Source organism: Aptenodytes patagonicus, chromosome 3 (assembly GCF_965638725.1).
Source record: "Aptenodytes patagonicus chromosome 3, bAptPat1.pri.cur, whole genome shotgun sequence".
Lineage (NCBI taxonomy): Eukaryota > Metazoa > Chordata > Aves > Sphenisciformes > Spheniscidae > Aptenodytes > Aptenodytes patagonicus.
In genome coordinates, this window is record NC_134951.1 from 84206837 (window position 1) to 84348744 (window position 141908).

General features: G+C 44.1%; 6 protein-coding genes and 1 long non-coding RNA gene across 22 annotated transcripts; 3 read left to right on the plus strand and 4 right to left on the minus strand.

The window, feature by feature from the left end:
- Positions 1-20418: 20418 nt before the first annotated feature.
- PSMB1 (proteasome 20S subunit beta 1) lies at positions 20419-27255 on the minus strand. The gene is made up of 6 exons (XM_076334051.1): positions 27093-27255; positions 25929-26036; positions 24395-24476; positions 23828-23957; positions 22125-22231; positions 20419-20695 (listed from the first exon to the last, which is right to left on the minus strand). Exons 1-6 carry the CDS (start codon positions 27191-27193, stop codon positions 20510-20512), a joined length of 714 nt encoding a protein of 237 aa, XP_076190166.1. The 5' UTR covers positions 27194-27255; the 3' UTR covers positions 20419-20509.
- Positions 27256-27330: 75 nt separating this feature from the next.
- On the plus strand, positions 27331-38897 carry TBP (TATA-box binding protein). Of its 4 annotated transcripts, none has more exons than XM_076334047.1 (8): positions 27331-27733; positions 30187-30430; positions 31081-31412; positions 32785-32872; positions 34930-35021; positions 36208-36375; positions 36683-36777; positions 37699-38897. In XM_076334047.1, the coding sequence occupies exons 2-8, from the start codon at positions 30377-30379 to the stop codon at positions 37776-37778; spliced, it is 909 nt and encodes a 302-aa protein (XP_076190162.1). In that variant the 5' UTR covers positions 27331-27733; positions 30187-30376; the 3' UTR covers positions 37779-38897. The 4 variants fall into 4 exon arrangements, with proteins under 4 accessions (XP_076190162.1, XP_076190165.1, XP_076190163.1 ...); XM_076334050.1 differs by lacking the exon at positions 27331-27733 and adding an exon at positions 27906-27928; XM_076334048.1 differs by lacking the exon at positions 27331-27733 and adding an exon at positions 28307-28366.
- A 1434-nt stretch (positions 38898-40331) lies between these two features.
- PDCD2 (programmed cell death 2) lies at positions 40332-46141 on the minus strand. The gene is made up of 6 exons (XM_076334052.1): positions 45844-46141; positions 45510-45764; positions 44003-44176; positions 42860-42975; positions 41445-41561; positions 40332-40749 (listed from the first exon to the last, which is right to left on the minus strand). Exons 1-6 carry the CDS (start codon positions 46139-46141, stop codon positions 40588-40590), a joined length of 1122 nt encoding a protein of 373 aa, XP_076190167.1. The 3' UTR covers positions 40332-40587.
- A 245-nt stretch (positions 46142-46386) lies between these two features.
- Positions 46387-69176, minus strand: GNPAT (glyceronephosphate O-acyltransferase). Of its 2 annotated transcripts, none has more exons than XM_076334053.1 (16): positions 68928-69176; positions 65265-65456; positions 62635-62811; positions 61632-61761; positions 58914-59041; positions 58383-58458; positions 57634-57785; positions 57413-57543; positions 56448-56671; positions 53696-53941; positions 52893-52972; positions 49837-49977; positions 48824-48923; positions 48637-48730; positions 47359-47420; positions 46387-47056 (listed from the first exon to the last, which is right to left on the minus strand). In XM_076334053.1, exons 1-16 carry the CDS (start codon positions 69174-69176, stop codon positions 47013-47015), a joined length of 2226 nt encoding a protein of 741 aa, XP_076190168.1. In that variant the 3' UTR covers positions 46387-47012. The 2 variants fall into 2 exon arrangements, with proteins under 2 accessions (XP_076190168.1, XP_076190169.1); XM_076334054.1 differs by having other exon boundaries at positions 65265-65453; positions 68928-69013.
- A 31-nt stretch (positions 69177-69207) lies between these two features.
- On the plus strand, positions 69208-76472 carry FSAF1 (40S small subunit processome assembly factor 1). The gene is made up of 7 exons (XM_076334067.1): positions 69208-69299; positions 69491-69765; positions 72386-72442; positions 73528-73623; positions 74314-74400; positions 75425-75474; positions 76130-76472. Exons 1-7 carry the CDS (start codon positions 69239-69241, stop codon positions 76257-76259), a joined length of 756 nt encoding a protein of 251 aa, XP_076190182.1. The 5' UTR covers positions 69208-69238; the 3' UTR covers positions 76260-76472.
- A 3402-nt stretch (positions 76473-79874) lies between these two features.
- On the minus strand, positions 79875-119772 carry TRIM67 (tripartite motif containing 67). 12 transcript variants are annotated; one of them, XM_076334061.1, is made up of 11 exons: positions 119611-119772; positions 118861-119538; positions 112465-112560; positions 108535-108654; positions 107183-107293; positions 104809-104962; positions 98007-98164; positions 94928-95066; positions 93580-93883; positions 87471-87633; positions 79875-85956 (listed from the first exon to the last, which is right to left on the minus strand). In XM_076334061.1, exons 1-11 carry the CDS (start codon positions 119770-119772, stop codon positions 85891-85893), a joined length of 2151 nt encoding a protein of 716 aa, XP_076190176.1. In that variant the 3' UTR covers positions 79875-85890. The 12 variants fall into 12 exon arrangements, with proteins under 12 accessions (XP_076190176.1, XP_076190175.1, XP_076190177.1 ...); XM_076334060.1 differs by having other exon boundaries at positions 98007-98152; positions 108535-108657; XM_076334062.1 differs by having other exon boundaries at positions 93634-93883; positions 108535-108657.
- LOC143158291 (uncharacterized) lies at positions 101319-111998 on the plus strand. Its single transcript, XR_012994961.1, has 2 exons — positions 101319-101530; positions 111612-111998. It is a non-coding gene; the product is annotated as an uncharacterized LOC143158291 (long non-coding RNA).
- Positions 119773-141908: the final 22136 nt, after the last annotated feature.

A 141908-nucleotide genomic window follows, 5' to 3' on the forward strand; every position in this document is an offset into this window, starting at 1 on the left:
GAACCATTCACACATGTTACTAGTTTATAAGGTCTGTGCAGCCTGAGCCAGATTCTGTCCTGAGCTATACCCCAGTGAAGTACATCAAGCACCGCATGCAAGAAAGGCCACGCAAATGACAAAATAATTATATATACTGTGTGTATTCATATGCACGTTAGGGAGACTGGTTCTGGGCATATCATTAAACCTTAGGGTTGGTCAGGAACATGTATAGAGGTGAATGTTTTAAAGGAGAATCCAGCTATCTAAAAAGATAACACATGTACAAACAGCCTATCAAGCCATTAGGGCTAGTTTTGTTGTTTCTCACGTGTGGCTTAATCAACACCTTTTATATACGTGTTACTGTGAAAAACAGTCAGAGTTTATTTTGCATAGGAAAAAGGTTATAGCTTGTCTTTTTCTCTGTTAGCGAAAAATAAGAAACGAAAAAGTTGGGTCTGACTCGTTTTTGCAATCGAGAGGGACACCTACAGGAAGGCAAAATTAACGCATTGGCATATTGGGTGTTTTCTGCTTTATTTGTTCACAGCTTGAGCCTATTACCTAATAGAGACACAAGAAAATGGCCCATCTGTTTGCAGTGGGCAAATGTGTGAGTACTACTCTCTGGGGCTGCATGGGAGAAGGGTTGCTTTTCAAGAACGTATTTACTTTACTCTCTGTTTTCTCAACGGTGTGTATAACTCAATACTAAAAGGCTAATTTGTTTAAGAAAACCAAACCTGACTTCTTCAGTTAATTGCTTACAGAAAAGCTGTAGGTATTGCATGGATTCTGTGTGCTTTGCTGAGTGCACTGGAGTGGCCTCCGTTATGTGGCTAGCGAGGAAGCAGAAAAGCCAGCTCGATGGCAGCAAACCGCTCATTGTTCCCAGCCTGCTTGCTCCGGCGGGGCTGCAGCTCTTGGGAAAGATCAAGGATGTGTAAGGAGTGGGAGAGAGATGAAAGTCTGTCTATCAAGGAATGGGGATGAGGCAGCTGGGAGGGAAAGTCTGCTCAGGGGCACACGGGATTTGATATGATTAATGCTTTGGCAACATGTTAACAAGAACAGGATCTGGCAACTGAGAGGAAATGCCTATGTGTTCGCTTGCAACCAGCCTCGAGCCGGAATAGGAGCCTACGCTCGCGCCAAAGTGAATCCAAGCTTTTGCATGTACATGAGTGGAAACAGGCTGTAATAGAACAATGTGGAATTTGGAGACCCGCATCCTGCCAGGCCCGTTCCACCAGTGGGAGCTGGGTCGGCTTTGTAGCTCCTTTTATCAGAAGAGGGACAGGGATCATTTTGGTAAGCAGCAGCACACTCTCCAAACATCAGCAGTTGCTGCATCTTCTCCCCGGCTCCTTTGCCACTCAGGCTTTTAAAACAATTTTTAAAACTCCTAGAGTCAAAACCACTGAGGACAGAGGTAACCTTTAGTTCTCTGTAGTCTGCAGGGGCAGAACTGCTTGAAGGTATTAGCTATGCTAAGCCTCTTAAATAACTATTAAACACATAAAACTCTTAAATGCACGCAAATCCTGTGTAACAAATGGCAAACAATAAGGAAAAGCTGATCAACCATTATACAGCAATTTAATCTATGCAATTTGCATAATTTTGTCTAACAGAAGGAGGCTATAGCAGAATTGCTTTCTGAAGAAAGGCAGAAATGCTGTACAAAACAGGTAAACAATTGGGAATGAGGATTTTGCAAGTCCTCGCCAAATTCTTGGCATACGGACAAAGGGAGTGTGATATAATTGCAAGGGATGTGATGTAGATGGACTGGAAGAGACAAAAGGCAAGTTGGGAGCATGAAAAAAGTCAGTTTTGCAACCAAATTGGGAAATTTAGAACAAAGGTTGAATACGTACCTTTAACTCTGTCCCTCTATATCATTTCAGTAGACTTACCTGTTGGCATCCTGTACATGAGCTATAGTACTCATAACTACGACAGGCAAACTGCAGCTACCTGCCACATTCGTGCATGTGTAGCACCTTCACATTTGGAGAGATCAAAGAGCGGTGACTTCTGAGCAGCCTGTTCTACAGATGGCCACAGGGCAAATGAGCCACCCGTACTAGGATTCAGGGCCACTCGCCAAAATAGCCTGTGCTTCCTCTGGGGCTCCTACAGAAACTGTTTTTTCTGGTTTACAGTCTGTAAGGTGGGCTCATGTTTCTGGAAATATGCCTAGCATATTGTGGACTCTGTGACACTAATCTAAACTCACATACTGAGCGTGCAGATATTTCAGGGACAGGAGCTGTACAACTTACAAGTAAGTAGATAACTGGGGGCTGCTTGTCACTGCAGAGCCACCTGCTTAGGTACAGCCCCTGCACCCTATGAAGTTACACCAGGAGCTCATTAACAACTTAGTGCTGGGCTGCAAAGCACCTTTTTTCCTTTTTTTTTTTTTTCAGGAAAGTCCTCTATTTTGTTTCCAGCAACCTGGTGCCATCAACACCTTGCTGATAAACTGGAAATCTTCACCTTCTTCCATCCTCACCTCTCAAACGACCCATGAAAGAGTCTTGGAGATCAAAGAAATCCTCTTCCATCCTTATCCTTCTGACAGAGAGGCTGATGGGATTTAGCACCCATGTGGGAATATGAGCATTGGTAACTGGGGAGTGGTAGGGGTGGAAAATGATTGGGGGCGGGGGAGTGGAAGAGCCCAGCAGATGAATTACCTGGGAAGGAGGTGCATACTGAACTGTGGTCTCCATAACAAGTGTGCGAAGACAGAACAGAAATCACTTCCTCTGCCCCAAATAAAGATCAAGGAGTATTTGCATTCAAAGGGGTTGGGTTTTGCACATACCTCATCTCTTCAGTCACTTTCTTTTAACTGGAAATCCTCGCTAACTAATTGTTCTGCAAATTCTGCTCCTGCACATCATATGTCTGAAGGGCTTGCTTGTTTCTCCAGTGCTGACTGCATGCGTTCCTTGTCCTTGCATTTTGCTGTCCAAAGCCAAATAAAAAGTATAAAGGAGTTAGATGAGAGAACTAGGGGATTCTACGACATTTTTGAGATCCCACAATTCCAATATGTTGAAGTATAGGCCTATGCGCTACAGATACTGGAGATTTTGTTTGATTAAGAGCTATCCATTTTTTATCCTTTTTTTTTTCAGCAATTTTAAGCTTTATCTTGAATTCATGTTAGCAAACTCAGCAACCTGGGGGCTTTTCACAGCACCTTAGGCAGACTAAAGTGGAGCTGATGAATAATCAGTGATGGAACAGCTGTTATCCAGAGATAACAGAGGACTTCAGGCTGCAGATGTGCATGGGGTCAAGGGAGACAATGTTGTGCATGAAAAAGTCATACAATGGAGTTCTGTGTATTTTCTTCAGATTTGAAGAACAAAGAAGCAACGACCTTTTGTCTGCTGCTGTCATTCTCTGCTTCACCATTAAGGTAGTTTTCTTTTCTTTTTTTTTTTCCTTAATGGGAGGTATTTTGAAATAGAACCCTGTCAATCATGCCCTCAAAAAGATGAGCCTATCCATGAGCAGAATCCTTTTTAAAAGTTTAAATAATCTGAATGTCAGAACATGTGGCAGTCAGGTTAACGTAGTGCTTTGGATACCTGTGATTTGGATATATTTGTTTCAAAGACAGGTTCCTTTTTAATCACTGAGTATGCCAAGTTTCAAAGGACAAATGAAAAATAGAAGAAAACAAGACTGTACTCTTGGGTTCAGTAAAGATCTTTCCAGCGTCCAACAATGGTCAATAGCACTGTGTAAGAATAGGGCTAGCAAAGAGAGACAGTTCTTTTTGTGTATCCTCCTGGTATCTGGCAGTCTGTGATTTAAGGGCTTTTGAGTTGAGGTTGTATCCATGTCTTGGTGTTGAATTGCATTCATGGACTATTCTTATCTAGATTTGTCTTTTTTGTTGTTGTTGTTAATCAATCCAAAGTTTCATAATTAATACTTTATAGGAAGAGGTACTTCCTCTGTTTGTTTTGACCTTGCCGTCACATCATTTCAGGTAAAGCCCGTTAATATTTGTATGGTGAGAAATGGTGAATTTCTCAATTCAAATTGGGAGTGTATGGTGAAATTAGTGTATGGAAAAATGGTGAATTTCTCAATTTCAACTGTTCCCTTGTTGCCTCTCCATTTCCATCACGTTACATATCACTGTTGTTGCTCATTTAGAGTCTTCATCTGCTTAATCTCTCCTTCCTCAAAAATCACCTCCTGCTTTTAAGCAACTTTGCGCAGTATTTCACCCGGCTTCCAGCACGGCCAGGGGAGCAAACACGGAGCAAGCGCTGTGCGGCACTGCCGTCCTCCAGCACGTGCCGAGCTCACCTCGGCCGTGGGCAGGTCCCCGGCATCTGGAGGGGAGCAGGCAGCTCCTCCCAGCCCCCACTGCAGAAGTGCTCAAACCTCTGAAATACTGCCATGCCAGGGGAAGGCGGGCAGGGACAAACTTTGTATAATGGAGTGCCGTGGGGCCAGCTTGCCAGGAAAGTCAGCATGCCTCGCCTGAGGCTGAGCATAAACCTCTCTCTTCCTCCTGGCAGGAGCGCAGCTGTGAGAGGACAGGAGCCCCGGAGCAGAGCTCTGTGCCAGCTGTGTGCCCGGGAGCAGGGCGTGCTGCCACCTGCAACCACCCCAGCCCAAACCTCTCCCCCGGAGCTGGCCGCAGCCAGCAGGCTGCGTTGTGTGTTTGGCTGCGGGTCCCTGTCCCACATGCTCACCACCCTGCTACGAGGCCGTTATTTATTCCTCACCCAAGAGCCTTAATGAACTGATTACATTCCAACTGTTGGGATTTTTTTTTAAGGAAGGTCAGTGCTCACAGATCATCTCCCCAGCTAGGCAGGGGTGCACTCATCCTCTGTGGAGCATCCCTCATATTCAAAAGAGAGAGAGAGTTGTGTTGGGTTTAGTTGAGGAATGCGAGTGAGAGCACACTGCAGTTATGTTCCCAGCCCAGCTTGTTATTTTTTATGGTTCCCATCCCCAACAGAGGACAATGGCTTCTGTTGCTCTTACAGTCCATGGGAAGCTGATGTTTGACAGTACACTCCCAACACTTATGTTTTGTTTTTCTGTTTGGGTTTTTATTTTACTGTTGAAGTTAGGATTTTAGCTTTTTTTTATTGTTGGGGGGCTTTTTAATTGCTTTCTCCCCTCCTCCATACTTCATTCTTTTGGCATAGGGCTGCCACTCACCAGCTGTTCACAATTCCTTCACCCCTTCTGTTTTTCAGTACCACACTACCATGACATCATAGACTCAAAGGACATTTTCTTCCTTGCAGGAGGCTTTCCATGCCCATTGAATACATTTAATAAAAATATTTTTCTCTCTCTTTCCTACCTTGGAGGAAAGTTATTATATCTGTTCTCCTCACATAATTCAGATTGGCCAGTCTGTCATCCTCAAAATGCCTGAGTTTGATTTCTTGACTGTTTTTAGATCCTAGGATGACTGATCTTCCTCTCTCCTTGATAGAGCAAGCTCATCCACAAGGTGAGTACTCAATAGTTACTTTTCAACAAAAAGTTCACTCATCAACTCATAAATCTGGTCTCCTCTCACCTGCCCTTTGCATTTTGTTTTGTGTAACTGGATTTTTTTTCTAGTCTGAAACTTAACCAAAAATCAGCCCATTCCCACATATCGGCAAACGGTACCCAGAAGAGGCAAACTGGAATGACATTGTGAAGCAATTGGTTACAGCAGAGTCATCTGCTGAAGGGAGGGAGAATAGCTATCGCTCGGTGAGGTGCAGAGCATGGCAACTCCCACCGTTGCTAATGGGAGAAGAGGCTGCTGAGCTCCTCTCAGGAATGTACTGTTTTAATTTCTAATTGAGTTATTTGTTCACTTGTTAAAGAACTCATCTCTTAGGGCAGTGACTCTCAAAGACAATAATAGTGGCCGCATGCAGCCACCGGGGAATTCATTGCAGCCACAAGACAAAAACTTGCTCTGATTGTTCAGTTCTGTTTTGACTTAAACTGTCAAAACTGTGGCCACCATTAATTTACTGTGATGGCACGTGTCACAGCTGCTTGTCTGAGAGTCGCTGGTTAGTCCTGTCTCTCTTTTAGGCACTTGGAGCAGGAGTTCCCAAGCTGCAGCCTAATGGGCCATGTCAAGTAGTCTGCAAAGCCGTACTAACATTGCACATTGGCATTGTCTCTCTAATGTTTCAGTTAAAAGTGCTTTGAGAAGGATTGCGACAGGCTGCGGGAAACACGAGGGTGCTCTCCAGAGGAAACGGGGACCACCAACCTGACAGGTCAGGTTTGGTCTCAGAGCACATCTCTGCCAGTCTCCGCTCCCAGGTGAGCAGTGCCTTCTGCTGGCCAGGCTCCCTGTCCCTCACTTGTGTCTTCCAGATCCATCCTTTGCCTGTGGAGCAACCTCGCAGGCACCAAAGCAACCCCCAAACTTGTTTTTCTAAGGCGCTGGCCATGTCAGACCTTGTGTGCAAAAAAGACCCCTCCAATGACTCCTAATCCAAGAGCCTCTTACAGCCAGATTGACTCAAAACCAATCCCCTCCAAAAAAGATCCTACTGATGAGATGGCTTCTCTTTCATTGCTGCTAGAAAAGGACAAAACTAAACACATCAAACATACTTAGTTTCCAAAGGCAAAGTTGCAAAATGTAGCACAAAAGATAGACGTATATCCATTACTTTTACTACTTTTACTACTTTCTTGTCTTTTTCTTTGATCCTCATCCAGCTTCTGGAGGAGCCATTGTGCAGGGAGCATCAAGAGCAGATTTCTGTGGTAGGAAGTACAGGACAAAATCTCCCTTCTTTTATTGCACATGTACTATACTGTTCCCTTACCATAAAACTTTTTATGAGGATACTGTTCCGCATATGAAAGTTTCTTTCCTGTAAATGATCAACTTTGTATTATTTTTTTATTATTTGTCCACATATCATCAAACCCCCTTGTTTTAACACCCTCCCCCTAAAGCCCAGCTTTATAGAAGTATTTGCTTGTATGGCTTAGGCCAGTACTTGCATGTGGTTTAAGGCTTGCAAAAAAATAACCAAAAAGAGCAAAAGAAACTCGAGTGCTTTGACTTTAAGGAAAAACATTGACTATGGACAAATATTAGTAATATCGTAACCGTGAGATAAGAAGGTATTGATTTGCTATTGATGGTCTATATGAGAACTGCTTGGAAAAGGTAAATAGGGGACCCCTGAAATTCCTGAGACATGACCAAGCAGTCGGTTACAAATACTTCTTAGAAAACACTGCAGCCCAGGCAGAGTGGAGGCATCCAGGAAAGGCTGCAGGTGAGTTGAGTAACTGTTGACCAAGGAAAGTCAGCAGCAACCCAGGTAAGTCAAGAGCAGCAGTGGGAAGCAGACTCTGCTCCTGGGTTTGGTTCTCTTCCCAGGGGGAAGCTGGGCTAGACTCCCTGCAGAAGAGGTGACAACTCAGGACTGGTGAAGCTTGGATAAGGAGACGCCAAAGGCTGCCATATGAGTTACTTTGTTTTAGGAAGAGAGTTTTACCTTTCTGGCCTCATGAGCCCTTTCAGTATTCGGAGAGACAGTCTGGGGGGGTGTGCATGATCTGTGTAGGACATGTGCAGGGGCTGGATATGATCTCCACGCACAGACCTGTGGTGTAGCATGCAGCCTATGTCTGTTGCTGCTTGAACCTCTGTTTGTCTTCTCCACAAATGCTGGGGAGTCTCCAGGGCTATGTGTGGTGAAGGTATCTGGGTCTGCAGCATCTGCAGTGGCTGATGGAGGTTACTGTCCTGCCTCTGAGCTATGAAATTCTCACAGTCCGCCTGAACAAAGCTCCTGGGAAAAAGAGGTGTTGTGTCTATGGCGATGCCCTCATTTGCTGGTGACGGAGGAACACGCTGCTGGCACCAGGCTGCTGTGCCTGTCCCTGGCTGCTGACAGAGCCCCTCATCTGCTGCCTCTAGTTCCTCTCAGGTGGGTGGCATGTGTAAGCAAAATACACAGGTGGCGTAAGTCCCTTGAAGTCTGTCTTACTCCTTCCTGGCATAGAATCATAGAATCATTAAGGTTGGAAAAGACCTCTAAGATCATCGAGTCCAACCATCAACCCAACACCACCATGACCACTAAACCATGTCCCTAAGTGCCTCATCTACACTTAAATACTTCCAGGGATGGTGACTCAACCACTTCCCTGGGCAGCCTGTTCCAACGTTTAACCACTCTGTAGACATGTAGAGGCTGAGTTCAAGAGGTCCAGGAAGCTGCCTGTGGCCAGCTGGGACTGAGAGCCCCGACCCTTCCCAAGGATGGGGAAGGCAGCCCTTCCTTCACTCTCTCAAGCAAAACAAAAAACAAGGCTTACTCTTTTTAAGGGTCATTCTGGAGCTCTTATTGAGGCAGTTGACCCAGTTGTGTCTGGCGCTGTAAATTACGCAAAGGAAATGTAGGTGCTTCTAAGATAAGGCAGCAGCTAAGTCTGTGTTTTGGGGGTTTTTTTCAGTCATTACTTTGGGATTTTTTTAACATGGGAGCCTGTTTTCCCTAAGTCAAAACCTCTTCCAGTTCACATCCCTCCCCCCCCCAGCCACAATGTAATAAAATGAAGCTGGCTCAAAATACCTCTGTAATACTCCCTAAAATGCCATTAAGACCCCATGTCTTCTATGGCAAGTCACTTTCAAGGCTGAGACATATATCTATTTTGTGGGATGCTGTGGGCTGGGCTTTGATGGGTGCATGCATCCATGGGCACGGAGCTGCAAGGTCAGAGTGCGAATCTTCCAACTAAGCAAGTTCACCTTCATCCAGAATAGCTCCTGCTTTCAGCAATGAAGGCAGCTTACATACTGTGAAACTGTATGAAGGAAACCCAAAGACTGGAGGGTGTTTTTCCCTAATAAAAATTAGGTTTGGAAATGTACCAAGCTGACAGCGGCATAAGGGCATAGAGCAGCAGCACATGAATGCAGTACAGGGAGTTCTCAACTGCAAAAGGATTCAGAGGACAAAAGTCTTCTCTTTCAGAAAGGATGAAGGTATCTGACATTTTAAGCCCAAATCGGATCTTACTTAATCTGTTTCATCACAGATTTACTTTTTTGCACCTATTTCTAGCATGTATATGACATGCCAATTAGAAGAGGCAGCTGTGCTGGAGAAACTAGGCTGCAAAGTAACCGTGTCCGCTGCCTAACACCAAGCACAAGGGAGAGGCATGGCAGCTTGTTTCTGAGCTTATCCTAAATCCTTCGCTCCCCCAGAAGTGCTGGGGGCTCACAGGTGAAGCTGGGACCTCTCCAGGTGAGAAGGGTGTTGGGGAGTGGGGCCAGCTCTGCCGACTCCCCCGTGTTCGCCTGCAGGAGCGAAAGGTCTGCAGCGACTCTGCCCTTCCATGCGATGGAGGGAGCTGGGGGTGCAGCCTCAGTGCTTGTGAATCCATAGCTGTGCACCAGTATTTCGTGCTTCTGTGGCACATCTGATATGATCAGTTTTGTTTTCAAGTACTGCTGTGGAGATTTGTTGTCAACTTCTTCGTTGCGTCCTCATGCTGTCGTCCTCCCCTCCCCTCCCTGCCCTCCACCCCCTTATTAGTGCCCCCTCCACCTTCCCCCTGCTCGATCGCACTTAACAAGACAGTCTGAATTTTCCATATCTACTTTTTTTTTCTCCCCCCCCTCTTTTGTCTTCTGGTAACAGCGTTTGGCATTTCCTGGACAGCCTGTACTCCATAAGGCCTCAGTGTCTGAATACGAGGACGGCTTGAATGTTGCCTGCTGAGACTGAAGAAGAACTTGAGTGAAAATAATCCTCTCTTTTGTTCCGCTTGGGTTGCTTTTTGTTTGCCTGACAGATGTTCGGCCCCTGTGCGTGTGCACGGAGCGGCTCCTCCGCCGGGCCCTCTGATCCGCCAGCTTATTGATTTCTGCCTATCTGTGCAGCTTGTCTCCAGCCCTTACAGATGCGAGGGCTGCAGCCCGGGCGGCAGCCCCTCTCCTTTGCACACAAATAGGGCAATCCTCTATTGTGAGGGGGCTGGCGGCAGAGAGCTGGCCTTGCTCCCTCTTGAGCCGTTGTGACAAATTCAGGCGGGTTTCGGGGGGCAGAGGGGAGATGCACGTCAAGCACCAAGCCGCAATGCTGTATTTTGACATGTCGTGACACACTATCGTGCAGGTGCCCGAGTAAACGGGAAGGAAGAGGCTGTGGGCAGAAAGGCCTCGGAGCCTTGCACTGTGCCTGGGTGTTATCTCAAGTTCGTATTTCAGTCACTTGACTGATGGACACAGGGACCAAAGCTGTCGCCAGGGAAAGCCGTGTAAACCGCGGTACTTGCTATTGCCCTGCTCCTCCTCCATGGCACTGCTGCCCGCTGCTCCGAGTTTCACTGACTGGCCTGGCCACACAGTCACTGCGTCTGAGACTTTCAATCTTGCAATTAACAGCCTTGTAAGCCACTTGTAATGCTGTTCTTCCATCTTGCTTTTTTTGTTTTGGCTTGATTTTCTGCCTCCTGAGTAGTGATGCAAGGACTCTGTCAGCAGAAAGGTGTCAGGGTGCTCTGCGAGGGAGGCACGCTGCAGACCTGCATCCGCATTTCGGCATACAGTTGTAGGCTCACTTTGCTGTTGACAGCAGTTTGGCTTTTATTTGTCCCCTGACATATGTCTGCAGAGGTCTGACCTGCCACTGGCTCTAGTGCTCTGGATGGAATGTGGAAAACGAGGCGGTTGTTTTGCCACACTCAGCTGTCTCCCCTCCATCAGCCCATGCCCCTAGAAAGCAGTTGTTGCGCGCACTGCCCACCACCTCCCTGTGACAGCAGCTCTTCACTGGCGTCTTTAATGCACGTGCAGAGCGGACACACTCTCAAGGTGCATCCCGTTCTCTGGGGCTGGGATAAGGGCTATAAGGGCAGTGCCGGAGTGTGTGTCTCCCACCCTGCCAACCTGTTACATGCCTTGCACCTACAGTGAGCTCGCTGTCTGCAGACCAGCTTTTCTGCTCTGTATCACGTTGCCCTGCCCTATCTCCCCTCTCCCTAAAGTGTATCACGTACCATCGTGCATGTCAGAGCCTCTAGAGCTATGACTGCGCGGTGGCTAGGAGAGGGACGTCCTTTGATGTCACTGATGCTATTAGGCACTAGGTTGTCATTTAATACCACAGTAGTTGGGCACCAGCTTATTGAAAACTTAGCTAGCTATGTGTTAATGACCTGTTGCTTGACAGGATATTTTACCCCACAGAAACAAATACGGACACGTTCATTTGTAGTGCTACGGAGTTCATCCATTCTCCTCCTGAAGTGTTGCTCTTTGCTTGCAAGGGTTGGGGTAGCTCGGTTTGGACTTGTTAAGGCAAAACTCCCACTGACATGTAGTAGGCTGTTGGATCTTCCCGAGAGGCTGTCAGAGCTGGCAGCGATCCTTCACATGGTGTCAAGTTATTTATACTAACGTGAAAAGCAGGCAGGGAAGGAAACTGAGTTTGCAGCCTGTGGTGGCCTGCGTTGCAGCTCCAGCTGCGTTACGGTTGCTGGATCTGGGACTGAAACCACAGTATGGTGCCTCCCAGTCCTCAGTGGCTGCTTCCCATCGACAGCTTACTGGGACAGAGCTCAGTCAGAGCTGATGGCAAAGGAGATGTCTCTGTCTCTGTCTCTGTCTCTGTCTCTGTCTCTGTCTCTGTCTCTCTGAGAGACTTGGACAGCATCTGTAGGGCAAAGCAGATGTTCCACACAGCCACTGCCTGCATCTCTCTCAGTGTATTACGGCAGCACTGTAAGGGTCGCCTTCACGCTCATGGGTAAGACAAAAAACTGCTCCTCTCAGCATCAGCTCAGGTCTTGAGATTTCCTTCTCTGATGCGTGTGTCATGCAGTTCAAGCAGGGGTGTGTGTATGGGTCTTTAATTTAGGGAAAACAACATTGACAAGCCACAGCAGTGTATCAGTAGCTAGCAACTTTCATTACCCTCTTCGTTAGTCTTGGATCTTCCTTGACACATACGTGAAAATGAGGAAAAGGGGCTCATTTGGAAAGGAGAATAGCTTTGTAACATGCTCTCTGGTTTGACAAATGGGGCCTTGCTGAACCTGCTGGACCTTGTACTTGGCCTCTCTTTTGGTCAACAGAAGAGGATTGTAACTGCTGAGAATCATTCAATGCAAAGGGAATTTTGTCCTGGGAGTGTCACCGAAACACTCTGTTAGCTGGCTTGTGGCTTGGTGATGTTTAAGATGTGAGGCTCAACCTGCTAAAAACAAGTGATTTGGGGCTAGGCATTCACAGAGCTTGCCTATAGCAGGTTGTGGGGATGCCCAGCCTCCCAGTTCAAGCCAGAAAAGACTGCGGGTGATGTACGAACGATTCCTGACTGGAGGATGAAGGGGAGAAAAAATTCCAAAATCCACATCTATTGATCCTCTGAAGTCAGGGGTGGGGGGTGATAAAAACTTCCTCTGGCTTTCGGGTAGGAAATGCCTTGTGGGTGTGGGAGGATCAGCGAATACAGCCCTGTGCATCAGTCAGTACCTGCAGGACAACGTAATGCACCACCTGGCACAAGTGATTTGGTACACGCATATTTTTGCAAAGGCCATGTTGTAACTCTCTGTAGGCACCATTAAACCAGTACGGTGGGAGTTATGTAAAGCAGTTGCATTCCATAGGTGGTACCTGAAACCCAAGCTGCGCCCGTGCTGAGTGTTAGAAAGGGAAAATCAGTACTTGGATTAATTCCTTTGACTTGTCTTGTTTCTGCCTTTACTCTCACAGCCCTTCCCCTTGCTCCACACAGCCTGTGGGTGATGTTGTTGTTTGCAGGGCTGTGTGTGAGCTATTCTGTCACTTTTCTTTTAAAGCAGTTCTTTGAAATTCTGCTGCTTCTGTAATGGGGTTTAAGCGTGGTTGCGTCACTGTTGTGATGGTCTGTCAAGCCATCTAATTGGGTTGTCTCATTAAAACTTACAATCAGCGCTTACAAGGCAGCAATCCTGTAGTCCAATGCTGTAGCTAGAGCCACACTGGCTGACCAAGCGCCTGCACGTGGGTTGGGATGCGGATGCAGAGGTCGACGGGAACCTGTGTCTCTGTGAACTCATCCTACGTCTTCTAAGATGAAGCTTGAATGTATCAGACCACCTCCGACTTTACCTGCTCTGCAATGAGACTAACTGGAGCAATTCAGTTAAAATCAACAAATAGGTGGCTTTTAGTCTCAGTTCAGAGACAAGAATACTTCTGGGATCTCAACCTGGACGCTCAAGGACTAGTCTCTGCTGTCTGGCCTTGATGTTTCTTTTTGTTAGCGAGAGTGTGAGGAGGAAATGGTGCAAGAAAAGGGCAGATTTGTGTAGTCTCTAATAGAAACTAAATTCTTGGAGTAGCTCCAAAATGCATTTTGGCTTTAAATGGAAACAGTTTTTGAAAAAGTCCTCTACCTGTGCAGGTCAAAATATTAGTTAAACCACTGCAACTGCATTCTCTTACGAGAAGGACTTTTTTTTTTTAAGTCTGAGCCAACTAGGCAAAAGGACCTCACTTATTTCAGGAGCCTGATTCACTCTCCTTTTTTTAACTGCAATGATGACTTCTTCTAGCACCATAGTTGAATTTAACTGGGAGCATGAATCGGAGCTCAGAGCTCCAGGTCTGGGCACAGAGTGAAAATGAGAGCAGCTTTCCTGCCAACACCGGGCTTAAGCTGAACATGGGGTTTAAACTAAACTGCCAGAAACCACTCTTAAATGTTTGTGCAGGAGTTCTATGGGTTAAATTAGGCATGTGAATGCCTGCATATAGATGCTGCTTTGGCCACTGTGACTCCCCAGATGCTCGGAGGAGAGCATCTTGGCTGTTTGGTGCTTCACTGAGTTTGATGCAGAGTGTCCCTTTGATAGAGAAGCATCTTAACAGAGGTGAAGGGCACCACAGCCCCTGACTTCAAAAGCCGAAGAGCCAAACAAAATACACTTGATGGTTTAGATGTAATAGCCTGCACTGAATCAAGAGCCTGCCTGTTCGAGGCTGTAAGCTCAACAGCTCTGCACTGAGGGCCTGGAGAAATGAGAGGGAATCATGTTCCTGCAGAAATGCTTTTGGCTGTGACCAAGTGCATGCTCTGGCTGAAACAGGACGGCTGTCCAGGAGACACTGGCCACCCAGGCGACATCTTTAGAGAGTGAAGGAGTGTTGATAAACTTTGTTATGCATCAGTCTAACAAATGTGTAGCCCAGGCTGAGCCACATATCACACTGGTCTTCACATGAGCTTGTGTGAATTCTGTTCAGCATCACTTCACGTGCAATAGAGTGTGGACAGCAAAGTTTTCCTTCGCCTACCTCGCACGGTGATCCCCGTGTTGGAGTTGTATGAGAAAAATCTAAGTGTCACCACTGAAATCGTCTTGTTTGGTTGTGTTTTTTAAAGAGCCATTTAATGTAAAAGCCTCGCTAAGTACCAGCTGAAAACACTTTGCATCACCCTTTAAAATGTTCCTACTTCAAACTTTGTGGGTTAGCTCAGGGTGAGCACTTCTCTTGGCTTTTGTGAAAAGCCATAAAACCCCAGACTTTGTGGCTTAATTTAAATCAGAGAATGAAAACACACTGCGTGGGTCTTCCAAAGACAAATTATCCCTCATTTTTAAAAATCCCATCTAATTGTCATTAATCAAGCCATCCCCTGCACTAATAAGATGGAGGCAGGGAATGGAATGCCATTCCGGCTCAGGCAGCTGTTGCGCGTGTCAACCAGTTTCAAAATGCTTGGCAAAAGTTGTAAATGCAGTTCTAATGAGATCGACTTGTCTGCAACTAGCAAACAAATACCAGCCGCACCAAAATGTTTGTTTGCCATGGGACTTAATGGAGATTGTGTTAACCGTTCTGCATTCAAGGATACATGTCAAGAAAAGTTCAGATCAAGCATAAGGCAGTGACACTGGAATGCAGCTTTCTCCAAAACGGTCGCTTATATAAAACCTGAGAAAAAGCCTCTCCCTTCTCTTTTTTCCTCCCCCCTGCCCCCACCAGGCCTCTTAACTTTCTGCTATCTCAGTGCATGAGGTTCTTTGCAAAGGCTGCATAAGCAAGCTACAAACGGAAATACGTTTTCTATTGGTATGTTTGAGGATGGGCTCCTGATAGGGGATAGACTCCTGAGGCACTCTACAGCACCTCTCACCTCCCAGGTCCCCCCAGCTGGGTACGGCTCCATCAGCAGCCCAGGCTGGTTGTGGAGAAGAAGGGAAGAGGCACTCGGCTGAGCCACCCAAGGCCTCCAGTATGAGAGCATAGCGTTGAGAGACCAGTAAACAGCCTGATCATCCACCAGACCCGATTGCCAAGCTGATTACAGCCGGTTTTCACAAAGCCTGGTTAAACAGAGCATTGGTCCAGTGGGGTTGTAATCCTGTTCAGCTAAGCCACCTTAGCGGGCCAGGCACTGCAGATGTCACGTACCCACACCTGGGTGGGCACCTAGGTAAATCAGCACGCCAGTGACTTCTTGTAGAACCACCAAGGAGATCACCAAACTTGTGTGGCTGGAGAAAGCCAAGTGATGGAACTATCTAAATTTCAGCGAAGTCAGGTCTCAGGTAAGCCAAAAGCACTTTACCCCAACCATGAAGAATCTATAACACTGCAGTACAACTTGCGATCTTCCACGTCTTGTTCTTCTTCCTCAGCAAAAATGGGAATCCTGTTTTTTAACTTTCCTTTTATGGTTCTTTGATCAAAAGTACAGAGGACTGGTTGAATTTTTGGTACCATGACTATTCTCTTGCCAGTACCCCTTTAATGTGTGTCTTGTGCCAAAGAATATTAATTATTGTAGGCTACAGTGCAGTCCATCCCTCCCCCCACTCAAGCCTCTGAAATGAACAGTGAAGTTGAACTTTGCCAGCAACTGTTAGGAAAAGGGCCAAGAACAGCCTAACAGGAAAGATACTGAGGATTTTTTGTTTGTTTTTCTGCTAAACCATGTTTTTGTAATTATGAATACTTTGTTGAAATTGCTTTAGAAAAGGAAGTGCACGTAAAATGGTCCATACAATTAAACTAACTACATATTAGGGTTAAAAGAATATAAGGCTGGTCTCACTCTGTTGCACTCACACAGACAAAACCCCTTCTCAAAAGGAATTTGGCTTGAGAAGGCAGATCTGGAGACAAATCCTAGTTAACTTCAGGCCCATGTGCCATATTGTCTGGTTTATGACTGCCCCAAATGGCCTAAAAGCAAAGGACATTCACACTAAACAAAAGCAACGGCTGAAAGAAAGAGGAGGAGGAATTGGTAAGCTGTCATCTCCAAATCCCTTCTACTCAAAAGTCAGTTCCTGACTCTGGATCAGAAACCCTGAACAAGACAGCAATTACTTTACGTTCCTAAAACTACCTTCTACTAGACTCAGGAGAAACGGGACTACTTTATTTTGCTCAGATCCACACGAACGCTGCTTTACTCATTCCCCACTTGCTCCTGCCACTTCTCCCCAAGCTTAGGTTTGTAAAAAACCTGAATCGCTAAATTGAGATCGCTTGCCAAGGCAGCTTTCTCTTGCTTTCCAGGACAGATGATTCTGGGGTATCAAAAAATAGTTTTTCAAGCGTGGGAAATTACAACATTGTCCCCTAAGTAAATACATAATGTAAAGGAGTAAGTTGCAGTAGGGCCACTTCAAACTGCTATACTTCAAATATAGTTTAGAATATGTTTTAGAATTTCCATTTAAATGGTTTTCTCTAGGAAATGGCAATAAAATAGAACCAGCCCGCTCCTGACTCCCAGCACACAGAGGCATGTGTAGTGTTACAGGCATATCTCACTGTAAAAGGAAAAATGCCATCCTAGAGTGAGAAAGCTCAGTGTTTGGTTTATAAAACAACATTTTATGATTCAGCCTTAAGAAAGTCTTGGTTTTAATTAAAGGAGAATTAAACCTATCCTTGACTGATATAGTAAATTAAACTTTTAGAAGCATATATGCAACATATATGTCCTGTCAAGCACCTTCACTTTCCATAGTAACAAGCCCCCTCCCCTGTACACAAAATGGATTTGACGCATAAACAATATTGCTGAAAACATGTCCAAAAATAAAGCAAGGTCTACTTTATTACAAACTTAGTTTTTCAGGCCAATTCTGACCTTGTACGGTCCCTTACATAAGCAACAGTATGCTGCCATTTGGCTGAGATCAAAATAAAGCCTCCCATCTCCTCAATAAACAGTACCGCAAAGCACATTATAGTGGGAAACTGGTAAAGTATGTATGACTATTTTTACCCACACCGTGTGTAATTGTGTTGAAGCCTGTGATAGCAACTAACTATTGCCATCTTAAGGTGGCCCTTAGTATTGCTGCAGATGAAATCGAGCTAGCTGTTGCTGCTACTGTGCACTGTTCTTGTTATATACCCCGTCACTCACAAGTTCTTGAACAAGGTGCTTAGAAGCGCTCGCTCCAAGATTAGTCAAATCCTGCAGTACAGCTCTGTATGAGCTATTTCTCTATACAGTAAATACACACGTAACATGTTTAATATTAAGAAAAAGTATTGCAAGATAAACATTTTCCCTCTCCCTCCTTTCTCTTACATAAAATTGTGTTAAAGACATCTAATCCCTGGCCAAGTAGATCTGCCAAACCCAGACCTCTGCTTCTAGCAACCCTAAGTGGTATTGTTGCATTTGTTTTGCCTAGCTGTACCCCTATAGCCTACCTGCCTAGACAGTTCTGTAACCAGATAGTGCTCAAAGTGCTGCATAAACTATTAATTTACATTGTAGACATGGTGCGAGATGACTACTGACCTGATTTATACACAGGAAGTACAGGCACAGGACTAAGGAGAGTTGCAGACAGTCAGGGCAGCCCTACCTTCCAGCCCTAGGTGATGACAATCTTCGCAAACAAAGCTGAGTAACTTGGTGGGTTGGAAAAAAAAAAACCCAAACCTCTTGGCGCCTTTTGTCTGTAAGACACATCTGACAGATGTAATTTTTGAATGTGTTTTAATACTAATGAGCAAGCAAGTAACTTTTAGCTGAGGGGCCCGTGAACATTTTCGTACTCACACATCTTCTGTCACCCCTGCAACTCCCAACTCTGAGCATGAGCAGTGATGACACCAGGGAAGGGCATAACCAGAAGGTTAAAAACAAATTGGGAAACAAACCTTCCCACGTCACTGGTTCCAAACCCATCCACAGAAGGAGTGAATGCAGCGCTACCTTCTGTAAGAGAAATTTGGTGTTTTCAGCCCAATGGGCCTGTGAAAAAGCTCCATCGCCTGCTGGTGCTTCAGCCAGATGTGCTCTGCAGGGAAATGGAAAACTGAAAAGGATACAAAATGGCCATCTCATCTGCACAAGTGCTCCAACAGGATGGCACTGACACACGGTGGCAGGAAAACTTGCATCCCCGGTACCTGTTGTATCTCTTCTGAGATTGCAAATGAGACCTGAACACTCTGATCACCTTGCATTTCTCCTAAAACTACTTACAGAGACAGGCCTAGACACCTCAAACTGAAACAAGTAATTCCTAAAGTCTGTTGGACATGCATTTATTTTGCATGTAAAATTTACCCTTAAATATAAAAGCATCCAAATGCATCAATTTTTTTTTTTAATTGAATCAGTGCAACTCTCCTACACATCTGGCATCCTGCAAGAACATTAAATTAATTCAGGTACAAATTAGATAGCTCCCCTTCCCTTCACTGTTTAGATCTTGCATGCTGCAGACCTGTTGCAAAGGCAGGCACGTCAACTTGTTACCCTCAGCTGCTTTTCTTTGCAACTTAAATACTATTCAGTTTCCCTAGACTTCAACTCTGCATAAAGCTGTAACAGTCTATTGTGAAATACTTGAGCAATTCAACATAAATCTGGTATCAAAGATAGCCGAGCTTAAAGTGCTTTAATTGAATTTTATAGAAGTAACAGAGCATGTATTTAATCTGGTCTTGCTGAGTTGTACTTTAAATATACACAAGCTTTCTGTTCTTAGAATTATTGCACCATGTGCAGTTTGCTCAGTACAGAACAGCGTATAGCTACAGTCATTCATACAACTGACCTTGTCCACTTAAGGTGACTTTTGCAAATAATGTTAAACACCCCATTAAGTTACCTGAACCTGTATGGAAGTTCTGACTTGTGTGACCAAGCGACTTCAGGCCCAGTGTTACTCAGACCGGGAGGCTGTGCTCCTTCCTTACTGCCTAACCACCCAGGGATGGGGTGTTCCCTCCTTACTCTGCCCAGCAGTGGCACCCAGCGGTCGTTTTCATGAACGCTCTGGGAAACGGCTACTGTTAAGAGTTCCCACTCACTGGGTTTCCTAAATACAGCTAGTCAGTTTAAATGCCCTAGCTGTTTGACTCTTGAGGTTCAAAATGCTACCCACTGTTTAAACTGTCTAGAAAGCCTGAGACTACCATCGCTGGTGAAGACTAGCCAGAGCTAGGAAAAAAGCACAGCACCTGAAATGCTGCACAGAAGGCAGTCAGCCGCCTCCAAACAGGAGACAAGGTTACTGTACGGTCAAACACATCAGCAAAATTGTTCTTTTAAAAAACGAGTATGCCACCTCAAGGAACGAGGTATTTTATATGTCCTTTCTACATAGCTACAGACTGTGAAAGGATTCCCAGGCAAGAGGAGATTATTTTGCCCTTGATGATGCAGCTCTGCTTTTCTAAAGGTCCTAGTACTCAAGGCAATTTCCAGGAGTGCTATACAGCACGTCAGACAAACAGTCTACACTCGATGCAATTTCCCAAGAATCAAAAGCAGTAGTAGGGCTAACAAAGCCCCCAGACATTAACAGGCATTCAGGAATCTCCATACTAAGTTATTTTCCATCAGCAGCCAGAAAAGGATGATGCTTCAGATTTTGGGCATTAACCAAATAGAAATGCGTAGAGGTGAGCCCAGATGCAGAGTCCAGGACTAAACTCCCGAAGACTCCATTTAGCATTCTTCCCTCTTACACAGAGAAACTGGTTTCAGGTGACTCATATTTATAGTCTCTGTAAATAAGTACAGAGAGGTCAAATGCCAGGACAGCATGTCAGAGAGATAAAGGAAAAGATAGGAAAAGCAAGCTATGAAGCGCAGAGAAGGCAGCATGAACACAACAAATGCTTTTCTCACTAAACCAAGGCTGAACTGAAAGCATTATCAGAAAAGTCTGTGAACCTAAATTTTAGTAAGTTTAAACTCCTCCGTATTGTAGCATAAGGGATTGCGAGAAGGGGAGTAAACTGACATTGGGATTAGATTGATCAATAGATTACGATGAGATGAACGAAACTGACTTGTAACTCTTAGCCGCCTCCTTACCATGAACTGCTCTGGTTTCTAAAACACACTAATCACTTCTAACAAAGGTAGAAAATATTCAGCATTACAGTAGTCGGACTTCTTGAAAAAATTTAATAAGACAAATGTCTTCATAATACAGGTAAATTGTACATCACAGATTACGTGCTTATAAGTGAACTGAATTAGTCTTTTCGTAATTGGACAGTCTCCTCTTTAATTCCATCTTTTGTGACAATGCAAATCTTAAGTGCATCCCCAGTGTACACATCTCTCTCAGCAGCAGAAATAAAGACGTCTTTAACCAGCTGCAAAGCCTTCTCCAGGGTCAGAGGTACATGTTCCACGTTTTGCATGTTCTTGAAGCCAATCTAAGATAAGATGAAAATGCGTTTTAAAGGAAGCATGATCCATCTAGCACAAAAGCTGTTTCAGTCTCTGCACTAGAACGAGCAGATTAAGACAACTTAAAAAGACAAAACGGTTGGTCTGTTTTAGAAACCCAAAGCTGGCAAAAGTATTCCTCCACAGAGTCTACAGCTGCACGATCAGAACTTTGCCAGTGCTGATCTTCTTACAAAAGCGACTAGAAGCAGATCTGGTATACGGCCAGCACAGCTCCTCCCGCCCATTCAGCACATACAGGATCGCAATGAACATTCAGATCTGAACCAATCTAATCCTTCAGAAACTTCTCACCGGGTTAGCAGTATCAGAACTGCACGCAAGCCTTTTCTCTAGTCATTCTGTAGTTAGGAGTTTGCTTTCTTAAAAGCAAATATTCCTAAACGTACCTAGAATTCAAAAATAACCGTCTATATTGGAGCATAACCAGTCCTACTAAATAGTGTACTTTAGATGATGAACTTAAGTGTCTATTAAGCATCGGAACTGGAAAAGGAAGGGAAGAGTCACTTACTATGCCTCAAACTCATAAGCAGTAAGAAGCAACTTATGATAACTTTGTTTCTGCGGAAGACATTTTATTTTCTTCAGTTAATAGAGTTCAAAACTAAGTCAAAGCTGAGAACCTGGAGTTGTTTAAAAAAAAAAAAAAAAAGATTCTATTCCTTTCTCAGCTGCTAAGAACTAAGAGTGCTTATGGCTTTTTTAAGCACAAAAGTTGTGTTGACATCACGCTCAACTGACTAAACAATACCAATGCCAATATCGGAGAATAAAATGAGTAAAACATGCTTTGGTATTTCTCTCATTCAACAATTAGCAGCTTCAATTAAATATGAAAATATTCTTTAAGTATTTTTAGACAGATTTAACTGAATAAGTCTCCAGCAGTTTTATGTAAGAACATTCTTAGAAAATGGCGTCCGAGTTCTACAAAACTTAAGACTTTTAAACAAGTGTAATTAAGTGATAAAATGTGTTATATACACCTACTAATTCTATCTTCTTCATTTAGTATGATTTCATGCTAAGTGACAGGCATATTTATGTTATCAGCTAGGGAAAAAACCAGAAAAGCCACCTGAACAGCTTCTATGGGAAACAGAATTCCCCAATTAAAACATTCACGTGTATTTTAAAAAAGCAGGCAGTCCACTGTTTGTAGCATATTAAAAACCTGAACAGATTCTAGAGCAAAACCTTGATTTCTCTTGAGAGGGTGGAGCCACACAATTTATAAATGTATGGATTAACAGTCCTACCTATAATACATTTAAAACTTCTCTCAAAAGTAATATTCCCCAAAAGTCAAGCTACATAAATTTGAATGTCACAAATGTTTACTGAGATCATAAAAAGAAAAAAAAGAGAATTAAAAAGAGAGAACTATTTCACCTGGTTATCAAGCAAGGGTTGGAGCATGGCACTTGCTGATCCACCTGCTTTGAAAGAATCTCTCTGGTATGAGCCCACCGGATCAAAGCTATACACTGCTCCCTTTCCTGGAAGGAAGAAAAAAAAAAAAGTATGTAATCACAATCCAGAAAGATTCTCAATACAGATAAGCATTTACATCAAAAACTAGCTCTCTCCTCCATAAGCAGTCTCTGGAGTACCAGAGAACCCAGCAAACCTTTACCAAATAATACTGCAGTATGTTCAGACAATGCTTTGTACAGTAAGCTCACTATGGTTGTGACCTGGTACTATACACAAGGTTATTTTCAATATTTAAGCTATAACCATGCTCTAACAGACGTTTTCTACAGTACTTACCACAGAAAAAGTGCTGATGCAGAATAACCAAAGCAGGACAATGTGCTAGAGCGCAGTGCTGCACAAAGAGCTCTGCTGGTTCTAAAGCTAGCACAAAGGGGCAGTTTAGCCATCGTCCTTGAACAATACAGTTCTTGAACTACCTCCAGAGAGCATGCCTGGATGCCTCTGCATCACCTTCCCGGAACCAGGGATGATGCTCTGGTCTCTTACGCACTTCCCTCTGGAGTCAGGCCAGGTTGTGCAAAGCTTATTAGCTTGTGCCGGCATCAGAGATGCAGACACACTGTACCTCTGAAGCATCAGCATTTGGTGAGGACATACTAGTCAAAACGCAGCACCCAGCCAAGCTTTCTGTTCAGACAGGCTGCACCTGATTTAATAAACTGGCCAGTGCACTTGGCAGCACAGCACAGGTAGCTGAGCAGCCCTGAGAAGGCTAGCAGAGATCCAGAAAGTAACACTAAATCAGAATGAATCAATCTTGCTGCACCCAAATTAAGCCCATGCATGCAAACCTGCACTCTTATTCTTATCAGTTGCTACAGCACCCTCATAATCTGAGATTTACCATTACGTGGAGCAGACTAATCCCTTTCTAGACTCCACATACCGTAGACATGTCTTAGCGAGACTGGGAAAGCAGTATAACTTAGTGGTAACAACAAACTGTGAGGAATGGTTGAAGTTATCCAAACAAGACCACCTCTGAGCTCCTGCTCAAAGCCAGAGAACACAGTATTTCAGCAACCCAACCGAGTCATTGGACAAGAGCCCAATAAGTCCTAGAAGGGCTATATGTTAAAATACAGCTTCCATGTAGAAGTCATGATTTTCATTAGAAATTAGTTAAGATTTAAAAATCTCTTTGTAGAAACCTGTCTCTAGAGTAAATCTTCATATTAAGAACCCCTACCACACTGACAGGCCAGAGTAAAATATACACAACTTTACTGCTAATATCTCCTTTAAAGACACAATTAAGAATTCCAGCAAAGCTGTTACAAAGCTAGCTGTTACTCCAGTCTAGAGTAAAGTATGAGAGGTAAGCAACATTAGCAGATTTCACTTGTAATCAAATAATTATAACATGGTTTTTAAACTTTCAGACCTTCAGAAATGGAAGATCAAGTTAGTAGCGGAAACAAGTCAGATGTATAATATGCATTTGACCTGTGTAAGTACCGTAATGCCTAAAGGTAGGTGTTAGGAATAGGAACACAAACTTTGTTATTCCATCAGTATACTGGAGATGTAAAAGGATAGCTGTTCACCTACAGAAATTTAGCCCCTCTTTTCTTCTGTTTTGTTTAAAGTCTTACCTTCTTCATCAAGTCCACCAATTATGTTATAAACGTAGTATGGAAAGAAACGTCGAGAATACAGAATTGTAGACAGCATTGCTGCAATAGCCCCAGTAGTCATGGTCTTGTTATTGGAATGCTTGTACATCTGCAAATGGTACCGCACGTCCAAGAAGAAAGTCAAACACTAGATTTTACACTCAATCAGAATTACATTTTCTGTAACCTCACTACAGAAGAATCTGACGCTAAGCAAGACTATTAACTAGCATGATTACTGAAAATACACTGGTCTAAAAGTAAAGCCTTCTTACAAGCCAAAAATTAACATTTCTCCAAAGTTTTGCAAAGAATAGACGCTGCCTCATTAACATTATCCTCTCCAGCTCTTCCATTCTTTAAATTTGTGATGTTACACTTAGTAAGAACACAGCATCAATTTCCCCTGCCTGATCTTTCACCAGCAATACAGCCATAGTTATGATACAAACACTTGAAGAAAACCAGCAAAAACATATCAAATTATTGGTCTTAAACGTGATACTAAGAATATAAGTTTCTAAATACAATAAGATAGTTAGCTACCTTTAATCTTGCTTCAATAATTTTAGTAAGGGTAAGGCAGTCACCATGGAAACCACTGCATCCAATGACCGTTTGTTGTGTTCTGTAAAACGTAAAGTTTTGTTGTGATTTTAGATTTAGTATGAACTATACCACTTTCTTACACAGTAGATTATTATGAAAACACCAAATGTATTTTCTGTTTCTCTAAAGCTATCAGAAACAACTGTCTAAAATGTAGTAATAGATATTTTGCATACAAAAGGTAACTGCAACCTACATCTTGAAGAGGACTGAGTAAGTGCAGGACCACGCAGCGGTCTTTCTTCAATCCACTGACTTCCACAGCAAGACTGACAAAGAGAAATTCTTAATTTCTTCATGCACCCCTAACTCTAGCTATTACCATTCAGTCTTGCTAGAGGATCTGTTTTGAGATGGGGAGCCTGTTACGTCGTATCACTCAGCCCAGTTTTACTGCATCTGGGCAGAGGACTGCATTAAGATTGTATGATGGTTACATAACATTTATGCTGCAGGTGGTTTTCTGTGTCAGCACAACAGAAGTTATCTGGCTGCGGATGCACTGTAGAAGGTTAGCTCTTTGCTCAGTTTCAAAACGTTTCGTGAACACTAACTACAGAACACACATTTGAAATTTGAATTCTAGTAAATTAGTGAGAGTCTACAACCATTCACGCATACTTACAGACTAACACAAAGCAGTCATTCAGAAAACAATTTAAACTGAAATCTTCTCTCAGCCTGTCGCTACAATTACACAAAGCCATCATGTGCAGTATGCAGACTGTACCATAGTAATTTCCATTTGGACAGTATCAGAGAGTCAAAGATATAGTAAGGAGTTAGCCAGGAGAAACATAAGTTCATATGATCTTGTGTCATCTATTAAAAAAAAACAAACCCAAAACCAAACCTAAACACAAAAAAATTGTTTACATAGCTGATGACAGCCTACTAGGTAAGCACCTGCTACAGTCAAAGGAATGTAAACAATATGTATTTTTAAACCTAGGGGAGTCAAGAAAAGCATACAGTGAGCATAAAAAGTTCAATAATGGAACTACTGACAGGTTTACCTCTCCTAAAACAAACACCTCTTCAAAGTGCCAGATGGTGGACTAGAGAGACACAGTACAACTAGCAGCAGTGGGCACGCTTGCGTACCAACACCAGGTGTCCTGACAAAGCAGAACGAGTTACCACAGGATTAAGTTTTGCTACAGTTAAGACAAAAGTTCTCCTGATTATCCAGCAAAAAAACCACCTAGCTTACATTAAGCCTTGTATCATGCTAAAAATGTTCTGTTATCAGCTAACTTCAAGAGCATGCAACAAGAAATCTGGCTGTATTTACACCATCACATCCTGCATTACAGCAAGAGTCACCGTGACTCCAAAATAAATTTTGTTACTATCCTTTTTTTCTGAGGATTCTGCTTAAAGAAAGTGATAGATCATTCCACACAGGTGACATGCTCATCAATATAAAATATCTTTCATCTGTATCAATTCTTACAAGATCTGGACTTACAGTTTGTAACATTTTGGACTTTCCCGGCAGTGAATTGCATAACCTTCACTCAGTCGTGTGTCAGAGGCAACGATAGAAAAGTCTTCTCCAGCAATCGCCAACACAGTCCTTAAAGAAGAGTATTCGTATAGTCATGACTTCTAGCACAAATATTTTCTTAGGCAACAGAGGAACAGACTAGATAGTAGTTCTATATCCAGACTCAAGTTTTGTCTGAGGAAACACACATTCCTTGCAATGTTTCCCACTATGCACATCCCTACATGTGACTCAAGATTGGAGAAAGAAGATACTAGACATACTGAAGAAAGTATATGTACATGATTCCCTACTTTGACTAAAAACTGTATGGAAACTTGGTAAAATGGAGTTTCTATACAGTGCAAGAGCCAGACTCAATGGACTAGCAATTTTAGATGCCTGCTAATGAAAGATTCACCCTTCTAAAACAGTTTGGCTCTCCAAGCAAAAACACTCCAGCCAAGCACTAAGCATCAGTATCATTATACTTAAATTATCATCACTTTTTTAATCTGTTAACGTTATTTACTTCCAAAAAGCTAGTTTTGTGATTGTTACTTAATGGTAGCACACATGTGGCAAACAGATGTCCTTTAAAAAGCAGTTAGGCGTTATAAAGAAAAAGCTAAATAACACTATCCTGGCCAGATCCTGTCACCAACTCAGAGCAAGTGTCTGAAAACATCACCTACCTTTAACAGTAATGACGAAGTAGCTTTCAACCCAGTTACAGGTTTAAAAGCTGGTAATATGACCATTACATGGGTTTCCTGAGTCACTATAAAGAAACAACCCTGCGGGGAACGGAAGGTGCTTATTTTGACCCGTAAAAGTTCAGGGAGCCCAAGCATGCCAAAAGCCACACGGACACGCACGAACACCCCGAAGAGCTGCAAGGACCCGCCGGACGCTCAGCCCAGGGCAAGGCCGAGCCCAGGGCAAGGCCGAGCCCAGCTCTCCCCCGTGCTGCCCCTCCTTCTCTACAAAGAGGCGCTTGCAAGGGGAGGCAAACCCTCACAGAATGCCGGGGGGAGGCACGAGTAAGACGAGGAAGGCCCGACCCCACCGCCACTCTCCTCGAGGCCCCCTCCCCCGGGAAGAGAGTGCCTCAGCCCGCCCCACCCCCCGCCTGCGACGCCTCACCCTCCGTTAAAGGTGTAGGGCGAGAAGCGGTGCTGCGCGGGCGCGCCGAGCTCGTAGCCCATCTCGGGCCCGGAGCCCGCGTAACCAGCGGTGGACAACATCCCCGCAGCTCAGCTCGGTGCTGTCTCACGGCAAAATGGCGGCACCGGAGCCGGAAGTGGCGCTCCACCGCTCTAGGAGGGCAGCGGCAGCCTCCTCTCATCTGCTCTGGAGGACGTCAAGCCCCGCGGGGGCGGGCGGTGCTGGCGCGGGGGTGCCCGCGGCCGTTGGGAGCGGCGCTCGCCGGTGCTCTGCTTTCACCGGCCCGCCCCCTTCCACCGCTCCCCGCCAGCGGGCGGGCGGTGGGCTCTGCGTAGGCCTGTCCCCGCAGGGCCTTTCCCAGCCTGGGCTTGGCGGGGCCCCCCGGGCACGGGGCGCAGCACCGGCACCGGTTCCTGCCCGGTCTAAGCGCTGCCAGCCCCCGTCATCTGAGCGCCTGGTCACGGAAGCAAGCAGGTTGATAGAGGCTGCGGTGAGGTGGTCACAGACCCCCCGGTGTTTGAGCAGGCGGGGAGCAGGGCGTCTCCCGCTCTGGAAGAGGGGGGAGCACCTTGAGAGGCGCTGTGAAGAGCGAGGGTCGGGAAGCACGCGAGGTCCCCGAGGTGGGTCACGGCGTGCGGCGCCAGGCACCACGGCGCAAGCAGAAACGAGCGGGAAGGGCGGGGGTAGAGGCAGGGGCAGGTGCCGCGGAGGGGGAGGCCGGGGAGCAGGGAGTCGCAGGGGACGCCCGCGTCCCTCCGCTTGGGCAGAAGAGCTGCTGTTGCCGAGGTCACCGTGGGGGCTGTGCGCGGGCAGCGGTGAGAACCGCGAGGCGGTGGCACGGCGGTGGCGCCGCGGGGCGCGCGACTCCGCAGCAACGAGCAAGGGGCGGCGATTTGCACAGCTAGGAAAGGGGGAACAACCTTCCAGCACGCGAGCCTGTGGCCAGGCCTGGCGCGGGAGCCACGCGTGCCAACGCCGAGCGCTGCTGAGGAACAACGGCCCCTGCCCGCCTAAGGCAAGGCGCCGGCCGGCCGCCCCCGCCCCTTGGGCTGGGAGGCCGGCGGCCCCCCCAGCAGCTCGGCCCCAGCGTCGACCTCCCCGCGCCCTCACTGAAGATGGCGGTGGGGAAGGCGGTGTGGGCGCGCGGCGGAAGTGACGCGCTCGGGACGCGCCGGCGGCGCGGGCGCGGGGCGCAGCTTGGCTCCGGCGGGCGCTGTGCGGCGGCGGCGGCGGGGTGGCGCCGAGAGCGGCAGGTACCGTCCGCGCCGCGCCCGCCTCTCCCCCCGCTCCTCCCGGGACCGCCGCACGCCCCGCTGCCCGGGGAGGGGATGACGGGTGCCAGCGCCAGCGGGGCCGCCGTGGCGCGGCCCGGGCCGGGCCTGGAGGGCGGGGGCGGTGCGCGGGGCCGGGCTCGCTCCGCACCTCCTCGCCGGCGCCGCCGGAGAGCCGGAGCCCTCCGGGCCGGCCCGAGCCGCGGGGGGCGGCGGGGGAGGCGGGAAGGGGCTCCCGCGGCGAGGAGGTGGTGTCCGGCCCCCCCCTCGCGGGGCTCCCGCGCGTCTCGGGGGCGAGCGGCGGCCGCTGGTGCCGGGGGCGGGATGGCCGCGGGCAGCGGCGTGACTGCGGCGGTCACCGCCTTCCGCATGTGAGGGCGGGCGGGAAGGGGGGCGCGGCGGCGGCGCGGCCCTGCCGGCGGGGTCGGCTGCGCCCTGCTGCGGCCGGTCTTCGGGCGGGTGGGGGGCCTGGGCGGCGCGGAGAAGCAGGAGGGGTCGCCTCGTGCCGAAACCGGCTCTTTCCGAGCGCTGCCGTGTGTTAGGGGCGAGATCCTGAAAGGGGGCTCGGAGGGTGGGTCGGGGCCTTCTCCGGGGTGTCTCTTGCCTCCGGACTCTGCTGCCTCGACAAAAACGTTCCCCACCGTTTGTAGTGGAGATGCGAGCAAGCCACGGTTAGATGGTTACAAAATGGACCTCTGGGTAGGTGGTGTCCTAACTGCGGGTCCTGGCATGCCTGGTATCCAGACTTCTTACTAAACAGCTGGGCTGTCGAGGAGTTGACTTTGTTTCCTCTGGGGTAACGTTTAGGCTTCTAATTTACCCCTGTCTCCAGGTTGTAAAACCTGGATGCTCTGTTTGATACCTTCGGTGAGGGTGAAGATATTATCTTACGGTCAAGGGGGAAAAAAGCATGCCTTTTCAGCTGCAGTATAAATATTAATGTAATTCTGAGTTCTCATACCTTTAAAAAAAAAAAAAAAAAAAAAGGCTGAATAGGGTTTCTTCAAATTTTGAGGTGGTCTACCTCTGGCCTAAAAATGACCTTGAGTATTTCTAGGCAATAGGTATCTAGTTAAGAAAGCTATAATGTAATGAAAAAACATTTGATATCAAGGTGTAACGTTTAAATTCTTTACTTGTGTTGTTTGTTTCCATAACACAGCAATAGAGTTTAACATAGTTAAAAAAATAATAAAAAACCATGCATACATTTCACTTGTGTACCTGAAATTGGCTTTCATGTATTTCTTTTTTTCTCATAAGGCGACTGTCACTGTTGTTTGAAATGTGTTAGTGCTTTATTTTATGGAAGTGGATGGAAGAGGGTTGCCTAGTTCTGATTTGACCAGCGATACTTTTCCCACAGAAGAAAAAATATTTTTGGAAGCCCAAGCCTTAAAATGGCCGGGAAGAGACTTACAAGCAATGTGTCAGTAAGCTTGCTTGTCAGTTAGTCGTCAGTGGAATTCAATTCTAAAAAAGTCAGTGCTTTTCCAGCTAAAGCACAGCTAGGCGTAGAATGAGCATTAACAGCTTGAGTTCTTTGTGCAGGAGGGTTCGGTTAGACAGAGGCCTGCTCACGTGAGTCAGGTTACCTGCCAGGGGCTTCAACAGAAGCACGCTGCAAAGGTTCTATAGCGTGTGCCTGAAAAAGATTATTTTTATGGATTGTGCAGGTGTGTGTGAATGTTCTTATATATATTTGTACGTGGGTGTCTCTTACCTAACTCAGCAGCCGATAGGTTTGCTTTTTGTTTTGTGTTCAGGTATTATTCTCAAGATACTACTTTTTCTCTTTTCAGGCTTTGATTAGTGTTTTAGACTCATAACACACATTTCTCTGGAGCTGATGTTTTCCTAACACTTTCAGCTTGGCTTAAAAAGCTACTTCGCTGGAATGTTTTAAAGGGTTAAAAACCCTCTAGGATTTGAAGTTAATTTAAATTAATTGAAGGAAATACTTCTGGCCTCACCAAAGAAATAACTGGAATCATGGATCAGAACAACAGCTTGCCACCCTACGCTCAAGGCTTAGCCTCCCCTCAGGTAAAAACAAATGATTTAATATGCAGCTGTGATCTGAATTTCTTTGTGAAAGTGTTTTCCGTTTCTTGCATGTAACTTCAGGTTTTTTGTTTGCGGATCTGAAAAATTCTGCGAGGTATAGAAAAGTACTAGTATAAAGCAGAATTTTAAAACCATCAATTTGTATATCCAGCGGTATAAGAAGCATGCAGATATATGGGATTCCTTTAAGTTGAAACATGACTGACAAGTTGGAAATATTGATTTAATTTTGTTGATGGCCCTTTAAACTAACTTATGCGTAATGGGCTGTAGCTGTGCTATGAATGCATTTGGTACGATGGGCACAGTCTTTGTTCAAACAATTTCAAGTTAAATTGTGGGTCAAAGTTGAGACATGCTTGCGAGGTAGCGTGAGAAGCGTATCAGCATCACTAGCTGGACACGAACAATGCTAGAACTGACAGATCCCTGGAGGTAATATTTTATTCTGTAGAAGAACTGCATTTCAAAGGGCTTTCTGGTTTTGGCGAGTTACTGCTGTATGCCTCAGGTTTGATGCGATCAACTTACATTGATTTATTTTTAGACTCCTCCTGAAAACTTTTTCTCTTAAAAACAAAGTGGAATCAACAGGATCTGTGGTTTCTGTTTCATGCTTTCTTCTGTAGGGTGCAATGACTCCAGGAATTCCAATTTTTAGCCCGATGATGCCGTATGGCACAGGACTGACACCACAGCCTGTCCAGAGCACCAACAGTCTGTCCATCCTAGAGGAACAGCAGCGGCAGCAGCAGCAGCAACAAGCAGCGCAGCAATCTACATCACAGCAAGCGACACAGGGAACATCTGGTCAAACCCCCCAGCTCTTCCACTCACAGACTCTTACCACAGCCCCTTTACCGGGAACTACACCTCTGTACCCCTCTCCGATGACTCCGATGACTCCAATAACTCCTGCAACACCGGCATCCGAGAGCTCTGGGATAGTGCCACAGCTGCAGTGAGTGTCCCACGTGTTAGTGCAGCACGTCCTTTCTCAGATAGCCCTTCAAAGACTTAGGACCAAAGCTACATCAGGAATTGGGTACTGCATTTTGGTGGAGAGGGAGGTCCTGAGAATTTATGGGTCTCCTCTAGCGATATGAGTAATTTTTGCTTTTATTTTTAGCTTAGCTTTGTTCCTAAACCACTTAGTAATATAAACAGTTTCTTAGTGATTTGTCAACCATACATCTTTTAAGCATACCAGTGGAGGATGTTATATATGTCTTCATTTAGCACCGTTGTAACTTTTAACTCTGTGCACTTTAGGAGTTCATCATGCTTTAGCTATAAAGTAGTCTGGGTTGATAATCTGGTATTTCAAAATATGTATACCTTGAAACATATTCTCATTTGTAATTTACTGCATACTTGTGACCTGTTCGCAGAAAAGCAAATAGCTCCACTTTGCAAACAGTTCCACTCCACTGTGCGTAGAATTTTGTTAGCGAGGTATTAAAGCAGAATACAGGAACAATCACAGCTGAAAGGGAATTAGAAGGGTAGAGGGGAAGAAACTAGTTGCTAGTCTAGGAGCTAGAGCTGAGTTGTACTTAATATTCCACGTTCCCTCTTCTAGTTCATGGCTACAGCTGAGTTTGGTGAGGGAAAAAAAAACCTAGAACTAGGTATGAAAGTATTTTCACCAAACTTTAGTTTTAAAGAGACTTCTACAGCAAGTTAGGGAAGGCCCAACAAGAAATGGTTGGTAACGTAAATTTTGCACGGAAAGAGTAGTTCCTCGTATTTCTTTTTTTTTCCCTGTTGAGGACCTTTAGATTTCAGGGTTTTCCCAGAAAACACGTTTCCAAGGAAATGTTGCATCTAGGAACTTCTCTTAAACTTTCTAGAGACCTGCTTTCCTATCGCCTGGCAATGGGTTTACCTCCTGGGTCATTCCCACTTAGTCCTGCACCTCTTCTTCCTCCTTGAAGGGCATACCAAGGAAAATTTCAGATGGTACTATTGCTACCTCATTTTCTCCTGTTTCCAGCAGCTTCCCTGATTGTGGTGGGGGCTCTCAGCATCAAGGATTTTTCCTGCCAAACTGAAATAGAGATTCTTCTCATGAGACACTTTTCATAATAGCTGGCGGATAAGGAGGAATCGGCAATCGTGCCTTAGGAGCTACTGCCCTACAAAAGGAGGTTCCTGAGCCAAAACACTGCTCAGTGCTCCTGTCAGTAGGAAAGATGTCATTCAAACTCACTTGGAGAAACAAATTTAAAAGTAAAACACAAAAACCAAAATTATTCAAGCATGGTTAAAAATGGGGAAGATGCATGAATTCTTTATTGTCTTTTTAATGTATTTCTCTGAACTATCTTCAGGAATATTGTGTCCACGGTGAATCTTGGTTGCAAACTTGACCTAAAAACAATTGCGCTTCGTGCCCGAAATGCTGAATATAATCCCAAGGTAAGAGAAATGTATTAGAGTTCTTCCTATAACATATATGTCAAAGGCACAGGTTGTGGGTATAGTTTGCTGAAATAGATTGAAAAACCTTCCTACTATAGATGCAGTTTTATACTGTAGTTAAAAAAGAAATCTTTAATAAACTTAGAACATTCTGTCAAACTGGTAAAAAGCAGTTTTATACTGATGTAGCTGTGTTTTACACCAGGTTGTAATTTGGTAGATTTAGAAAGAACACAGCATATTTAGGAAGAACCTAACCAACAGTGTAATGCACTGGCACATTGTTTGTTGTGGAGCTGGCCTCTGCTACTATTCATATGGGCATGTTTGTTCGTAGTGCTCAGAAAGTTCCTTTTTCATATTACTGTGAAATGTCTGATGATGAAGTCTTGTTCCCTGTCTCCCAACAAAGAGAAAGGAAGGAAGATTTCAACTCCTGGGCTCCTGCCAGAGCCACAGTTGTTCTGTATACGCTGTGGCTTCCTCCACCTGGCTGCTCCCTTGGAATTATTGTGGTCGCAGCGCAGTCACTGGGTTTTTACAGTCTTGCTTCCCCTCTGAGCTCCATTCCTACACGTTGTCCCCCAGTACTCCCGCCACCTCCTTGCTCCCGATGGCTAGGTTCGGTGGAACAGCAAAATGAAATTAATTTTTTTTTTTTTGTTTCGACTTCTAAGTTGACTGCTGCTTCTAAATAGCAGTTTGTTAAACCGTGGATTTTTTTTTTTTAGCTCAGGAAACTTTGAACAACAGCAGAGGACCTGGAGCATTGAATGGAGAAAATCATGTTGCTTCATTTTTCATTTGGGTGGCTCCTTTTTGGAAATGTTATCTTTGCAACCACAGTAGTTGGACACTATTTCTAATAAAAGTTTAGATGTTGTGTAGTTGAATTGACTTGCCTTGGGAAGGCTTCAGTTTTCCTGGGGTGTGTGAGGTTTTTTTGTTGTTTTAATATTTGGGATTTTGCTACAGTTTACCTGAACTCTGCTCTCAAAGATTAAAGCACGCATGCAGGCATATGTGATAACTGTTACTGTAAGTTTATATCGGCGATGCTGTTACATAATGGCATGTGAGTAAGATATTAGCGCAGCAAAAATTTGAGCATGCCATGGTAACTCTTAAGGTAGGGGTAGGTGGCTGTGTAAAACTTGTAGGCTAGAAAAATCAATATGAAATGCTGTTTTCCACAGTGGAGAGAAAGAAGGGTTATGTAACACACTCCTGACTTTTCGTCAGTACATTCATCTATCAAAGAAAGATGCTGCTTGGTGTATTATTTAAGCCATAGTTTGACAAACATGCTGTTAGGTAACCCACGCTACCGCCTTGGTTATGTCAGCAGAACAGTTTATGGCACTGCATGGTGAGCAAGTCCAAGTTAAATATAACAGGCAAACAGGGGGTTGTGTGTGTGTGTATGCCCACATCAGTTTCCAGTATTTCTTGCTTCAAAGAGTTTAAGAATGTTTGGAAATGCAGGCAGAGGTGTTACAGTACTTAGAATAAAAAGCTAGAGCTGACCGGGCTGCTGTGTTCTACTGTGGTAGCTGAGGTGAGTTCTGTTTACACGGAACTTTGATCTCCAGCTGTTCTGTTTGCTGGTATTCTAACACTGTCCAGTTTTTTAAGACACGGAAACAAAACAGATCATAAAATATCTGCAGATAGGTAGTCTTCCATCCTGCTTATAACAGATCAAATTTCAAGATGTGGAGGGATTTTTTTAATTTATTTTTAAGATTGTCTCTTGCTCTGTTGCAAATGTTAGCATTATTTATATGTTGCATATACAGTAATGAGAGATGAGCTTAGTAAAATAGGAATGCAATGGTAAATATCCTTCCTGTCTGACTCTACCTCTCAGTGTGTGTGTTTGAAGCTACTTAAGATTTAAGCATTTCAAGTAAATTTTGCATGATCTGTAAGTATGTTTGAACTTAGTACTTCTTTGCAATACAGTGTAAATTGCTACTTAGATTATGCAAATTTGATTTTAATGTAATGATTACAGTAATATATCACTTATAGTCTCAACGCTCACATTTCAGCGTTTTGCTGCTGTTATTATGAGAATAAGAGAGCCACGTACTACTGCACTTATATTCAGCTCTGGAAAAATGGTGTGCACAGGAGCAAAAAGGTATGTTTAGGCATTACAAGCAAACTAATTCAGGCTGTCTTTTCTCTTGTACCATGATGCTTTAGGAGTACTGTAGTTTGTATACAGTATTTGTATGTATACAGCAAAGTTGTACAGGTACAGCTAAGCTTGCTTCCCAGTTATTTCAAATAAGACTAACGTATGTTTCTTCACAAAATGTTTTTTCATGACTGAAAGGACTTCCCTATGAAAGGGCAAATGGTAGTTCTGTTTCCAAAGCTCTTTCATACAGTCTGATAAACTGGTTTGCAGAGGTCGTTATATTCGCTTTTTTTAGCCTTGCAGTTAATTGGGGTTTTTTTTCTAATAATTAAAAATGTCAATGACTATGCACTGGAACTGCTTAAACTGTAGGGGCGGTGGCAGGGGAAGAGTGTTTTTATATTTGACTAGTTCCATTCATCACAGGCCAAGAGCTCCAAGTCTCCGGTCCCTGTAGTCTGATCTGTTCTTAACATGATCATTGAAGCATAAGAATTGAAAACTAAACATAAGCTTAACTCCAGTGGGCAGGAGAGAAATTCTGCTCTGAAGAAGTCTGTTAGGAATCCAGAAGGAATAAGCTAATGAGCAGAGATGAATGAACAGAGCTGTACAGGAAATGCTTTCTTTGCTTGGCAACGCTTGAAGTTCCAAGTTGTCTACTCTGTGTTAGGAGCAACCAGATCCTCAGCTGTTTACAAAACTGAAGCCAACTGAGTTCTGCAGCAGCATGTAAGGCCGTGCAGCTCCGTCAAACCCAGGTTTCAGTGCCTGGGCTGAATCCATCAGAGGATTGAGAGTTTGAGAGAAATACGCATTTTCTAGCAGTAGTAGTTCAAAGTTGTTCTACACTGAAAACTTAAGTAACAGTTTTCGTGTCTCATTAGAGGGACTCAGGTTGACATTTTAAGAGTGTGAAATATGTGGATTTATAATTTACTGTTTTCTGCCTCATGAACAGCGAATACAACATTAATGGTGTTCAGGATCCTAGTACCAAAATTAGCCGACAAACCAGTGCTAGTTGTTAATTTTGGTTGTAAAAATTTTGCATGTGACCTTCCCCTACCCCTCAACACAGACATTTTTTTTTTCCCCCAATTAAATATTCGCGGTTTAATGCTGTTTGCTTCAAGTAATACTTAACTAAGGAAATAATACGGATATCCTTTTCTCACTTCAGTGAGGAGCAATCCAGACTGGCAGCAAGGAAGTATGCAAGAGTTGTTCAGAAACTGGGTTTTCCTGCAAAATTCTTGGATTTTAAAATTCAGAACATGGTGGGCAGCTGTGATGTGAAATTTCCCATCAGATTAGAAGGATTGGTACTCACACACCAGCAGTTCAGCAGGTAAAAAAAGGCTTGCTTATGCTTCGTTCTTGCTCCATATTGACTAGCTTAGAGAGTGACATCTCTTTAGATTATTCCCTTGCACCAGAGGGAAACCTGCATCGTTGTTCCTATCGCTGCTCTGCCTCGGGTGTAACTGAGGTTGCCCAGTACGAACGCATCAAAGTGATCGATCTTCCCTGCTACTCTGCAAATTTCAGTGAGGCCTACATCTGCTCTGCCCATTCCTGCGGTCCTGCAGATGAAAGACTGGATGGAACATGTGTCTGCCAGCATGTTTAAACACTGTCACTCTCTTCTCTTACAGCTATGAGCCAGAACTGTTTCCTGGCTTAATCTACAGAATGATCAAGCCAAGAATTGTTCTCCTTATTTTTGTTTCTGGAAAAGTGGTTTTAACTGGTAAGTGAAGACAGTATCTTACTCCAGTAGGTTAGATTTAGACTCTATTACAGAGAACACACAGTGATACCAGAGGTATGTAATTTGCTAGGTGCTTTCCTTTAGAGAAGACAGTACTGAGAAAGAACAGATAGTACAGTATGTGGATGAGAACGTGCAAAGCAAACCACACGTTTGGCTAAATCCATATAAGCAATGGTCACAAATCCTAACCAAATATGCAGGTGCCCAAAAAGCTGTAAGAGTGCAGGTAACGTTTCTGGCAAAATCTGAAAGTCTGTTTCTGTGTGCTGGGTGTGTGTGACTGAGCTAACTGTTCTTTGACAGCTTGGCTGCTGCCATTCTCCTTTGATACAGCAGCCAAAGCAGGGAAGATACCCGAGCTCTAGGACCTCCTCAGCCTCAGGCACTCCACCTACACCCTTCCTTTTCCCCTCCTGCCGAGTCTTACTTACGAGAAAAAAACCCACAAGCCTCGCAGACGAAAGAAGGAGCGTGTCCCTGTAGTATGGCAAGTGGTGGGCCTCTGCAGCGGTCCCCATTGCCAGACCTTGCTCCCCAGATGTTCACGCTCTGGAAAAAAGCTCCACCAGTTAGGCCTTTCTGCAGAAACATCCTGTAGGGCTGTGCTTTGTAGTTGGGTCTCCTGCAGAAATTATGCACAAAAAAATCCCATTTGCAAGTATAGCATAAGCACAAAGATGCTAATGAAAGTTTTACCAGTTATCAGAATAAACAATGAGAAGGCTGGTAACGTATGCTCTGTATGAAAGGCGTATTTAAAAAAAAAAATTGTAAAAATAGGTTTTTATGGATATGCATAGGTTTTATATAGAGTCACATTCAAATAAACATTCTAAAAGCTCAAATTAAGTATTTGACGAAAGGTACAAACTAACTTAATTCCCTCTCTTTTTCTAGGTGCTAAAGTACGAGCAGAAATCTATGAAGCATTTGAAAACATCTATCCTATTTTAAAGGGATTCAGAAAGACAACGTAACAGTTTCTACATCTTTCAGAGAAATCAGGGGTATATTTTAAAAGGTATTGCGTATGGCACAGCAGTAACAAGAGACGGACTTCCGGTGAAACTGCAACACCAGGAATTGGACTATTTCCCAGTCAGTGCCTACTTCCCTGATGCTCAAGGGGAACTGTATTATTATGTTTACTGAGTTACTGTGAGTTGCTTTACTGGGCTGTTCCTGGAGCAGTCCCTCCAAGTTTTATTTATGTTCTAGCTTTTAAATAGTTTTAATGCCAGTTCTATTAATAGAAAATCCGTAAGTTGGTTTAAAAGACAAATGCAACTGTGTCACTCAGTGTATAAACCACTTAAATTGCCATGTATATATGTTTTAACTTTCTTCCGTAAGACCATGGTTTTTATAATTTTCAGAACTTAAACTTTTAAATTTTTTCAATTTTAAATTTCTTCAGTGCCAGACACATTCCCTCTTTCCAGTATTAAGCAAGACAGAATAAATTTATTAATGAAAATGGCTCACTGTACATATATATATAATATATACCTTCCTTCTCTTTCCTCCTTCAGCTCCACATGTACAATAAACCCTGTTTATACAACTGTGGGAACTGTCTTAATGAATTTTAAAATTACCCAGCTGGTAGAGTGAAATACATTGAAAACTTCTTTTTTAATTTAATCTGTATTTTTCAATAGCACATGCACTAGTGTAAGTAAGTGACTTGTCATTTTGAGAGAATCTAACAATGCTCTGGCTTGCTTACCAGCAGTCATATCCTTGGCAACACCTAGCGTGAATATTTCTAGCATGTTAAAGCAAAAGAGATGACTGGTTAAAGAAGTTTGTGTTCAAGTATGCGTTGGCTCGTGTTCAACAGATGAGATTTATGCAAGTCTTAAATAACTACACTTGACTGAATTGGAACAAAAGATCCCTGCTTAGCTTCTAGAATTTCTTTAAATTGCTACTTTTGTATTTTACCAACTATGACAGTCTCACTATATTAGTGTTCCTGTAAAACGTCAAAGCCCTTCCAACTAGAGTCAGTGTGTACATAATCTTCCCTCTGAACTGTGCTTGAAGATTAATGGGCTGAGAACTAAAAATAAACTTTTTTTTCCTCCAGTAAATTTCCAGTAATAGTAATCTCCTTTCTAGGACTTGCACGTTCTTTCAAACAGCTTTTATCTAAAACTAACCCCAATGTAACCGCGGTCTATTTACTAAGTTGGTGTTTCATTCCAGGCAAAATGAAGTTTTGGCTGGCTTTGCTACTGCTCCGTTTGCAAATCCTAAGGGACCTTAATCCTTAGTCTTCTGTGCTCCCCCCATAGTGGCGTACACTGGTGTTTCTCCAGGCCTTTTAATAATTGGTTTCATGGATCTTATCAGAAAGCTGTTGTTTAATAACATAGTTTTGCCAGGGTAAGTTCAGGATACCCAAACACTGTATCATCGCCTTCAGTACCACACCACTCTGTGCTGTGAGCTAATGAACATTCCCATGTGCTCTTGAACATAACTGTAGACTGTCCATGCTTTTGTAGGACCCTGAACTATTACCAACTTACCTGCAAAAAAGCTTGGAGCCTTAAGTAACTGTGGGATGGTTTTCAATAAAATCGGTCAAGGTGTACTATAGTGACTTAAGATCCTGTTTGCTGTTCCATGACACGTACCAAGGCTTAAAACTACCCTTTGAGAAATTAGGTTCTGTGATGACCAAACAGCTTATATGTAAAGCATTCCCTCCCTGCTCATTTGAATATTCCCAGCTTCTAAATTAATACAAAAAAAAAACCCCAACAGTGGGCCTAGGGCTTTCATAAAATCACCTTCAGAATCACTGGTAAGCAGACATGAACGGTTTGAGCAGGGTAAGGGAATATATGACTGAAAAATTCTACACTGAGACACAAAAAAAAAACCCAAAAAGCCTTATCTTTTCTGCAAATGTAGCTATAGCCACAGGAGTAGTTAAGCAACTACCACAGTAACTTTAGTGTTACAGTTTCACTGTTCTCTTGCCTCAGCTATATGGCGGTCAAATAGCAGAAGAATCCCTGCAGAGGGCACTTATTTTTAAACTTCACCAAAGATGGCAGACTTCGAAGGTACAATTCAGCTTGAAAATCTGCTATAGGCAGTAAGTAACAAGACAAACATATTCTGGTGTGGCTGGCTCTTGTTTAAACTGCTTCTGCAGCAGATAAACCATTTCTGCATGGGCCTAACTCAGTTAATAGTTTTAAGTCAGATAAAACAATTTTTCTGCATTTTATCTTGAATAACCACTCAATCAGAACATGTAACAACTACCAAGTTAGATTCAGCATACCTTTTGAGAAAGAGAAGCGGATTTAAGTTCCACAGTGAAAGGCTACACAGTTTTGTCTTAGCTATGACTTCTGTACACCTCCTGAGCATAAGCACTCAAGTGATCTTACAGTAGTCTGCTTTTCTCTGTGAATGAATGTTAATTTTTGAGTAGCACAAAGAAAATCCTGACAGACAACAATCCAAGTTCTTGAAGTTCAGTCACCAACAAAAGATACTTTCACCAATCCAAAAATATTTCATCTTTATTTAAACATTCAGAATTGAGACTTGAAGTGAAATTCACTGAACAAATGTTGAAGTAAAAGCTCCTGTGGAGCACGAGAGAGGCTGTCAAGGTCTGCTTTCAGTAGTTTTATCACTGTTACCAGATACACAGTTATCAGTGACCAGTTCAATTACCTGTTTGCAAAGTGCAGAGATGCATTGAAACAAGGCAAGTACTCTATTTAGATGACTCAAAACTTAGTAACTTGATGGAAGTTAAATATAGCCCGCAGAGAAGTCTTGTTTCCATATGAACTCTTCCAGGTATTCATTTCCCTCACCGCAGTTGTCAGCACAAGTGTACACCACCAGCGTTCCCCAGTCAACGCTCTCTCCGAGGCTGTCAACCTGAAGGTGGTTCAGGAGCTGTGGCATAATCTTCAAGGAAAAACAAGGGTTTAGAGGCAGCTCCTTACCTCTCCCTGCATCTCCTCCCAAAGAAGGGTCCTGCCTTCGTTTATGTTCTTACACCAAAATCCCATCAAAGCTACTAAGTAACACAGCAGCTCAAATAAAATAAATTTGGAATTCCCATAACAGTGTAGATGTACAGGGAATGAAAGGTATGGCCCTACTTATTTTATCTACAGAAGTTTTATTTGACTAAGCGTTGCCCGATTTGTAAGCCTCCTTCCATTTGAAATTACCTTCATAACTATGTTTTGTCTTTGCATAGCATTAAGTGTATTCACTGCACATATGCTTCTAGCATTCAAAATTCTACAGATGAATACTTCCAGCCAGACATATTTCCACTTCACATCGTAAGGGCTTTTTTTTTTTTTTAATATACAACACCAGACTCCTATTACTTAAGCAATGGTTCCATATTCACAAGTGCACTATTTTATGGATGGTGCAAATTATCAGATAGGAACCTACCTACCTTCTGTATGTGAAAGTCTTAGAGGAAAAAGCAGTTACGATAGTAAATAAGGGCTCTGTACAATTTAGCACAGTTAGTCTGTAGCAACTTCAACCACCTTGCTCTAATTACAAGCCAAGAACTACACAATTTGAGCCTGTTAAGTCTGAACTACGTTACCTGTATTATCTTTAATGAATTTACATACCTGGAATTCAAAAATCCTTTTGGCACCACATAAACAATTTGGGATATCTTTTTCTTCAGGAATATTTTCACCCGATACCCAGATTGGGCCTTCTCCTCCTCTGCAGTATCTAATAATCTGAAACAGAGCAGAAGTTTAAGTTCTCAAGACTGTCTTTTCATCTCGGTATAAAATTGGTATTTCCTGACGTAGACAAAGCAGTAAGATGGTGCAGAAAAAGGTCAGTTCCTTTAAGTAATACCCATGGCAAAGTCTTATCAGTTGCAAACACGGTATTCTAAATAAGACAGGTTCTTTGTATCAGTTTTCTTAACTGTATGAATCATGCAAGTATTCATACAGCATTTTTTCAATGATCCAGGGATAAATTGCTACAATTTGATTTCTCTAATTAAGGGACCCAGAAATGCTAGATCAGGCATTTTATAGCCTTGAGGTGGAGGAACAGCAGATTAACAGATCAGCAGACAGAAGCGTACAGAAAAGTCAGGAACGCAACCCAACTCTTTCCGTTTGCCGTTCTGCATCTAAATGCAAGGGGACTGTCCTAATGTCCAAGGAGGAGGTATTTTCAGACATTCATATCCTTTGTTGTTCTGTTACTATCTAAATATTTATATAGCAAATCAGGCATTATCAACAAGAGGACTCTTACGCAGATCAGTCAGTATGGGGATGGTCAGAGAGGGAGGTGATGCACCTACCGCAAACAGAGGAGGGAAGAGACTCACAGTCTCCTACTTTCTGGACATGCACCCTCACCCCTCAACTATGAGGTAAAACATGGAGAGATTTTCTTCCTCCACCACTTTCATGGATTTAGGCCTGTGTTTCCTCTGAATGGAGCCAGGAAGCACGTTTTTGTTTGACAATGGTTTTTTTCAGCCTCTTGTGTTAGCAGGAAATAGCACGGCAGGAGATTTCTGTTTTAAATAGTTGAAATTTTAAAGCCATCACTAATTTCTTCAACCTTAAAAAAAAGCCAAGCCAACCCCCCCATGCAGCTGGCGACTGTGACAGAGCTCCTCTCTGAAGTTTTGGTTCTGCTGAGAAGAAAAGCCAACAGGGCCAAAAGCTGGGGAAGACAGCGATGGTTCACCACCTCCTTTGGTTAGAACCGCTTCACAGGATGGCAGGTCCTCCCCCCACCATGTTGGCTTCAGCGCCCCTGTGCCTTCTCATCCTGACCAATTTCTGTTTGAGAGAGATGAACAGGTGCTAAATTCTTACTTCAGCATGAATCAAGTTCTGCACGTGAGGAAGATGAGGGTATGTTGGTTAAGGTGCATGGAGGATGAGGAGGCATCCCCACCACCATTTCTAACTGTAGGTATGAAAGGCAGTGAAACATTTTGCAGGTGCAGCAGGACACTGTGCCAGAACCTGTAAGTTCTAAGGCTGCCCCATCTTCTGACCTGCTCTGGTTCGGCAGCTACTCGCTCTTTAAACGTTTGGAAGATCTTGTCTTCTTCAGTCTCATGTTTTGCCATTGCTTCCAATGTCTCTTCATCCAAGGATTGAAACGCTTCACCTAAGCAAGAAGAGAAACGCCAAAGGTTGCAGGCTAATGCAAGACAGCCAAAAATTAAAAACACTATTGTACCTGTAAGGGCATTTTGCTCTCGAGAATCGTTCCCAGTGTAAATCACTAAGACTTTTTTTTTTTTTGGTGACATATTAAGATTCAGTCACACACAGATCCATTTACTAGTTTTAGTTGCATTTTAAACATAGGTGTCAGTAGTGGAACGCTGGAAAGGGAAGGAGTTAATCTACCAAAGTTTATGACTCCCAGCGGGTATCGCTGAGGCTGCTGAACCTTTAGAATGTGACATCTGGAAAAGGCCACCTGTGCCGTGCACGTGCCAGACTTCAGTTTCTAGCACTGAAGAGTGTATCTGTTACGCTCCCACATTCACATCAACGTGGGGCACGTATCGAGACAGCTTCAGACCACAGTAAGGGACAGCTGGGAACCCAGCAGCCTTCCCCTGTAATACCACAAGCTCTCCACCCTGGGTGTGTGTGAAGCCCATGTGGTGAGCTGCACACGTATCGTGACTTTTTTGAGGAAGGGGGCTGCACTTCAATTGCTTAATTCAAGGTCTATTAAAATAGCCTCAGAACAGCCTTTTCTTCTAGCACAGAGAAGGACATTTGTTAAGCATTTTCCGTAAATTAAGACAAATTGAACCAAGTCAAGCCGAGATCATCTAACTTAATCTCCTGACTCCAATAGTGTCCAGCAGCAGATGCTCAGGGCCCTGTTTTTCCTCACTTGAGTTGTTCCTTACTGGCGGGAATCGCACAGGGACACGGTGTAACTCCCAGCTACCTGCAGCTTCACTGCAGCAACAGCCGCTTCAACAGCTCCTGGGGTTGGGGCTTAGTAAGTCTCTCCCCTAAAAGCAACTTCTATTACGGGATGTATACAAAAAACTTGCATCACAAATGACTGTAGATTTAGCCTTTTGTCCCTAGTAGTTAGTATTTTATATTTTAAAGAACGTAATGCAGGCTTCATTAGGAAGAATTACAGACAGCATCTTACTTCTTACCTGCACTGCCTGTAGCTCTGAGTTCCTCTTTTTCTTTGGGGTCCTTTGCTCCTTGTTCATCATCGGGACCTACACTGCTGTCAGCAGGAAATTCTGGTTCCTCGGGTTCTATCAGAATTTCATATTCTGGAAAAAGGAATTCGTTATGCTCTGGAGTTGCATCCGCTGAGTCATCTACAAAACAGAAAACAGACACCACTTCACAACGTCATCTCACGTTATGCATCCTTCTCCCCAAAAGCTACGCAGCAAACTACATGGCAAAAACACAGCACGAACACTGCATGAGCAAGAGCGATTTACATCACTGCTAGACCTGATTTAAAGATAAGGAAGATTTTATATTAAGGACAGTAGAAAACTACAATAGGTGATGCATTGCTTTGAATCTCTGTAAATCTATGAGAGATGGAAGACAGACTAAACAGTGTCAGCAGCTGCATTTTGAAAACCAAAACTTGCAGTTTGACAGCTCTGTGCACGTCTCATTCTGGCTAGCATATGCACACAAGCCAAGCGTGCATCAGGTGCTCTGAGGCCATGCCATTTTTTCTTATTTTTCCTTTGCATATTGCAAGTAGGCAAAGTTTCCACAAACGCATCAAGTATACCTTCCATAATGACGGTATTAATTACGCGCTAGTACGCTTCAGGTTTCCGCTGTTTCAATTAAACGTTTCAAATGTCTGACCCATAATTTGATTTGCACAAATCAACTTCTAACGTTCTGCTTATTTTCACTTCCTACAGTCAAAGTTTTTGGGACTAGCATCCCACAATGTATGACGGGAGATACATCACACACACTACGTTTCATCGCACCGATGTTAACGTGATACTTCTGAAGACTACTGAAAAAATACTTTAAATACTCTGTACTCGTCCCCTTAACAGCCAGCAAACAAACGAGCATATGAATGAGACAAAAGAGCAGGAGAGGGGACGGCTTAAGAAAAGGGTCTCTACAACAGCACACTCGTGGAAAGTACTGTTTTCATCTGCTGACCATCACAGTATCTCGTGAAGGCGTCACCTTTGCACGTTCCTTTACGATTTATGGATAAGCCATCTTAAAAGTAGCCTGCAAAGGGGAAAAATCGGTCTACATCCTTTCAGCTGCTTATGACATAAGGCGGACAGAAAGAGGTCTTTGAAAGAGACCAAAGGTACGCCTGAAACTTACGAGCCTTTCAGGAACAACAAAGATCCCACATTCTTATGTCCCTGAAGTAAATACCTAACAGGGGGAAAAAAGCACCTGAAAGAATTACCGGTAGTTTCCTTACAAATCACGGAACAACGCAAAAGACGCGGGCTTCTCTCTTCTCTCCTCCACAGGCCCTTCCCCCACCAACACGCAAGTTCGGCACGCTGAAAGGACTGCCGGCTTTGCAACGGCAGCCTTTCCTGGCCAACGCCGTGCGACCAGAGCGTGAGCCACCGCAGCTCAGAAGCGACGGAGCCAACGGCGAGCTTGCAGCGCCCCCTCCCTCCGCCCCAGACCCACCTCCGGCGGCGCGCTGTCCGCAGGACCGCCGGTGCCCCCGCCGCCAGTCCAGCGCCTGGTGCTCGGGGCCGCAGTAGGCGGCGCGGCGGCAGCGTCCGCAGGCGCGGGGCCCCAGGCAGCCGCAGACGCGGCAGAGAGCGGCGCCGCCGCGGAGCCGGCGGGGGGGCGCGGCGGCGGCTGGGCCCGGCGGCGGATCCTCGGGGGGCGGCTCCTCCGGATAGGTGTCGTTCCGCCGCGGCAGCTGGTTCCGGAACACTGCGGGCGAGAGGCGGCGGTCAGGGGGGCGGCGGCCGGCGGCCCTCGCCCCCTCCTCGCTCACCGCCCCCCGCCTCACCGCAGAGGGGCCCCCGCGGGCCCGGCAGGCGGTAGCAGGCGGCGCCGCGGCAGGCGAAGACGAAGAGGGTGCGGTGGAAGGCGTCGGGGCGGTCGGGCAGCGGCGCGTACAGCTGGAGCAGGAAGGCGCGGGGCTGCTGGCAGCGGTCGCAGCGCAGGGCGGCGGGGCCCGGCAGCCCGGCCTCACCCAGCCACGCCGGCCGCCCCCCGACCTTGCTGGGGAAGTAGGCGCTGCGCAGCCGCCAGGCACCGCCCGGCCCCGCCGCCGCCGCGAAACCCAGCTCCACGCCGGGCGCCATGCTGCCGCCTCGCGCCGGAAGCGCCCGCCCCTAACGGCCGCCTCGCGCCGCCCCCAACGGCCGCGGCGGGCGGGGCAACCGCCCCGCGCCGCTTTCCCCCGCCTGCCTCCGCTTCGGTTTTCTAACGGAGCGGAGGCGGGAAGGGCGGAAGGCGCTCCCTGACGGGCGAGGGCTGAGCTCTGCCGCCTGAACGGACACCGCAGGCATCGGGGAGGGGAGGGGGCGGGGGGGAGGAGAGAACAGACGCGGTAAGGACGCTCCTTTAATTCAATTTTTAAATATAACGTTCTTGAAGTAATTAAAATAATGCCAAGTTGCCTAAAAACCAAAACAAAATAAACCCCCAAAACAAAACCCGACACAATTAGCATTTCTGGTTATTGCCCAAGATTTGATTTGTGCTCTTTGTTCATAAGGGCTTTATCTTACATTTAGTCAGCCAGCAACGTATTTTTCTAAATATTAATTTTAACAGCGAGTATTTTAATTCCCGGTTACATTTTCACATCCATGAAATATTTGAAACCAATCACATTCCTTGTTACAAGTCTAGAAAAATGTATTTAAGTAGCCATTACTGTGCACATCTCTTTAAATATTTTTCCAAAAAGAAAAAAAAAAAAAAGACAATGTTTAATCTGTTTTAAAAAACAAAACACAGTGAGGATACAAATACAACTCCAACCCTCGGCGGCAACGGTTCCTAAGTGGTAACGGAGAGCTGCCCCGCTGAAGAACACCTCTCCGCCTCCCCCGCGCGCAGGCTGGCTGGGCAAGAGGGGAACCTGGCCCGCTCCCATCCCTGCTCCGGCTGGGTGGTGGTCGGTGTTCTCAGCAGGCGCTTACATCCAGTCACAGCATCAGGAACCACTTACAGTCGTGCAGCCACAGGTTTCTGTACAGATATCCTAGCGTCTAACGGGGGGGAAAAAGTAAACACATCATCAAAATGCTGTAAATACCACTCCATTAAACTACTTTTTGCTTTATTTTCCTTGGTCACTGGGTTGCAGCACAGTATTTCAAATAAAGAAGGGAGATTCAAAGCTGCAGTCAACACCAGAAAAAGTATTGTAAAAAAAAAAAATATCATTAGGATTTTCATACAGATGAATCTAAGGAACTACTAGGGAAAAAACACTACATCTAACATGTGCATTGTCCAAAGTAATTTTTAACTTGAGAAGCTCTCTTCAAATTAATTAAAGAACACTTACCAAACATGTCCAGGATTTTATTAACAGCCTCTTGATTTACACTGTAAGTGAATCCATTGGACCTACAGTTAAAAGAAAAAAAAACCCTGTTTCTTCAGTGAATATTTCTTATTCCAGTCATTTCTATACAAATAATCTGAATTATGAAACATTTTCATAATTACATCATATTTTTCATCCTACCAGCATACATATTAATTTTAAGGACATGGCAGACTTCTAAGCAGATTGTACTCAAGGACAGCTACGGTTTCTTTATCCTTCCTCTTGTTCACAGTCCCCATGTCTCTCTCTTTCCTTGATTTTTATTAGGGCCAACTGCAGGAAGAGAACGTTTGTTTGTTTTCAATCAGATAATTTTCAAGACTATCTCTCTGAAACTGAACTACATCTTCAGCTGATGTCAAATTCTGTTGCACTCAATTGATTTACTCCTTTTACTTGAAAGGGGAATTTAGCTATAATCTATTTAGCACAGTGACATGGCAGGGGACGTAACAAAACAGTACTTTGTGCACTTTCCAAGAGCACTACAAACCTTAACCAATTCGTTTCCTAAACAGAGGCATAAGAAAATAGCTCAGGGTCATCAGCTGCCAACTACGTTCCGTGAAACACTCAAGACAATGTGGGGACTTGTATCAGGGACTTCCATGTTTATACTTTTAAATACAGTAAGAAGCACCACACACAAATTAATCTGATGACAGGAAATGCATGTCACTGTATTTTTGTATAACAATAGCTGGTTTTTAATCTTAGGCTTATAAACCATGAACCGTGTTAAAAGACTTTAATGACTGAGCTTTCAGTTACATCGCTTTGAGATGTTAGTGCTGAACCCCCCCCCCAAATTAGTAGTATTCCTGATTATTGCTTACATTGCCTGATGAGGCTTACTGGAACACATAGAGTAACTCTTCTATTAAAAATAAGCAGGACTGTTCTCTTCGCTTATCAAAGCCTTGGGAGAAACTTTGAAAACCAAAAGGTAAAGGGTGTCAGAAGCAGCCTACTAGCGAGCTAATGAATTTTGTTGCTGAGTCCCACAGGAGTGTTTTCACTATGGGGGGGTGCCATTCTGCTTCTACAACGTGTGCAGAAAGGAACTACCTGGGTCTTCACCATGACTCAGGTAAATCCAATCAACCTTCAGTTGACTGGTGCTCAGGCAGTTGGGGTTCTGCTGTTCTGCTTAATACTAATAGCTCAGTCATTAGGAATTGCCAGTAAGACCACACGCTGACTTCTATACACCAAAAAGCCGATGTTACTTACATTTTCTTCTTCTTCACTGCACCTAGTTGCACAAGAGCTGCTAAGGCATTTTTCTGCATGTCAGAAGACAGCGCTTCATAACACTGTGTACTCCCTACAGAGAAAGCAGAAACACAATTAAAAGTTTTATCACTGTCCATTAACAGGCTACACTTGTAAAATCGTATTGCATAACGGCTGTACACACCCTTCTCAAGAAGTTGAAAAACAAAGTTGCGGACTCCAGGTACAAACTGCTTCTCGGTAAAGGCTTCTTTTGTTTCCTTTAAGAGGTATCTGAAAATTAACTAACATTTAAAAAAAAAATTAGCGCTTCTTTCCTTTTGATTGTTATGGATTATAAACAGATGTGTCCTCATAAGTAATACTGTTACACTTTGAAAAGCGCAGGAGAGGAACTCAAAAGATATCGTTACATAGAGCATCTGAAGTTTTTATCACTGTTTAACAGGCGTGAGAATCCTAATATTAAAATAAGATTCAGTATTACTATAATAGTTACCTTAGACATTAATTTAACAGTCCTGTTCTCACAATCAAAAACAGTATAATTTTTTTAAAGCGATACCTGTTTTACAGATGGGAAAAACTGGGCAAATCAGTACAGTTCAGCCCAAGTCATAGACCAGATCATTAACAGATTCCACTAGGTTCAAACGTCTACAGCCCCACCAATCTTATGCTGACATACCTGAGATTTTAGCCTCCTGTTTTTGTATACATTGCTTGTTACAGGAATGTAAGTGTTTAGTCTTATTAGAACCTTGGAAAACCAAAAGAATTTAAAGAGATATGGATGCAGTTAATGACTCCCAAAAAAGCTATCAGATATGAGATGCATACTCATTTCTGCACCTGGCAGAACAACCCACGTAAAATGAATTAAGCAAGAGCTCCTTGTAAGAAAGAGCAATGAACCTGGTACCAGCACACTCCCTGTGAAGCTTATAAACCTACAACAGGCCGTCACATTACAAGGTAGTTAGTGCTTTAGTCAATTGGAAAAGTCTGAGCCAAAAGCTGAAATCAGGACGCTGGGGAGAGGGTGGTGTTTAAGATATTTATTACTGTTATTTCTCAACTCTTGCACTTCCCAGCCATGAAAACAGTCACTATTTATAATGCAGAAGTATCACAGCTCTCCTAGTTTCCCTACAAAGCACAGGAGAAAAAAAGATAATTTTCTGAAGAACAACATACCTGATAACCTTCCACAAAAGGTCTGAACATGGCTGACAAGAAAGATACTATAACACTTCCTTTGTCAGTAGGGTAGATTTCCTGTTGACTTGTTTGAATGGCATCACATTTTGTGAGTAGAAAACATCCTTCCTCAAAATCCTGGGAGAGAGAAGCGTAACTGAAATTTTAACATCTACAGTAAGCGCAGATACCTTTCCCCACAAAATCAACAACAAAAACCACGCAACAGGACAACCACTTCCATTTCTGAACTCAGTTCTCAAGAGACTCGAACCAAAATTTTCCTATATACCAGAAATACCCTTATAAAAAGGCAGTGGGAATATGTTCTTAAACACAGCAGTGTCTCGATGCACAACAGGCCTAGGAGCAAAGAAAGTGGCTGTGGCTGCTATTGTAACAACCAGACTGAGCTCCCTCAAGATTTTGTCAGAATAGGGTTCAGGTTGTCTGGTTTAGGGTTTTTTCCCTGTGGGTGGGTTTGTTTTTTTTTAATTTATTTGTTTTTAAAGTCAGGGTTTGCCTTTATCTCATGTCCACTGTTTGCGATAAATGATAACATAGTTCACTGACCTGCCCTCTACAAAAGAGGCAACACAATGGCCAAAAGTTACAAATTATGGAAATGTCAATGACAAAACCATTTTACTGCCAATATCGGCATAAGGGGGAGGGGATACAGGACACACAGACAGAGAACACGAGGGGATGGGACACAGACACATGGACGACTAGAGGGGTGGGTTGCTAAGAGATCCCTTAACATTATAGCAACTCTTTCATTTGACTCCAGTAAAGTCAGTTGCCTTACTGTTCCCTGCTTGGTTTTGGTACTTAAAAAAAGCTGGAAGAGGCAACAATTGCTAACGATGGAAACATAACATAACAGTGCCAATCAGCCTTTAAAAAAAAGCCCAATTCTCTTCTATATAAAAATCTATGAGATTTTAATATAGTCGCAAGTCTTGAATATTCTTACAAAAATGATACTTCTCTACGCAGGAAAGATCACAAATATCACCATCAGGTATTTGGCCTTAGCACTGATAAAAATCACATTTAATCAGTTTTAAATCCAAATAAAAACTACACGTGGACTTACCCATTTATATTGGGTATGATGTTGAACCAGTTTTTTTACCGATAAACTTCTGCTCACCTGCATTTCAAGCTGGCTGGACTAGAGCCAGCTCCGACCCAGCAGGATGTGTACAAACCGACACAGCAAGTCCTGCAGCGAGCAAAGTGCTGCCCGCAGTTTTCACAGCTTGCCTGTGCCCAGCTGTGTTAGGGGAGCAGGCAGACATACTGAGCCCTGTAATAAGGCAGTATGCAGGAACAATACTGGCTTTGTCTGAGTAATGGTTGTGCAGGGCCGGGGGTGAAATGAGGGGAAACAGAAATTGGCTGCAGAACTTTAAATCAGGCTTTACTACAAGCACTTCCCTCATAGTGCTCGCGAGGTGCTATCTGAATCTACACGAGATAAATGCCAGTAATAAAAAGCTGAAAGGGCTCCACCATGAACCATCAAAATATTAAAAAAAAAAGTTTACTAATGCAGAGGAACATCGAAACCTTCAGAGTTCAAGGTATAAGAGGAACATTAGCCACTGTATAAACACTACAGAGTAGATACCGCCATGCTGTGCAGTCAAGGAGAGGTGGGTACAGAGGTGTGCTTTAACAGATGAGGCACTGGGTGTTGGCACAGTCTGCTGGTAGCCCTGCCATCACAGACCACACACATGGAGCTACACAAAACAACGGATCACAGCTGCACTAGAAGGAGTATAATCAACCAGAGGACAATAGGTACTTAAATTTAGAATTGCATACTCTATTTGTCAAAGATAACAAGGGCATACAATGGTTGATCATTAATTGGTATAATACCTATAGTTTAACTTTCTGAAAGAGCAGCAGTGCCCCTCTGCTACACAGTCTGCAAGAGCTTTTAGGAAAAATTATCCTGGCGTACCCTCAGTGAGAATTCCCATTTTGTTTCTGCGCTGACAGAACATACCCACTCTGTGACAGAATTCAATTAAATCTACTTAACACTTTTTTCTTCACAGCCTAAGGTCTCTTTCATAACTGCAGAGCAAGAGGACAGTATTTACACGTCATTTAAAAGACTACTTTACATATATTTTTATATCCGTGCTGGAAGACTGGTAGCTTTATGCAAAAAAGCCAAACTTCTGCTACAGTTCATTTTAATAGTTCAGAATTGGGCAATTTCAGGACTTTAAGTTTTTTACTGGGGGGGGTGGAGGGGTGAAGATTGCATATGCAACCTTGTGGATTCAGACAATGTTTTGGAACTAACCAAATGACCCCCTTTTAAGTTCCCCCTCCCACTTACAGATCAAGTTGCTGTCACTGTAGGTGTTTATCACAAAGCACTTGTTTGGCAGAGCCCTGAAATCAGATGCTATTTTAGTTGGCTGCGTTACTGACTGTCCTGGTTTTGGCTGGGAGAGAGTTAATTTCCTTCCTAGTAGCTGGTACAGTGCTGTGTTTTGGATTTAGGATGAGAACAATGTTGATAACATACCGATGGTTTAGTTGTTGCTAAGTAGTGCTTACACTAGTCAAGGACTTTTCAGCTTCCCATGCTCTACCAACGGAGAAGGCTGGAGGTGCACAAGGAGCTGGGAGGAGGCACAGCCAGGACAGCTGACCCAAACTGGCCACAGGGACATTCCATACCATGTGACATCATGCTCAGTATATAAACTGAGGGAAAGCTGGCCAGGGGGCCGCTGCTCAGGGACTGGCTGGGCATCGGTCGGCGCATGGTGAGCAATTACGTTGTGCATCACTTGCTTTGTATATTCTTATTCTTATTATTATGACTTTATTCTATTTCAATTATTAAACTGTTTTTATCTCAATGCACGAGTTTTCTCACTTTTACTCTTCTAATTCTCTTCCCCATCCCAGCAGGGGGGAGGGGAGTGAGCGAGCGGCTGTGTGGTGCTCAGTTGCCAACTGAGGTTAAACCACGACACTGACTATCAGTACTTTTGTATAAAGGATGTTTTTACCTTCAATGAAATGCCAGGAAAGAAGATGAACTCATCAGAAAAAACATCTCTCAAGAAGCTGAAGCAGCTATAGACTTCCTCTGAAAAAAAATATTGTAAAGTACTGTTGTTTAAAAACATAATTTAAAACATGCAAGTGAAAAGCCATTTACTCCTTATTTTAGAGAGAGTACCTACTTCAAAAAAAAATTTGGACTTGACATTAAAAGCATACATACATATACAGCTGAAACCACCACAACAGAACAGCAAGTACTCAAAGCACTTGATTCAATTGCTACCAAAAGGAAAGAGGAGGGGGGTTGTAGCTTCTCAGAACGTGCATTAAATAGCACATAATCAGATGCTGCACAAAACTGAGGTCTGTATTCTGAACAGTTTCTTTAAGAGCCAAGTACTGGAAAGCACTGAAATACTTCGGAAACAGTAGTGGGAAGAGAAGAAAGACTGAGAACTGGCTGCACTGTATGCAAGTGTGAGCTGTGTGTAATTTGTAACCTAAAAAGCCGGCCTGCTGAACACCAACAAAATAAGACACTTAGGAACTGGGCTCAGCTCATCTTAACCCTGCCCTCTCAGCAGAATATACCTGCTTTCAAAAGTATCAAAAGGTAAACAAACAAAAAAGGCAAGCAAAATACCTCCATCCCCTCCCAACATGTCCACCTTATGCCATAGGACCTTATCCAGGGTATAACGATCTCGGAGAGCTCCCACTAGCAGTCGCAGGAACCTTGTGCTCCTCTCACAGCTGACAGCACAAGGAGCAAAGCCAGCGGGCCCTCAGAGCTACCCAAACGCACCTTTTCTGAAGCTGCGTGTCATCTGCAAGGCAACTGCCACCAGAGATGGACGCACAAACACGTTCAGCAGCTGGTTTCTGTAGGTGGCACACATGAGGACGGCCAGAGCGCGCTTAAAGACGATTTCCCCTACGGCTCCATCTTCCACTCCTTTGTCATTTAGGACCACATGGCCATCAACCAGGCGAGCAATGTTGGAATGCAGGGTGAGGCCAGACACGACTGCTTTTTTGGCACACAGGTTATCTAGCAGGAAAACGCAACACTCAGGAAGAAGCAAAAGGGAACATAACTCTACTGAAAGAGCCTAAAATGCACCAGTATTTAATTTCTATCACTGAAGACCAATTATTACACCAAACATTCAGTTAGAGAGATGTTCTAAAATAATCCATACCAGGAACTGGCAGCCTAGGCATAGTATGAGATGGAGAGAACAAAGTTCATACATTTCTGTAATTAAAGTACTTTAAATTCTTCCACTTCCTAACAATGACAAATACTTCCTTTGTCTCTGGAACAAGCATTCTGAGCCCCCAAATAAAAGAGGATAGATCTCTCTGACGGTTACATTCATCAGTAAGGAAACGCAGACCATACTTTTGCTTAGGCATTTCTGACACTACGAGTTTTGAATCAGATGCACAAGTCTTTATAATGTTTTTCCTCAACTCTCATATACAAGGAAAGCCTCATCCCAAATTAAGTTTAAGGAAATCCTAATGTAAGTATCATTACATAATATACCTGCTCAAAGAGAAACCAGACTATACTTAAAGCCAAATCTCTTCTTGTTTTGTAAGACAACCCTTTTAAAATGCCTAAAGCAAGGAAGCATGTGGTTTTGGGGGTTTTTTTAAACAACAAAGTTCTTCAAAGGCAGGCATGAATTTCACAAACCTGTGGGCTTTGATCAAGCTTTTCTGTCAGTGTGACACACCGCAAACTTTATTCAGATAAAGAGCAGCATCAAGTCTTGAAAATACACTCACTTTTTTAGAATACCTACACTTTAAACACTACCAAAACATTCCCTGCCATCAAATGTGAACTCTCTGGCAAGCAAGGAAAGAAGCAATAAACACTTCTTACTGAACACTAAAATACACTTTACATGTTCACAGCACCACAAGCATATCAAATCAATATAGCCTCTGACAGAAAAAAAAAAATCATATTCTTTCCCCTTAACTTAGATTTCACGTGGAATCTCCTTGCCTCTTATTTGCTCCTTCAGCCTTCTTTGTTCCAGTTTGCTAAAGCTCCCAAGTTTCTCAATGCAATAAGAAGCAGAAGCCTGAGCAAGTCATTTTGCAGTTCCTGTTTTTAATATAAAATTTCTAACGGCCAAGCAAATATTGTGCCTGTAACAACCAAACAGCATGACAAAGGCAGAAACAACTAGCTGTTTGGAGACAGAAGAATGGACAGGGTACATGTAGTTGCTGACTTGGTGACATCACCAAATTAGCCTTTAAAATATATTTATTCTTTCAAATTACTGACAATCCAAAACAAAACAACAAACCCTGTTTCTACGCAACTGATGCCTGGAGCAGGGCCAGCACACTCCAACAAAACCTGCTCAGCTGTTGTCATTCCTCTATTTCATTACCATGCCTATTTTGCTATTCTCTGACTACATCACAACTCTACTAAAGCAAAAGCTTATTCATTGTTGCTAAGAAAATAAACAAAATAAATAAGCAAACCCAAATGTGGTATGTTTTTCAGTTTACTGTGCAGTACGATTCTAAATGATGTTTAAATACTGCCATGAAATTCTTCCTTTTACCAGTCTGGCAGGAGCAGACCTTGTCTGCATTCACTGCAGTGCAGATCCCTGAAAGGAGAAGTGGTTTTCTTCCAGAAATGACGGAGTTCTGTTATAACTGTAGCCTGCTCCTATTTCTTTAATGCAGTACTGAGAGGGATCCTTGATTATACACGTGACTACAAAAGCAAAGATCCATGATTCAAGCCTACCTACAGTGAAAAGGTGAATGTACTTGCATTACACATTATTTTTCTTTGCTAGCTTTACCACTTATGTCCTGAGGCTCTAAAATTAATTACCTGTGTCACCTTGGCTCACAGAGAGAAGTTTAAAACAACTGTTCAGAAAGTTTGGAAGGAGAATCAACCTTTCAGCAGCCAATATATACATTATATATATAAAAAAGAGTGTGTGTGTAGAAATATATAAATAAAACCACCAAAGAAGCCTTCTCCCCAAAAGTCATCACTGTTCCTGGGGGTAAAGTGAAATTTAGAAATAAATAGATAACTTACAATTTTTATTTTCTCTCACCCGTTTGTTTCCGCTGGTTCTTTGCCACAGTAACAACTTATACTATAGTCCATATCAAGCAATAAACATAGCATTACACCAAGTTAACTGCTGCAGATCAGGTAATTGCCTGTGACTTACATAAGGTTCAGAAAGACAGACACTAGGCAAATCTCAGTACTTTAATACAAGTACCTCATAATTTCCCCCTCATTCCACACTTCAGGATATAACAGTAAAAGATCTGTTCTGCTTCCACCTAACTGTTTTTCAAAGTATTATCTTCTACAGGCTAAGTCAAAACCTATCAAGTTTTACCATCATTTTTAGCATATCCTAAAATCCATTTACAACTCTGAGGAAAACATTCTGTAAAGTTGTCACCATACACTGCTTCCAGAGAAATATCATTTATCCTTCATAAGCAACAAAAGGAATAGAAGTAACACTTTCTCTGCATACCAGGCCATTCAATGAATCCTCCACAAGTCTGTGTTAAGCCTTTAAGCCACAGGGTCTTTTCTATTAGAAGTTCAAAATCCATGGCTGGCAAATTCTGGAGCAGGACAGCAGCAGCTAGCACCCATGGGCTCAAAACCATGTTTTCTATTTGCAGGAGCTCCATTTTATAAGCTACGTCACTGACAAATTCTTGGATATCCTCAGATGGCTTTTGGGGAAGATGCCTGAAAAGAACAATGCAGTTCAAGGTAAAGAGCTCCAAAAACTGGAATATATATCACACCCTTCCTTTTTCTTCTGTGTTGCTCCCAGATCCGTAACTACTTTATAGCACCTAACATCTGCACCTAACATTCTATCTATGTGCTATGTAGCACAGAAGTACAGAGCAAAACATCAGTAGCTTCACGACAGTATGTGCTATGTAGCACAGAAGTACAGAGCAAAACATCAGTAGCTTCACGACAGTATTTGAAACACAGATCTCTCTATTGATGCTGTACACTTGCTATCTTAAAAAAAAATTCAAAAGCATTACGTTTTATATAACAAATTGCAAAAGCCACCCAATCCAGTCATAGCTACAGCTCCCTGGCACATGATCACATAACAGTTTGCAGTAATAAAGCAAGAAGGGATAGAAAGGCGGCATTTTTAAGTGGCAAAACCACTGAATTTTCAGAAAACAGAGCTTTGCTTGGCTCGTGCATCATCATTAATTTTTAAAATGGCATCTTCCCGACACAGTACAAAGCTATGCAAGTAACAACCTGTTTCAGAAACACCCAATCACAAGCATGATAAGCCTCTGCTCAGACAAAACAGGTTCAGCGGTCTAAATAGTCAGGTGGAGGGGAGATGAGAGAAGTTGAAAACAAAGTACAAGAGAACATCTTAATTATTTTTCATAGGTGAGAACTAAACAAATGCTTTTCCTGTGCATACACCATGGAAAGATGTGGTACCTGGGAACCAAATTGTATGGGCACCGATTGATTCTCCCAGATGCCAAGGTTCTAAGTGATACCGGCTGGCCAACGTAGATGTGTATGGTACCAAAATTGTCACTGAGGATTCTTCTGGCTTTTAACAACCCCTAAGAAAATAGGAAGAGCAAAACTCACATTTTGGTGCTACAGGGTGTGTAGACACCCACCTATGTTCTGTTCTTAAGGAATTTACATACAGATGTAGATTCTTTGGGCTTTGGGACTCCTAGGAGTTCATAAGCATAGAGAGATTCTTCCAATATCCTCTCATAGCTGATGCTAATGGGAACAAGGTACGTGTCAAAGACTTCACATTTAAAAAATGGTTCCATCACAATGCTGAGAAGACCTGCAAATTGAAAAAAAAAGAAAAAAGTGAATCACCTGTCTTTTTCAAGGAGGGACAAGCAACTGCCATTTAACTTTGAAAAAGGTGTCTTCGAATTTTAGAAACTGCTAATACGTGCGCACTGTGCTTATGCTTCTGCTTGCTTGAAGAGAGAACAAGACATCGCCCAAGCTTTAAAACAGAAGGTAAACGTAAGCAATGCGTTTGGACAACTATTTGTACTCTTTTCAGCAGCACTGATCTGCGCTCGCACAGCATCTTCCTTCTAAAGATTCCCCATTGCTTTTACAGTTAGCTTACAATATTTCTCTGCTGGTAAGGGCACGCCTATTTTCTAGAAAGAAAATGGGGAAGAGTTATGCAATTAATTACACAATGGGGCAAAGGGAGAGAAAGCAGCAGTGTGCAAGAGACGTGTATTGCTGTTCTTTGTATGGCCTTGGAACTCTAACCATAGTGTTTTCCACTACTCTGACAGACCTCACCAATTTCCCACCACTTTAACATCCCTTGCTGCCTGAAGAACTTAACGAAGCACATAGGCACTAATGAAAACACTAATAATCGTAAAAAGTTCCAAGTTTTCAACAAACCTACCAAACTTTGGAGTCAGAGTCTTGGCGGTGCGGCTTCTAGTCCCTTCGAGAAAAAATTCAATTGGGGCATAGCCACTCTTCAAAAGCAAAACAAAAAAAAAAGCTGGTCAGAAAAATAAAAACATTTCTTCTTTACTGCCCACAAATAGTTTTAAGTATTTAAAATGTAAGTAATTTTTTTTTAATGGAAGCCATGCGTGTCGAACTTCAGTCATCTCTAAGCCTATATTCATCAATTGTATTTGCCACACCATATAGTTAAATTAACAAAAATATTGTGTCAGTCATGAGATACGGGCACATGATCCAAAGCAACTGATGAGCAGCATTTTATTTACCACCTACTGCTGAACTGTAATAACAGAGTGCGTGCATGCTCTTCACCTACAGCAATTCTGAGGTAAAACGCATTTAATCAGATCACGGTGAAGACTTTCAATCACGTAGCTATAACATCATGCATATTTCACACGAATCGTTCCAACAGAGTATTTCTTAAGCATACATATTGAGAGTTCAGTAATTTATTTACCCGTAACATCGTTTTTACATATTCAGCAAACACTGCCCAGTAGAGTCTGTTCCCACCGAAAGAACGTCGCATAAAAAAGGCACCTGCCCTTCGTAGCAGCTCACCAACTATTTTCATTCCTAGGAAATCTGAAAAACAATCAAACAAAAAACAAAACCACACACACAAAACTTATTGATTAGTATCAGCCAGCAGAATCAAACACTTTCTCTAATACACTGATTCAATTACCAGAATAAAGATGATCTCTCTCAAGGATTCTGTTGTTGCAAATACCTTTATTTGCTTTCAGATTGTCTAGCAAGACTTATGTAGGCATGAATGGCATATTATAATACGCTTTCAATTTTTTTTTGTAAGCAGCATTCACTCAGAGCAATTTATTTTCATAATTCAGATGGCCAGATTTCAACCATAATAAAGACTAAGTTTTTGAAGTACACTGTCTCACTCATCTTCAGAAAGATCAGTCACCACTGAATGTATCCTAGAAGACACTAGAGATTAACTGACTAATTACACTATATTATACCATTTATGATCCTGACTCATTCCTTTGGGAGGGGTACACCAAACCAGCTAAAATTTTTTATAGTTTTCTAGTTTTAAGCAATGACGGTCCACACTTAACTTGTCAAAACCAGGAAACACTTAATGTTAACAAATTTCTTAGGGAAGCATTTAAAACAAGTCCACACAGCAACTGGCCATGTGCCGCTTCAACCTCCTTGCCACCTCAATCCATGAAACACTCGAGAACAGATATTCACCCAGTAAACTCACATTTCCAGCTGCAACGCTGACAATGACTGCCTTGGAGATGTCATATAATATGTCACACATACGCATGTATGTGAGATAGATAGATACCTCTCTCTAAGAAAAAATAGGTAAAAAGAAATTGGCTACAGGACTCTGGGCAGCAATAGCAGCTGTCAGAGCTTCCCATGTGCAGAGGTCCATCTTTTTCCTTTACTCTCCTACTCCCCTCCCTCTCTCACCACAACACAGACGCTATCCCCTCCCTTACTTCCACCCTCCTGCCGCATACTCAACCCCCCAACCAGGATGCTGGCTGCATGCCCAACGCGTCTCCCCACCACACACTGCCACCCCACAAACTGGGACTGAAACTTTTCACGTACCTCAAGCCCACGCCACCTCACCAGCTCTGTGCCTCTAATCTGACTTGCTCCCAAGACCTGAGACAGAAACACGATCCCAGCACCAGCCAAATTCCCGCTAATGTTCTCTGTGAGCATGTACTCTGGCGTTGCTGGCAACTGTTTACCTTCCCTTAGCTAATCCCCTACATACAGATCTATCTGTATGCTACTTGAAGCCAAGCAGTAACTAACAAAGCAGAGGCACTTGCCACCTATATCAGGACAGTGTCCCTCCACTCAGCACAACTACCACTTTGAGCGTGAGTTTGTAAACCCCATCTTGTGAACATCTAACACAATATGCAGTAAATACAACTACAACCATAGAGAACTGTGTTTTCTCCAGAGGAGTTTAAAATAATACACACATGCAGCAGTATAATCAAGCTGAAGAACTTTGACTCCAAAACACTTTAAAAAAAATTAATCACTAAACAAATCCCTCTAAGCTAAACTAATAGTATCTTAAGATACAGTTTTGAGGCCCAAAACTCAAAGAGGGTCTAATCCAAAAGTCAGCAAAGGATTACACCGATACCTATGACAGCATGTGAGCAGATTCTGAACAATACGCGACAGGTAAGCAGCTGCAACACCTTGATCAAGGCAGCTACGAGACATCAACTTCTGAATTCACCAGAATCTAGCCTGCATCACCCAGAGGCAAGATTCCACTAACTCGAAGACCAGCAGAATTTCGTCTTCCCTAGCAAGCACATTCTCCCAGCTTCTGCTGATTTTCTACTGGTCTTCCTAACCTCTTGATTGGAAAAGTAAGACTACAGTAGAGTAGGTTCCCAGACCTTTGCTAGCTTGCCTGTGCACATTACAGCACTGCACCAGACCTGTGGTTGTCGTCTGCCTGCTTAGAAGACCTGGTTGATACCCAAGACTTCCAAGATCAGGTTTCTCAGGTAAGTGCTGCCAGAGTCCGGATTTTCAAAAAGCACATTAACTCAGAAAATATTTACCGTTAAAGTCTTCAAGAATTGTTTCCTGCAAATATACTGGCTTCATCTGCTTTAGAATTATGTCCAAAATCGTGACTTCTGATGTGAAATTTCGTTTCCCAGCCAGCTCTGCTCTCAGCACTTCACATAACGGAGTTCTGCCAATGCCTCAAGGGAACCAGTTGCATCAGCAACAAGCACGAGGTGGCTGGCACTTCGTATCTGGCTACTATGACTGCACTTAAAACTGTATAAAGTGTCACAAAAGGTTCTGCATACACAGTAGCTCTTTGGCAAGTTTTCACCTGTTCCCAGGCAAAAAAAAAGCAATATAGAAGTCTTCTTCACAACACCCATCTTTGCCCCAGCCTTGGGTCTACAGATGGGGTACTTCTGGGCAAACTTGCTATGAAAAAATTCACTTTTTATTGGACTCAGCGCCAATGAGCAGCTTTCAGATGCTGTAAGCATTTCACCCAAGGAGGTTTTAACAAGACCTATTTGGAACAGAAGTTAAACACAGCTACTTATAGTAGCAGCTACAAGACCCCTTGCTACCGATTCTCTGAATCCTGAAAACATTGTTAAAAGAACATACTTGCCTATTCCTGCAGCAATGACAGGCAAAGCCAAGTCATACGTATATAGCAAATAAGACAGCATCAAAAAGTCTACGTAGCTTCGGTGACTGGGCAGCAGTACAACTGGATGCTCCTGAATGGCGTGTTGCAACTAAAAAAAAAAAAAAAAACAGCATAAACAATATTGTTCCAATATTTACAGACTGACTGTTGAAATTTGCAAATACAGACCTTCACAAGGCTTAAGGCAAACAGAAGCCGATTTGTTTGACAGTGGTTTCTCTGTCCACATACTCTATACCTTTTTCAGCATGGAACCATAGGAAATTTGGAGCAGTAGTTTCCAGGCTAGCAACCTGTGGTTCACAAGCATCACAGGACTCAAAAGCCAGGGCCACCACATTATGTGATAGTCTAATTCAAATCCCTTTTGATGGGGATGGGAAACCCAAGAGGGGCTGTAAGGGCTGACATTGCTGTCTTCCAGGGAATGCACTGCACCCTCCAGAACAGCAGCATCCTGCAATGAAACAGGGGGACAACAGCTCCCCAGGGAACTGGGGCAAACTTAAAGCATCTCCTGCCTCAGAAGGTGCACAATGTTTCACCACTCTTAGCTGTATGAAGGTTTTGCAGAACAGCCAACCCACTCAGCCACATAACATTAGGTTTTCACCCCCAATTCAGCTAAATGCATTATTAAATTGATAGTATCAGATAGAAAAACTCTCTCAGTGGCTGATCTAACAGAATCACTGACACATGACTGCAAGTATTCCTTACCATAGGAAGCATTTGGAAAATGTGCAAAAAGTCCTGCTGACAGTTTGCCTCTAAAATACTTACATACCATCTGTCTTTCCCCCCCCACTTATTAAGAAATGCAGTAATAAACACAAGTGCAGTCTTTTTTTTCCAAAGGGTATTTTTCATATTTGTCACTTGGAGCAAAGATTAGAGTCTTTGTCCAAGTGACCTGTATGAAAACACTGTAACTTCCCCCCCCCCACACACCAGTACTTACTCTCTGCATTCCTTCTTCATTCACACAAACTCTCTGGAAAAGCCGTTTAAATATTTTGCTCAGAGTAAAGGCAAAAAATCTGACAGCTCCTAATTGCATACTGTGGCCCATCTCATCCAGGATTTCCGTGGCTTCTTCTTGAATAATATCAGGTGATTCTCCCATCTCTTTTGCTAACTAAAGAGAAACAAAACAAACAAAATAGCGGTCAGATGTTGTTCCCTTCTCCTTGCCCATGCACCATTCTATGTGCCACAACAATTATGGCAGAACTACTGCAACAGTCAGCAAGATTTTATTTTATGTGATAGGCATGCATCTAATCACACAGAACCTGTTCAGTGTCAGCCAACAAAAGAAAGCCAAGTTAAAGCTGTTCAAAATCAAGAATGAGCTTAGATGTCAATGGCATGGGGGAGGGTGTGCAACAATTTCCCCCCCCCCAAATGCAGCATCTGAATGTTTTAACCTGTAGCATCTTCAGAGGAGATTTAAGTTCGAAGAACAGTTCCTATATTATTGGTCTGAAGAAGGCTGTGCACAATTTTCTTTCACTAGTAAAATGAAACCTATGTTTGCAGAGATATTCACAACATCAATCTTTGAAGTGCATTTGGGTTAGATTTTAAGACTTGGCTGAAGAACCTCAGCCCTATCACGCTTGAATTTCTTTGTAATGTATTACTTTGGCAATGGCTAGCTGAAATGCATACAAAGCACTGTCTCTACGAACTCTGCATATCAATGATCTTTTTTCTGTTGCTATGCACATTCCCTTTTGAAGTTTCTTAAAACAGACTTGAATAATGGTCGTCCCTCCTATCTAATACTTTGAATCTAGAAATATTTCATTGAAAAGTTAGTCTTTTACTGTTATGGAATGAGGAACATGCCTTTTACTGAACACGGAGGAGGAAAGAGGAGGAATGGCAGAAGAAAAAGCCTCTAAAAAAGCACGGCTGTTTAGAGGCCAGCACTGCATACCTATTATTTCTATTTTGTGACATATGAGAAAACCCATCTCCTCCAATCTACCTCCATATGTGACCTTACTATCATATCTACTGGTTCAACTGTGTTTTAATAAAGGCATTATCCTTCATCCTGCGTATTTCCACATGTAGCTATAACTGATTATTTTAACCAGTTAAAGGAGCCAAAAACTGCTTCCATTTGAGCTTGAGAAAAATCAATCTCTCTTAGGAAGCGAAAAAATTATTCTCATTCTTCACTAGGGGAAGAGATACTGTTCTAATTCACCGGTAAAAGGCTTACCACACAGTTGATCCTGTGTGAATTAAGTGCACATCCACTATAGAGCTAAGCACTTACTCCCCCAAAATCAGGAATCAAAAAACCAGACTAGTCACATATAGCAAGCTAAAACAAACAAATGCACTTAATTTCACATACTGAACGTTAGTAACCTCAGCAATTTGTCACAAGAACAAATTCTAGTACACCCGTGTAAACTCTGCCCAGACAGCAGGCACACTAATCGCAGACTGTTGGGCATATTGCCCAAGATAGTCCCAGTCAGATACTTTCAGTAATCTCTAGCGCAAAGCTGATAACTAGGTTGCAATGGCAGGACTACTAACCCCCTTCAACCACTTGACACTAGCCGAGAAAACATCCATCAAAATCAATTTCCATCAAAAAAGCAGCACTTCAGAAGAAAACATCACACAAATGTCTTTCTGTCAAATCCTCTGTAAAATATTTTCTTTCAGTAAATGTTTTAGTGTTTCTAAAGTTGAAAGATTCAATTTTTTTTTATTTCATACTACTTTGCAATTCACAATGGCAACAGAACTGCTTTGTAGGACATGGTTTAGTTTGTCACATCGTAACAAGTTTTGATATAGGTAACATTGACCATTTTAAAAAAAAAAAAAAATTATGATAGCCACTCACTCAGGACTAACGAAAACTTCTTATATACTTCTGTTGGCCTGGAATTATTTTTCTTGAACACTGAAAATAGCTACTCTGCTAACTAACACACACTCTTATTTCAGCCATTTCAACACAATGTAAAATATCAGCCAGTTTGAATACAAAATATTTCATTCATTACAAAGTGGTAGCTGCCCTTCATGTTAAAACAAAAATACGGTTACATCTTAGACAGTGTTTCTAAGTCAAAGAATTCTCTGTGAAATGTAACTCTCATTTTAGGGAATGTAGCATTTATGACCGATTAATAAATACATCACTAGCCTATGAAATTCCTACAAGACATCCACAAAGTACAAAAATGTCTACTAAAAAGGAGAGTGCTTATGTCTTTCACAATGCTGCTCTGTGGCGAGGACAGTGGAGGAGAGGGAAAAAAAAAAAGTCAAGCACATTGGATAAGTTAGAGGGTGAAGTGTCGTACGTGCAAAATCAAAACACTATTTCATGAACGAGCTATCTAACAGCTTTAGTGGCAACTCTGTGGTAAATCAGTATTTGTTTTTCCTGCCAAAAGACTATGGCTCTCAAGTTACTGATTTTTTGGACCATCTTTCAGACTACAGCTATCGTGTTTGACAAGGTCAGTAATAATCTTTTTTTCCCTGCTGCTACACAAAGTTTGGCTGCGTTCAGTCTACCTGGTCTTACAGCTCAGTGTCCAGCCTCACCTGCTTGATAACATATTGAACTTGCTCTGACTGGAGAACAGCACTTTTAATAGCGTTTGGCTTGCAAGGTGAAAGTCCTTTGTAGATCACAGGAGTATAACATTTCATCGCGTATCTCAAGTCGCTGGACAATCGTCTTTCCTCCAAGATATCTTCAAACTCATCTCTTTTCTTTGACGTGAGCTCTTTCTGCTGGGAACATACAAATAATGAGACACTGTCTCGAGCCATTCAGTGGTCTGCTTGGCTACAGTACCAAAATAACAGCGTGCAACACTTTTGCAATGTTTGGGGGTTTTTTAGCTTTCTACAGTGTCTGCATTCTACATTCTGAGTGCATGAACAAGTGTTACCTGCTTGGAACAATGCCGCAAACAGAAAGAAACAAAAAAGAAAAGAAAAAAACCCAAACACCAACAAAAAACCTCAACCCTTTCCAACTGCAAACATCCCTAAATCACCCTATGCCACATTACTTAATTTTGCCCAACAGGAAGAAGCTGAGAGAACACCTGGGCTTTGAAAGCTAAAGTGCCTTGCCTCCAGCCTCTCCATGATTAATAGGTATTAACTAAAACACCTTTGATTCCAACTCTTGCAGCTGCATGAAGACAATGCCATGAATGACATTATAAAAACACAGTCATCAACACACAAAAATAATCCCTGCTACTTTAAGTTGCATCTGGGACCTTGGTGGTTTGCGCTGGCTTTTATCAAGCTTGGACACAGGGTACGTAAAACGCAGCCAGGCAGGAACAAACCAAAAAAACACCTTATCAGCCACGTGAAGATCAAAACGCAATATGGTGCGCATGTAGGTAAAAAGAGAGCACAGCCTCTGAGTAACCAACACCACTGCTAAGCAGGAAAACAAACAGTACATCAAGAACTAATCGTGGATCTGTCCTGCTGAAGAAATCTCAGTGACAAAACTCTTCCCCTTGATTCAGTAGGCATCCTCTGTGCTGGAGAGAGATGTCTCCTATTATCTCCTATATAATAACCACAGTCTGTATGAGTGACCCCTCAATCTTTCCAAAACCGACATTGTATTTCTCTAAACTTCAAAACAGCAGCACTAGCCACCAGACAAGCAAGGCAACTGGAGCAAGCCTCTGTGAAACACAAATATAAAAGTATTGGTTATGATCAAGCACATTTATTAGAAGATGCTAAAATAAAATGCTTATGTCTTCCCTTACAGCACCACTTGAAGTGTAGCACAGGCCACATTTTCATTCATTCTGCCTCCTCTCCCTATATACAACCTGTGCAGAACCAGTCTGACAATGAAGGATAAAACATGTTGTTTCATGGGCTCTTACAGTGACCTTTTCCAGTGTCCAGAGGAAAGCCTGGCCAGCAAACAGCCGGGAGAACACCAAGGAACAGATAAGCAAAATGCCCAGCAGTGGCAGCTGGCTTTTCAACCTTGGGAGAGGGAGTCAGGTTTCACTGCCAGCTGACCACAGCCACATCAGCAACACTATCAAAAACAGCTGACATTTAAAGTAAATAGAGGGCAAACATTTCGTTCCTGTCCATTCATCAACACAAGATCATTTGGCAAAACAAAACAAAAAATCCCAAATCAGGAATAGCTCCACTGAAGAACCACAAAAAAATCCTTCAAAGCCTCAACTGTATCAAAATCCAATTTCATTTTATCAGAGAACACAAATCCTACTATAATGTTTGACCTTCTCATTCTTTTCCCCACACAGTATAGTCAAATTTGGATACCATCCTTCTACTACAGTAGCATTTGGTAGATCGTGTAACGCCTCTCCACTATCATAGTTTAGAGAATTGTCCCACAGTAACTGCAGAACTGAGTCTCCAGGGACTCTTAAAACAATCCTATACAGAGTATTAAACCCAGGCCCATATTAATTTAAAACTTTCAGGGTTTTTTCGCCTGTATGGTTTAGCATTACAGTTTTCAGTCTGTCTTCTTCCACAGCTTTCAACCAGTTGGTGTTTTGTAAGAGCCAAGTAAGCTAAGAACTATTAAGACGACTGGAAATAGTTTGTTAGCCATCTGTTGCCATTGACACCTTATATCAACCCCCTTGATTAAAAATAAAACAGAAAAAAACCCAACCTTATCCCCTGTAACAGCAAAAAAGATAGCTCAGAGTAGCATCAGAAAATATTAGTTGGCTCTAAGTATACACCTACTTAGATCAGTACGTGACAAGTCATCGCTCAGAAACTCTAACTTTTATTTCAATTACCAAAGTTTAAATCCTGCAACGTGCAACTACACGAAACCCAGACAAAGAAACCCAGCACTCAGCTCGGGTATCATCAGCCACATCAGCAGTCACCGCGCTGCTACAGCCGTTCCCCAACACGGCTCTGGTGAGCGGAGTTTTGCAAAGGCCACAGCCAATTGAAGTCACCCCTCTGCCACTGGTCCTCATTTCACGTTTCCAGATTTGACGTGCAACTGATTTCTCTCCATGGCAATAGGTATCTTCACGCCCTGTCTTGAAGTAGCGCTGAGGGAGCCAAAACACACACACTTCACCAACCACTAAAGAGGAGAAACGCTGCTTTTACACATTACAGCCAAGCTGTTGTTCCAGCTTCAGCTGCCGACTGGTAGAGAACGCATTTAGAAAATACGCTGTTGGAAACTTTGACATCAGCCAATTCAGTTATGTGCACGGTTACTGTGACGTTGGTAAAGCACAAAAGCAAAACAGCAGGAGCCTGGAACTCCTCTGCTTCCATGTAACCTCCGAAAGCAATAAAACAGGAGCACTCATGATGTGCTTGGGATACCAGCACGCAGCCAAGGAGACACAGAAGTTTGGGAATCTCTGCCGAAACCAGGCACTGTTTCCCCAGCCCCCTCCTCTAAACCCAAGTAGAAAGGGGAGTTTAGCACCCCACACCCAAATCTCCGTGTCTGAGGCTGGCATAGGAGCTGCAGGGAAAAAACAAGGTCAATGATGTCATTTCCACCAGGTAACGTGGGAAAACCCACTTCAGCCACTCCATCCCTGTAACAATTTTCTAGCGCTGAATTTGTCATCGTTGGTGGGTTTCTGTCCCACACGACAGCCGTGGGGCTGCCCTGCGACGCGCCCCGTGCTCGGACGCCTGCCGCCCCAGCCAGCCTCTCCGCCAGGCCTGGTTGCAGGGCTGTTGAACAAAACCTCTCTAAAGAGGAGCCCGAGCCCCTCCCGACCTTTCTCAAGCCGGCTGGTGTTTCACAGCATGTCTGAGGGGAGAAGTGGCGCTTGGGATCAGGCGCTTTGGCTGTCGCGACTGACACGACAGGTACTGGGGAAGCAGGCGGGTAGGAGAAGCGGATTTGGGCCCGCAGCAGCTGGGGGAGGTGAACTTGGGAGGGGAAACGTCCGGCTCCCGCTTGTCCACGACCTGCCGCCGCAATGCCGCCGCCGCCTGCCCCCGCCGCAGAAGTTGTGCGCGGCACACCCGCGCCCAGCAGAGGCTCCAGAAACCTCCCTCCGGAGCGCGGCCCCCGTTTCCCCCGGGCCCCAAACTGGGGGGAAGAGGGGTCGCGCCAAGCGCCGTCACTCCGCTTCAGAGTGAACGGCACAGACGCGGCGCGGGGCCGAGGCGGGCAGCCCCCTTCCCCCACGGCACCGCGCCCCATTGCCCCCGTCCCCCCCCCCCGCCGCCTACCGAGTACATGGGCGCCCCTCGCCGCGCCCGCCCGGGGTCCGCTGCTGCCGCCGCTGCCGCCGCCATGGTCCTGCGAGCTCCGCCGCGCCGCCCCGCGCCCCGTTCGCCCGCCCTACCCCGTCGCGGTGGCCTCACGCCCGCCGCCGCCTCCCGCGGCGCCCATGGCCCCGCGCCGCCCCGGCTCGGCCGCCCGGCGCGCTGCGGCGGGCGCGGGGGAGGGCGGGGGGACCGCGCGATGGGCGGCGCCATCTTGGGGGCGACGGGAGCCGCTCGGGATCAAACGTCCTTCCGCCCGTCGCCCCGCAGCAGCCATGGGGTCGCGGGAGCCGTGCCGCCGGCTGGAGGCGGTGCTCGGCGCCCTCTACGACCTGGGTGGGTGAGCGGGGCCGTGCCGCGGACTGCCGGCGGTGCGGAGTGAGGCCGGGCCGGGCGCTGCGCCGAGGCCGGCGGCGCCGCGGCCTTCCCCGGGGGCCGGGGAAGGGAGGGGGCCGGGCGTGTTCACTCTGAAGCGGAGCGACGGCGGCCGCGCACAGCTGACCCGGGGCATGTGTTCGGGCACGCAGGTGAGGAGCCCGGCGCTCGGGGCGCCGCGGAGAACAGCGAGGCGAGCGCGGCGGCGGCGAGCCGGGGACCGCAGCCGGCGGCGGGCAATGCCGACGGGGCGGCGGGCGGGCGGCGCGGAGCCCGCGACTTCTTCGGGGAGCTGCGGGCCGAGCTGGGCGCCGCCGCCGTCCCGCCGCCCCCCGCCGCGCCGCCGGCCGTGGAGGTCGTCGTGTTCCGCGGGAGGAAGAGGAAGGGGCGGCCCAGCCCCTCGGCAGCACCCACCGGCGGTGCTCAGGTAGGGCCGGGCCGGGCGGTGGGCGGGCGGGTGGGTGGGTGGGTTGCCGGGTGGTCTCCTCTGCCCCAGACCCGCCCTCTCCTGCAAGCGTGGGTGCTGCTGGCCGCTAGCAGGGGCCTTCTTGTAACGGGGCGCGCTCCCTGGGCGCGGCACCCACACCGGTGAACATAGCTCAGTTCTTCAAAGCACAGGTATTTATTTTAAAGCCATTCCAGCGACTTTACACTGAGCAGATGCTGGACTGGGATGCCCCTTTCTGGTGACAGTTAAAAATGACCAAAACCCTCTGCATGTTTGGGGGTTTTTTTGCTATCTCCACAGTCTGCCACCATAAATAGTGAGATACCTTCTGTAATTCCCTCCTTCCTGTGCCTAGTTTCTTCCCTCTTGCCTGTAAATGCAGGATCCTTCGGCGATCTGTATGCTCAACTTGACATCCAGTCCTGCTGATTCCCAACAGGGCTGCTGGCAGGGGCAGGCTGAAGCAGGGATGGGGGCAGGACCTGAAGATTCTTTTCTTCCAATTTGAGATCTCTGGATAAATATCCTGTATTTGAAATAGGTGTATCCCAACAAAATAAGTTGATCTGCAGATAGGACTGCTCATATGGCAAGAAGTGAATGAAACGGAAAGCAAAGCCTCTTGGCTGCTCCTCTGCCTGAGCATTTTGTGTGCTGCTCTGTTCTTGTGAATAGGTGTGGATGTGAGGTGCCAAAGCTTCCTTCTCTTCTCTGGCATCACAGCAGCACTTGGCTGTTCACAAGCAACGTGCGTCTTGGAGGACCAGTGTTGGGTGGTCCATGGGGGAAGGCGCGACAGCATTAGATCCCAGTCCCCTGGTTTGGTTTGTGGGTGCTAAATTCCCTTGTGCTACCAAAAACTGTAGCTGAGTCGCTTCAACAGAGGGGCCCGGATTAGGCTTGCCTGGAAGCAGAGCTGCCTTCCATGCCCGAGCAGAGGGTCCCTTGCTCGCTGGTTGGTCTCCAGATCTTATAGGTTCTCTGGTTGTTTTCTTTGAGTCGTGTTTATGGCTATAACATCAGAAGCCCAATTCTAAAATAAGCTCTGATGGGCCAACACATGGCTGTCTTGAATTCAGGGAGACTTACTGGTATCTGGGGTTTGAGCGCTTGGAATTGGGAAGTTCAAGAAACTGACCAAGCAATTGGTTGAATCCATAAACGTTTGTGCTTTTCCCGGTATGTTTTACTCTAAAAATGGCTGTAGATTTTTATTTTCTCACGCTTTTTACAACTTAAGTTTTTCTGCCCAAAAAGACTGGTGTTAGGCTTGTTAGTAAAATGCTCTGGAAATAACCAGGGTTTTTTTCTCGTTGAAACGGGCAATTTTTATACAGAAGCTCTTGCAGAGTTGAGAGAAGTTTGGGTTTGGCTCTGGTGGATGCCCTGATGGAACCCTGGGACCTGAACCTGTGACTCGACGTGACTTAACATCCTGGAGATGTGAAAAAGAAATGCGTTAAAAGCATTTAGGTTCAGTTTAAATACATATGTATTGCTCCTGCTTCCTCAGAGGAGATAGAGTGCCCTTGAGAGTAAACAGGGAAAGATAAGGGGATGCTACTCCTGAACAGACCGCAGTTTCCCTGCCAGTGCCGCCTGCCTGCATCAGCACGCTTGGGAGTGGGCAGAGCATCCGCTCAGAGTGGTGGTTCAGCACGTCCTCCCCAAAATCAGGAGTGGGACACAAACTAAAATAACCCTGGGAGATTTGTTACTGCTCTGAAGTGTCCCATATGGGACACTCCAGTAGCGAGCAGGCGTGGAGCTCTCCCTGGGGATTTTGTGCTTCTTTTTCTTCCTAGGATATGATCTGTCCCCCCTGCAGAGTTCCCCTCCAAACAGAACTGCTGATGGAAGGTCTCCATGTAAATCGCAGAGTAAAGATGCAGTTTTCGCTCATCTCATTTTGAGCACGTAGTTTCTTTAAACAGCATTAAGATCGTTTAAGTGGGGTCTGCTGTTTGCTGACAGTGCTTCCTTTGGAGCTGTTTCTCTTGCATTAGTTAAGCTGGACATGCGCACTAATATCTGTCTATGCAGTTGCGAATTAAGCTTGTTCTGCGTGTTGCCACCAGCTATCGGTACATGCACTGTTACCACTGGGCTCTCTGTCTCAAACAAAATGCCTTAAAGTTCATGTCCTGTCCTGCATTAGCAGTTTGGTACTGATTTGGAAATGGAAATACGCATGATGCATAGCTCACGTGGCAGTTTTTCTCTTATAAAATGTAATTTATACTTGAAGGTATAAAAATTAATTGCAGCTATTAATATCTTTCTGAATTATGAAACTTTTTGTAATATGTAGCAGATGATCCAGGCAAGAAAATGCCGGACAAAGCTATATAGGGTACCCTATAAATTGTGCAAGGTTGTTCCAGTAAGTCCCTATAATATCTACATATTAAAAATGCTATTGAGACCGTCTCTTTTAATGAATCCAGGTAGTAAAGCTAGAAAAGATACTGCTGGAAAGCTGTATACTCTTCCCTACCACCCATTTTACATTTTGTTGCTTTCCAAAAAACTATCACAATCAGCATTTAAACTGGTGTTACTTGTTATATTAATTCAGAATGTTTTATTTTGTTTGTAGACCAAAATAGTGGACGAAGAGAAAAATGAGAACGAACAAGAATTTAACTTCGAAAAAGTAAGTCAGCGGGACCTATCGAATCTCAATATTTTAGTGTGCAGGTGTGCGTATTTATATGCTTGGGAAAGCTACGGTGGGAGCGATGAGAAACGCCTCTAGAAAAGGTTGTCACTTGTAGGTGAGGATTTCCTAATAGGTAATTTTGGCTGTGTGCCGTGCCAGAGGAGGAGCGTGCTGGCTGTTGTCAACTGCTCTGTATGGAGAGGCGTGTTACAACTCAGTGGCCTTTCTTTCTGCTCTTGCAATGAGAATTTGAGGAGGATCACTGTATGTTAGCTATGTAAAGCTATGTGAGTGCCTGTAATGTATAGCATAGCTCTTTCAAGCCCATGGTGTTAATACTGGATTTCTGATGTCATGTGGGAGGGGAAAAAAAGCAGATGACTTTTTTCCATTTGTCTTTTTGTTCTCATCTGTTCTTACATGAGCTTAAGTAGCATTGGCCTTCTTAGATACTGATTTGTTTACAGATCTGTGCAGGTTTTATATGCCTGATCTCTGCTCAGAGACGTGCTGTGATCCAGTGAAATCTCTCACTGGAGATGCTGCGTGGAGCTCCGTAATGCTGAGAACAGTGAGGATTTAACCACTGCCTTTAAAAAGATTATAAATACACTGCTGGTTTTGCCAGGGTATTCTTGTACAGTGTCAACTATAAATATGTAGGTAGTCAAACCACTTTACCATCTGCCCATCCGTGTTTCTCACTGGTTAAGTGCTCTGCAGCCAAGGAATGGGGATGGTCTGTAAATGTTGGGCGCTGTGGGTGGCACATTTCATTGTTCTTCTCTGTCCAGCACAACATGATTCATTTTTATGTAGAGGAGGTCCATTCCATGTATTGTTTTATGTGAAATGAGCAGAATTGAAAATTGTCCCCGTGACAGTCCTCACCATCCAGAGATTAGATGGACAGTGGTTAACTGTTCTGCAGTATAGCTCCAAACTCAGTTACTTTTATTTTATAGCATGCTGATTTCAGATATTAGCCGGGAGTATGACTTTGTTGTGGTCTGCCAAGCATTATTTTACAACAGGTTGGACAAATTATGAAATGCTTGCAATTTTCTGTAATGTTTTAGGCTCGTTTGGAAGTGCACAAGTTTGGAATCACTGGCTACAAGAAGCAGGAACAACGCGTATGGGAACAGGAGCGTGCTATCATGCTGGGAGCCAAGGTAATTGTCGCTTGGTTTGTACTGGGCGGTCACCCAGCTGTTACAGTGCAGGAAAGTGGTAAAAAACACTGGGGGGGTTTGGCACTACTTCTTTAAAACACAAGATCCCCGGCCCTGATCGTTCTCCCACTTCATCCTTACTTTTACATTTTCTATTCTGCCTTGTCTATTTTCTGTAGATGTTTGGAAAATTAGTATGGTTGTGTTATCAGAGATGTTGTTTAGATGAAATATGACTGATTGTAGAAAACAACATTTACTAATTTTTAATCAGGCCATTCAAAACTAAATTGTTGGAGGGAGGGGCTTGCTTTTTAAAGCTTCACTCCCCCAGTGAGTTAAAGATGGAGAAAACTTTTCAGGTTTATTTATCATCAGTAGTGTAAAAGGAAAAAAAAAATTCTAGGTCTTTTTTGGGGGGTGGGGTTCTAGCTCAGTGTGTATGTGGAAACCTTGTAGGACTGATACAGAGCATAAACATCCGTCTCTACTGTCTCCACCAAGAAAGATACGGTTTCTACGTGTCTACCTTACATCCCTTAAGTCCCTTCCTCTCACCCAAGAGGAAATAAACCATTTCTAATGTTTCCCCACCACCACCTGAAAAATATTTTCCATGCAAGTGTATGAATATTTTTTGAACTTATTTGAAAATTTCTTCAGTGGTATCCCTCCCAATTTTTATTGCAGCCCCCCAAAAAGGAACACGTGAACTACAAGACTTACCAAGAGAAAATGAAAGAGAAAAAAGCAGCGAAGGATGATGATAAGGGAAAGGTTTGTGTGCAATTTTCTGTATAAAAAGGCAGCATGTGAGACCTAGCCCAAAAGCCTGACAGATAATGCCTCGGGCGCAGGAGGAGTGCCTGATCTTGACACCCGCTGCTGCCCATGGATTAGGTTCCTGGCTCCAGCAGGACTAACTTCATCAGTAAAAGCTGGTTGTGTGCAGTATGAAGGGCACAGAGTTAGGCTTGTGTTGTGGTGGGTTTCACTGCCTCATCCTTTGAGGCTGATAGACTGAATACACAAAATCAGCAGGTTTGGGGTTTTTTTCCTTGCCTCTTAAGGGAAAAAAATGGCATTCAATTAAAGTTTGTTGCATGTTGTCTAATCACGGAGAGCCGGATCTTCAGCTGGTTTTATATCAGCACAATTCCATCTAGGATCTTGCTCATTATTTAAAGCAAGGGTGAGGTTTCTGTTGCATCCATCCTCTAACATGGCTCATCTGGCTCCAAGCCTACTCCCTGCCTCCCCATGGAGTCTTCTCATGTAGGTGGAAGCAGGCTGCGGGGCGGGTAGTTGCTCTATCAGCCTGGTTCCTGCCACCCTCTTTCCCAGGGGACCTACTTTTCCTCCTCTGTCACGTGGCTCAGAGTGCATCCAGTGCACGACCAGGCACGGGCAAACCCTGTCATTTTACAGGTACGCTCAGTCAGGCGACTAGGCACACCTGCCTGGTAGCAAGTCCATCTTTTGACCCAAGGATCTGTCACATGCCCAAGAAGAAAGCCTCTCTCCCCTTGTGTTGCTGGATTTGTGCCTCCTCACACAGCCGGGGCAGCGTGTTGGTCATGAGAGGTCTGTGCTTTCCATAAGGTGACAGGAAGGGCTCTGGGCACTCCTAGCAATGCCTCCATAACGCATGGCATCACTTGGCCTGTTTGAAGGTCTCCCACCCTGCTTTAAATGCCTGCTGCTCCGTGAAGCAAAGGCTACCGTGTGTTTTGTGTGCAGATGGTTGTTTAGCCAAGATGCTCTGTTCCTTTTACATTAAAATATGTATCTTTAAAAACAGGAACATAAAGGTGATTCTCTTAAGAAGAAGAAGAACGAACAGAAGGAGAGGTGAGCTGTTTTTAACATGATTAAAATTAACTTGCTTTTACGTAGCCTCCCCAGTGTATTGCCCCTACATAACTATGCACAATCTTATACCAGAAGTCATGCAAATCACAGTGGAAGGAACTTTTCCAACTGCAGAAGAACTGTTAGTCACAAAATGGTGACCTTGCTCTGTGTCTAGCAGTTTCAGAGGCCTTAGGCAGCTTAACTGAAAATGTGTCAGTTCTGCCCCGGCATGTCTAAGACTGCAGCTGGAACTGAGATGGATGGAAATCCCTGTGTGCGGACTCGGGGTATGCCACTCACTCAGAGCCCTGAGAAATAATTTTTGCAAAACACAAGCTACAGTAGCTTATAGTGTAGTGTACAGAGGCTTATAGTGTAGCAGGTTCACTGAAATGTGCTCTTTATCTTCTTTCTCTCTCTGAAAGTCTTAGTTTTTCAACTTCTTTTAAAACGTAATTAAATCTGTAATGTGCTGCAAATTTTGAATGGCTATGCAGGTAATAAATGTTCTGGGGTCATTACCTGCTATGATTTGATATTCTATAATACCAAAGACTGATTGCATAAATAGATGACATTTTTCACCATATTGAGCATTTTCATGAGTTTCTGGTGTTTTTCTTAATTCATTTTTTCCCCCTTCCTATTTCAGGAAGGCCAAAAGGAAGAAATCGGTGCCTAGCATTTGGCCTGCAGGACAAGTTGGAAAATTCAGAGATGGGACCTTGATTCTGCAAAGCTATGACATAAAGAAAATTAAATCATCTAAAGTTATCAAATGAACTTATGATACAGAGTGAAACGGACAATACGCATAAGATAGAATTCACGTTGCCACCAACATGGGCTTACAGAGCCTCTCGCTGTCCCACCATGTCCTAATTCTTTTACCTTATTTTTTGTTGCAGGATTTCCTATCTTCTGTTCTGCCTTGGGGAGAATATGAGAATTTACCATTTTATAAATAAAAATAAGACTTTTTATGAAGAAGGTTACACAGGCTATTTTTATTAGTCAATATGTGCTAAAGAAAGCATTTCACTTTCTAGAATTAACTTATTGGCTATAAGTAAAATATTCATTTAATCCATTGATGGATTAAAATATATAGCGCTCTGCTTTCATCTGGAAGGAATATAGAAAAAACAATACCTTATTTGCTCTGAACCTGAAGTAGGTGTTCTGAAACACTTATCAGGCATACATCTGTTTCTGTCTCCACAGGAATTGTTAGTTGATAGTGGAACTGCACAACAAACAGTTTTCCTGTCCAGCAAAACCTCTTAAGGTTTCAAAATTATCTGCTTTGGAATGAAAATGAGATTTTCTGAAATTTTGCCCCAGGTAAGAGTTACAGACTCAACTTCTGTATCTCTGCAGAGATCTCCTCATTACTTCTGTAAGAGTGCTTATTTAAGCACTGTTTCAAATGGTGGTTTGGTGACTTGGTCGGTTCGTTTTTAAAAACAAGAACATGTAAGACTAAGCCAAATGAGGCGTAGACACTCACTAGCTACTGGTTGTTCATCGTTAACTCGTGTTTGTTTTGATCAGTGTTCCCTTGCCTCATAAGGCTTTTCCGTGAAATCTTTGTCAAAACCAAAGTTGTAGTGCTATTTGGATTTCAGCAATTTGGTGTTTCTGAAAGAACAGTTTTGTCCTCTGTAGCTAAATATTTTTTTGTTTTTGAGGTTGTGTTTCCATTAGAAATGGCAATGGTTAGTAACCTTCCAAAATGTCCTCGCTGTTCTACCTCAAGCTAAAGAAACTTGAATATTTTAGGGGGAGGCAAAAATAAGGCTAACTGTTAAACGACAGAGGAAAAAGTACACGCTGTGTTGTTTCTATGTAAGGTTATCTGGAGCTTGTGTGAACAGCTCTGGCAGTGAAGCAGGTATATATGAGAAGGGAAACAGCCCTTACTGGAGAAACTTCTAGGTGTATTGGTGAAATTCAGCGTACCCCTGTGGGCTGGGGAAGCACGCTTCCTGGCTGCCACCTGGGAGCCTGAACAAGGTGATCTCTAACCCTAGGCAAGCAGTGAGGTCCGAGTCAGCTTGCAGGTAGCACAAGAACAGCAGCATAGTCCTCTCCCCAAACAGCAGCATCGGAGGCTGCCCCCTTCTCAGGATAAGAAAGTATTCTGGGGTAGGGATAGCCACACCACAGAAAGGGATGCTTTCTCACACACTCCTTCCCCCATACCTTCCACCTTACTTTCAGGTGCTGGAGAAGTGCCCTGCCAGCTCAGAGAGGTCTAAGAGGAGGGAGAGGGCCCGGAGGGAACGAGAGCCAGGTAAAAAGCAGAAGGGAGTGTTTCTGGAGCCATGTGGGAAGAGGAGGGGCGTGCAGAGTTGGGTTGCTAAATACTGTTATCACATTTCATAATTGCATCATTCGATTTCTTCTTATTCAGTATCGGTTGCAGATTCAAACCAGAATTAACAATCCTATCTGGTTACAGACTTAGAGAAATGTCAAATCACGATTGCGTGTGAAGGTGTAATCACTAAGCAGAATTGAGTACAGAGCATCAAGACTTGTTGAGGCAACAGATGGGCTTTGGATGTTGTGGGATAACCTGTATTTTTTAATTCCTGGTTAATCCTTGAGCTCTGTTGAGGATTAAAATGGCATAAACTCACTTCTAAAGTTTTGTTCAGCTGGCTTTGGGTATAATGTGTTGTGGAAGTTTATGTCCTCAGTCAGCTCTGGTAATTTAAAGGGTTCACTTTCCACCTCCACAGCTCCCAAAAGCTATTTAGGAGTGAAACTTGGTCAGAATGGAGTGTCTAATTTTTGCAGCCCTGGTCTCAAGCTTGTGAGCTCTGTTAAAGAAGAGTTGAAAAAAATTCAGTTCTTAAAATAAAAAGTTGAAAACTGAAATGCCAAGCTGACAGTAGAACATGAAAGCTTGGGGAAAAAATAAACAAAAATAAAAGCTTATTAAAAATTTAGCATTTTTCTCACTTGTTTAACATTGGTGTGTATGCATTATGAAAGGTTTCTATTATATGGTGACAGGTTGCTTTTTTGTATCAAATCCCCAAGGTGATTTGAGCTGGCCATGCTACATCCTTGTAGGATGCCATTCTCGGGCAAACACGGTACCTTCAGTCCTATTTTGTTACTAGATGCATTAACGAAAATGATAACAACCGACATTTGGCAAACAAAACTGTTGAGAACCTGTTATGCACCTAGTGTTTCTCTGGACTGGCGTGTGTTAGTAATTAACAGAGTATGTAAGTGTTATGTTCAGGCAGCAAGCTGTGTTGCTTTTGGAGCACGTACTGATACACGAAAGCCAGTGCTGACTGAATGACTGATTGATTATGGGCAAGGAAGAGCAGGGACCTCTATTTTGCCCTCTACCTGCAGTCAAATAGAGGAATGAGGGATAAAGGAAGAATGCAAGGATTTCTCCTTATCTGCTCTCTTTCGCATGCCTTCTCCTGTGACAGTTAGCTTTATTCCCATTTCCGCGTATGCTAAAACCATTGTGATTATCCTTCCTCCCAGTCAAAACCCTTTGCCATGAAGGAGCTGATGCCAAGTTGTCTCTTGCAGGAAAAAAAAAAGGCCATGATGGACGGTGTCTCCACACTCTTGTCTGTACTTACTCCTGATTGTTTTGGCCGTGTTTCTGTTTCTTACCCTGGCGCTGCTGTTAGTGCGTTGGCCTGCTTTATTCTGCTTTATTAACAGACACTTACGAAGGTCGCAGAGCTTCAATGAGTGCCTTTTTGCAGGGGCTGAGTGTGCTGCCTCTGCAGCATTGCTCAGTCCCTCACAAGGTAGGGACATGCACTCTGTCTGCACACAACTCTGGCTTGATAGAGGAGTGCAGCTCCAAGATGATACGTCGTTTTAAACCATCTCACAAAAGTTTTGTCTTTCCTGCCCTGACAAGCTTTCTGCCCAGTCTGACTTTTACACTTACCCAAAGGCCTTTCCAATCGGATCCTACTGGTGTCACAGTTATTTCCAGGCTCTGCTTACTCCAGTGTCAGAAATTTCTGGAGACTGGGAAATGACCCAAAGTGTCTAAGATGGGTTGGAGCTAAATAACTCATCCCCAGGTACTCTATAACCAACGTGAGCCAGAGCTAACGGAGTGGTGCTGAGAGAGAGAGGTGTTTCATGCCACTGAATCCAGGGTATGCCTGAAGTGGAGGCGCAGATGGTTGCTCTGAGGGAGGACTCTTGGCTTTCTCCAGCTACCGGATTAGTCTTGACTGTGGTAACAAAGAAGGTATCAACAGTTAGGGTTAAGCGTGCATCCTGTGCGGGCGCCTCATCTACATTATGACACAATATTTTTTTTATAATAATTTGTAATAATAAAGAGGGTACTGATGCTGAATTTGTTGGCAATATTTTAAGAATTTATTTAGAAACTGTAAAACAGCATAAACTCATATGTTTTCCAAAAGGGTAATAATAATACTACACAAAGTTTTAGTCGGACCAAAAGACAAAAAGCAGTTTGTTTCCAATTCAAAAAATACAAACATTTGCTACAGGTACAAAATTATAAAAAGTTTGTATTTTCCTCCTGGTCTGGTGACAGACACATACAGCAGAGATGTATATTTCACCAGCTCCAAATTCATATTAGCTATGGGAAATGACGATAAAGAAAAAAACGTCGTGGTTAAGAAGAAAACACAGAAACAACTTCTCGTCTTTCATTTAACCAGAAGTGAACACCGTTATCTTATTCCTTTGCACTTTTTTGGTTGCCAACATTTAAATTAGTGTTATTCATGCTTCATATAACAATCAGAAATAACAGCAGGTTTACCTCATGCATTTATTTTTAATATTCATCACATAATGTCTTCTCACCATGCTACCTAGAAAGGTTAGTGTTTTTATTGACAACATTTAAGGGATGTGGAGAATGAAGGAACGCAGTCGGGATCCCGGAATATTTCTATCTACTGCTTCACAAGAAATTGTTAGAAATCCTCCAATTAGCAGAAAAAAATAATTTTGTTATTAATTCTGCTTGGATCTGTTTGCAATAACAAATGTAACAAAAAGGTCACTTAACAGAAGGGGAAAATGCTGCCGAGTGCCTCTGTCAGTAAAACGCACGTCTATCTCCTGTATTGTGCAAAGATGCAGGAGCCCCGCACGTCTAGCCTTTGTGGCTTGCATGTGGGCTTCTGCACGTAAGAAGATCAAGTGCGTCTTATTTATGATGGATTTGTGCTTCAGGCTGCTGCTCCAGCCGGTTGTGTGTGTGCAGCGTTCAGTAGTGCTGGGCAGAGGAATCACCAGAAATGTTGTCAGTAAAAACTAGAAGCAGCTCACTTTTAAAAAAAATAAAAATAAAAAAGACTCTCCATCTTTGTTTGGTAATTTTCAGTGACAAGTGCCCTTTACATTTGCAACGTGCTTGATTTGTTACCATAACCTGTTGAAGGACTTGAAACTGTAATCTCCTTTCCAAAGCTGATCTAGCCAAGATGCTTGGGGGTTTCGTATTATCTTGCCTGGTTCAAAGTTGAATTCTTGACTTTGCTACTTAAGCAGAATGCTGCAAAGCTGATAAGGCCTGAGATTAGGTCTAACAACTCTCTTTCCTCGTCTTTCTGTTTGTGAGCAAAGGATGTACTAGATGGCACCAGAAAGTTGCTGTTACCAGGTTGTTGGTACTTTGCATCCCTTCTCACAGGAACGGGTAACCTGAATTGTGGTCCAAAAATGCGCCACCTCTTGTTGGCAGTCGCAAACACGGTGTTTTTCATACAGCGGTAGTGGCAGCTTAGCCTTGATCTCCTCTCTCTCTTACCTTGTTTAAGAAATATTATGATGTAAGAAAGAAAGAAAAAAAAGCTGCATCTCGCATTTCTTCTTGCTCTAGAACAACTCGGAAACCAGAGTATTGGGTGCTCTCTGCCATCTTTACTAACTATGCTTTGGGGAAAAAAAAAAAACAAACCCAAAATAAAAATAAAAGCTTACACAGCACTACGACAGAACTCTATCACCAGCCAAGAACAAACTACGGCAATACACTATCATGGCATTATTTACAACACGATGGAACATTATGCATATAATAAATTACATTTAATACTTTTCCTCTTAAACGCTGATATATGTAAGCTCATGCTTTTTGAGTTTTATTTATTTTGTTCAGTCCAATATTTTCCTCTGTGTACCTCAACTGAATAGGCAAGTATAGGAGGTGACAATGCTGTTTGCCTATCTTTTTTATGTTTTTAGAAGCCAAATTGCTTTCCAAATTCATGATACATCACAGTATGCTACTGTCCTCACCGACATTTATTTTATAGCGCATACCTTTCCACAGCAGAAGTAGTAAGGGATTGTCAACTAGGCCTGTGCTCATATTGACGTTAAGTCTTAGTAAGAGATCTTCTTGTGAGCTTTTTTTGAGTTGATGAGGGAAAAGAAGGGAGTGGAAATGGTGTAGCATTGCACGCCTTGGGAAGTCTGACAGTGCTCCTGATGGCGCACTTCTTCTGTTTGTTGCCACTAAACTTAACAGGGAAATTCGCAGAGGAAAGAGCCAGGAAGAAGGTTCACAAAGGCTAAGGTTGGGGTTCACAGGGGCAGATGAAAACTAAGAGTCCCTCGTTGCTCTGCAGGACAGAAAGTTTGCCTGCTGTATTTATTTAGCAGCCGTGCAGAGGTTCCGAACTGGTGTTTGCAGAAGTCAAGCTTTGTTATGTTTATTAGGGGAGGGCTTGTTTGTTTGTGGTTTGTTGTGGGGTTTTTTTTAAACATTAAGTCAATTTTACAGCTACCTTGTGTGGGCTCTGTACATAGTGGATGGGATTCATCCCAGTGCGAAAGGCTCTGCTCTCCTGCTTATAGGGAGCAGCCTGGCCTCTAGGAGCAGAAGAGTCCCATGAAAGGCAGCTCTGTGCGGGTCCACGTGCCGGAGGAGCTTGGAGTCCCAGAGAGCTGCACAAATACCCCAAGGAATCAAAAGGAAGCAAGAGCATCCAAAGTGGTCCCCTTGGGTATCTATGCTACTCTTCAGCCCCCTGGGTTCTCCCTGGACAGTCAGCAACACAGTTTCTGCACGGACCATAGTACTAAAGGCTGACTCCCTCCTAAAGAAGGGATTTGGAGGAAACAAAAACTGGCGTAAGAGATGCTGTAGATGAAGAACATGCAAACTGCTGGGTTTATAACGAGACGGACCTCGGGGGAGTTACCTGCAGAGAAGCAAACTACCTCCAGCCTGAGCAGAGAGGTGGAAGTGCCCCGCTTCCCCCACCTGATGCTTTTCTGCAAAGGGAAAATTCTGCTCTGCCGATGTTCAGATGGCCGCTGCCATCTGGATGCTTTGCGTAAATATTCACATGTGGAGTAATTAGTTTCCTAGCATAATTCTACCTACTTAAGCATTATTCCTGTTAATCAAACTACCAAAATTTATCCAGCTGAGGTCATCAGACTACACTCTATTGGGGTAATTGGTTTATTGCTATGGGCCATGCCAAACCCAAGACCTCGAATAGGTACACAACCAACACATACAACCACTTTGTTTAGTCTTTGACCTAGGCTAAATTAGTCTTACTAATGCAGGTTACCTACTTCTAACTGTATTCCTTTTATTTTATTTGCATTTCCACTAGGTTAAAAGGAGACTGTAATGGTAGCTAGTCTGTACCCTACTTTTATGAATGTTAGAATGTGTAGAGGATAACAAATGAGCTTCCCTACAGCTCTGAAGCATGTCCCTACCTACTGTCCATATTTCCGTTAGAAATTAGTAACCTGTATCACTCACTGTGTTCTCCCCAAGGTATAACACACCAGGAACTGATACCAAAGCAACTATGAAAACCAAAACCGAGTGCTGCAAACACTTCTAAAACCCATTCAGAATTAATTTTAAACATCTGGCAATGGTTGAAGATTGGGAAGATGTAAATTCATTTGAGTTTCCTTCACAGAAGTTGGGAGTAAAGACAAAGGTTCAGTCCCAAAACAAACAATGCCCTTTTGTTTTTAATACAACAAGTGAAAGTGGAGTGCCTTCTGTATTAAAATTATCATGGGATGTTTCCCAATACAAAAAACTATGTGCAACTTATGTACAGTATTCCCATATACTGCTCTGACTGGCAATACTCAAAGCCAGTGCTATGATTACAACTGTTAGGTTCGTAGAAGAGCACACTCAAGAGGAAATTCGGGGTCCGGTAGCATTGTAGCTGAGGTAGGTTAAAACAGACCCACTAATTAGAAGATCCTGCACGAGTTTATATGGTATTAAACGAAACCGAAAATTATAACACAGTTGGTCTCTGCTATTCTTTAAGAAACCAAGATGAGCATAGCATTCCAATGTCTACAAGTTTATTAATACAATCCATTCCAAACTTTGAAGAAAGTACCGTTGCTTTCCCACTTAAAAGCTTGTGTTATTTTTTCCTGTCGATTTTATTTCCTATTTCAGTCTTGACATCACTGAGGGTGCACTGCTGTTCTGCAGGAGAGGTGGGCTACAGGATGCTTGCTTGGTTACAGGCGGCATGATGGCAGACTGCTTTTTGTCTGTGCAATATCCCGGGACTGTTTCGCTCTGGGCTGCCTCCCTCTCCCCACAACGGCTGTGAGGTGGGATGACCCCAGGGAGGATCCTGGCCGGTCTGCCACAGGGAAGCCTTGCCATCGCTCAGCACTACCTGAGTGATGTGCTCCGGCCAGAGACCAGAAGTGGACCTGCAGCAGGACGCCTGGGGGCTGGCAGACTGCCCGAAGGCAGGCCTGGGCTGTTTGTCCTGTGGATGTGGTTTAATGCAAGGCAGTAAGCTGGATTTTGGTTAGAATATTTGTTTTCAGGTTTAATAATTACATCTGATAACAATACGTGTGTGCGTATATGTATGCTTGGGGAGGAAGATTTGTGTAAGCAGCAGGATTTGAAGAAAGGAAATAGTACATCGATGGGACTTAAAAGTTTATGCTTTTCTTGTTTGATAGCACCACACTTACGTAGGATTAGAGTGACGGAGTCCGAGATGTCATGGGCTCACAGAGTCTGCTGCATCTTGTCCTTACGCGTTGCCGCTATACACACACACACACACTTGCATACGTTAACTGGGTTCAGAGGAAAAGAAGCACACACACAAATCAATGTGTTTTCTGACAACAGCACGCAGGTGACAGTGCCACGGCTGTGGGAAAAGTTCCCTGTCAGTCAGACTCCAGTTGTCAAAGGCAGCGCCTGAAACTGCTGCTTGTTTTCATGGGACGTGCCAGACACAGGTGTCTTGCAAAAGATTTATGGCCCAATCCAGAAAAAATCTTAGGGATGGATTTCACATTAATGCTATGAATCTCTCTCGCTCAAGTGCTTCATTAGGATCAAGACATTAATTAGCTAACACTAATCTAATAGAAAATTAAGGCTTCTGATCTCAAAGCTACATTGGAACTACAGCTGCCCAGGGCTTATCAGGATCAAGGCTGGAAAGCAGCATTTCTCTACATGCGATACTTTGCACGTGCCATATTTAAATAAATCTCTTATCAATTCAATTCAAAGGGATCTCCCCTGCACCATTTTTCAAGAGTTGTGCTGATAACCACAATCAGATCTTCTGTATGTGATTGTCTCCACAATCACACCTAAATAACAAACACTAAAATATATGAAGGATATTTTTCTCTCTACTTTTCGTATCTGAATTCTGCATGTCTCATGGTGTTAGCTGAAATGAGTGCAACTGTTACATGACAGTGTTTGGAAACTAATCTTATTCTCATTGAAGATAACGAGAGAAGTTCTGCCACTGAATTCTAGGGGAACGTTATCCCGTAGCTTACTGCAGTCTAGAGCCAGAAGGAATAATTAATGGTCATTTGAGCCCCTGAATGTAATGGACAAGCAGGAATTCTTGAGCACATAGCCTCCACTTCAGCTGTCAAAACATTTGCTTTCTTGATTTAAGGACTTCAGGTGGCAAGGGAATCCAGTTCACCTACTGGTAAATTGCTCCACCGGCTCTTTTCCCTCAGTCTTAGTCTTACCCATTTTTTCCAGCATCCCTAATATCTTTTAAGCACAAATCCAGCCATGAGAGAGAAAATACACTCATTTAACCTTTTGCTTTACAAATGTACGTGTGTGTGTGTGCAGATGTGTGTGTGTACACATGTATGCAATGCAGTGTAGATATGTTCAGGTACCCATCTGCAATCGAGTGCCAGTTCAGTGGGTATGCTTGCTATGGCTGTTAAATTAAGAATGGAGTGGGCTAGCTGTAACCAGCGGATTATTCGGTGAGCAACATGCTGTACAATGTTTTAAGTCAGGGAAGAGAATGCTTTTTTACTGACTTACTGAAAAGTGCCAAATCACACTGAGGAAGCTTACAGAATCCAGCACAGGGGCGGGCAGGGGCTTCATTAGTTGTTGGGCAACTTGGGCTGTTTTACACATTGTGGCACCTCCAGTCCCGTATGCAGGGTCACCTGCACAAAGAAGAAATAACACGTAGATTCAAAACTGGGACATCCTCAGCAGAAAGCATTTGTGAAGGCCAAGAGCAAGTAAATGACAGGGGAAGGGCTATGGGACTTCAGTTCCAGGTTTAAGTCATCAAGAATATTAATGGAGACGATATTGAGCCCCTGAAATAAACAAATCTCCCTCCCCCTTCCCTCCTGAACATCTCGGGGTCTAGAAGCCAGGTGTCCGTATCTCTTCCCAAATCCAGCCACCGGTTGCAGGTCTCCAGCAGTGCTGCTTGCTAGACACAAGATGGATGGCATCTTTGTGTGAGGGACCCCGAGTACTTCAGGACAGGGATCACACAGTGGAGCCCTCTGTGTATGTACTAAATATAAGAAAATCTTTTTATCTTTGCTGTCCTGGCAGGACAGAGCACAGGACATGTTAGTGTTCCTTCTATAACCTGACATCTCTACAAGGTCAGGGTTCCCATACCAGAATGGTACCAGAGTACCATTCAACAGCAAACACAAGCTTAGGCTCAGAGTTTTCCCCTGCCCCCTTGTCGGCCACGCTCTGCCTTAACTCAGTTGTGGTAAGAAATGTAAGCCAGGTACTTAAAGGATGTAGGGAGCTAACACTGAAGGTAGGTTGTGAGTAAAAATCTGTGAGGAATACAGCAGTGAGAGGCTCAGAGAAGTGCCTGTGTCTTCCACGTCGGTGCATCAAATACAATAAAGCTATGAAACCTTCTTGAAAGATTTGGATGCCACCAGTAACGAATGCTAAATGTTCATGTACTAATAAGGCCATGCGAGGTTTCTGGTTTCAGTTTGGGTGTTTTAAATGATGAGTGTTCCACCCTGGCTGCATTGGTCACGCCGGACCTAAGCTGACCTCCTTCTGTCCTCAGGCTCCTGGGTGTTTCCATAGGTTCTCCCTTACACTACATCCTGTTTCTAGCCATATGCAGTGGTCTTGAAGTAAAAATGCATTATATTTAAAGAGGGTTCCTCCAAGAGGAGATCCTCTTGAGAACAGAGAGCAATCTCCAAAATTCAGAAAGAGCGCTGACTCGGTCTTCTCTGTTGCACTAATTCTCTGACCTACGTTGTCTTTGCTCTCCTTACCACTGTGCTGTTCACATTTCTGTCTCTTGCCAATGTTAATCTCCAAACATAAGATGTAAGAGGAATTAGGATACTCATGGTTTTTAGTCAAACTGGCAGAGGAAGCCTTAGCACCGCTGCTTTCCAAGTGGAGCGCTGCAGCAAAACAAGTGTAGGAATTAGTGTGCGCAGGTACTTTTACTTGTTTTTACAGTATTACTCCTCACATCTGTGAGGCAAGGCAGAAGGTCAAATGCAGTTTTCCAAAAAGTGTTTGTAGCCTAGGCGTCAGTCTGAGAAGGAGAGAGCCCCTATCTGTACTGACTACCTACAGATGACATTATCAGCCCCAGCAGCAATGGCCGGTAGCATACATTCTCCTTTAGATGAGAAGGGTAAGTGGGACTGAACTGCAGAAGTCCTACCTGGACGTTTCGATTGAGGCTCAATGCAGGCATGAAGACACCCTCGACGTTTTCAAATGCTGGAGGCCCTTGCTGCTGCCCATTTATGTAAAAGGTCAGGTTGTGCTTGTTCAGGTCCAGGAGAACACCAACGGTGGCACCTTTAGAGACTCCTCCTTCAGTCCTAAGGTACAAAGGGACCACACTGTTGGTAAAGGCAGAGTGCTACAGCCCCGCTGCTCTCTCTAGCACAAGGCAGTCTTACTAAGCAAAGGTAGAGTGGAGCAGCACGGTGAAATGATTATCCCTGCAGCATTGGGCAATGACTCATCGATACCTTTATCTGAAGCATACGTAGCACATTCATGGGAGCTTAATGGGGGGGATCCTAAAGAGAAATTAGGTCCGTCTCTCCTCCAGCTGCAATCTAAGAGCTGAAAATGGGGACCAGAGCTAACAGGTCCCCTCAGCTGATGAGAGATGGGGAGGTGAGCAGGTCAGGTTAGTACTGAGCGTGCGGGACAGGAGTCCTGGAGACATGGCTTCTCAGAGCATCCCTGCTGTAGTGAAGCGATGCACAGCAGGGAATGAAAAAGCAGAAAGCTGGTTTCCTAGGCATTCATTTCTAATCATTATGCCTGCTGACAGCTCGAGACTCAGACTTCCAGTTCTGAGTACTCACCTTGGCATCACCTAAAGGGACCCAGCTTTCCAGAGACCAGGGAGTCAGCACAGGTACAACAGACAGTGGTTTTGGGGAGGAAGGGAAGATGGGGCTGGTTAGGGATAAGCGTAGCTCCCTGACTGACAAGGTACTCAGCTATAGGACTGGGAGCTGTTTCAAGTGTGCAGGCATCGTTATTAACACCAGTGATAATTGGTTGTGTCAGGAGCAGCTGCTGAGAGCTTCCGTGGTATCAGAGCTTGCCAGGACAGACTCAGCCAGCCATTACACGCTTGAGTGATTTGACATTAATGCACTTTGATTTGGGGGTTAGTCAAACCCAGTATTACTTTAAAGAGCACTGAGCAAAAAAATCTACTAGATATGCAGATTGGCCACAGGCACTGCTACTCTGATAATATCATGGGGGCTCTGCAATGGATTTACAGCCTGACACAATTTGTTCAGTATAAATCAGATTTCAAATAATTTGCAGTAGGAAAGGAAGCAGCTGTCTTTTGTCCCACTCACTCCCCTCAGGCAAACAACATTCACAAGATTAATGCAATTTTAACATAAAATTTATCACAACAGGCAGGCAAAACATCAAAAAAAGAGGGGGAGAGATCAAAATATGATTAGGAAGAATATAGTGCAGGGTAAGAAATTTTCAGCTTGTCCACTAGGTGTCATAAACTGGTTTCCTTTAGACTAAATGTGGCACATGGTGTTTCCTCTGAAGGTAAAGGGAGTTTTATCTGTGGCATAATAGTATAGAATACTATTCTGACTTCTCCATTTAAAGCTCTTCAAACAGTAATAGTATAGCTGAGAATCACGAATTGGGTCTGAGATGTCTAAGATTTCAAACTTTACCCTTCTCAGGTTCCTTTTATTTGCTTTCTGGTCCTATAAGCATTAATAAGTTTCTCTTTGAGCTCTTCTCCAAAACCATGAAGTAAATTATTTTCCAACAAAAGTTAAGATGCTTACCTATCCTCAGTATCTCAGTATCTAGACTGTTTTTATTAAAAACACCCAATAATAAAACCCATTATGAGATTGTGGGAAGCAACAGTAGTATGATCTAGAGCTATTTACAAATAGATTACATTATTCTTTTCTCTGCTTAGGAGCAGCTCTGATTGTAGGGCACCGCGTTTTATATCCTGCAGTGTTTTAAAATAGATTTTATGACATCCCTTTTAAATGACATTGATTCTCTTAGGGAAACAGAAACAGCAACTTTGCCTTTTCGAGATTATTAGGCTCTTTCCTATATGATAAGCTAATTTGCTTCTTGTGGGCTAATTAGCTGGGTGCTGCACAGTGACATTGAGTGACTCCTCTGCAGCCCCCGGGGACAGCCCCGCTGAAGAGGAGATAGATGCTGCCTGCAGAGCCCAGCCGAGGTGAGTGCAGGACCCAGCTGAGGCCCCTCACAGGAGCCACAGGGGCACGGGGGCAGAGCAGAGGGATGGGGACCCTCTCCCTTCCTTCCTGCCACAAGTCTTGCAGGACTTCAGCAGGTAGATTGCCTCATTCCTCGGCCGCCACCTCCCCACGGTGAGCAACCAGCTCTGGCAGGACAAAGCCAGGAAAAAGGCAACCAGGGGCACTTTGCCGTGCTGCTACCAGGGAGGCTGGACTTTTCCTGAGGCTGAACAGATTCTCTTCCCGAGCACCCCATGATTTCCTTGGGAACAGTCCTTTGAAGACCCCAGTGCTTTTTGAACTACTGTCATGGTCACTTCCCTTAGGAGGAGAGGTGGGAGAGTCAAAGTTTCGTGAGCAAACTTATGCAAGGCATTTCCTCACTCTTCTGTACATCATTCAGACAGTATTACAGGATAATTTTTCTAATAAATGCCTTAGTTGCAATTAAAAAAGCCAGCTAGCTCAAAAGACTCAAACTGATGTTGCTCTCTCCTGGTACACTTCTGTGGCAGCATGTAAAAAAGCTGCTGCTTTACTGTAATGAATTTTTTAAACTACTTAATGACAGTTATACCATAGGCCCCTAGTAATCTGCAGGCCATGTAAAAGGGAAATACAACTGTTTGTTACAATACTTCTTCAATAAATACTTTGCATTCATTAAATGATAATCCAGTTTTGAAGATATGCACCGCTCTCTCATTATTTCAAGTAAGTAAATCCCACTTCTCACACCTCTTTTCTCACAGTCCTGCACATTTTTATTTCTGTGTGCAACGGTAAGTCCTGGGTGTGGAAGTGCTGTGCGGAAGCCTGGAAGGTCAGAGTGCAGATAGGGGAATTTGGCTACAACGAAAAATGCCATTGCCTGTGGCAGTGGAGGCTGTTATTCTAAGATGCTTTCAGCAGCAGCTTGGACAATGTGCAGAACAGGACTGCATGGATTGGCTTGAGGAATTAAGAATAGTAGTAAGTTTCACTATTATTGAAAAATAAAGCTTAACAATTTATGAACACTTTAATAAACTGAAGAATTAGTTTAACTCTCCGTTAACAGTATTTTAATCATGAGCTTTACAGTAACTTAATAACTTTACCATGTCTATTGTCAAGACAGTATTTTTCAGTCAATTATAATATTTTTGTGTGATGAAAACCTGGTCTTGAGATCTCTGAAGTCAGTGAAGAGACTCTCCTGATCGCAGGGGGCTTAAGACTACGCTCCAAATTCTCTAGATTTTGACTTCCCACTGTCTTTCAGTATAAAATATTTCAGTGCAATTTCCATCTCTTTCTTTACATAACCATGTAGTGGCTGGAGTATCGCCTATAGCACCAGGTACTCCTGTTCTTGGGAACTTTGCCAAGGAACGGATCTATTGCCATGAATAGTGTCTCTTAGCAATGGGCATACACCATCTCTGGTGTGAACTGATTATTTCCAGGAACAACGAGGAGGAACATACCTCACAAATCTATATCCCTGCCCTAATGTGTTTTCTTAACCAGTTTGCTCAACCTATTCTCAAAGATTCCTTCTGTTTTTGATAGCATTACAGTTTTCTGTTCACGCCTCTTCTTCTAGCGTTACAGAAGTCATGATAGTTTTTAAGGATGTAGACAGGTCCAATTTTGCATGCTGTGAGTGAAAGGAACAGGAAAGTACTCTAAACGTGACAGGTCCCATGAATAGGTCTTTCAAGCTCCACCTCAGCTTAACTTTGAAGCTAGTCATTTATTTATTGCCCTAATTTATTCTCATGAAGATTAGGAAACATGAAATGATTACTAAGATGTAACCTCCATCACAATAACATCCGAGAGGCTAACAGCTGACAATAAATTTCCTTTGGACTGTGATATTGTGCTGTCATGCACTTGTCTCCAGCGGGGAAAAACAACTAGGCAGCAATAACCGTTTCCACAAGACTATTACAGCTAATGAGTTAAAAAACTGACCTACTTGACTGTCACGGTTAAAAATATAATGCCTTAGACCTAATTTCATTGAAGCGCATGTGATTTCATAAGACTACATGCCCTTTATGAGTGTACTTCACTTGAACAGATATTCCATGGGTCTATCCATGCCTTGGATGTGCCTGCAAAGCCTTTGTGTTTTATCTAGTAAAAACTGGGAAACTATCATCAACAGAAAGCACTTCGTTCTCCTGTTTAAGCAGGATGATTGGAAATCCAAAGTGTTTCCATTGTTTGTGCTTCCCAGAAAAAAAGCTTTTGCTTAGCTCACGTATTGCTTGCCGGGAGGAGCATGCTGAGGACCAAATCCATAAAATAGGTTTCTGGGACAGTAGTACACAGAATGGTTGCCAGCTTTTTTCCAGAAAACATAAGCTGTTTCACAGAGCATTAAAATTAATACAGCTTAACATTACTTCCGCCCTAAATTGAATCAAGGTGTTAAAGGGACAGAGAACCTTTTGATATATTTATTATACTGATGTTATTTTACTCTATATTGTCTTAGGACATGATCTAAGGTCTTTGGAGCCATGGAAAATATTCCAGTTGACTTCAGATAGCTTTTGATCCAGCTACAAGGTTCTTCTACCTGTCTGTAATGAGCTGCAAAATCGAACTATGCTTCAAACAAAAATTCCCAGCAATTGCTGTATACTTACTTAAAATACAAGTATGCTTTAGAGTATAAATGACTATTCAACAGGAGACATTACAACCAGCTTTAGGATACAGGGCATGTTGGCATGAACTTATCTCTTTAAGGAGATAATACCTGCATTTGAGCATTTTAAAAATCACTGCAAGCTTTTCTTTTAATCATTTGGTATAACAGAAACAACACCTGTGCTAGTGACTGTGGAAGACCTGCTGGGACAGTCAGTAGAAAATGAAATCGAAATTGATTCCCGCTCTGCCGCAGACCTGCTGCGTATCCTTGGTCAGTCACTTTATTCGTACATCAATCTCCCATCGTGATACAGTAGGTATACAAATACACCATTTTCCAAAATAAGCGAGGAACTTAGGATCCTGAATCACACTCTTCAGCGGAGATCTTCTCAAGGGTCTCAGTTCCCGTAGTACCCAGCTGACCTTCAGCTATGGCACACGGAGAGAGAGCAGTGCAGTTCTGCTCTGGTGATACCCCAGGGAGCTTCAAGTGAAGCTGACCATGTCTCCCCTACACAGTCCAGCACCATGTCAAGGAAACACAGCCAGCACCAGGCTGAGGTAACTATCATGAGTGCTGAAAGCCATGCAACCGTGTCAGCACAACACTGGATCTATGCTGATACACGCTGTCTCTGTGTGATCCGTCCCTGGAAGTAGCTTCAGTTAGAACATCTCCCCACCGCTCTGTTGCATAAAGCACACAGAGCCTCTGAGTGGTTGGAGAAAGAGGGGTTTGGTAACGATGGCTCAGGGGCATTCTGAAGTCCTCCTTTGTGTAAGTTGGTTGTACTAGTTGAGATGCTTTTCAAAGCTCTTCAGTACAATGGCTCAGTTGGGCGGAAGCTGTCACTTAGCCCTCACTGCCAAACAGTCCCTTGTGTCTGGATTACCCCAGGTGTGACCTACAGCATTACCCTTAATCAGCTTTCAGGACTGGCAATAAACACCTGCATTTTGGACAGGCGATCACCAGTGCTTTGCTTAATTATTGTGCAACCCTGCATCCAAGATTCCTCCTAAGAAAGAGAATCAACCACCTTTCTCCCTGCGCTCCGCCAGCAATGAGAAAGAAATCCTGCATCCCAGTGCGCTGCGCTCCTGTCTGCTGGCACCGTAGGTGGGACATGCAATAACTGGCTTAATCACAGCAGGGGGCATTTAGGCTAGATCTCAGGTAAAAACTGCTAACAGTGAGGATAACAAACACCAACACAGATTGCGAAGGTGCAATTGCTGTCACTAGTGATTTTTAAGAAGGAGTAAAATAACTACATTTAACAGGCAGATGGACTAGATGGCTTGCTGAGACCCCTTCCTCTGATGCAAAGCAGAAAAAACGATCAGTAATGAGAAAAACATGCAAGTGGCGCTTACCGATTGGTGTGAGAATTGCAATGCATGAACCAGCTGCGGTTGTTGTCAACATACATGGCCCATGCCTTGTCGTCCTTGCCTAGCATCATGTCCTTGACGACATTAATCCTGGCAATACCAAAGGCTGGATCCGGATGGTTGTCATACCGGTCCACATGCAGTTCCCAGTAATGCACGCCCTTGGAGAAGGCTGCTGTGCCAAGAACAACCCGGTCATCGTAGCTGTTGCAGGTGGCAGTCTGGTTGTCATTTGACAGCACTATGTCTCTGTGAGCTGAGGAGGGGTCGAAGGTGAACCACGCCACTGTGGAAGGGGAAAAGGAAAGGCAGGATTATGGCAGAACGGGCTGTGTTCAAGTGTCGTCTGCTTTACTTCAATTAGGAGAATGAGATTCTGCCTTCCTTAAAGACCCCACTGCACTTTCAGGTAATAAAGACAATCTTTCCTCGTTACTGTAGGCAGCCATACAAGATTGCTTTGAGCCCGTACCCTGCTGTTTTTCAGCTCAGAAGTGCCTTATATTATCTGTGCTTGTTCCTCTGAACGTAAGCTGCCAAGGGCAGTGACTTTCTGTTCTCACACAGTAACAAGAAAGTCATTGAGGAGACAAAGGCTTCTCCATGATACGGAAACTGCTCACATAGGTGAATTTGTCCAGGATCGCCTTTAATGGAAATGGAGTTCTGCTCTGTCCGTGCTGGTTAGGACTGACTTCGCTAGTTTATCAAAGGGGAAAAAAAAAAAGGGAAAAATCCCAGAAAAAGCTCTTAAAGTATAAATATTTTATACTGGCCTATTTTGGCAACACAGCATAAAAGTGGAAGTGATAATATCAGGCGCTTCTCAATTCATTGCAATACCATTAACGAAGATGAACTTCTTGTAATGGCCGTATGGATGTCAAGTATAATTACAGAGGAACAAGCATGAATTCCCATCTCTGTATTATCGCACCTTGCTGTGAAATTGAAGCAGTGGTGAAGGAAAAGGCAAATTCCAAAGATATATGTAGAAGTGGAGACAGAGTGGCACAAAAATATCCTGTGTGTTGCATAACTGCTTCCGTATGCTAAAGCAAATAAGAATCCTAGTTAGACCCCAGACTTCCACAGCAAAATAAAATTGCATGATTTGAAACCTGAAGTATTACTGATAATGGAAAATCCCCAAAAGTGCTAGGAGGAGAGCTCAGTCCCTGTGCACACTCAGTTCCTGGCCTCTCCGCTCAGATGATCCAAAATCTCCATGCCAGTAAGTGCCAGATATTAGTGGGTATAAAGGGATGCAAGCGTCCTGCCACTGAGACCTGCAGTTTTTCACTTAGAAACTGACAAAAACCCAACTCACCATCCGATGTCTGTAAAATAACTGTCTTGCTGTAAGGACCAACCCCCGATGAGTTGAAAGCTTTGACTCTTGCATTATAGGTACTGTTGAAATGAAGGCCATCGATGGTGCAGAGAGTCTCCTTGCCAACATATACTTCCTAAACATTCCAAAAAAAAAAAGGAGAGAGAAAAAGAGGGACATAGTTTAACTGTTTCTCTGTGCCTTGTGATCACATGTTAAGACTTCTAAATATAAGTCACAAGTGAACAGCTTCTCATTGCTTCCCAGGATGTAGAAGTTATGCTGTTATAACACGGACAGCCACAGCAGAGGAGACATCAAGGATGGTTAGCAGTGGAGACACTAAGGTGAAGAGGAAGCTGGAAGGGTACAGCAATAAAGGGCAACACAGAAAGATCTTAATTTTTATCCTCTTTTCCTAAATATCTGCTCCAAAACACTATTTTGGATAGTAGTCCCAGTGTCTGACCCACCGTGGCCATTCTTATATTTATGTAGGACCAAAAAAGGGGGGCGTGGAAGAAAAAAAAAAACAAGTAAGAAAAGTTTTATTCTGTTGGAAAGGTTGTCTCGTGCCTGTGTTAAAGTATAATTTTGAAGCCTGCAAACACAGAGCCAGAAGAAACTGATTTCCTAAAGATTAGGATCACATGCATCACATGATAAAACAGCAACTAGACAACATAAAAGTCTGCAACGATCTATTAAACAGCAAGCATTTGTGTAATGTGAAATATTTCAGGAGGAGGAACATCTAGGCAGACTAATGAAGAGGATTAGTCAGATTATACAGTCTATGATGAACTGTAAGAAGCCTAGAAACATCATGTTTGTTGGAAAACTGAACAGAAAATGACAGAAAAGGAAAAAATCCTGTCTTGGCAGTGGGTTGAAAGCCACAATTCCTTTCCACCTCCGATTTCTCTGATTCTGTGAAATCCATAGATTTATGGTAGCAAAGGCCCTAAAGAGCTTGAGGCTGTGACTAAGCGGACCACTCAGGCCCCAGTTCAGTTAAGACACTTAAGTATATGCCTAAGAGTAGTCCTGTTGATTAAGGCTCTTTGATATGAACCTAAAGTGAATTAAGTATGTGATGAATAAGAAAGGGATTACTTAAGTTTACAGCGGGCCATGTGTTTGTCCACTTTGCTACCATGGCGGCTGCTACAAATAACAAAATCTCTTGTGTCCTGAGTTAGCTGATGATCTTTCATGGAAAGAAAGAAGAGTTTTAATAGAATAGATTAATTTATCTCCATGTTGTAACATATGCTGTCCATGCAAAAAGTTGCATTTGTAGGACAACTCTCACATTTTCTAATTCATTTCATATTTTTACCACTGTTCACTGCTTGTGTTTATTCAGATTGATGCTCTCTGCTACGATGGGAGACAAAACTCGCTCTTTAAATCCACCCATTGAATACTGATAAAGTGCAGTCAGTGTCATTGCTTTCAGATATATAATCCTTCATGAAAAGGGTCAGCAAACTCTTACTGAAATGGCATTTCTGAGAATCCTGCAGTTTATCTTTCAATGGGTGAAACTGAGGGTATTTCTACCACAGCAAGCAAAGCATTCCCCTGAGAAGCTGTCACCCTAGATTTTTAAGGATTGAGATGGTTTTGTATCTTTTTTAATCCAAAATCTTGACATGGCAGGGCTGGCAGTCCTAAAACCTTTGCCAGTTACAAACACTCCCCCCCCCAAATGGGCTTGGATACGCACCAGCCTGAAATCTTGTTTATTCACAAGTATTTATTTAGATGTGAATAGCACTTGAAAAGGTTTATCCAAGACACTGGAATTCATAACACCTTGTTCCTAACTCTCCATTCATCACGCACTGATAACACTCTTACCTACTAATACTAACTGTATCGGCAGCTCCCAGCAGCCATTCACAAAGGTATCTTTTCACACTTTCAGTAGTGGAGAACAGCCTCTTCAAACCCATGTGAAATGATACTTGGACCAAGGAACGGAGGAGACCTTCCAGAAACACAGTGCCCTCTTCAAAATGCCCTGCCAATATCACTGTCTCTTCTGATGAGGGGCGTCCAAATCAGGTGCCTTTGCTATGGGTGTAGCGGTTTGGCACAGGGAGGCAGTTACTTAGGTGGACCCATGCCAGGCCATTTTTAGCTTGAGAAACCTTTAGGTTTCCAGTGAGAAGCCAGTTTGCAGCTCCCGAAGAAATGCCATCACATGTTTTTGGCAAAATTTCCCATTTGTGAAGAGAGCAGCTGTACTCCACAGTGATCTCCAGATGCTTTCAAGGCACTAGCCCCTAGGGGATGCACTGGGCCAGCCTGGTCCTGGAGCAACAGGAGCATGAAGCCTGTCTGAGGAGGAAGGGTCACAGCTTCCAGCAGGACACGGCTGGCAGGAAGCTGATTGAATGACTTCTGTAGTTTGTTTATCGGGATGTGGTGAGAAGGGACAGAAGCCTATAAATACCCCGCACCTGCAGCCAGGAGCAAGCAGTTGTGGCATCACCCTGAGGGTCTGGAAGGACAGCACTCGGGATGCCTTCCCATACTTACCAACCCCATCACAGCGTGTCTGCGGAAAGCTTCCACCAGCCTGGTCTCATCCACTCCCAGAGAAAAGACTTAGAAATCCCGTATTTTTATGCAGGATCCCATTTTTACTCAGAAAACCAGGAACAATTGAGTTGCATTTCTGGACCAAGAACCTCAGCTGTTGAAACAGGGTGCTTACGACAGACAGTAGGGGCTTCAAAGAAATCCCTGATTTGTGGAATGGACCACTTTCCGCTCCTGTAGGGCTAGTATGGGTTTTTCTGCTCTGGTACACTCCAGGGGGACCTCAAGGCCCTCTTTGCCAGAGCCCTGAGAATAACTTCAACCAAACTTCCTACCCAAGCTGGGGGTCCTTCTAATAACCAGCATCTGCACTGCTTTCTACATCCATGCGACGGAAGCAGGGATGTTTTGACAACCCATATCTTCCCTACCCCCTCTCCCCACCCTCGGACAGGCACGAATCCATATCCTGAGGAAACTCACATACAAAGAAACACAAATAAATGCTGAATGAAATTCTCACTCGGAATTGGCCACCATCTCCATCATCAAGTTCCAAGATATAACCCTCCACTGGGTTGTGGCTCAAAGGTGGCATCCTCCAGGCCAATGTCACACTGTTGTTTCTGGTGCAACACTTCTCCAGCTGCAGTAATGGGACGGGTGGCACTGTAACAGGAACTGGGTACAGATTAGTGTAACTCTGCCCTACCCCATTAGTCTGTGCCGCAAGCAGTATGGTGACCGCTCACCTCCCTCGCCTCGCAGGGGAGTCAATATTCGTTAGGAAGAGGGTCCGTTCCCTTCCTTGAAACAAGAGGCAGTAAAAATGATATAACAAAATGTCGTTACTCAGTTAGACAAATCATTGGGCTGAAATACGTAAACAGAAACATATCTGGACATGCTTCTGGTGCCTCATAAGAGCTACAGTCTGGGGACCTCACGTCTGGTTTCCTTCCCAGGGGTGACTGGCTGGACGAGTTTTTTCTCACACTAGAGCACTTTGCCCCTGCTGTCCCCAAAAGGAGAGAGGCAGCAGCCATGGGAGGGGGTGTCTCGGGCCACAGGGCAGCATGGAAGACGCAGTGCTGCCAGGAAGCCCAGCTCATTAACGAAGAATTGGGTTATTAACCAGCAGAGCAGCCAATCCTCCCAGCATGGCGGCGAGATAGAGCCTGAACTCCACCAACAGCAGGAAAACAATTCTTCACAATAGTTGTTGTTTTTTTTAAATCTTATCTAACACACCCCCACCCCCACCCAGTTTTTCATCAAAACCACCTCGGATATGTTATCTTTATGGCAGCCATACTTAAAAGAAACTGTTGAAGAAAATTGTTCCATTTGCAAATTTTATCTAAATCCCTTGGTTCAGGTAGCAAAAGGAATTTCTGCACCACAGGAGACTGCTTGTGGCTCTCTCCTCTCGGAAATTACAGGTGCGAGGTTATCTACCAACATGCCTTTTTAGTGACTCGCTCAGGAGAAACACCAAGAGACTGTTGACCAGACCAGCATCTTAAAAATAAAAATAAACAGAGTAAAACATTCAGCCATGCCTCTGTGGGAAAGAGGCCTCCACCACACCTTCTCTGCTAAACACAACTAAACTCTCACCGTTCACTCTTTGCTGGAAATTATAAAGTGAAAATTAGGTCTTCTGGAGAGATCTGGCATGTATCTTACACACTGTTGAAATCACACAGGTTAAGTGGGATGTAAGCGATGCATATACCCTGCCTGGTCTCCTGCCCAAGGCTGAATTTCACCTTTCAGGATCATTTCTGCAGAGCTCGACTGTGTCTTACAAGGAGCTGAGTGCTCTGAGCATTCATTGACTTAGCTCTTAACAATGTCAGTTTGCTCTTCTTTTATCTACTCTGCTTTGAGCCTCTATTTTATTTTCCTCCCTCTGTCTACAGGAGAGCTAAGCCCTTGAGCTGTTCCTTTCGTCCTATTTTACCTCTCTGGATAAAAGAAGACTGTTCGCGTTTTGTGAACCAAGCAGTCTGTGGGAAAATGGACGCTACTGTGTGACGGGGCTAAGGTTTCACCCCACTTTGGAAGTGGCATGAAAGTCAACATCACACTTGTGATAAACAGTGCAGAAGCTACAGTGGCTTTCCGCTGGCATTATCCATCACTGCAGTGAACACGGATGGTTGGTAGCCCAGAAGAATGACTGTGATCTGAAACAAAAGAGCTTTATAAATTAGCTCATGAAGGTTTTTCTGTGAAAAGAGAAAAAAAAGCCTTGTTCCTATTCCTTGATATTTAAGGATGATTCAGAGGGTGTCATAAATAAAAACCTGCTTGTTTTTTCACATGGAAAGTTCAGACTTTTCTGTAGGAGACACTGTGTCTGGAGAAGTAACAGAAATGTGACATTACAAGAGTCAAAAACCTGAAAACAAGGAATTCAGAGGTAATGAGATTTTTTAAGTGAACCATTTTAAGTTTAGCATTTTGTCTGTGTTTGTTAGCCTGTGTATTTCCAGTGACTGATAAGCCTGGGAGAAGATAGGGCTATATCAGCCATCCACACTCCTGCCACTTTAGCTAACTGGTTAACCCTCTCAGGAGGCATTCGCTGGCTCCTCCCCACTTCTGAGACTCCCCCTGGCAAAACTGGATGAAAACCTAATTCCTGAATTTTATAAAGTGCAAAACAGACAACACCCCCTCACCTCTGAATAAGCCACTAACCTCTCCAACCCCCTGCAAAAATCTCCTAGGAACACTGATGGGAGGCTTTCAGGGACTGTTCATGTAATGCACAACGCTGAAAAAAAAGAGCAGAATTTTTGGGGGAGGGTAAGTGTTTTACAAGTCCCTTTTAATTATGGAAACAGGAATGCTGTCTAAGATTAGGATATGTTTTCATACAGTAAAGTGCTGTAGTTCCCACTTCCCAGGGGCAGTGTGAATTTTGGCCCTATGTGTGAGTCACACATACTACGGGGAAGTGCCTGGGCTTCTTTACTGTGTCACTGAACATTTAAGTTTTTGTGAGTAATCCTTATCAGCCTCATACTCCCTTTGGGCTAGCCTGTGGCCTGAACTGCACAACCTACAGTAGCTGAAGGAGCGGTAAGAAGCTCCCACCAAGCAGCTGTGCAGCTTTGCTGGATGACGGTCGCTGCGCCTGCCCTCCTGCCTCCTCCCCTGGACGCGGATGGGCAGAGATTTGCCTTGATCTCAGGTTCCCTCTGGGAGGAGAAAAGGTGAACACTTGTTGTAAAAGTCATAGGAAAATGCAAAGCGAGTTGAATAATCGGGACACTGGGATATACTTCATGGTGAAGAGCAACGGGACAGGACTAAGAAAAGAAAAATATAGGCTAAGTGTCAGAAAAAAAAAGAAGACTCAGATGTTAAATTACAGTGCTGTCCCACTTCTTGTTCAACTTAAAGTCCTCTAGAGAGTTTTTGAAGGAAAAGATTAAAAATATAAAGGGAGAAATGATACTGCATTGGCACAGCAAGACCTATTAATGAGTCTGAATGATGTCCTGCTATTTTAAAAGTGCAGGTCACACTTAGCTAAAAAATGTGATACTGATGTCTGTGATACTGTCAACCCAGCAGTTTCAAAAACACATTGCTCAATGTATCTCACAGCTGATCTCCTCTCAGGGTAGAGTAGGGGTGCTCTAAGATGTCTGTTATTTGTCCTCTTGACAAGCAAGTTGTGCAACGATGCCCTTCACCTTCCCAGATTAATTTTTAAAGGACTAAATGCGGTTGAAGAACAGGTCCCTCAGAAACATGAAAACTTTGACCTCCTCCAAAACTGCAGTACGGCCCTGTAATAGCCTGAGTCACTGCTGTAGCAAGTACCCTACAAAGAGTGTTATCGAGAGAGAAGGAAAGACCACAGGCAAAGACCTGGGTCCATGACACAGAGCAGACAGAACCAGGGATAAAGGCTACCCTTTCATTATATCAAGGCTTCATTATATCCAGCTCATGGCTGGAGAAGCAGAGAAGATTTGTGGCAGGAGAGGTGTCTGGCGAATCTTCATGGACTGGTTTGCAGAAGAGGTAAGGAGTCACTCCTGACAAGGAGAAGGGGCACATGAGTGAGTATTCAGAGGTGGTACAGAAAAGCAGAGAGTAGCTATATTTTTTCCTGTTTTGTACCTAGTCTCCATTTTACAACAAGCCAAGATTGCATGACAGTTCCAGCTGTTTGAACAAAATAAACCTGGAACACATATTTGCCTATGCCCATAGCTTGAACTGAGGAAATGTGATGTACACATTGAGCCATTCATCAAAGAGGACAGGAATTTTGTGCCAAGGCACTCAGAAAAAGCAATAGAGAGAAGAAAACATGGACAGAGGAAAGGGATCTGGGAAAGCTCAAAATGCCAACAATTATTAGACCTGTGCGTGTGTCTCAGCAAGTCAGCTAGCCTGGGGAGTGTGGGACTCTTGCCAAAGGGCTATCAGTGGGACCCTTTGGTCAACATGACTGCTTAAGCATTACTTCTGCACGTATCACATTTCTGCACATTTAATTTGTTACCAAATTCCTTTTTCTTTCTGTAAAAAGAAAAAACACTCCCTGATCTTTATTTATTGAGATTAGCTTTAGATATGGGCTTATACAAAGTCCACCAGTAAGGTACATGAACAAGTCATCAAAGCAAATGTAATGTGATTTCTTCTCATTTTCATTCTTCTTTGTCTAACACAGTGAATCAATGTTTACTTACAAGCATGCTTTCACTCTAAATGACCCTTGCAAGCTCACTGAGGTTGAATGAGGCCAGAGTTTGAAAAAAAACATAGAAATTCAGTCATGCACTAAGCATCGATAACAATAGTACAGAGCTTACATTGGAAAGCTTTTGGAACAAAACAACTTGCAGTTGGAAAAGTCACACTGGCCCCATTCTCCTAGGTTTTCTCAAAACTCCCTTTACAGATCGTCTCTGATGTCTTTAATGCATCTACTCTTGTCAGATCAACCAGTATAGTGACTTAATAACACTCCCCTCAACACCAACATTTGGCAAAGATTGATGACTTGTTGGTGCGCTGGGGTAGGTAGGATTGGAGAAAGAGGAGCAGATGTAAAGAGACACATAGATTTTTCTTTGTGAAATTGGAGGCTCAGAAATATACAAGTCCTGATGGTGATAAATAGCAAAACATCACCCTGCAACACCAGCTTCTCCTCACAGTCAGCAAAGTGATGTTCCCAGTAAGTCTGGGTGCCCGCTGCTGAAATGCTGAGTTGCTTACTCTGTGGCACCTGTATTTCTAGATGCAAGACCACTGTGCATGAGAAGATAATGCAGAGCTGGTTGAAGTCATGAAGGTAAATTTCAGAAAAAAAATGCCAAAGTGTCAGACCGAGCAGTTCAAATGCAAATAAATTTGCAGTCATAAACTGAAAAATATAAATACAACTCTATATACTAAACAATCCTCAATACCTATGAATATTAGCTTGGGACCAGTCGGTGGCTTGTACCGCTTGGGCACACAGAGGTGTGAGGAGGAATAATGCAGTGCCTTATGAAGGAATGGTGGCCAGGATAAATGGCATTTCCACCATTCTTTGCATGGCGTGTACATGGTCACGCCAGTTATGCTGAGCAACCTGATGGGACATGCAGCAGGTACTCCCTGGTCAAGGCCAAGACAGCTCAAGGAAAAGCCCTTCCTGAGGTCTAACGATTAAGATGCACCTGGGGAGCAAAGCCCAAGGGTGTTCGTAAGCTCTGCACGGGTTTGGGCAGAAGCAGTCCTGTCCTCTTCTCCTTAGACCATGTCTAGCTCAGTACCAGAGCTTCACTGCAATTGTATGATAAATGAGAGCATCAGCAGACAGCACTATCTTTCATAAAGTTCCAGTGAATCTGGCTCAATTAAAGTCTCCAAGTCTTCAAGCTTAAAGCCAGACGAATGTCCAAAAGCCAAATACCTAAGCTGCTCTCACCTCAAGGGACCTGTGGTTAATTAGCAATCAAAGTGGATAGTTTAACTAAATTCTTTATATGTTTGGGAAGGAGAGTGGCAGAAGATCAGTATTAAATATATTTAAGAATAAGTATGGCTAGCATTAAATATAAACTGATTTAAACAGACAAGTGCAGACAGTATTCCGAGAAGTTTTATCAGTGATACTCTCTCTCTTGACTCTGCTTTCCTGACTGTTAACATTTCAAAGGAGCAGTTCACGGGTGTTTTTTGAGTAACTTTAATGCAGCCCATTTATGCCAAGATGCAAACCATTCTTGGTGAGCAGACTTTGGCCTTTAACTGTTTACCCTTGTTTCTCCACATATTTATCTGCCAAATTATCCACCCTAATTACTTCATCTTGGGTCTCTTACGTTCAGAATTAGGCCCAGAGAGGACAGATAAACTGAACAGAAATCTTTATGGTTGCTTGGAGTGAAAAAAAAGCACATCCAGCATCACAACACAATTATCCTTAACTGATTCATTGACTTCTGGCAGCCTCTACCCTGTCACCCACATGTATAATTAAGGCTTGAATCACCACTGAGGGAAGCTAATGGCATCATTCCCAGGACCACAATGGCCTTCAAATCTAGCCGGTCTATGGATCTATCTAATTCTGAGGCAGTTTTCATCCTGCTCCATATAAACCAAGCTCATTACAAGCGCATGATGTTAATATTTTTTTTGCCAATGGTATCTACTGTTCATCAGCTTCTGCTTTTAAATACTTTTTTTAACCTCCTTTCCCTTTAGTGTGTCCCTCGGGATCATTTAGATACCTGGAATCAAGGAAGGGTAGCCATGGAGCTACTTCCCCCTTGGGAATCTCTGCCTCATGATTGTTTTTCAAGCTGGGCACTGTTCACAGCACAGTCCAGCTATAAGTCAAAGGGGTTTTTTTTTCCCCTATTCAAGCATATGTGTGTGTGTGGCAATATTTATTTACTACTTCAGCTGTTCCTGACAAGATAGGGGTAATTGGTATTTTGAATTAACCATGTTAAATCTAGGAATGCTGTAAAATTGCATAAAGTTTCATGCAGCTAACGTCTTTTTAATCTTCAAAGCTGATAGATAGCCCTATTCTGAAGAATTTATCTTTTCAAATCTTTAACTGCACCTGATATGTCTGTCTGAGCTTGTTCAGGTCACTGCATGTGAAGTGAGCACACCTTTTTAAGAAACACCCAGTAATCTAAATTTGCTTGAAAACCTTTTAAAACTATCCAGCAATTTCAAGTCACTCCTCTTTCCTCCCTCCATGTCCCCCCTCTTCCCAGCACTGTATCAACACATGCATGAAAAACAGAAAAAAGAAAATCATAAAAGCTCACCCCTACATTTCATCTGAATAAAATCCAGCTGGTGAATCGACTGCAGTAAAGGTTCGCTATCCAGAGTCAGGTCAAACTCAGCAGACACTTTTGGCTCCAAGGCTCCTTTGACCCACTGTTCCTGAGATACCTGAACTCGCTTGATTAAAGCATCCGAAATCTGAAAGAGAGTATCAGGCTTATAACGAAATGGCAGATAAGACACATAAAAAGTGACAGAATGCCTGTGAGATAGATAGAGCACAAGGAAACCGGGAATATGACAGTACGACAGCTGAGACGGGATCTGGTCGTTTTGGGGTGAGTTCCACTTATGTTGCATCCTTTCGCCTCATGTTTTCAAAACAAGTCTCATCCTAGGGTAGGAAAGTAAAAATCGCATTTATAAATCCTGTTAAGATTATGTTACGTATCATGCCTCTGAATGCCACATATACTTCTGCACTCTGTTCTCTGATGTGCACAGTCTAGTTTTGCTCTCCTGTTTAAAAAGCAGTTGCACAAAGACAGGCTTAAATGTTAGAGGGTCTCTCCATTCAGCAGAGATGATTCAGTGGATGAAAGCTGAAAGGAATAAAACAATCAAATGGGAAGGAAGGTGTATATTTCTCACAGTGAGGGTGATAAGTTGTCAGATAGATTTCCAAAGAATATGATGGGTTTTCTATCATTACATCAGAACTGAATTTCATTTTTAAAGCTTTGCTCTAGCTCAGCCCACAGACAACTAGGCCAAAAGTCAGACTAAGATGATCGCAACAGACTCGTCTGGAAGTGAAAACCTGGCTCTGCGGAAATCAATGAACTCAACTGTCCTTGAGTTCAGTGAAGCTGCCATTTGGATATCTGGAGTCCCTCCCAGTGAGCTTCCTGTAAATCACAGGGAGCAGAATTTTCTTCTGGATAGGTCAGAGAGAGTTTTTCTTTATTGCAGGAGTCCAGATACCTTTCCTCATTACTGTTACTGGAAGACACTCCTGTCTGAGCCCCTGCATCAACAGCTCCTAATCAGTTTGTGCAGTAAGCAGAGAAGCATCCTATAGCCCTCCTGCAACCTTGGAGTCACTTACTGGGATGCTGGATCCCTTGGCTGTGTTTCAGTGTCCTGGCTGCAGAATTAGTTGCTCTAAGTAATGCAGTGCCTCAGTGTTAGCTGGTTGCCTTGAAAGCATCATTAGATAAACTAGGAAAAGGTAAAAACAAAAGTATTTTTTTATAAAAGGTGACTGCAAAGAATGAAGCCACAAAGGTTACAGGAAAAGTAAGCTGAAATGAAAACAAAGCATGTATCTAGCTAGCATGTAGATAAGACCTAAAGGTTTCATTTGTCCTGCAGCATCCAACCGACAGCCTGCTAAAATCTGTGTGGTCTTGAGATTAATATACACCACACATTCCCCACTCTTGCTTGAGACCAGACGTGACAGTAACAATCAATCTGGAGTGCTAATAGGTTTAAGTTGGCTAATTCTCATCCTGTTTTTTAGGGATGCTGTGACAGCCCCCTGACACTCATGCATTCATGCGTGCAGCGTGCCCTGTTCAGCTGACAGCCACGTGCAGATCATTTTGTTTGATGTGCCTTTCTTCTTAGGCAATTAGTAAGGCAACAAAACTAATAGGGCAAAATAAAATAATTCATAAAAATAATAGCATTAATTAGGCAAAATAATTAATTGGATAATAAAACTGTTATGTTTTATCTCATCAATGGACACTTTCACTGCTTACACCTAAGAAACAATATCCTGCAAATTAAGGCAATTGCTGGCTAGGCCATATTTTGCAAAGAGGGGGTACCTGGATCCTCCAGCTGCAAGACATGTCTTGTAGCCCTGTGAGGTGCAACAAGCCCAGTGAAGCGAAGCTACACGCAAGCCCTTCTTAAGGCTGGATTTCCTCACTAGGGAGATGTTGAAAGGACCCTTTCACATGGGAAAGAGTAATGCGAAGGGGAGAAGCAAAAAGGGGAGAAGTACTACTCTGCTGCCTTCCAAATTGATCAGAGAGCTCTGTGATGCCCTGTGTTGGGTTTCTCAGATGAGAATAAAATAATATTCTGCAGAAAGTTATCATTAACTGAATAGCATCTCTCTTTCAGCCCTGAAGGAAGGGCTGGCACAAGGAAAGATGTCAGCAGTCAGGGAAGTGGTGTGACCGCTAATTCCACACCTCGGTCAGAGCGCGGCTGTTCAAAGCCATCCCTTCGCTGGGACGTTCATGCAGTCACCAGGCTGTCTGAGCTTTTAGACAGTACTAACAGGAATTGAAGTGAACGTGCCTCAGAGGTGGAAGAGGGTAATTAGCAAAGCCACCCATTTTTAGATTTAACTTTAACGTCTTTTCTTTTTTTCCCCCAGAACATCGGAAAGAAAAATACCTGTAAAAACCCAGAGGGATCATTTTCTTTGATAACTTCTAGGCAGTACTCCATAAGCCCCGTTGACTGGCGTAGCTTCAGCGTACAGTGGTTTATCTGGTCCCAAACAACCTGGAAAACAAGCATCAGTACAGTTCTGATGACTGCCTCAGCTTGCAGTGAATTGTATAAAAGATTATTTCAGAAGAGACAACGAATGGAAGAGTGTGTTAAAGCTATGCTTAATTTAGCTGCCATATGGCCATTGCCATATCTCCATCAGCTACACTCACTTGCTCTGTATTGTAAATACCGATAATTAGCTTGGCAAAATGTTGTGCACAGGGAATCTCAATTTTCAGAGCAGATTAATTGCTCAAAGATCAGGCTTGCTCGGGGCAGAAAGAGCACAGAACATGTTTCTGCGTTTGCAGTATTCACATTTACAATCACACTTTCACTAAAATCTGAGCTTTTAAAAAATCCTTCACTTAAAAGGCAAATATTATAGAGGATAACTGCAGGAGTGGTTTCTTGCAGATTATACTCTACCATTCTCTTCACAATTGACCATTGATCCTGCTCTGCTTAAGAACGCATTGCTGGGATTAAGAAATAAAAAAGCTGCATCTCATCTTTCCAGATTTTGGACTTGATTCTGCTGCCACATGGCTGTAGACTAGGCCTAATAGCACTGTGTTCAATAGCACAATTCCTGAGGTACAACAGGATCAGTACAAATGCTGATCTCAGATAGATTTTATTCATTGTTTGTTACGTTAGATTTTTCACTTCATTTTTTCCTTCTGTCTTAGATACTATTAATGCTACTGGCAATATAATACCTCAAAATCACATATGCAGTTCGACGTTTCAAGAAATGTGTCTATTTAAACATTTCTTGACTGCCACTTTGTTCAACCATTTATAGCTTTCTTCTCCCACCCCCCTTTACTGTATTTCTTTAATACCTTTTGAGTAAGCACATGGACTTCTGGGGGTGGCTTGCCTGAATTTCAAAGGTTTGAAGAGACTCCAAAATCCCAACATTTTACTTGGGCAGAAGGGCTTTCTTGCATTTGGAAGGTCCCAGTATCCAAACCACACAGGTTTCACTGACAAGCACCTCTCAAAAGACAGCCCAAAGTCATCAGATAAAAAAAGCCTGATTCAACAAACTGCTGAAGTATATGCCTCATTTTAAGTGTATAAGCACAGTTCCACCAAACTGCTGAACTGGAACCTGCTGAAGGATTTGGTCATTAGATTTGGTTGTTAGGAGTTTTCATGATGTAAAGGGCTGGGGACTTAACAAAGTGTGCAGTAACGGCAGGTATCAACAGCCATGCTCAGCTGATGAGAGTTGTGCTCACCTTCAGCTTGTGCTCACGTTCTTTGGTCACCTTTGTGAGCAGCTTTGCCTTTTGTCGCGTTAACGCATCAACCAAGGCATCACACTGAGCAACAAGACAGGCTTCATAATCCAACCCGTTCTCCTAAAAGAAGGCAAGAGTCATACTCATCAAAGAAAGTATATTTTACACTTTAAGCTATCATTCATTCTTACCTGGTTTTCCACTCAGAGAATATTTCCTTTCAAGACTTCGGCATTTCTGTTGCCTTTCTGATTTCATTATAGCTGTACCAGTAATAGCTGCATGCTATAAAATGAAACAGTAAGATGCTATGCCACAAAATGGGCTTATTTAAAACCCTGATTCACCGGCAGTCTCTGGACAACAGATGTAGTACAACATAATGTAAAATCTAAACATGCACATACATAGTGCATACATATACATAAGAGGGTTCTGCCCCATTCTGTTTTAATTATCCCACTGTAGCAACTTTTAAATCACTGGCTCTACGCCATGGCAATTAGAAGAGAATTACGGACCAGAATCTGGTCTATAGGCTTATTACAAGGAAATTAATCAGGTACGAATCCCTGAGATTTTGTGTATCACTTAGCCTTACATAAACCCCTGTCCTATCAATGGGGAACAAACCCTGCTACCACAGAATCCCACTGCAGCTGTAGAAATCTGAGCAGATGGTACTACAAGGTCCTGAGCTGCCCCTCCTCCGGGGGATGGCTTTCTGTGGCCGTGGAACTGATGCTGTAGCACCCATTCAAAGGGAGGCTCTCCCTCACTTCCCCTGCTGGTCAGACTAGAAGAAGGAGAAAGCTTTCAAGCTCCTCTTTCCAGGAGATGTTCGGTTGTCCTATCAGCTTTCCTCCCAATCCCCCAAGTTACCAAAAAAAAAAAAAAAGCATTAAATGTGAGAAGATTTTAAATGTGTGCTGAAGGAGAAGCATCTCCATGGAAAGCTATCGCACACCCCTAACTCATTACTATCTCTTAGCTCTTTTGTTTATGCTTTTCTCTTCTTTTCTGTTCATTGCTTTGTCTTTGTTCTTTTGAGAGCAAAATTTTCAGCACTGTATTCCCTTCCTTCACTGCGATCCGTGCATCCCGCTCCCCAGCTGAGGGACGCAGGGTAACTCTTCCCTGAGAGGCCCCCGCCGCAGTCCTAGACCTGCCAGCAAGATGGGTGGGGGGAGAGACACCAGACAGCTCAGTTACTGTTCACAGGTTTGTCTTAGACTCCTCCTGTTTGCATCTCTCCCTCCTTGGCTTATATCACACCCGACTCCCTCTTAAGCCCATTTCCATCCAGCTACTCTTGAAGTGCTGGTTTGTGTACAGAACCTGAATCAGTCGATGGCTGTAGTGCATCGTTTCTCTCCTCATTTTCTGTTCACACATCAAACAGGGTGTTTGGCGCTATGTCTCTTTCAAGTGAGAAAGGATGAAATTGTTACAGCAGATAGGAAAATGTGAAAATAAGATGACACCAACAAGGAGGAGCAAGGAAGCAACAGGGGCAATGAGGAACAGGCAGTTTCTGAAAAGAGACAAATAGATTTAAAAGTGACCTCAGAAGGGAGAAGGGAAGGAAAAAAGAGGGGGAAACGAGATCTGCAAAGCAGGGAAAAGAAAAGTAGATTATGAACTTGCAAACTGCCCCTGGAAAGATAAAAGCACAGCTCCTGGTAGCTCTGGCAAACCCAGAGAGGAAATAAAGAGTGCAGATGGCTGTCTGGCCTGCTGTGCATTGAGACAGGATAATAAAACGTATATATAGCTCACTCCTTTGTGTAAACATACATTTTAAAGACATTTTTGCTGAGGGGTAAATATCTGTATGTGCGTGTGTGGCAACTGTCATAAGACTTCTATTAGAAATAACCTGCTCTGAGATACATGGTTCTGGGTATAAATCTACGCACAAAGGCTACATCTATTCCCTCCCAAAGAACAATCCAAGAACCGGTTTTCTGTTCCAGATGCCAAAAGGCACAGATTAGCTCATGACACATCTAAGCCCTTTCCCCTAAAATAGCGTGGCTGTACCAAACCTGCCTACCAGGAGTATTCCCTGGTATGTGCTATCATCAAATGCTGCTCAGGCATCACCTGGGAAGAGTGCAATTTGTCACGGGACAAAACCATGCCAGGGAGCTCATTAACGGTTAAACTCTGTGGGTGATCATCCTTTAGCACTCAGAGTTATGCCCTAGCCTTGTTTTACTTATGAATACATATGCAGCTGATTCATCCTGCTGTTTTGGTTTGCTGAAATTTGATGTCCTCACTCAGACTCATGCTGGAGACTGGCTCAACACGTGAGGTTCACATCCAGCTTTGTGCCTAGACATGCCTAAATGTTAGAGGGTGATTGCTGAATGCAATTTCCTCTTCTGAGTTCTCCTCTAGCATTTTAAGCAATGAGCAGCATCAAAGAAATGGCTTGGTCTTTTGATCTAATTGTAGCAGCTCCCTTATGCAGAGCAATTTGGCAGTGATTTTATTGAAACACATTAAAGGATTTTACAGCATAGTCATAAATAGTCATAATAGGCCACCTTTAGGTTTCAGGAGGGAAAAATACATTTTTAATGGAGCTAGGTGACTCAAGAAAAGATTGTTGATAGACTACTGTTTTGGATGAGTTATCCCATCCTAAAATACCTGTTCATACCTATAGGAAGAACTGCTCTCTAGAGGTGCCTGTCTTTCTCCTTGGACAATGAAAGAAGCCCTAACGACTAGGTTAGATGAGCTACTTAACTTTTAGATAGGTAAAGTCAGCTGAAGAGAAACCTCAGACCGTGACCAAAACGTGGCATGTGACAGGTGCCAGTCGGTGGCTTCACACTGGTTTCTTTCAGTTAGATGTGCTTTTTGTTACCAGTTTCTCAGTTTTGGTTTCTTCCCTTCCCCGCGAGGCCGCAGAAGACTGCAAAGGTGGGTAGCTACACTGCCCTGTGGCAACTTGAGAGCTTGGGGAGCATTTGTGGTACGAATTCATCATCTGGAGTGTTAAGTGGAATATTTTAATGATTAAAGTCAATGTTTGAACTTCTGCTTTGGCTTTCTGTTAGTAACAGGCACAGGACTTGCTTGTTGATGAAAGATGAGCAAGCAGCAGAGCAGGCATGTCGCAGAGCAGATGATGCATATCCCACAGAAAACCCACCGCCACAGAGCACTGCTGGAGATAACAAGTGCCCCCTCCTGGGCGCTGTGAAGCTCAAACTATGGCAGCACATTTCCAGCCACATTCTGCAGGGTGAGAAGGACCTTGAGGATCACCTGACCTCCAGCACTGACGAGTCTAAATTTGGTTGAAAACGGGACTTGTTTTGTTTTGGGTTTGTGCACTCAATTACCGCACTCACCATGAGCCCTCTTCTGACTATTAAAGCTGGGAAATTATAGGCATGAAAATATCTTCTGCTTCAATAAACGACCACATTGATTTAGTAGCATTTGTTTCTTCTTCTTTTTTTTGACTTCCTACAAATACTCTAATAAACAGGTTGGCTGGATTTTGTCCAGATTCGAGTACATTTTTAGGAAATGTAAGATGAAAAACAAGTAGTAAATTTTGAATGTGTTAAAATGAGAACTTATCCTAAATGCCCAGCTGAAGCAATTGCAGTCAGGAAGGAGCCCGGAAGCATGACTGATGGATTCAATCAAATACTGATCAACACAGCTCAGATGTCCAGTATTGAGTATCAGCTTCTTGCAATAAACAGCAAACAATTTAGAAGCTAAGAGGGGCTTGCAGGCATTATTTGATGAATAATTTTGCCTAGCAAATCCATTCAAGAAAGGTTAGATGATTCCAGGAAAGATGAGAACAGCACAGAAGACAAAGTCTTCAAATAAATTATTCACTCAGTTCTATTGATTACTGTATTATCAAAACAGCTAATATTCTACAGTTACCTGAATCTGCTGCAATAAATTTTTCAGCTGAACCAGAAATTCTTTAGCTTCCTTTGCTTTATCTGAAACACCATTTAAAGCCTGAGACAGCTGTGCCTGCAAGAAAAAAAAGGGGGTGGGGGGGAAAGAAAAATTAGAGATAAAATGCAAATGTGTTTCTTACTAATCCTTGGGTTTGATGATTAATAATGTTCTAAAAGGCTTACTTGCTGTCACATGTATTCTTACATGCACAGAGTGTTTGTGCTAGAAAAGAATAGTTAAGATTTTAATTGTAATAAGATTTAATAAAGGTGAAATATGCATGTGGGGGCAGTCAAGTATTGTGTCTGCACATTCCACTTTATTGCAGTGACTTGGTAAGTCAAAATACCTTTTTATAAGACAGCTACCCACATATACAAGGAAATAATAGTCTTACACTTACACAGTAGCATCTGTCATGCTGAAAATCCCCAAGTGCTTTCCAAAATGGTACTCTTCTTTTCATTAAAGCCTGAATTTTTTATAAATGTGGTCGATTCTACTAAACCTGAGATACACCACAACAAATCTGCATTTTCAGACTTCATAGTAATGTCCCTTTGGGGCTCCAGTTTCCCATGCTCCACCCCAACAAAAGGGTGTATACTTCTGGAAAAGTTGGGAAAAAAACCCTTCCTCTAACTTTTGACTGGTGAGAGATAAGGACTATATCTATTCTAAGTCCAAACTGAAGACCCAACATCCTCTTTGCTCAGCCGGTATCTGAGATCTCTAAAATGAGCAAGCAGCTTCTTGATGGACTTCCAAGAAGGGAAGGAAACAGCGGTTCTGCCCCTGGGCAGACCCAGAACCGCCGCGGTCTGAGCAGAGCAGCCCCGGCGCATGCTTCCCTGGAAGCACAGCTGGGATTACAGAAACCGTATTGCTCCGCTTGTCAGCCCATGGCAAGCCCTGATCCAGAATTACTTCTCTGTGCAGACATAACACAGAGTGACCAGATAGGTCCCATCATGAGTGTCCTGCAGGTTAGACACTCTCTTTGTGGGTCTATCCCTCAGGCGGACTTGGCAACTACCAGAGTTAATCATCCTTGCCAAACTGACATCAGGAAATGGAAAATGAAGTATCTTTGCTAACATCTGGCTTTCAGAAGGTTAATTCCTTTTCTTGATTCCTTAGGACTAGAGTGTGCCTTGAGACAGAGCCTTGTATGTAGGAAGGCACAAAGGTTATGAGCCTCTAAGAGGAGAGCTAATTGAAATTCAGTAAGTCACCACTCATTCTCTGCTCCCCTCTCGCTCCTGGAGGGAAGACAATTACTCCATCCCTGAAAAGGGCACAACTCACTTCTTCAGGCTGCCAAAGTTTTGAGATTACCTCCTGCCTGAATGTCTCCTACTCATCCTCCCCTTGCGCTCGCTCATTCGCACAGGACAGCAAAGAGCAGACCCTGGCAGCTCCTTCTGGGCACTTCACAGCCCAGCTCTGAGGCAGGCAGCCTTACGCAGGCAGAGGCACCTGCCTAACCCCACACGGCTCTGTGGGAAGTGGGTACAAACCCTGACTGGGAGCTGGGACTGAATTATAGAGAAGGAAGACATCCTAGTTTTTTTTCCTCATATTCACACAAACTTTTTCCTTTTAGCCCAGTTGTAGGTATTACATTAGTGCTAAATTTGAAAATAAAACATGCTTTACCACAACTCATTTGTAGCAAATGTAATGGGAAGACACATTACTGTGTATGTTTCTCAATATTTGAATATTTAATATTCTCTTACACAAACTCCTGCCACTTCACAAAAAGTTAAAGCGATGATGTTTGATATGAATGGTACTTGAGGTCACAGAACCAAACCCTAAGTCCTTGAAAGGATCTCTTTTTTCTGCCAGACCAGAAGATCAGGATTTCAGATCAGCTCTCCACGGGCTGATCGTGGTTGCCGGAGTTTAAAGCCCACCCCTTTTGATCGCACTTTGCGCTCCGTCCACAAGGCACGTTTGAGCCTTTGGTTTGTCAAGCTAACACAAGACAAGGTGGAAGCAGCATATGACCAAGCAGCTGGGGAGGAAGCGAGAAAGAAATAGGTGGCAAAAGCATGGCATGCTCTGCCATTGACTGGCCTGACCGCATTGTCCCAAGGAGGCAAGGGCTCCTTTCTTTCAAATCAAAACCAATGGCTGGCCCCGACAAAAGTAAAACTTCCACTTTTCCAACATCTGCCCGAGCTCTCAAATCATCTCAAAGTGCATTTCACCAGATAAGAAGAGCCGAAAGCTGTATGTGGGCATCACAGCAGCCACAGAAAACTGAATCACTGCAGACAAATTGTAACCAGCATATGTACGATGGCAATTAGCACAGTCACTCCTGGCTCCCGGCACGCTCCCATTGCAAAGAGCTGCAATAGAAACTCAACAACGTCATTGTTCAAAGGGCTCGTAAGCGAATTGCCGTGTTCATTAAAACCTGTGGTTGCATTAACGCAACTGCAGCGTGAAGCCGAGGACAAGACCAGATGTCCATTTGTGAAACCCACTTAGAGATAATAGCCTTGTTTTTCCAAGCATTTGTAAAAGATACCTTACAAAGCAGTGGAATTTAGTCATGCACTTCCCATTAAACTCAAATGGAGCTACATGACTAAGCCCTCAGTAAACCAACCAAGCCATAAAAAATGCCCTGTACACTCAGAGCAATCTTTCGTGCTGCAGAAATATTTACTGGAAGCCAAACTGAAATGTTACAAGCTCTGTTGACTGCGACGATTAATAACTCCTGACAAACGGTATTCTACCTGGCGTTATCTTTACTTGAATACCTGGTCTTGCAACCAAAAATGTGGATGCTGGAGATGGATACCAAGTTTCTACTTCTACAGGAACAGGGAGATAATAAGGGTGAGTAATTAAACCCGGATGGGCACGGAAGACGGATGCTTCCTTTGATTTTAGAAAATGAACCAGATAATGCCAACATCCTTTTTCAACCGAACAGTCCATGCTCATTTAATTTGTCTTCCCTCCATCTCTCTTTAGCAGCAGATTAACTATTGATTGGATAAGCTTACCATGGCGCTGAATTCTGAAACAGCCCTCATGTTTTTGCGAACACAACTCTTTAGGCTGGCAAATAAAAGCAGGCGTTCAGGCTCTTATACTTGCCTTCAACCGCCTGCCTGCTTGCCCGTCACAGACCTATCCAGCTGTGGCTTTTTTTTGCAGCGTTTTGGGGTGTGTGTGTGTATATATATGTGTGTGTGTGTGTGTGTATAACCATTCAGAATGGGCAGAGCTGAAACGTGTCCACCATCATTCCTCGTATTAGTAGGTCAAAAAGCCTACCAACTTAAATCTGACAACAGTGTCACTGTTCTTGTTATGAAGATCTAAAAGGACTTCATTTTGGCAGTAGACTTACACAGTTTTACTTCATAAACTGTTGGTCTAGATGCACGGTTCATGCAAGTGAATATAATAGAGTCCAGTTAAGTCAGTGGATTTACACTGATTTATGCCATTGGGCCCCTGTTTTTATTGTACACAATTTTTAATTTCTCTGAAGAAGTTACATACAGCAGCATAAAGGGGAAACCCGCACCATTAACAAGGGCCAAACAGTCTTGTACAGCTTTCATGCCAGCAGTACAGCTGAGGGCAAATGCATGTTTCATTGCACGGTCTGAAGCACTGTACGGACAAGGTTATACACTCTATTTGCCACTAAATAGTCACCATCCTTGGAAGTATTTAAAAGACGTGTAGGTGCGGCACTTAGGGACATGGTGGTGTTGGGTTGACAGTTGGACTCGATGATCTTAGAGGTCTTTTCCAACCTTAATGCTTCTATGGTTCTATGATTCTAAATCACTATATAAGGCCCAGACAAAGGAGTTGAGTTTTGTTCAACCCAGACAGGTTGAACAAAAGGCTGATACAGAAGCGGGATGGGAATGGATTCTGAAGCTGAAGGCAGGCAGGGCCTCTGGAAAAGCAGTTCTGGAAGTCAGTAGAAAAACTGGTTCAAGTTTGCTGGTGTGGGATGAAACTGTGAGAGGTGGGGAAACGGCTCTGGCAGCCCTTCTTAGGTGAAGAATACCACTGGCCTTAGAAGGAGATAAGCAGGTGCTTATCAGCTGATGGTGAGCAACGGTCAGTCTGTCAAATTTACTGGGCTAAGAACGCTTACAGCCAAGCCCTCCCACCTGCCTCTACCAGCTACATCTGGAGCATCTAGAGAGAACACATAAAACTTGAATTACGTTTGGCATACCACTCAATGTAAGTAATTTATGGTTTGGCCAAAGTAACTACAGGTAATAAACTTGTAGAAATTGTTGTATCTGAGAACTATTTCTAAGCAGAAGTATCTCATTCCAAAACAATTTATCTGAATGAATGTGAGCTGATGATTTAGATTGTCTGGCTATATGGTTCCATTATATTTATTTTCTGCCAAGTGCATTGTTCAGGGAAAAATAATATTCACAAGAGCATCATTTTAGAGCCCACAAATTAGTTAATTTTGAGTATTTTTTTTCTTTCACTAGAATTGTCACATTGATTGAGTCTGTAAATCAACAGAAAATCACATTCTGTGATACCTTACTCTCAGAAAAAAATGCAGTAAAAATACAAACCACCAGGGTATTGTTCCTTCTTTTGACAGTATTTGACAGCAGGAAAGAAAGCAAATGACTGACTGTGCACTTTGATTACACCAGAGTTTATCACATTGTTCAAAATGCATCAAACAGTTTTAACTCGAGGTAGACCATAATACAGCACAAGCTGGTCTCTCACACTCCAAAACATCAGCCACACTTGCACAGTGAATTCAGTCCCTGCTCATTAAAATAATTCTGCTCAGAAGTGGATCCTACCATTAGCACAAGTAGCAATAGCTGCGAATTTGTCATCTGCTCTATCTGGGCCACGAGAATGTCTCCTCTGCACAAACACCTGCCACGTTAGGGAGGAGATGGCTGGGCCCTTGGCAGAGAGTATTCAAACTGAAACACGAAGAAGTTTGTCTTTCTCAGACGGACAAACTATGCAGATCACCCCAAGCGGCACCTGTTCTGAATCTTAAAATCGAAAGTCATTTTTTTTCCTTGCCAAATGTCTTAGCCTAGCTTGTGCTCAACCACTCCATGGCTAAGGGATGATGAGACCCGTCTTGATTTTGTCCTCTCCTGCAGTGTCTGAAAGGATCTCTCTGTGCTTCCTTTACTGCTAACTGCAGCAGAGAGTGAGAAGAAGGGAATCCTGCAGCCAGCAGTGCTAGCCAAGTGCTCTTTGCACAGCTGTGGGAGAAGTCCTTTCCTCCCAGTACAGCGGGGAGCTCTGAAGGACTGCTCTCAGCACTCAGGTATTAAAGTCCCCTCTGTACCTTCATATGTTTTAACTAATCATTTTCCCAGAGTCCACCGTTCTTAGCAAGAATGAGCTAACTTCATACACTTCTTCGACTTCTAAGGTCATCTTGCTCTTTATTCAAATGGTTGCAAAGTCTTATTTTTAACAAGGAGAGAGTGGCCAAGTGACCCAGCAGCTCTACTAGAGCTCGGCAAACTGCCTGTGCTGCAAAGCAGCCGGCTCTGAAGTCTTCCCATGGGGCCTCCAGGGAGGCCTAAGGAGCATCGCTTGCAGGGAAGCATGAATCAGACCGTGACATTACGTGAATCAGAAAAAGCTTTACTTGTCCCCAGACCCCATCCATCCTACTCTTCCTTACTCATTTTTGTGTCATGAAGGTCCCTCCAGCCATTCCTTCTGGCCTCTTTGGGAACTGCGAGGGAGGGGAGGCCTCTTTGAGGCCCGGAAGACAACACGATGTCCCGTGATCCTGCCTATCACACTTTCCTGTCTAAAACATTTGGGTGGCTCCAGGCCACTCTCCCTCATTGACACAATGGCAGGGAGGTAGACGTGGCAGGGAATGGTTGTGGCAGCTCCCACCGAGGCCCAGGTGAAAGGGAGGAGGTGAAAAGAAGGAATGACCATCCTGTCTACTCCTACTCCTCACAGGCGGCTGGTGCCACCTGTGAGAGGACAGGATGGCCAAGGACCCTGTGAAAGGCAAACAAGTTAGTGAGACAGACTTGCTAATCCCAGGTGTCTCTGGGGCCCTGGTTTAGCCTGAGATTTGCTGGCTGAGATAAGGCGAGGCCAATACGGGAGGGAGTCTGTGGGTTTTCTAACCCTGAGCAGAGAATGCCGAGTCGCGGGACAGTCAGGAAGGACCGGAGACCTAAGAACACCGTGCCAAGGGGAAAAAGTCTGGGAGGATGGCGGACGTGAAGTGTCCTCATGTCCCACAAACTCCAACCCGAAGTCAGGGCATTGGGACGAACAAATCCCAGCGCCGAGCATCGTCCCAGCTCCTCCTGGCCGGCCGACGGGACTCACCTTGTGCTGCTTCCACATGGCGCCCAGGGCCTTCACGTCGTGCTTGCCGTGCTTGCCCTCCTCCAGGCACTGGTAGCAGACGGGGCTGCGGCAGCTCACGCAGTACATGCTGTAGTTCTCCAGGTCGTGCTCGGCGCACGTCGGCAGCTTGCGGCCGCCGCCCGCCCCCTTCCCGCCGCCGCCGTCGCCGCCGCCGCCGGGGGCGCCCGGGTGTCCGGGCGGCGGCGCCAGGCGGTGCTTGGCGAAGGGCCCGCGGGCCGGGTGGCAGCGGAGCTGGCAGGCGGCGCAGTACAGCACCTCGCACTGCTCGCACAGCACCGCGGCCGGCTCGGGCGGGCTGCGGTCGCAGAGCTGGCACTTGGCGGCGGCGGCGGCGCGGCCCTGCTGGTAGCGCTGCACGATGGCCTCCAGCAGCCGGTTGCGCTGGAAGCCGCGGAGGCCGCGCTGGTCCAGGGAGGCGCTCCGGTGGCACTGCGGGCAGGTGAGGGAGGAGCTGGCGGGACCGGCGCCCCGCGGAGCTGCCGCCGCCGCCGCTCCCGGGGGCGCCGGCACCAGCGGCAGCACCCGCACGCCGTTGGGGGACTTCAGGCTGGGGGTGTAGGAGCCGTAGCCGCTGTCGGTCTCGCTGTGCAGGCTCAGCTTGTCCGCGTGGTCCCCGCCGCCGCCGCCCGCCGCGCACTCCGAGTCCAGGCAGGCGGCGGAGCCCGCGGCCGCTCCCGGCCCCTGCGCGGCGGCGGCGGAGGGCGGCGCGGGGCCCCGCGGGTGGAGCAGGGACGGAAGGTGCTGCTCGCTCTCCGGGGTCTGCACGGCGATGGTGCGGGCGCAGGGCAGGCAGACATTGTGCGAGCAGGGCAGGATGATGGGCTCCCGGAAGAGCGAGCCGCACACCGGGCACTTCAGCTCCTCTTCCATGGCCGCGGCGCGGCTTTGTGTGCGGGGCGCGGGCGGGCTCAGGCGGGCGGCGCGGGGTCGCCGCCGCCGCCGGCTCCCCCCATCCCCCGCGGCGCCCTTCGCCGCCTACCTCGCCTCCGGGGGCCGGGGCGAGGCCGGGAGGGCTCCGGCCCCCGCTCCCGCGCCGGGCGGTTCAGCACCCGCCGGGGATAGACAGCTCCGCGCGGCGGGGCCGGGGCCGGGGCCGGGGCCGGGGCCGGGGCCGGAGCCGGAGGAGCCGCCCGGCGGCGGGCGGCTGCTTGGGGCGAGGGAGAGGCTCCCTCACGCCCGTGGCTCGGGCAGGGAGCGCGGTAGGGCTGTTTTAACGTTGGTGGCATAGAGTAATAATATATGGGGAAGGGAGGCGGGGGGAGGAAGGAGGGCAGGAGTGGGAAGGGGCGGGAGGAGCCCTTTCCAGCAAATAAGTGATCGCTCTCTCTACGGCTGGGGACGGCGAAAACATTTTTTAAAGGATCTCTATACAGCGATGTCTTCATATGTTTAAAAAAAGCCATTGTTTGGGCAGCGGATTGAACGCAGGCGGGGTTTCGTTATCCCTAGGAGCCCCTTCTCCCCTCCCCGAGGAAAGGAGGATGGAGGGCGCTTTCCAACAAACTAAGAGTGTGCTTCTCCTTCATACAGATCTCACCATGCTGGAGCGCAACCGAGATGCTCAAAATGTCAGGCGCTGTTAGAGGGAAGAATGAAAAAGGGGTTAAAAGAGAAGCGCGAACCCGGGTTAGAAATGCTGTGGCTGGAAGGGGCAGAAGAGTGTAGCAAGCAGGGAGGCGTGCCGCATCGCCCAAGCTCTAGCAGTGTAATCCCAACAGAAATTTGCTGTGAAGATAAATCAGGGATGACAGCTGAGAGTTTATGAACTGAAAATAAGCATCCTTAGAAGAAAGAAACCAGCAGTGGGAAATCCCCCGTCTGTTTTGTTTACTCTACATATGCTTAGTGTGGATGTAGCAGTGGTTTATTTTCATAGTGAAGAGATTATACATAAGAGTGATTTCACTGCTTTTTTTTTTTTTTTTCCCAATTCGTCTATCTTGTTTAAAAGCCACTTCTGTATTAACTTCAGTTCCATAAGCAGATCCTAGTTTTTTGTTTGTTTTAAAATGCGAGCTGGTTGTTTCAGAGCAACTATTTAAAAAATTCAGAACTAACTGGTGTCAAAAAAGGAAAAGAGAGAACATATTAAATGCATCGCCTCTCATCATAACGTTTCTTAGTACATGATGAGCATTTTGTGACACTGGGTAGGAAAGGATTTTCTAGTTTCAGGTTTTGCTTTTGCCAGATTATTAAAAGTGTTGATGCATAGAAGAGGAGGAATGGGGACAGAGTCAGAATATATTAAAGCTTCCAGTTTTTTCAGTCTTTTCTCTTTGCAGTTTTCCTTCTTGTATCTTGCCTAATCGCTCTCATGACAAGCTGACGGTGAAAAAAGTCCTGAGGGGTTTAAAGCTTTGTAGTTCCCCAGTTCAAGGTGGAAAGAGGCAAGTTTGTCCTCTGGCACATAAAGGAAACAGCCCTGACCCACATAAACCTGCCTGCTTCTGGCTAGGTATCTTTTTCTTTTATGTGACCTCTGTGCCGAGATTGAGAGTTTATAGAGTGACAGTGTGTTTGGGCTACCTCCAGCCAGAAACCTCAGCGGTGCAAGAAATGTTCTGAAACACCATTGATTTCACAGCTACCTCATGCTACTACATCGCAAGAAAAAGCTGTGGGTGAAATGTTGTTATCTTCATAGTCTCTGTTCTCTGCCCAACCATCTGTCAGCAGCGGGAGTGGATGTATGCTAAAGATTTCCTGCAGACCTATAGGTGAATCCAAGTCACAAATTTCAAGTCTATGTTGGAAGCCGTAATCCTAAAAGTAATTAGGAAGGCACGGTAGCTTTTTTTCCTGGACTTTTGCTTTCTTTCTTTACCTGTCTTGTGTGTAAGGTGCCAGTGATCATAACATATGTAATGGTAGCATCAGGTCTGAGACATCTAAGCAAAACTGGCCCCATCGGTCAGCAAGTGGTGGAAATGCAAAGGTATGAACGCCAAACCTGACCAGCTCCCCTTTATAGCTGCTTTTTAGCTGGGGCTTACAAGTTCCGGAGTTCTAATACACTGAATTTTACATTCTGTTTTGACCATGACTCTAGAGTTTACATAAAATCTTAGCATTGTTTGCGCTTGACTACACAGGGAAACACAAAGAAAGAAACCATCTCTAAAGTACAACCACTCTCTTTCAAACTGAACTTTCCTTTTCCTCTCCACAAACCTGATCTGGCCTCAGAGCATATTTCCATAACAGATGACATTGGAAACGAAGATGAAAAAGTGATCTGGTGGTCTTCTGTACTGTGGTGTGACTTGTACTTCGTTCAGGATCTTTTTCCACCTACTTTAGAAGTTTTTCTGAAACGTTTATGCCCAGGACAGCTATGGCTTTGAGAGAAGGGAGAGCTGCGTGGTCCAATGCCCCCGTTTACCAATCCTACTGATCCCAGAACAGCTCTTATTTCGAAGGAATTGTAGGGTTTGAATGCAGAAACCTTCATCCCCATGGCACCAGAGACTGGTGGTGGAACTAGCACGTACTAGTACAATACTAAATGCTCTGATGGGTTTAGGTTGCAGAGCACAGATTTTCCTCCTTATGACAAATATTTATCTATATAACTGTAAGTGTGTTACTGATGATGGAGGTGAACAGTCAAAACACCGCTGTCATCCTTACTGCTCCAGAGGCCGGAACAGAAACTGATCTAAGCATTGAAAAATGCCACTGAGCTTGAGTAGACTGACTTTGGACACCCTTACTCTTGCTGAGGAACAAATCACACTGAGTCGATCCCACTAATTTTGATGGAGCTATTCCTAAAGCACTGTTCGGTCTGAGCCTGATAGAATCGGGCCTTTACTATGTTTTGTAATCAAGCCATCTTTAAAATTGAGATGATCCCTATGATTTTTCCTCTTCTTATGTTCAAATGAGTCTTTAATCTGTTAGAGCTGTAACAGTATATGGATAACCTAGAAACCCTATTCTGGCAGTCACGGCTTTGATCTTTATTTTCATATTTCAGTATCACTAGTATCATCCCCTTAAACTATTTACCCCCTGTAAGAACTTATTAGCATGTTTTATATCCCCCTGACAGGAAAAAAGCTAATGAAGTTTATTTATAAATTTATATAATAAAAGATAAGGCAGGTTGCGGTACAACCACTCAGTAAGGAGAGAGATTTGATTCATCTTTTTGCCTCTCTTGTTTTATTGCTTATGCCTTCTCCTTCTGTTTGTTGTCCTTTTTTTTATTGTTTTCCCATTTCTTTTCTTGTACTTTTCATATTTTATATTGCCCTCACACATTAACCCCTTTCCAATTAGTCTTCCCTCTTTTTTTTTTTCCTCATTTTTTCCCTTCAATAGCTGTCCACCAAGGTCACTTTACTTTCTTCAGCTTTCTTCTTTTACCACTGCTGTTTCCCCATGAGGAACTTTTTGATGCCAGTATTCCAGCATTGCTCCCATTAACAGGCATCACTCCAAGCACTCATCCTGTGGTTTGAAGGGTAACAGAGAAAAAAGGGATCTTATCTCCACAAGTGCTTATTCCATTACAAAAAGAAGGACAGAGAGAGAGTTCACAAGAGCAGGGAAGACAAAACGCACCTGGGCTAATGCCAGCAGCAGCTTGTGTGGCAGTGTAAGGTGAAGAGTCTCGCTGCCTCGTTATAAATGCATGCTGCTCAATTATCAGCGGAGGATGCCCTCAGCGACCACTGCGGACAACGCAGCTGCAGCGGCTGGTCATCTCTGAATTTTAGGCTGGAATACTAACCAGTGGCTGTGTGTTTTGATACACGCACACACATCACACTTCGGCATTGCTCTTACGCAGAACAAACAAGACGCCACACTGTAATCTCCCCTCTCTGCTTGTTCTTCATCACGCTCTTTACCCAGACTCTTCTTCCCAACATTACTAGCTGCAGTTGATGGTGGTGTCACATGTTCTGTTTGAGGGGTGATGTGGCAAAGAGGCATGGGAGGGTGGGCTTCCACCATGGCTTAGAGGAAAAGCTGATGTATACGGTCTGTGGGGCAGGGCAGCTTTGGAAACGGTAGCTATGTGCTACCCCTTTCCCTTCTGTCCTTGGTTTTGTACATTTGCATTAGGTACATTATGTAGGTGTAACAGTTTTGAAATCGGTTTGGTTCTGGGGTTTTTTTGAGCATGCATTCAAGTAGCTATTATGTTATTTAGGGTTTTCAAATGTTTGCACATTGATCTGTTCATGAAAGGAACGAAGGCAGAGCTTGGCAGGAGCCCAGAAGAGTGCCACAGAAGTATGGCTGCTGATAAAGAGCTTATCTGTTGGCTAGCAGAAGACTGTATCTGTAATAGAAATGCAGCTACATATTGAATTTTCTCTGTCAGAGGAGTAAATCTGCCATAAAAAATATAATTCACAACAGAGGACAATTCTATACAATGGAATTTTATTCAGACTGTCTGCTAGGTATATGCTCGTTATGATGGTTAAATGGCAAAAAATGATGCTTGATCCTAAACATTGCTTGACAAATACTCACACTTCTACATCTATTTCAGCAATCTGTGAATTAAATTTGATAGAGAGGAAAATACTGCTTTAAACATATATGCCAACAAAAAGTGGTAGGTTGGCACGGACAAATTTCAGTAACAGGTCAGTTTCAACGCTTCTTAAGAAATTTGTATTGAAAAGAAAGCAAAAAGAAAGCACAGAAGGCACTAACCTACAATCAGGACTCTTCAAAAATAAGATCTCGTGTTTCTGTGATGTAAAAATACCTCGGCCTGCGAGCCTCTGGAATTACTCAAGGCACATTTTGGCTTCTCTGCTGTGCGAGGAGCCCTCTCCGTTGCTGTTCCTGCAGCAGAGTGAGATCCTTTCCTTCGCTGCTACAGTTCAGCCTGCAGGCAGCATCCTCAGAAGGGTGCTTGCTCTTTTGAGAGGCGAGAGGACGAGAGCGCTGGACCCTGAGCAGCTGTGTGTAAAGGAGAGCAGGAAATTGTGTCCTGCTTTAGACCCGTTTCAGAACACCGTTGACAATGGGATCATGGTCAGCTTCTTCACAATACGATTATTATAGGGAGCTCTTGTCACGTTTGCTGCCCTTTTTTTAAAGTAAGCGTGTAAACTTCTCACAGAGCTGGTTTGGTTTCAATGGTATTATGGCAGAGATTGGGTTATGGCTCCTCATTTTGTTCCCTGTGCCCACTTGAGGAGAGGGTCGTAGGAAGCTGTCCTGAGCACAGACTTGCAGTCTGTCTCAACCCTCTGCACCCATCCTGCCGTGGTTCTCTGCTCTCCCCAGCTTTCCTCATGGTCATGCCTCTCAGGCCTATAAGGGAAAGAAGCTTATTTTGCTTTTTAAGAAACTAGCCAAGGATTACAGAAAATCCAAACCTGTCCCAATATTCTCTTATGGCAGGAAGACTGGAAGGAGGTAGGAAAAAGTAACGGCATCCTAAGCCTTGGGGAGAGGGAGGGAAGAGAGAAGAGGGACAAACACCCCCAACGAAAACAAAGGGAGAGTGAGTAATCTTAACATCGAAGTGCCAGCGTTTCCTAAGAGCACAGGACAGGCTGAAAGAAAACAGGCAGTTGGAAAAGAAGCTAGGCTGGGCTAGGTGTTTGTATATACAATTGTAAAGTGGAGGTAAATTGCCACCATGTGGCAATCTCTCCACGTGTAAAGAAAGTATGTATGTAAAGGGGGTAGTGAATTTTTGTCCTTGAAAGGGCAGGCAGTATTCTGTGAACTGGGCTAGGGAGCTGATCCATTTTGACTCACTGAGAAAGGTCTTTTATCTGGAAGGGAGGCCTAAGTAGCTTTTCTACAGCTTTACTATACATAAGAAATGGTAAAAAGTGCTATTGTTATTTAGCAAAAGACAACTAGTGAGGAAATTTCCCCAAGCCATAAAGGATCTATAAATACCCTAAGATTTGGGCTTTGCTTTTCTATTCTGCAAGTAGCTCAAGATCAGAACCTCCCACAAGGTCTCCAGCAACAGTGCCGTGAACGTGTATTTGAAAGACCAGGAGACCTGTGAAACCTGCCTTGGCTGTAGCTACTGGGACAAAATTTACACGGAGTTCTAGTGGGTTTGACCAAGGCCTCTTTTATTTATTGCAGTTTTGTCCAGGAGCACTGAAAATCAGGAGGAGACTTGGAAGCTGCATGGAGAAACAAGGGGTAGGAGCCGAGAAAGCAGGATCACTGGAGAGAAACATAGGAGATGATAATTGCGAGTGAGGCCCAGATTGACAGGCTGCAGAAACGGGGGCTGCCTTGGGCTTCCCCTTCTCTTCTTAGCTTGGTTTCTGTGAAGCAAACAAGAGCTCCTACTTTATTACACACAAGAGAATCAAGACAGGCGAGGCCTTTTATGAGCATGGGGACTTGTGTCCTGCCAGTTGGCAATTAGACGAGCACTGTAATCTGGCATAAATCTGTGTCACTGCTGTAAAGGGAGGTCCTTTCTGCCACCCTCCCTAGCCACCCATTCTCATCTCCTCTCCTGCACTCGCGGTAGCTTTTACGCAGCCACAAGGATTAATCCAGCCCAGAACGGTTCTTTTTCAGCATGAGCATTTCGATTCAGAGTTGCCCGTGCCTGCACAAGGACAGGAGTGGGGAGGAGTGGCCCCTTGCAGCACCACTGAGAATTCGTACCAGATCCAAAGAGCAACATCTATGACCTGAGACATCAGCATCAATCAAGTGGGGAGGCAAGTCCGCAAGATGCCAAGCTTTATATACCTTTTTTCATCAACACACCACCTTACTTACCCGAGTTTTATGTGCCCCTCTCTTCCAGCAGCTGCCCAATAGGAGGGAGGAAATAGAAGTCAGCTAAATCAATCGCACTCGCACCAGCAATGTATTTTATTGCTTCATTTAGCATTACATTTTCTGATTTGAAAAACAACTTGTTTCTGCCTTTGGCCTTTCTTTCCCTTTGCTATGTTTTCCTTTCATCTATGATAGTATCTTTCAATATTCTTAAATAAGTACAGAGATTCTGCTTCCCTCTTCCTTATGCTGCTTTCCCTTGCCACTTTTCACTTCATTCTTTCCTTGTTGCAGAGAAACTCCCTTGTTCCTTCACCCTCCCCTCCTGACACCCATCGCAGCCTTTCTGCCCTTCTCCCACCACTCGTCTCACTGACAGACACCTCCACCTTCCAGTACTCCGCTTGTTCCTCACCTCACACTGAGCCCAGCCCCAGGTGCACCTTCATCTCCCCCATGGACAAGAGGGAAGCAATCTGGAGGACGTGACTCCTGCACAGAGGGGTGGGGTTTATCCCATCAGTGCTCTGTACCCGGCCGTGGCAAGAAACCCTCATTCAAGAGAAGGAAGATTTGCCTACCTGTCTCTCAGGCACTAAAGGATTGCCCTTTTCCTGCCCTCACTGCAGGGGAAGGACCAGCCAGGTGATGAAGTACAATGCTGACCATCAGGTTTTCTTTTTCACATCGCTGTGACACAAGAGGCAGAGGATCATCCCTGGGGAGAACCCCTCACATAAGAGATGTTATTCATCAGTGCGCATTGCCTAACGCCAGCCCCCTAACAGAAGCACAGCAGAGAGGTTTGCATGAAGAAAGCAGCATCACTGGACTCCTGTGCACCTCCAGCAATCTAGGTCATCGAGGGACGTGGGAAGCTGTCACCATTTAGCCTACTGGGAAGTACTAACCTAGAAGAAATGCAAGGTCCTCTCTGGTCCAGAGTCAGAAGGTACAAAGACAACTATGAATCCTACAAAGCACACCAGACAGTCTGGTCCGTCAGCTTCAAATTCTTATTTATGTGGATTCTGCACCATTATAACCACTGATTTCAACAGCATGATTTGAAAAGCATGAGCTGCTTTTCACCACAGCGTGTACATAACATGAAGTATGCACGGAATCAAGTATATTCGCTGACTAGTTCCTCTTTATGCTTCTGCTATCGTCCTGTAGGAATGGCTAATCCACTTTTGGGCCTCCTATTCATTCCTCGAGCTTCATCATTTCCCAGTACACACCACGTGGGAAACCAGAATTGCATAAATCCCACTTCTCAAAAAAAACCCCAACCATAACCAATCTGATTTCAGTTTTCTTCTTATACTTGCTTTGATACCCACAAAGATAAATGAAATGCCAGTATTTGTGAAATACCCAATCTACTGCATGCATATTTAAAACCGAATCTGTCAGCACATTACCCCAGCTGCAGAGAGATTAATCAGAATCTCCCCCCTCAACTCTTCCCTCTTGCTGGGCTCTTGCCTCTGAGTTGATTCCACTTTTAATTTTATGTTTCCGTCAATAGCAGAAAAATAAAACATCTGAATGGGACAGATAAGGGATTTAGCCCACTACAACCACCACCCAACTCCAAATTGGATTGACTGGCTCAGTGCCCCCAAATCCTCCATGGATATGCAATTTAATAGAAAGAAAAAGCTCCACACATAAAGAAAAATATGCAGAAAATAATAAGGCCACTTTATGAAACGTAACAGTTTCAGCAATGTGTATATGATTATAGCCTTAATTCAAACGAAATGTACCATACATGTTCTTATGTTACCTGAGGAAAAAAGAACCCCAGCTGATTATTTAATTTGTCCTTTTACTAAATGATTTCATTTTTAGCAAGCCATTAGCCAAGGAAGAACATAAAAAAAGGCCATATCACATCAGCCTAACAATGAACCTGATCCACCTTGTCTTTGACAGCAGCCAGTAATGGATACTGAGGGAAGACTACAAAACAGGAGTGCAACAAAACAGATGGGAAAAAAATGCTAAGGAGAATTTGAGGAAGAGGAAAAATAGGTTAAGGCAGGTGGAGGAACTAAAATAATTCCCGTAGTTTTGTAGACAGCTGTATATGCACCGTATCAGTGCACGCGAGGCTTTATCCCCATGGATGAGCGTACATAGATTTCCAGAGAGGCAGCTCCAAGCAGAAGCGGTGCTCGCAGGGAGCAGCTCTCTTGGCTGTGCATGAGTGCTCCCTTACCTGACGGCAGCAAATGGAGATCAGCTCTCCTGCCTGCAGAGGCAGAGCAGCGGGGCTTTGGCCAACCTTTCATTTTAATTTTTTTTTTCTTTTAACTTGAGATATTGCCCCTAAGATTCAACCAGTTTTAACTGCAAGCAGAAATCGTGTATCTTCAAAGTATGTGTTGGCATCTTCTGTAATTGTTCAGTTAACAGGAAGATTATAACAGTCCTACCAAACTCCTTCGTCCCAAACCAGGCAGATCGCTGCCCTAGTAGTATGCTGTGCTGTCCTCATCTCTCCCTCTCACTAGCCTTTTAAATTATTTTAAATTATTCCACTTGGCTTCACACCTTGCCTTCCCTTGATCTTCTAATAGAATGGTGACCCCCTGATCCCTTTCCAGGAGCTCTGCCTGCAACCTAACCTTTCCAGACTGCCAAACTTCCATTTGCTCCTCATTTTCCTCCCGCTGTGCCACCGGTGTCATCAGTCCCTTTCTACGTCCCCATCTTTCCATTTTCTTTCATTATTTTTCTGCTAGGAAAACACAGTTTAGCCTATTTGCTGCTGAACCACCACAGTAGTTGCTGAGTAACAAAAAATCAGTGGAGCATTACAACGTTTGCAGCAGCTCATTTAGCAGCACCGCAAACGTTTTGCACGAGGAGAGTGCAGTGATTTCTGTTTGCTCCTAATAATTGGAATGTCTCCATTTGAATGCTGCTGGGTTGGGTTTTTTTGTCTGATTTGGTAAAACTGAGTCTCCATTCACGATCTGCGCACAGCACAGGTCTGCAAGCAAGAGGTGGAGGCTGGGATTCATTTCACCCTGAGAGCGTGGCTCATCCCGCTGCGGGACAGGCGCCTCCAGCCACGGGGACCAGCTGCCTGCCACCCCACCTGTGCTGCTCCAGGCAGCTGGCAAGGTTAGATCTAGTCAAGCTGGATGAGGGAAATGCTGTCTCTGGGGTCTTTGCCTGCTAAAGTGGCAGCAGCACCCCTGGCTAGGGGCTGGAGAGGTACTGCAGACAGGAACGCCGGAGGATGGGGCATCATTCTTTTGGCAAAATACCAGTTTGTACAACAGATCCCCACTCTACTCAGTGTCCTGCCTGCTTCTGGGTGTCACGTCATTTCTGGCCTTGCTGACAGCCGTTTCTGTTCATACAATGACTGTGGGTAGCAATGCTAGCTCTGACTTTCAGACTTAATTGACCCTCATCCCTCAAGGACACAGAGCAGAACAAAGAAAGGCTATGCTATAAATACACTGAAATAGGCCACGCATCCTTGTCTGGAGAGCCTTTCATCTCTCCTGTCATCATCTTGCCCGGGGGTTCAATGAGACTGTAGGTTCTCTGTGGTGCCTGTCCCAGGCACGCATCCAGGAGCAGCCGCATGGCTGTGCAGCCTTCCTGCGGCCCACAGAGATGGTCCAGCCCCGGCCCCACTGAGGGCACTGGTCCCCTCTATTACTTCTTTCATGCTGAAGGACATTCCCCTGGTCTTCCTTGTCTTCTCAGAAATTGTTACTAATCCCAGATGGCTCACTTCGTGGCTTGTTGGGGAGGGCAATGTGGTCAACCGTTTCTTCAGCGGAAGCCATAATTATCAATATTTCAATCTAAGGTGCAGCTGCCACCAACAAACATCCCCGCTCAGGCAAAAGATGGGACATTCCAAGCTAAAACTTGGGCGATATACACATTGGCCTGTATTATTACCCACATGTAGTGACATCATCGGTGAAGTCATTATTTGAGACAACAGAGGTCTCAAAACGGTAGTAGAATTTTTTCTCATGCATGTAAACCTGTTCTATGTGAGTATATATACATAAGACATACATGTTGATCAGCTCTGAGTAATTTCAGCCTGCTCTTCTGTAGCTCCATCACAACCCAGAGAAAGTGGATGGGAATCAGGGGTGAATGAGGTCTGCAGGAATTCTGGAAGAGGCTGCTGAGGTGACCCCAGTGAGACCAGAAAGGCACTCACCTTCCACTTGCTTCTTCCTCTTTAATATTTAAAATTTCAAATATTTTTACTGAGCCATTTGTCAGTCCACTACTAATAATTACAAGGATAATCACAAGATCACTGTAAGTATTAAGGTGTGGTTTTGTGATGTTCCGAGACACTCAGTTGAACAGTATTATATAATAAGAAATTCAAACTATTTTTCCTGTGCAATATTTTTTTTATTTTACATCTCTATTTAAAAAGTAAAGATAGTATGCCTTGAATCTGTAATATAAAAAAGCAGCTGCCTTCACATTCCAGCAATACAAATAAAGCATGACAAACTATATACATACATATATATACACATACCCCTCAGCCTGCACAGCTGTTAATAAATATGTATTTTACATTTAGCCAGTAACTGCTGTTCAAGGTTTCTTTCCAGATGCGCAAGGATGAGTTAAACATCACTTTGATTACAGGGTGATGCATTCCCCGTATCAAAAGCTAGCAAAAGGAGCTCCTTTGATAGCAAGAGAGACAGCCAGTGGTGATTAAAACAAGCAAGCGTCCTGGGGAAGTGTTTGAAGCAAACTGCAGACCCTGATCAAAGCACAGGTAACGTAGGCAACACAAGGCTAGTAGGAAGAAATCCTGTCTTTTATTAGACCAGCACACACTATTGGAGAAAATGGGCAACTTTTGATACAAAGGCCTTTCTTCAGGTCTATCATTTGGTCTCATAAAATGTGTTGTGTCTCCCTACCGATGTTGCTTCTCTTGTGTTCACAGACCACTGCTGAGCCAATACTCCTGCTGCTACGGCAGGGGTAAGTCTTGATGACAGACGTGATTGATGCCACACTGTCTAACAGTTTAGGGGAATAATCTCAAATCTTAATTATTCCAGTACAGAAATGCAGCTCCCAAGGAGAATTTGTTTGAATTATTGAAAGAGAGCTCTGTCAGAGGAAGAAGAAACAAGGAGTTGAAAGACGTGTTTGTCAAAGCCCAACACTTCTATTACAGCAATGGCAAAACACTAGTTTCCAACACGGTGAAGGTTACCGTAGAGCAAAGCTGTCTGAAGTCTCTGTCTCTCACAATCACTCTCTGGCTTTGTGCGACTTTATTCCAGTGACTTTAGATATTTATTTGTTTCTTAATCTGTAGCTACACACCCCTCTGCCCTACCTGACTGTCTGGTTGCCTGCCAAATTGAGACAAAAAAAGCCCTTCTGCCACTTTCTCCCGAGGTCTGCAAGACTGACAAGAAGCACATCTGAGAGCAAGCAGAGAGCTGAGAAGAGCCCTCTCCAGCTCACATTTGTAAGGGGTTCACTGCTTCTTGGCTCTTCCTCATCTCGCAGCAGCAGCTTCCTCCACCCTGAGGACTTGTGACCACCGCGGGGAAGGAGGCTGAGCTGACAATAAGAGCCTGAGCCACATGTGGTACTGCAGAGAGAAAACAGTGGGACAGGGAGGGAGAAGGGAAAGGTGATTGACTGGGATGAGACTTTCTGCAAAGGCAGCATTTGACATAGCGATGGGCAACAACCTGGAGAAGAAAGAGCCTCGAGTTCATGTTTGGGCTATATAAGGACATAAAACAGACTTTGGGATTGGAATTGATTTATCCTGAACATCAGCTGGGTGCCTTGGAGAACTGTGGGATGGAACCGAACTGGGGGGAGGCAAGTACAAGTCCTGGGAGGGGAGTGGGGCTCTCTTGTGAGAAGCTTGTTTGAAACTGCCTCCCTTTCACTGGGATGTGTGTGAGGTTTCCCCAGGGGAAGGAGCAAGACAAGGATGAGAGGGGCAAAATGTTAAGCCAAGCCTTTATTTTTTGTGATACTAAAGTGAATCCTTTAGTGAAGCATTTTGATTGAAGGTAATGCTGACACATGCTCCAGCTGTAGGTCTGCCAGTTTGCTTCCAAACTGTCTGTGATCAGAGGAACATTTTCACCAGCCTGCTCCGCTGCCAAACAGGCAGGCAAGCAGGAATGAGACAGAGTGGCTGACTAATTTCCAAATGTCAAGGCTTGCCTTTAACTCTCTGTCTCCCCCCAGTTTTACAGAGGCAGGCTGCCCATTTGTGACGGCAGTGCCTTGGGCGAAAGGACTGTTATTGCTCTCGGGACACTGGCTACCGATGCTGCACACTGCTCCTGAAGTCTCGTCAGACAGTAATCCCTGAGGAAGGCATCTTCATCTGTTTCGTCAGGGGCTGTTTTTTCTCAGTCTGTGTAATTATTGTGTGAGAAGCTGCTGCAAAGTCCTGTGCAAATGTCACTTGCACTTTCCTTGTCAATGAAGAGCTGAGCTCTTGTTACAGATCCCGGCTTTGTAGCAGCATGTACCTGTTTATTCCTCTTACAGACAGATACGGTACATTGTGTACAAGACTCTCCAGAGAGCACATATATAGTTTAACAATAACACACCGCCAAATGTATTCCCTCTCAGAGACAGAAGAAGAGACAGTATTTCCCGAAATAAACACATCCCCCATCTATCCAAACCTTCCATATTCCTGCAGACAAAGACCCGGGGAAAGAGATGAAATTGTAACCTTTCCCTGAAAGCCACGCACAGTCCTTGCCTGACGAGGACATGGCACAGCGGAGGTCTTCACTGGGAACGTTGCGTAGCCGTGGCACATTAGACCTAGGCACACGGTTTGTAAACCCCCAACAGCTCTTAATGAAAGAATTGGCTCTGTAGCAGTCAAAAATCAAATGCTGAGGTATATTCAGAAGTAAACAAGAACCCCCTCCAACTGTTGAGAATCAGGGTGTCGGAAATGTCCATCAGTTACTGCCCATCAGATTGCTCACACTGCAAACCATCAGATGGTTTTGACAGCTGTGTGCTGCTGAGGCTGTAACTTCTCTGAAAACTCTCAGGGGTGATGCAAAATGGGGTAACCCCATCCGTAAGTCACATATATATATGGGTAAACATAGAAAAGCTATATGTAAAGGTGCAAACAGATGTGAATGGAAAAATAAGAGCTCTTCACTATGTACATTAACAGAAATCTGAGAAGAAATGGGGGAATCAGAGCCCCCTCTCCCCTGCATGCATTTCAGCATAGCTGTTCCTGTTTTTCTCTTTTCCCCCTTCTTTTGGCTTCTCCTTTCTGCCTTGCTGACCATTTTAATAACTGTTTTAAGGGTACTATTTTTCTCAGCACTGTTTCCAGCAAACTTTTCTTTCCTTTTGCCACATCTTTCTTTTTATTTCTTTCTTTATTGTCTCACTGGTTACGCACCTCACCCTACTGCTGGGGCAATAGCCCCCAAACACGCACTTCAAATTTGCTTATTCCTCCCCATTATCTTTGCTCCAGCCAAAGCCCTAATGATCTTTGAACTCAGCTCCTTCTTCCCTGCAGAGGTCTTAACCTCAAAAGAGGCTTTTCTTCTCTCTTTACCTTTTTCTTATTTCCCTGCTGCTTTTTCAATGTCATTGTCTCTCTTTTCCACCACCAACACAACCACCTCAAAGCTGCCCCTATGTTTCTCGTCTTCCAACCTCTCCCGAGACTCTCCTCATTGAATTTCCCATGAGGATCCCTGCAAAGATCACAAGACCTGTAGAAACCCCTGCCAAAGTGATGAAATATGCATCAGCTCTACCTGCGCTGATAGCAATAGCCCTTTCAAGCCTCCCGTGTTGATCGTGAACTCTGCTGTTCACATGGTATCCTGCAAAGACGATAAACTAAGCACGGACTCCTGCAGAGAAAATAAAAGCCAGAAGGGCTCCCCTGGTGCTTCACATTACACTGAAGCTTCAAAAAGGTAGGGATAAATATATTCAACCTTTGCAAGACAAGGAAGCGCAGCAAAATGTTGCAGAATGACTCATTTAAAGGAGTTTCAGAAATGTGAAGGAAATACACAGCGCTGGGTTAAGACGCAAGGGTGATACAGAGCAGAGTGGTAAAAAACTTAGGAAACTTTATAGGAAAAAAAGGAGATCGGGAGGAATTAGAGCCTGGAAATTCCAAGTTAAGTTAACCCAACTGTTGCATATATAGGCAATCAGGACCAAGTTGGCTTAGAAAGGCTTAAACCTGTCTTGGCACCTTGCTGCCCCAGGCTCTCTAATAGTCAGTGTTTGTCCCTAGACTATAAAGTATTTGACACCCTAAACCCTCTGTAGCTTTATCAGTTCTTTGGCCCATATTGCCGTCATCCTAAACTAGGTCTAGCACAATTTAAGTTGCAGAGGACACACATAAGGGAATATCCTTGCACACAGGGCTGTAGTCTTTTTGAAAATCATAAGAGCTTAAAGCAGTTAGCAATTTCCCAACCACTGACATCAATAAATTATATGAGGCAAGTGGGTTGGAAATGAACTGAATCTTTGGATGAAGTACGAGAAGAAAAAGAGGGCAGGCACTGCTGCTGTCTTATCAGAGCAAGGACAGGAGAAAAGTCTGTGATCTTCTCATAGCCCTTCGGGCAGGTTCTTAGGTACAGTCATGGCTCACTCTGGGGCGAGGGTGCTGAAGAGACTTGAGCTCTTCCTCCTTTTAGCACGAGGCAGCCTGAACAAGCAGCACCTCCAGCCAGATCATGGATGTGTCCCTCCTTCACTGACTAGCTGACCCGGGACTTTAAAACCCATGACACCACCACTGACATTCATATATGCAATTCATTTTGCATTGACAAATTCTGCAGGTGAAGCTTTTGCTCAAAACCAATGGAGTCTGTTTCAACTGTCTTAAAATGTAGCTTGTTTTCTCTAAAGGTCCATTGCAACAGTCAGCTTTAACTTGATTTTTCCACTGTTTTTATATAACCATTTGCTTCTACACCAGAGAACAGATGATGCCAGCTAAACACAAATTTATGCCAGTATGACTTTAATGACTTCAGTGGAGTTGAATTAAGTGATGTGTTTAGCCTCGCTTGGTAGTGTTCCCTTCCTTCTGTTTTTGATAAATTAACCAGTTGTGATCATGGACTTCTAACAAACTGACAAGGTCTAATTTCTTCTTACAGCTGTGGGCTCCCTACCTGATATGCATAAAACAAGACTTCCCAATACCACTATTTTTAGTCATCTCTTAACCTATGTTGTTCTTGTTTATATTTCACTTGAATGTTTAATTTTTCGTTTATGCATTATTTTATTTTTTGCCTAAATACCAGTAGAAATGAAGCAATGCGTGATGATTGAGGAAAAATTACCATACAAGCAATGTTTAAAAGTATGTAGTTGAACAGTTCTGTAAACTGGGAGGAGAGGAAGAGCCAGAGGGGAATAATCCTTTGTTCAGGCTAGGCTGCCTCTGTCATCCGAGAGGACAAAATTAAGACAGTAGGGCATTGCCAGGCTGCACTTCCACTGCCATCTGAGAAGTGCCCAAGGGGAGTTGCGCTTTGCTAGCTGAAGCTATTTTCCTTCCCATCTGCTCAAGTTGATTTAGAGAAGTGCATTATGCAACCTAGCTGCTCTGCTGTAGTCCTGCTATGTTGAGATTCAAATGGATGTAGCAGCGCGCTTAGCACTTCTAGGAGAAGTTTTGAGGAAAAGGAGTGATGATATCAAAACCAGGCTTTTCAGTCTGCAATGGTAAGGGTATTGCTATGTGACTATCAAAAAAGAAGGGGGGAGAGGGGGAGAAGAAAATAAAATAAAGACAATACCTGAGGAAAGCTGAAGATTAAAACTGAGAAAGGCTGAAGTACACTCAATTGTATCAGCAAGAAGGAGCAATAGCATGAAAACCAATCAGGACAAGACTAAGGACACATTACCTGCACAGCTTGGCCGTTTGGCAGTGAAACAGTGGTGTTATCATACACCAACAATCCAGGGCACGGTCACCTGCAGTCCTCCAGATCACCTCATATCACTGCCAGTATGGGAAGTAGCATTTGTAAATCACACACGTTAAGTGCTAAAAAAAAATAAACATTTTAGTGGCTATTTGTGAAATGTGATAAAACATTCCTATTAATATTTAGTTTAATTAAATCCTTCTTCAAATCCCCTACATTTTCTGTTATAAAACTATCTGATGGTGTCCTTTACACAGGCTAGTATTACAAATGACACCATCTTTCTTGATCCTTGTTTATGCGACTATTACGCACCTCCCAGCTCTATTTGGTAAATCAGCGTTGCTATAAGGACCTAGCTCTCCTGGGTAAAAGAGTGACAGCAAGTTAGTTAGTCAGCTCTTCTCTGAAACATTCAACATTCAGACACCACAGACACCCAGTCGCTTTTTAAGAGCAGGGAGAAGTCATTGGTCACAGTGATCTGTGTGACCAACCGTTTCCAGCTCAATCTACCCTTGTTTCTTCAGAGGTGAACAAGAAGCCCCAAACACCATCACTGCACTGATTCAGCAGGGCTATATGAACCTATCTCAGGCTGTTATGTTACAGGTTTGCACTAGTCAGAAAAGCCCATTTTCCCCAAGAACAGTCCAAGTTGTAGTTCAGGAAGGTGTGGATGTACAGGATGAAAAGCTAAAGAGGCCATACCTCCCTTGACCATACAGTTCCATCTGGTGCTGGCTTCAAAAATCCCCCATATGCATTGATTTGGCTCTATGTTGTGATGTGTTTATGTATTACGAACAGCTGTAAGAGTCATCGCTGCTGCTGGGATGCATTTGACAAACAGGCTGCTGCCTCCCCTAAAAACTGACATAAGCTCGTCTTTGGGGTTGTGTATCACTTACTCAATGAGCAGGACGTGCACAGGCCTTCGATATGGATCTTATTTCAGTCCTAGGACCTAACCCAGTTCCCTCTACAGCTGAAGTCAGTGGACAGACTGTCACTGACTTCCATGAGAGTTAGATCAGGCTTCGCGGGGCTTGTCTTAGGAATGCCAGAGGTCTCCAGAACATATTAGGAAGCACCTTCCTACAAAAATCTTGGAAACGATCTTAAATTGCACACTTCTTGCAGTTTTAACTAGCTAGGGCTTTGATGATATTTCATTAAATGAATGAGAATTAAAAGTGATTCATTTTCAGAATCAAGTCTAGAGCAGAGACAGCAAAGTATTTAAGTTCTGAAATGATTAAAAAATCACTGTATTTATAAGTTATTACTTGTTTATCTTCTGATTTATGACAGTTCACCAAAGTGATATAAAATTATCATCTTACCTCCCTCTCTCTCTGCCTCAAAGGAATATCGGAGCAAAGAATGACTCGACAAGAATCAAGTTGGTAAATATAAATGGCTTCATCAAAAGAGCAAGTGCCACGGGACGCAAGTAACCTGTTTTCAGAGCACTGACAGAATCATGTCAATTCTTTTCTAAAAATTTTCATAATCATTGAAACATAAAAGAGCTGGTTCTTGTTATTTTTTGCTTACAGTTGAAAATTGACAAAAATTGTGAGATCTCTTAATGTTATTTCAGGTCACTGATATTCCAAAAAGTTCTGAAAACTCATAATTAATTAAAAAGCAATTGCACTCCAAAAAGTGACCATGTGAAAATGGTAAGTTGAACTCAAAGCATGTATACCTCGCATTCCAAATCTTACTTCTCACACTGTAGGGGTTTGTGGCCTTGTATAAATTACATTTGGTTTACCCTGTCAGTTTCTAAAAAAGAAGCTGAGAGAGTACGGAGAGTGACGAGGAACAAGTTCCTTTTGCCTGTCAGACCTGCAAACTCAAGAGCTGCAAAAGATCTCCACCATTTTTGTCTCATTAGCACTCTTTAGGGAATACAAGTGGAAAGTTATTGATGGGCCTTAAAACTGACTTTTAGGATGTATTTTTTACTATTACCTACATTTATCCATCAGTACAAAGTTGCTAGTTACTGATGCACTATGCATACAGAAATAAAAAAACAGGAGTCTATGAAACAATGAGTTTGTACAACGTCACGTTATCAAAAGTTCATTTTCACGGCAAGTGTCAGACTTGGTAGCAGTCGTCTTTCTGATGGCTCCTAGTCAGGAAGTCTCTGTAGGCTTCCATCTTCCTTGGCCAATTCAGCAAAGAGAGACAAAGAATCCTTTAGTTTTCATTTGCCCAGGCAGAATGACTCTTATTTTTCCAGACTTGCCAAAAATACTTCAGAAATCCCTGTTCTTTCCTTCTAACTCGTTTGTATACTTGTTCGTTCCTGTCGGCGACTGATTGCAGCTGCAGTGATCAGCTTGATCTGATCTCATTTCCAGCAGAGATGTTTGGATTTCGCAGCTTCCCCTCTTTGCGGATATTTGTTGTCGCATTTCCCCCTGCAGGGGTTTTAGTCTTTTGTTTTGTTTTACTTTAGGTTTTTGTTGCCTTTTGCAACCTTAACAGATACTGCAGATTGCTTTTTGGTCTAGGCTCTGTCTGTGCCACGCTCCAGATGGCACCAAGTTGTAAAATGGCAAAGAAATGACTGGATTATCATATGGTTTGATCCTGCCACATGTGTGAGTTGTCTCCAACGATACAACAGGTGCCTAAGCTGTGCGCAGGAATCGTTGCACTCCAGCACGATTCCCACCTGGCAGCGACGGCTGTTGGCATTACAGCTCTTCCCCAACGGCTCTGCCGAGGAAGAACAACTCTGAAAAGCTGGAGGGACTTTAAGGAGGGGAGATGAACTGAGCCCTTGGATCCCCCAGTGCTCTGGATGTGTTTCTCTCAGTCTACGCATCTGTCTGAGACAATGATGTCTGGCTGCAATAAATTGAGAAGAGTGATTGTGTTGTGAAGCACGCAAGAGCTCCGCACGTGATGAGAGGGAGCATCCTCCCTCTTGGCAGGCACAGCTGCAGTTCTTGGGTAGGAGTCAGAAAAGCAACCATGCAGTTTGCAGGGCCTGAGAGGGGCATTTCTAATAGAAAAGGAGGGAAAAGAAGAGGGGTGGATTGTTTTTGCACTACTTGAAATGTGAACTGCTTTGATAGTATTTCTCTAACAGGTTCACGTCAGGTAAGAATCTGATATCCTAAGTACTTACACCAAGAAGTTATTTTCAAGCGCTATGCTTGCTGCATGGAATATATTTTATTTTTAAATACTGACAGTATTTTAAAAGTTATTCCTTTGCCTGTACCATTATAAAAGTTGATTGCCCATACTAAATAAGGCTCGGTCTTGTTGCTGTTTGGGTGCCACATACTAAAATGCTGCAAGAAGCAGTGATCATAGTTCAGCTAGTAGAACATCTGCCTCCGAGTCAGTAATTACCGAGTGCCCCTGCATTGAATTTAGGGGTCACTGGGCTGCTGAATGTGCTGTTCTTGTATGAAATACGAAACAAAAATTCTAATCACTTGTTGGCCATTAAATAACTGATGACAGCTTTCATCAGAGACTCACAATAGCTTTGCTCTTCTTACCGTGCCAGGTAATTACAGTCTCTGTACCTAAATGAACTTTCAATTACAGAGAGTACTTTTCTCCTCTAAACTGTTTAGAAATAATGTTATGCACTGTTAAATTATTGCCCTTGTCCCACCTCAGAGGCGGCTCAATTTCAGCACAAGACAAAGAGATCCAGGTCCATACAAGGATGCTCCACACCAGCTTTGGCCCAGCCCCGATTCGGCTTCCGGGTGCTGTGCTCTCAGGCACCGCTGTAGCCTCATCCATGCTGTGCAACCCCAGCTGCCGGAAGGAAGAGGCCCTCCTGAAAGCTGCTCATCACTCCCCCCGTCTGAGAGCTTGCATAGGAGCACAGGCTGTTTGCACCACCAGGTAGTGCTCCAGCGCAGGCGGAGGGCAGTATGGGATAATGGCATTTGGCCCAGCTGAACTGAAGGGTACAAATTGGTTTTTCTGTGGCCTCAGTTTTGCATTTGATTATTCAGCAATTCAGTTCAGGCACAAACCTGTCTACTTGCATTGTGGGAGAGGACGGTCATTTTTCAAGAACACAGGGACGTCTGAATATAAAATTATGCCCCCCTCCCCAGCAAACATTATAGCCATTCACAGCTGAAGGGAGTGTTGATCTCCTGAGCAGTGTAATCTACATCTATCTTACGGAGATACGTTATCTAACGGATTTTCGTATTCAGCCTGGAAAAAAATCTCATATATACATTTACTAAGGGAGAACACAGAAGAAAGAAGCAAGAAATATGATCTTTTTATTAACATCAGCTAAACATACTACTATATAGAAACTTCCATGTTTGCTTACAACTGACCATTTTGCAGAGAAATAAATAATTCTTTTTTAAAAAAGATTGACTACTCCTCCTCACTCAAAAACGCTTCAAGGCAGCTATCAAACTGCTGGAGAATCTGCAATATTCTGCACTCTGCAAGCACAAATCCTTCTTACTTATCCTGCACACCTGCAGCCATTCCTGTTCAGCAGCGCTTTCTTTCTGCCGTGCAGGTTTGCCTGCAGATTTAGAACTCCCGTCAATTTTACCTCAAACGACCTCGGCCCAGCTTAGACAGCATCCTCCAGATTTGACCCCAATGCAGATCTCGCTAAAGGAAAGGGTCTGCTCAGTGTCACTAGGATAATAAGACAAATACCCTTAAAGCCTGTAGCTCTGATCCCCTGGCTATCTGCTTTCAGTAATCAGATTCTGGAAAGCTGTTACTGTAAGTCAAGTTGGTACCGTTAGGAGTAAGAAGCGCGGTGTTGTGAGGCTAACAAACTGAACTAACGGCAGAGCAGCGGTAATAAATGCTCCCTCAAGCCGTCTTTTTGAAGAGCCAAATGCTTATCAGAACTATACTGAACTCACAGGAAAGGAGGGGGGGGAAGAAAAAGGCACTTAGAAGTCCTTTTCTTTTGTATTTTTGACACAGTAAAAGGAGACGAAGGGAAGATGTTCAGAGCCATTCAGAGCTGTGGGCATGGGGCTAGTTTATTACATGATTATCTCACAAAGCTCTGCTGGGTTGTCTCATGCCTATGAATTTTCACATAATACTGAAATGATTAACTCCTACAACCTACCATTGTTTCTCATTTAATTTTGGTGGATTTGCTTTTACCAGCTGATATGAAATACTAAAATGGCTTGCTTTCTTAATTACAACGGAAATCCTGAAGACAAGGACACATTGCATGAATATGAATTTGGTGTGGTCTAAACGACCACTCTT

Coding starts and splice junctions, on each gene's coding strand:
- PSMB1 (XM_076334051.1), bottom strand. CDS start 27,193: ATGTTGTCCACCGCTGGTTACGCGGGCTCCGGGCCCGAGATGGGCTAC. Junction 22,232..23,827: donor TGGTGGACTTGATGAAGAAG/GTAAGACTTTAA, acceptor TCTTCCTTCCAG/GAAAGGGAGCAGTGTATAGC. Junction 20,696..22,124: donor AACCCTTGCTTGATAACCAG/GTGAAATAGTTC, acceptor ATCTTATCTTAG/ATTGGCTTCAAGAACATGCA.
- TBP (XM_076334047.1), top strand. CDS start 30,377: ATGGATCAGAACAACAGCTTGCCACCCTACGCTCAAGGCTTAGCCTCC. Junction 31,413..32,784: donor GGGATAGTGCCACAGCTGCA/GTGAGTGTCCCA, acceptor AACTATCTTCAG/GAATATTGTGTCCACGGTGA. Junction 32,873..34,929: donor ATGCTGAATATAATCCCAAG/GTAAGAGAAATG, acceptor CTCACATTTCAG/CGTTTTGCTGCTGTTATTAT.
- PDCD2 (XM_076334052.1), bottom strand. CDS start 46,141: ATGGCGCCCGGCGTGGAGCTGGGTTTCGCGGCGGCGGCGGGGCCGGGC. Junction 45,765..45,843: donor CCCGCGGGGGCCCCTCTGCG/GTGAGGCGGGGG, acceptor TCTCGCCCGCAG/TGTTCCGGAACCAGCTGCCG. Junction 44,177..45,509: donor CGGACAGCGCGCCGCCGGAG/GTGGGTCTGGGG, acceptor TCTGTTTTGTAG/ATGACTCAGCGGATGCAACT.
- GNPAT (XM_076334053.1), bottom strand. CDS start 69,176: ATGGCGCCGCCCATCGCGCGGTCCCCCCGCCCTCCCCCGCGCCCGCCG. Junction 65,457..68,927: donor GAGGGGCGCCCATGTACTCG/GTAGGCGGCGGG, acceptor GTATGTTCCCAG/CAGAAAGAGCTCACGTCAAA. Junction 53,942..56,447: donor AGGATTCATTGAATGGCCTG/GTATGCAGAGAA, acceptor TTTTCCTGCTAG/ATAACCTGTGTGCCAAAAAA.
- FSAF1 (XM_076334067.1), top strand. CDS start 69,239: ATGGGGTCGCGGGAGCCGTGCCGCCGGCTGGAGGCGGTGCTCGGCGCC. Junction 69,766..72,385: donor CACCCACCGGCGGTGCTCAG/GTAGGGCCGGGC, acceptor TTTTGTTTGTAG/ACCAAAATAGTGGACGAAGA. Junction 74,401..75,424: donor AGGATGATGATAAGGGAAAG/GTTTGTGTGCAA, acceptor CTTTAAAAACAG/GAACATAAAGGTGATTCTCT.
- TRIM67 (XM_076334055.1), bottom strand. CDS start 119,772: ATGGAAGAGGAGCTGAAGTGCCCGGTGTGCGGCTCGCTCTTCCGGGAG. Junction 107,294..108,534: donor AACGTGAGCACAAGCTGAAG/GTGAGCACAACT, acceptor CTTGTTTTCCAG/GTTGTTTGGGACCAGATAAA. Junction 104,963..107,182: donor ATCCCTCTGGGTTTTTACAG/GTATTTTTCTTT, acceptor ACTCTCTTTCAG/ATTTCGGATGCTTTAATCAA.